The sequence below is a fragment of the Ciconia boyciana genome, chromosome 12 (genome assembly GCF_034638445.1).
Source record: "Ciconia boyciana chromosome 12, ASM3463844v1, whole genome shotgun sequence".
In the NCBI taxonomy this organism is placed as follows: Eukaryota; Metazoa; Chordata; class Aves; order Ciconiiformes; family Ciconiidae; genus Ciconia; species Ciconia boyciana.
The window spans coordinates 321,571-458,990 of NC_132945.1; the positions used below are offsets into that span (position 1 = coordinate 321,571).

The 137,420-nt window shown below is 49.6% G+C and overlaps 6 protein-coding genes and 3 long non-coding RNA genes across 38 annotated transcripts in view; 3 read left to right on the top strand and 6 right to left on the bottom strand.

Annotated features, from left to right (window-relative positions):
- Positions 1 to 11,399: 11,399 nt before the first annotated feature.
- Positions 11,400 to 17,009, bottom strand: LOC140658675 (uncharacterized). Its single transcript, XM_072877361.1, has 3 exons — positions 16,496 to 17,009; positions 15,228 to 15,249; positions 11,400 to 14,375 (listed from the first exon to the last, which is right to left on the bottom strand). Exons 1-3 carry the CDS (start codon positions 17,007 to 17,009, stop codon positions 14,168 to 14,170), a joined length of 744 nt encoding a protein of 247 aa, XP_072733462.1. The 3' UTR covers positions 11,400 to 14,167.
- A 1,371-nt stretch (positions 17,010 to 18,380) lies between these two features.
- On the bottom strand, positions 18,381 to 22,408 carry LOC140658679 (V-set and immunoglobulin domain-containing protein 4-like). Its single transcript, XM_072877365.1, has 3 exons — positions 22,354 to 22,408; positions 19,359 to 19,715; positions 18,381 to 18,679 (listed from the first exon to the last, which is right to left on the bottom strand). Exons 1-3 carry the CDS (start codon positions 22,406 to 22,408, stop codon positions 18,381 to 18,383), a joined length of 711 nt encoding a protein of 236 aa, XP_072733466.1.
- Positions 22,409 to 28,205: 5,797 nt separating this feature from the next.
- Positions 28,206 to 38,479, bottom strand: LOC140658363 (V-set and immunoglobulin domain-containing protein 4-like). 5 transcript variants are annotated; one of them, XM_072876657.1, is made up of 10 exons: positions 38,325 to 38,479; positions 36,951 to 37,307; positions 36,039 to 36,320; positions 35,069 to 35,137; positions 34,319 to 34,396; positions 33,943 to 34,011; positions 33,077 to 33,190; positions 31,639 to 31,660; positions 30,255 to 30,473; positions 28,206 to 29,951 (listed from the first exon to the last, which is right to left on the bottom strand). In XM_072876657.1, exons 1-9 carry the CDS (start codon positions 38,377 to 38,379, stop codon positions 30,275 to 30,277), a joined length of 1,245 nt encoding a protein of 414 aa, XP_072732758.1. In that variant the 5' UTR covers positions 38,380 to 38,479; the 3' UTR covers positions 28,206 to 29,951; positions 30,255 to 30,274. The 5 variants fall into 5 exon arrangements, with proteins under 5 accessions (XP_072732758.1, XP_072732757.1, XP_072732759.1 ...); XM_072876656.1 differs by having other exon boundaries at positions 28,208 to 30,473; XM_072876658.1 differs by lacking the exon at positions 35,069 to 35,137 and having other exon boundaries at positions 28,208 to 30,473.
- A 5,440-nt stretch (positions 38,480 to 43,919) lies between these two features.
- On the bottom strand, positions 43,920 to 61,234 carry LOC140658394 (heat shock factor protein 3). Of its 4 annotated transcripts, none has more exons than XM_072876751.1 (13): positions 61,040 to 61,234; positions 59,572 to 59,680; positions 57,764 to 57,891; positions 54,271 to 54,395; positions 53,305 to 53,380; positions 52,515 to 52,576; positions 51,969 to 52,050; positions 51,557 to 51,690; positions 50,488 to 50,733; positions 48,945 to 49,050; positions 48,313 to 48,378; positions 47,073 to 47,139; positions 43,920 to 46,492 (listed from the first exon to the last, which is right to left on the bottom strand). In XM_072876751.1, the coding sequence occupies exons 1-13, from the start codon at positions 61,157 to 61,159 to the stop codon at positions 46,161 to 46,163; spliced, it is 1,653 nt and encodes a 550-aa protein (XP_072732852.1). In that variant the 5' UTR covers positions 61,160 to 61,234; the 3' UTR covers positions 43,920 to 46,160. The 4 variants fall into 4 exon arrangements, with proteins under 4 accessions (XP_072732852.1, XP_072732855.1, XP_072732851.1 ...); XM_072876754.1 differs by lacking the exon at positions 61,040 to 61,234 and adding an exon at positions 60,498 to 60,858; XM_072876750.1 differs by lacking the exon at positions 61,040 to 61,234 and adding an exon at positions 59,826 to 60,488.
- Positions 61,235 to 61,514: 280 nt separating this feature from the next.
- HEPH (hephaestin) lies at positions 61,515 to 88,817 on the top strand. Of its 16 annotated transcripts, none has more exons than XM_072877122.1 (23): positions 61,515 to 61,608; positions 62,851 to 63,303; positions 65,147 to 65,343; positions 66,098 to 66,142; positions 67,651 to 67,895; positions 68,624 to 68,836; positions 69,417 to 69,596; positions 70,022 to 70,276; positions 70,934 to 71,102; positions 72,298 to 72,437; positions 74,856 to 74,987; positions 75,603 to 75,814; positions 77,498 to 77,648; positions 77,962 to 78,174; positions 78,992 to 79,202; positions 79,478 to 79,617; positions 80,514 to 80,645; positions 81,630 to 81,736; positions 82,507 to 82,732; positions 84,228 to 84,367; positions 84,752 to 84,914; positions 86,067 to 86,099; positions 87,706 to 88,817. In XM_072877122.1, the coding sequence occupies exons 3-23, from the start codon at positions 65,180 to 65,182 to the stop codon at positions 87,948 to 87,950; spliced, it is 3,516 nt and encodes a 1,171-aa protein (XP_072733223.1). In that variant the 5' UTR covers positions 61,515 to 61,608; positions 62,851 to 63,303; positions 65,147 to 65,179; the 3' UTR covers positions 87,951 to 88,817. The 16 variants fall into 16 exon arrangements, 15 of the variants coding, with proteins under 15 accessions (XP_072733223.1, XP_072733226.1, XP_072733221.1 ...); XM_072877120.1 differs by lacking the exon at positions 61,515 to 61,608 and adding an exon at positions 61,859 to 62,021; XM_072877118.1 differs by lacking the exon at positions 61,515 to 61,608 and adding an exon at positions 61,862 to 62,017 and having other exon boundaries at positions 62,403 to 63,303.
- Positions 88,818 to 98,402: 9,585 nt separating this feature from the next.
- Positions 98,403 to 102,232, bottom strand: LOC140658553 (uncharacterized). The gene is made up of 3 exons (XR_012044769.1): positions 102,138 to 102,232; positions 101,043 to 101,597; positions 98,403 to 99,919 (listed from the first exon to the last, which is right to left on the bottom strand). It is a non-coding gene; the product is annotated as an uncharacterized lncRNA (long non-coding RNA).
- A 13,280-nt stretch (positions 102,233 to 115,512) lies between these two features.
- Positions 115,513 to 126,056, top strand: LOC140658551 (G-protein coupled receptor 83-like). Of its 4 annotated transcripts, XM_072877135.1 has the most exons (7): positions 115,513 to 116,432; positions 118,177 to 118,302; positions 120,492 to 120,625; positions 121,154 to 121,455; positions 122,243 to 122,433; positions 123,480 to 123,635; positions 124,136 to 126,056. In XM_072877135.1, exons 1-6 carry the CDS (start codon positions 116,055 to 116,057, stop codon positions 123,630 to 123,632), a joined length of 1,284 nt encoding a protein of 427 aa, XP_072733236.1. In that variant the 5' UTR covers positions 115,513 to 116,054; the 3' UTR covers positions 123,633 to 123,635; positions 124,136 to 126,056. The 4 variants fall into 4 exon arrangements, with proteins under 4 accessions (XP_072733236.1, XP_072733235.1, XP_072733238.1 ...); XM_072877134.1 differs by having other exon boundaries at positions 123,480 to 126,056; XM_072877137.1 differs by lacking the exons at positions 123,480 to 123,635; positions 124,136 to 126,056 and having other exon boundaries at positions 121,154 to 121,703; positions 122,243 to 122,437.
- On the bottom strand, positions 118,688 to 126,056 carry LOC140658552 (uncharacterized). 3 transcript variants are annotated; one of them, XR_012044768.1, is made up of 4 exons: positions 125,842 to 126,056; positions 123,804 to 124,171; positions 123,477 to 123,654; positions 118,688 to 122,510 (listed from the first exon to the last, which is right to left on the bottom strand). It is a non-coding gene; the product is annotated as an uncharacterized lncRNA (long non-coding RNA). The 3 variants fall into 3 exon arrangements; XR_012044767.1 differs by having other exon boundaries at positions 118,691 to 121,728; positions 122,261 to 122,510; positions 123,477 to 124,171; XR_012044766.1 differs by having other exon boundaries at positions 123,477 to 124,171.
- Positions 126,057 to 128,033: 1,977 nt separating this feature from the next.
- LOC140658659 (uncharacterized) overlaps positions 128,034 to 137,420 on the top strand; it is an 11,728-nt gene continuing 2,341 nt past the window's right edge. The window contains exons 1-3 of one of the 3 annotated variants that reach the window (XR_012044806.1): positions 128,034 to 128,156; positions 128,508 to 128,973; positions 137,362 to 137,420. The exon at positions 137,362 to 137,420 is cut by the window's right edge and continues 2,341 nt beyond it. This is a non-coding gene — a long non-coding RNA (uncharacterized lncRNA). Of the gene's footprint in view, positions 128,157 to 128,507; positions 128,974 to 132,613; positions 134,247 to 134,329; positions 136,226 to 137,361 lie in introns of those variants that run through there. The other 2 variants (XR_012044805.1, XR_012044804.1) reach the window with 2 other exon arrangements.

A 137,420-nucleotide genomic window follows, 5' to 3' on the forward strand; every position in this document is an offset into this window, starting at 1 on the left:
AAAAGCTGGAAAGGAAGGGCAGAAGCTGAGTGCTGTGAGCGAGAAAACCGGTCCTACAAGAAGGATCCCAAAGTCTCCATCGCACTGGCATGGCTAGCTGATGGCAAACATGCTTGGGATGATGCAGACACAAAGTGACATATTTTTAATGAGTCCTGGCCTTACAAAATATGCTATACACCACACCGGCCTAGAGAGACTAAGAATGTCTCTCAAATTCCTGCTTTTGCTTGAATCTGTTCGGCTTCTGCATCGCTAGTTGTCCTGCTAGCTCGAGCACAGACAGCTCGTTGGCCTCTGTTTCCAGAGCTGCGTTGGCTGGTCTTGCTCCCAGCCAGGTTAGATGCAAGCAGCACCACGAGATGACGAGGTGTGTACCTTAGAGCACCTCGTATTGCAGGCGGTCCAGGAGAGGAAGGGAGGTGAGAAGCAGAGGAACTTGCTTTGGTTATAACTCTAAACAAAACACTGGTGTTTACTTTTCTGCGCGGGCACTGTGGATGTTGAGCTGCTCCAGAGACAGGGACCTCAGCTGACGCTGGCGGGTGTGCGGAGGGACTGGCAGCGGCAGGAGCGGAGGACCGGTGCCGGCCGTTCCGTCAGGCGCTGCGACTGGGAAAGCGAAGCCTGTCTGCCCCTGCGAGTGCTGAGGAAGAGAGGCGTTGCTGCCCGCATCCGTGCGTTCAAAAGGGAGATGAGCCCTGCGGGGAACCTTTCGGAGCAAAACCACCTGCACCGGCTGCAGAGTCGGCTCTCCCCTGCGAGCAGGGCCCTGTTCCCTGCTCCTTATGCAGCCAGAGGGGTAAGAGATCCCTCTGGGCAGAGCATGGGAATGAGCCTGTCTCCCCAGCCAAAGCCCTTCTGGTGGTCTCTGCCTCTGTGGCCCTCCCCAGCCCTCCCCATGGCTCCTCCGATCCTCTGCAGCCAGGGGCACAGGGCCCGAGTGCTGCGGGCCAGGTGGCCGTGAGGTGGCCTGAGGTGGGGCAGCCGGTGCGGCTACTCGTACAGCTTTCCTGGCGACCTGGCCTGCGCCGCCTTCAGCTTGGGCGCGAGGAGAGTGGCCGCCAGCTCCGAGCGGCCCAGGCCCGCTGAGGTGACGTGGTTGCAGGGGGTGAAGGCGCGAGGTGCTTGCCCTCCCCCAGCCATCTCTCGTCCCGCTCGGGAGCTTTGCGCCCCGGCGGCAGGATGGGGAGAGCTGCTTTCACAACCTGGACGTGTTGTCACTCACATCCAGACATTTCCTGTTATCTAACCTCAGCCTTATCTTCCCCATTCGCAGCTTCCTCTCGAAGGAGGAGCGGCCCCTTCAAAAACGAGCTGTGTGCCTGGGCTGCGCCCCCACCGCGCTCCTCCTGCATGGCCCCCGGTGCTGGTCCCACGCCGCGCCGGCCCCACGCCCTCGGCCCTGCCCGCCTCGGGCCAGGCTGGCTCAGCACGGTAGGTGCCAGCTCCCCGTCTGCCCGGCAGAAGGGGTGGCTGGGGACAGGGGAGGATCGGTCCCTCGGGGGTGACCTCCTGTTTCTCCTCCGGGAGGTCCCGGAGGACCACAGGGGTTGGACACCGAAACCCGCAGAGTGTCTGCGTTCCTGGCAGCGCAGAAAGCTGTCCTCCCACCCCACGTTACACCTCGAGCTTCGGGGGACCGAAGCCAGCTTGCGTTGGGACTGCCTCCCCTCAGCGCTGGGAGCACGTCTGCCTGAGCCAGAAGAGCTTTTTGGTATCTCCCTTCAGGGGAAAAGTGGTGGTGTTGGGCCGGGTGTACTTTGGCAAGGGTAGGTGAGGGGATGCGGACGCCGCCGGTCCCAGCCAAGGACCGTGATTCCTTGGTGAGGATGGATTACAGTTAATGGTGACAGCAATGTGTACGTAGCCCTGCTTGGTACCGGGATGCACGCGCGTGTGCTCCCCCCACCTCGCACACACGCACATGCTGCAGATGAGTTGCTGGCAGCAGGGAGATTTTGATCTAAATTAGTCATAGATGAGACAGCGCACAAAGAGCAGGGGAAGTTGCGGGATGGAGGAGGGTTTTACCAGGGAGAGAGAGTGTCCCAGCCAGGCGCGAGCGTGCTCTTCAGCTCGTTTTCTTGCTGTCCCGATGGCTTCAGGACAGCGGACGAAGGTTTACTGTGCACCCCCCTTCCCTCCCCTTGGGTGTCGGGGGTGCGAGCAGCCGTGGGGGCAGAGTCTGGCGCGCTGAGGCGGGGGCTGGAGTGCTCAGGTGAGTGTGGGGGCTGTGAGAAGGCACGCGGCCGGCAGCCTCCAGGTAACGGGGGGTTTATCGGGCCCCTCCTGGGTGCTTTTCCGCAAGCCATGAGGCGCTGGTCGCAGCATTTCTGGTTCTTGGCCTCACGAGCCATTCCTGCAGCCGTCGCCAAAACCCGCGACCTCCTCGCTGAAGTGTTTGCCGGCTGTCAGAACGGCACCTTGCACATGCCATGGGCTCTATGCCCCCAGCCGCGGGGCAGCCGGGACTGTGGCCAGCACCTTGCCTTTCTGTCCCGTACAGCCAGCCCAGGCCTGGAGTCTGGAGCTGGCTTTTGAACGTCCTCAGCCTCAGCAGTGCGTCTACCCCCAGAGCAGGTCTACCTGCTCCCCGAGGTTTGCCCAGCGGGGTTGGCCCGTCCTCCGGGCCCTCCCGTGGGACAGGTTTTTGCCACGAACGGCTGCCTGCCAGGAAAGGACGGTTTTCTCCTGGGCGCTCTGGGAAAATCTCCCCAGGATTTGGGGCATGCGCCCCTGTGTCAGGAGCGGGGGTGGCTCCGTGCGTGCCAGCTGCCTGCCTCTAGAGACGGTGCGAAACGAGGGCACCCGCACAGTGTCGGCATCTCCCCGCGGCACGGGGCGAGAGGAGGGCGGCGTTCGGCTGCTCCCGAGAGGGGAGCGCGGGGCCATGCAGGTGAGCGGTCAGCGGTGCCGGGGAGGCCACCGGCGACACTGAGGTGCCAGCAGTGGGAGGGTGTGGGGGGATGTTGAGGTACGAGGTATGAAACCGCGTGGTTTCTTGTTAGAAGCGGGGCATATTTCTCGGTGGGGGAAGAGTGCTGAATTACATTTTTCACTTTTTGGAGCAAATTTGAAGAGGAAGTTGGGACTTGTAGGACAAGATGGAGGAGAAATTTATTGTAAAGCAGGGTTGGGCAGAGGGGATGTCCAGCTTGGGCTGAGCAAGGAGGGGTTGCTATTAGTCTTATGACAAAAGGAAGGAAAAAAAAATCAGCGTATGCAGGGCTGCAGGGTTGTTGGTGTGCCAGGGCAGCACGGATGGCGGCAGTGGGAACACGTGGCTGGTTTTATGCTTCCCGCAGTTGCTTGGGGACAGTGCTTGCTGGAGAACTTTGGGCTCTCTCTCACCTAGGTCCTCTCCAAAGCTGGGATAACTGCTGTACTTGCCAGATCACAATTTTCAGGAGCTTTCCTCAGGACAGGGCATCTGCTCACCACACCGTCCTGTAAACTGCAGCCCGAAGGCAGCTGGAAGCCCGGGGTGAGGTGCAAGGGACCTCCCAGTCGCTCTAGAGCTGGAGGGAGAGGGCATCACCTCCTACCTGGCACCTCCTGCTTTTAATGAGGGCAGGGACAAGGGTGTCACAATAGCTGTTTCCCTGCACTGCTGTTGCCCTGCTCATGCTGGGGAACAAGTGATTTGTATGCCACTGAGAAGGCTCCCTCTTTGCCCACGCGAGCCCTCTTGGAAAGCAGAGCGTGGCCTCGTCCGCAGCAGTAGCATCCTGAGCCTGGAGTTGCTCCCTGCGGCAGGGCGGGCAGCCCCGGAGCTGCTTTGGCACCTGCTAGCTAAGGAGCAGGAGTTATTAATTAACTGGCTGCGCCATTTGGCCTCTTGCTCTGTTCTTGTATTGTTAACTGTCTCATCCAAGTCGGCAGATGTGCTACAGAGAACTATGCTTGGGTATACAAGCCCGGCTTGCCTGCGATGAAGCAAGCCCTTTGCGCTGCAGCTCCAGGCTTTGCTGGAGCCTGCCTGATAGATGAGATCGACCTTACTGAGCCAAATATTCCAACATTTGTCAGACAAAGCTCCCAGCAGTGTCAGCTGCAGGGCTGGGAGCACAGGAAGATCCTATATGGAGCAGGACGGCATCCAGTGGAAGTCTGCCATGAGCAAAGCCATAATGAAGGCTTCCAGCTCCTAGGAGAAGCACGCCCCAAGGTAACTGATGGGCAGGGGTTCAGCAGACCCTGTTGCCCACAGATCTGTGGGGATTCTTGTTTTCAATCCAGGCTGCGACTTGGGTTTCACTAAGTGGAAAACAGAGATGGCCTTGATTCCAGTTCAAATCCTGCATAATACTCTTGAAACGGCTGCAGCCTGCGTCTTGGGGCACTGCTACTCGGCACGTGAAAACCACACAGCCACACTTTTATACGTGCTGTTACTAGGTTTAGAGTCAAGTCTATCCAATAATTTTACTTTTCATTTATTTTCATTGCAAGTTGCAGAGCAGTCTGACAGCCCTGTAAAAATACCTGAGAGATGACATGCAGCTTGGAGGGGGAAAGCCGAAGCTTTTTGTGACTTCGATAAGGGACTGACTGAAGAATGCAGGAAGAAGAACTCTTTCTGTTTTCCCATCAGAGTATGCAGTTGATTGCTCAGTCTGTTTTATAACACTGAGCTTCTACTTGGAAATACCCACTTCAGCTTGAAACCAGAAGCTCTGACAATGACAAATCCATTCAGATCAGATGCTATCATTACGGGGTGGGGTAGCAAGCTCCATTCCCATCTGCTGATAGAATTATCTCCCCTGTATACCCTCCTCTTATCTGTCGCTCACAGCAACATTTCAAGTGGCTGTTTTTCCCTCAGAAAGCCACAGTGGGGGATTATTTAAAGCTGCAATTGCAGAAGCAGTGCTGTCTTCTTCCCCGCCCCGGCCAGACCTTCCACTGTTAGAAGTCAGCAATGAAGTCAGGGAAGTCTGATCACTGATACCTGCTGAAGAGCCCACTCCGTCCCTCTTCGTGTGGCCTCCCCTTCACACTTTGGTATGGCTGAGAGTCCTTTTGGGGACGACAGGTTCATTTTTATTTTATCCCTTTGCTCTCATTAGTGTGCGGTGTCTGACTGTCACTGAAAATCATTTTCAGGCAGAGAGAGTGCATCTCTGCTTTATTAACGTCAGCGACAACTACGCAAACCATTCAGAGCTTGTTAAAAAAACTTTTACTTCTCATGGTTCTGCAGAGTTTGATATGGAAGGAGAGTAATTTGACCAACCGCACTGACAGACAGACTTGAGACAAGGACCCGGGCATCTTTATGACTGGTCTGTTGCTAAAACCCACGGATCAGAGTATTTTGGATTATGAAATGTTAACCCAGAGCCTTGGCTCCGTTAAAATATTTGCACAAGGGTGACAAAATGCTGGGAAGGCGCAGGTCCCTGGGACAGCTTGGCACCCCTCTCCCACGGCGGGTGCCTGGCTGCTTTGTGCTGCAGAGAGTGTCACTACAGTGGTGCAGGAGCTTGAGAGGAATAACAGAAATCAGTTTTAATTGTGCTTAAACCAGTATGTCTTTTGCTAGGCTGATCTTAAATCAGCTTATTAACACTGTTTTCTAATGCTCATGAAGTACATATGCTTCTTTTATCCATTGCAACATACTTCTTTTATCTACCGTGGTTGAAATTCATTCTGAATTAGGAGCCAGAACAAAGAACTGTTCACTATCTACGCCTCACCAAAGGCCTAACGTGGAGGGCAGGGGGAATGTAAGAACTGCAAAGCCTTTGTAGTAACTCAGTCTAGAAACTGGTTTTATCTTTAAAGCCGTTCCCTTGCTGTTAAGTCTTATTTCACTCTCTGCTGGTTTCGGAGCATGCATAGAGAATACGTATTTGACATTACCATTTTTCATTTTGTGCTTTCACATGAAAAAACTTGCCCTTTCCAGGTGTATTTCTATGTGTGTAATATTAGATCAGATCCTGTGATCATCTGTATAAGACAGAGTCCCAGAAGTTAGAGATAGAAAAGGGTTAATAAATTGCCCGCTATACGATGCTGTTAATGTACTTCAGCTGAATTCTACTTTAATGGTCTACCTTCCACAATATAATTAACATATCCATTTTAGTTTTTCATTTTGATACTAAAAATAGCGCAGCTGCTTTCTCACAAACTGGTGCTGCTGGTCATGTGAAATTAAAATCAGGGGACTGGGAAGGAAGCTAAAAGCACCATGCTTAAAACTCAGCTCTGTCTGGGCCTGGCCGCAGAGAATACGAATGATGTTAAAATAGTGTTATGCAGAATGGGTGTGGTTTAGGAGCCATGATGAATTTTTCTGGCAGAGTTGCACAGTATCAGAATGTCAAATCTGTTTTTAGACTGAAATTCTGAACTGTCAACATCCGAGAAGGACACAGAGCACAGTAATACTTAGCAATATCTTTGCTTGTGTATGTTTTGTTATTTAATTTTCTTTAAGCGCATTTCTGCATTTAATGCACACTCTTGTTAAAAGAATTGGGGAACCAATGGCATCTTCTGGTCTTTGTGCAAAAGAACAGGATGTATGTGTGGGGGGATATGTTCACCCTTAAAGGCTGGATTATGTCAGTGTATGGGAGTGCGAAGCTCCATTTATTGCAGGAGAGGCTGCTTCTGTCTGCTGGAAATGAAGCAGAAGGGGGTTCCTTTGACAACGGAAGAGAAAGTTTCACTTCGTTCCTGAAGAAGTTCATTGTTTCCCTATGTGGAGTTTGGTTTTCATTTAGCATCACGATCCTGACAGCGATTCTGCCTAACAGCGGAGCTTCCTGCTGGCAGGCAGAGATGGGGACTGAAGTTTGTGGGGACAAGGGGCTGCTATGGCTGCTTTTTTTGGCAAAAGCGAACACACGTGGCAGTGGACTTTGAGTCAGTGCTGGTGGCTGACCTTGCCTCCAACAGAGTCAACGATGAACCCCTACGTCTATGCCCAGGGGCAGAGTTGTACCTCCTTTTCAGACAGGCTTGAAGAGGTGCCTCCTCAGATCTTAGGTCTAGGTAAAAAAAATCAATTTTAGCTGTCAGTGGTACAGTAAGAGGTAAAACTCCGAGCCTATTCCTGCCAATAGAAATTTTGTCTTTGGCATGCATGGAACCACCAACCTGTGTTAAATACAGAGGCCCCATCCCATGTTCTTTGGGATCTGTCAGGCTGGTTACAACTGAAATATTCACGTGTCTAGAATTAGGCATTTAGCTGAAGTACCTTACAATACAAGGACACTCGGGTGTACGTGACCGCTTAAATGCAGAATTACCACAGGGACCCAGATAGAAGGAATTACATGTGAGAAGCCTGAACAACTTGTTTAAATTTAGGAGGTTAAAAATGAAAGCTGTGAAAAGTCTGTTAAATTATCATGCCCTTATCTGTGTCCAATGCAAAATTGCTCCCCTGCAATATGTTCTCTGCGTCTTTGTCTAGACTTTGTGTGCCTAGAGAGACATTGGTCTTCATGCTGTTGTCCCCAAACGGCGTGGCTGAGTGTTTGCATAGACATTTTGTCAACATTTCAAGCTACCAGTGTAGCCATATAGCTAAGGCAGAAGGTCAGTCTGGAGCTCTCTGCATCATTTTCAGCTCCACAGAGCTTCAGCCTCTGAATTACTATAGTGGGCATTTTCCTCAGCAGAAGGCAGTGTCTACTTGTGTGGTTCTCTCTCACCCAAAGAAAAGCGTTGGAGGGGGAAATCCGGGGGGGATAATGATGTTTTTTGCTAACTGGAAAGAACCTCTGAAGTTAACAGCAGCTTCAGCCCTTCTTTTCCCTCTCCATTTGCCCAGGACGGTACTCCAGGAAGACCTCTGCGACACCCACCGAGAGCTGCAGTGCAGCACTGCGTGTATTTGACAAGCTGAGTTCGACACTCAGTGTGCAGAGTGTCAGTTTGTCAAATACCCCAAGTGAGGCATTTGCTGAGCAACGCGGCGGCACGCCGAGGGGACCGGCTGCTTCCTCCCACTCGGGTGGGAGCCCTCCTGTCTGTATTCTGCTCCGCTCCAAAAACCCAGCGAGGTATTGAACAACCCATCCCACCGTTACTGAACGCTTGACTCTGATCCTGTGCCCTCAGGCTTCTCTTCCACCCCAGTTTCGGAAGCGCCCATGGGGCTACTCCTGCTAACGGCAAATCTGTACCGAAGTGGTGCTGGTACAGTTCCTCTGCATTGTGAAGGCAGAGAATTGGGCCCTGGCTCCTTATTCTTTGCAGCCAAAGGCAATGCTGTTCTCTTCCACAGCATGAACTAGCCAGCTGTTAATCAATAATCCTGCTCAGTTAACAAGGATTCTGGCAACTATAATCACAGCATCATGGGTAAGGGCAGCATCATCCATAATGCAGAACCTTTTCTTTGGACATGTAGGAATCTTTTTTTATTTGAATGTGGAGTAAAAACTAATGAAGCTGCTGATTAACTTCCCTCCATCCCATTAGCCAGTGAAAAATACATGTTTGCTCAATCTGTTTTTAAATTAGGCCATGCAGTCCGTCGCTTCCCCTTGAAGCCTTGTTTGGAGAAGACTCCTTGTTTTCGGATGGTTATTCCTAGTCAGCACTTGCAGCAAGGTTGCCTATTGCTTTACTTGCATTTCTGCTATTTAGTTAAAGTAATTCCTTCTAAATCATCCCACTTGAAGATCTAGTGATTGGTAAGCATTTTTAATAACTGACTTGTAGCATATCAGGTCTGCAGCTTGAGATATCTCGGGGGGAGTGCCCAGCCCAGTTCAGTTTGACAAATCAAACTCTCTGAAAGCATTTAACACTGAAAACTCAGAAACTAAGGAAAAATCCCAAGACCCTACTGACTTGTTTTAGGACAGCACCACCAGCAAATTTTGCAATATTTGAGAATATTGATAAACTTTAATACTGAGCTTTTGGGTTTTTTGTTGCAGCTATTTCTTGCTAAATATTTTGAAGAAGTTGGAGCTCGTACAAAGCTGGGACCAGTGAATGTATATCATTGCCTAAGCAAATTGTGCTCTGCTTTTCGAATAGGTCCTATCAGTAGGGCTTATTGTGCACTTCTGGACAAACATGGTCCTACTCCTTATGACTCAGACTCCCGTGGTCTCTCTCAGCGACCTACTCATGACTCACAGACATCACCCTGATCTTTATCACGGAGGTCAGCTTCAAAAGAGAACAAAGTCTATTATTTCAGGGTTTGTTTTGTCCCCAGTGGATCCTTAATGTAGCAGGCAGCTGTGTCAACGCCAACCCTTTCTGCCATCACAGACCTCAAGGTTTCAAGAGACCTAAACTCTTCTGCACCACAGCTAGCCAAGTGTTCATTTATGCTTTTCACCATTTGTTTTCTCGTGCATTTCCAGCTTCTACTTTCAGTAGATTTTGCCCCTCTGCTTTTTAAATACCCTCCCCCCCACCCCCAGTTCCTTCTAGATGGCTAGGGGGAAAGGGAAGAAAGTTAAACCCTTCCTCTCTTACAAGAACAAGTACCAAATTACAGTGGGACAAATTTTTCTGAGACTTCCTCCCCTTTCTCCCTCCTGAGAACGGCAGGTTCTGAAGGGCTCTGAAAGCCAGGGCAAACTCGGCAAGCGTAAAAGCCAGCAGGTCCCCTCTGTTGTACGTGCACTTCAGTTGCTTGAAGCAAGGGGACCTGCAAGTCTCATGACGTTGTGCTGGCCACTAGAAATAGTGCGTTTCTTGGAGGCAGTGTAGTTTCGAAGCGGAAGCTGAGGTTTCCTTTCTGTGCTGGAGCAGAGCTGGTGCTCAGCAGATGAGTCATGTCACTGGGTGAGTGACCAGCACAAGGAAAGGAGAAGTTCTTTTGTTTGATGGTGATACAACACAGCAAAGTCCTCCATGACTGTCAGAAGAAAAATGTTCTATTATTTCCAACAGGTTTTACTACCAACATACCAAAAATATAAATGAAAAAATAATCGCACACTTGCTGCATAGGGAGAAACAACCACCTGGGCACTGGAGAGCAGCTTTTTGTGTTTCCACTGTTCTGCTGCTTATGACCAAAGCCGTTTTGCTGCCCAAGCTAGAGGCAGTGCCAACATGAGATAGACAGCATCTGCTCCAGCTGGAGCATCTGCTAACCCAACTTAACTCCTGTTGCCTTCTTCCTCTGCACCTTCTCCCAGGCTTCAGGTCTTCTGAGGAAGTTGCCCAGACCTCCTCAGAGCAGACCAGCGCTGGGAGGAATAAAAAGTTGGAAAAATCATGGTGTTGCATAGTCAGTGAGAGAACTTGGAGCTGGGAGCTTATAATGGCAGCAAGTCTTGCATAAAACACTAGGCTAATTGAAAACTAATGAGGATGGCACTTGGGAGGTAAAAGAGAGCACTGTGTCCTGTGTCTTGGGCCTGGATCTCCTGAGGCGAGGATGGGGAAGCTGAGAAGTTTTCAGTTCCCTTCCCACACAGCATCGACCTCGCACCACACGCTTCTGCCCTGCGTGAGCATGGCCGCAGCTCCCCATTCCCCTCATTTCTTTTGGTGGTGGTTCTGCACCACCTCTGAGACCGCTGACACCAGCAGCTGCTCCAGCCTGGTGTCTCCAAGGCCAGCTTCTGGGCGTGTGTGCGCTACCTACAGCAAACACGCCGCTGGGAGGGGTGCACCACCTCACCCCAGGCGCAAAGCACGAGAGACCCTCACACACATTTCCAGTGGTCCCCGCACATCCTGCCCCTGGCCAGGGCACAGCTCCCCTCCTCTCCAGCTGGGACGGGGGAGCTGGCCAGGTCTGGGAGCTGAGAGACCAGCGCTTGGAGCGGGGCCTGGCGCTGCCATAGCCCCTGCGAGGACGGGCAGGCCCTGCCGGCTGCTGCCTGCCTCCCCTGGGAAGAGCAGCAGCCTGACGCCGCAGCGCAGGGGTCCCTGCATGTCCATTGCCGTGTTTATGGAACCTTCATAATACAGGCAGGGGGCTTTGCTCTCTGATCTTGCCTGAGAATCACCCAATGTCCTGAAGAAGAAGCGTCACTGTAATTCAGAGCACTAGAAGTAAAAGTGAGGCTCTTCGTCCCAGCGCACAGGCCATGAAAGGCTAGGTGAACCTGCTCTTAGGCTGCTGACCTGGGAAGGGAAGACCCACGGCAGCAGAGACAAAGCTATGCGGGTCCAAGTCAGTGCCAAGAAGGAGGGCTTGCGTGACCCAGAGCTCATCTGCTTCCCCATGCCCCCCCAGCAGCACTGACTCCTCTAATAAAAGCCAATAACTCTCCCTACAAATCTGCTTTGCTAGAGCCAGGTGGCATCCCCCTCCCTGCCCCTGGTCTGCCTGCCAAGCCTGTAGGACAGAGGGATGCTGCCTGGAGGTCTCCGACAGACCAGGAGGTCCAGGAGGACTGACCTCCGCCAGACAGGGAGGGCAGAGCACCGCAGCAGCACCCCAGCACCACCAGTACATGTAAGATGCAAACGATTAGCAATGAGGAAGCAAACCAGGCTGTTGAGTAACAGAGCGTATTGCAGGAAATGTGCTTCAGCTGAAGGCAGGAACAGTTAAGCACGCAACCTTGCTGCTTTCGTAAAAGGGCACTCTTCTTCTGTTTCATTTATTTTTGCCAGAGATCCAGGAATGCCCTGGAGTGGGTTTAATCAGCAGTGACAGACTGCACACCCCACAGCAAAGCCTGCGCCCCATTAGCACAGGGCTTACAGTCTGGACTGCACAAAAATTAGGACTGCACAAAATCCAGGGTTAATGGAAGTGATGGGTTTTGCATTACAGACTGTACAGTTCGGCCCTCCTGCTTGAGAGGAAGACTTTGGAAATGCAAATTATAGCCTTGTAGCTCAGGAACCACCTGGCAAAAAGGAGAAGCCAAAATGCACATTCCGAGAAGAGTCTTAAACCTAATGTAGGGTTACAGAGGGCTCCCCCAGCTTCAGGCATCCTCCCTGGGAGTCGGTGTCGCTCTCTGAGCCCTGACGTGCTTCAGCTGAGCAAGGGCATTTCTTCCCACTAACGGAGCTGGACCCCGTCTCTTGCCCCCCACGTCCACAAAGTACCCCCATTGCTCCTGGAGGATTAGCCGCCTCCTCTCCCCTCTGTAAGGCTGCTCGGGTCCCAGCCGCTTCCTCCTGCGGCAGCTGGTGGCCCCTCTCCTGCCCTCCTGGGCTCAGGCAGGAGCTGTGGCCCTTCAGACGGGGCCCAGGGAGAAGCCAGCAGCAGCAGTGCAGTGAACGCACGCCCAGAGCAGCGTCTCAGCAGCTCTGCGTTTCCCCCAGAGCAGCCTGGCTCCCCACCCCTTTTGCCCTCCAGAAATGCTAGGGCTTGCGTGTGGACTCCGTGCAGCCTTCTGCTGGCCCGGAGCTGGGCCAGGTCGGCCGTGCCCCTTCCCCAAAGGCCTCCGGGGTGGTGGTGTGGGACCTGCTCTGCCCTCCTCCCCGCAGTGCTTGTGCATTCGCTGCCATGGTGTTTCCAAAGCCACAGTCACAGTGCTTTGCAGCAACTTCTCCCAGCCTGGCCCTGGCATGGAAGGTGTGCGTAGGAAACGGTCTCTCAGGAGCGAGTGAATTCCTGTGTCTCGCTGTTGATGTCTTCTGCCTTGCTCTGTGTCTTATCCTCCTAGTTTCTCTGTGCTCAAAAAGTGGATAGGAAATGGTTTTTCAGCATGCGGAGCTACCTTTCCTCACCATGGCTCCCTGGGAGCAGAGTCAATGGTTGGGGCATCAATTCACTGGGGTAGCAGCGCACCCGCAAGGCTTCGTGTGCTTCTGTCGGCCCTGCGGAGCCAGCACAGCCATCACCTTCCCGCGAGGCTGCGACTGTGGCACGCTCAGCCGTGGCCCAGGTTGGCCACCAAGCTATTTTCCACTTGGAAGAGAACATTTGATTTGAGGCACCAAGAGCCAAAATATAGGGAGGTGCAGAACATTTTTTTTAAATAATTGCTTTTTAGAGCGAACCAATGTGTTGAGCAATGACATGAAATTAAAGTCAAGGATTTTAACTCCTGAGCTAAATCATAGGTGAGTTTGTAATCCCGTTTAGATGACCTCTCTTCTCAGGCTCTTGAGCGTACTTTAGCCTTCCACATTAAGCATCCTCAGAGTCCTTCTAATCCCTGACAGCGATTTAGTAGCATAACACTTTACGCCCTGCTGTGAGTGATAAAGTCCTTAAAACCCCCCTAGAACTAACTGAAGCGTCTGGAAGAAAGGTGCTAATGGCAGACCTTCAGCCCTAATGTGCCCAGCTTAAGCACTGATGCTTCTAACCAGCTCACTGAAATGCGCCTTTCCATTGCCTCCGAGCCTCAGCCCGAGTCGTCGCTGTGTGGAGCACTGTCACTTACTGGGCTCTCACTGCAGTAGTAGGCGGCTGCAGGTTTGTGACTTTGCATGTGGAGGCAGCAGCAAGACCCTGACAAACAGCTCTGGGGGCTGTGGTGAGGTGTAGTCATGCAAGGAGCCTGGTGGGGACTGACCTGATGCCCCCCTCCTGTCCTCTCCTCTTTACAAGGGAAACCCAAGTCAAACTTCCAAGTCAAACCGTGGTCATGACTGTACCCCTGCCTGTTCTGCAGAATTAAGTCAGAAGACTTAGATTCTGTGATTCTGTGAAGACCAAGAAAAAGCATAAATTTGCAGGCAACAGAAAAATGACAGCACTGGATGGTGAAATACCAAGGAAGTCAGAATTCATATACAACAAAATCATTTGAAACCTCTGGGGGAGAGGAAGCGCCCGAGAGCGAGCGTGCGTGTGAGCGAGGAGTCGAAGGGGGCACCCGTCAGCTCAGGGGAGCTGCTGCTGCGGAGGGACTCTGTCCCCAGCAGCTGAAGTCTCGCGTGGTGAGTGTGCGACTCCCTGAACGGTGCGTGGGTGCTCGGGCAGCGGCGTCTCCTTTAACATGTGTTTCCACTCCTTCAGATCCTCTCTTCCTCGCCTTGGTCCTTCAGGCTGCTCAGAAATTATTCGCTCTATAAAAGTGGTAGATAACCACCTGGCTGAGGGTTTCTGCACCAACGGGCAGGACCTCCTTTGCCAAAGCCCAAGAAGGTTATGCAGTTCACCTGGGTTAAAGAAAGCAGTGAGACTGATGTGTTTATCAGAGCAGAAGGCAGACAGGAAGAAGTTTCCTTTGGTAAAGTTTACCACTCAGTATCTGCAGCCCTGCACAGCTGCTCACGTGGAAAAGCTGGTACTCTACTAAATTTGTTCTATTTCGTATTCAGATTCCATTGCATTCATAAGGTTCTCATACTCAGGATTTTTCCTGATGCATATGCTGTCATGGCCGTTGTCTTTCATGGTGAAAGTGTCATTGGATGTTTCAGTCTTAGACTTTGTCTCCTTGTCTAGGGACTTAAGGACTTCCACATCAGTATCCAATCTCGTGACATCTGTAGTGCTATGGCTGAAACAAGAGACATTATTGAGAAGGACGACTAAACCAGAAGTCATTTGATTTACATCTTAGTCAAAGACAAGGTCTACCACATAATCTGTGGAACAGCAAAATTTATATTAATCTAGCGAGGGCCTGGGAGGCTCTGAAAGACACTAGAAAGTACCATTAGAAGAATTACACACACAAAAAGAAGCAATAAACAGTTAGCTTTGGTACCATAAACTCTCATGGCATTATCATATTATACTCAAAAGAGTTACCAGCAGATAGTCCAGGCATTAACTAACAGATAGGCATTAACTAACAGTAATAACTGGGAGAAATGGCGATGTGTGAGGCTACAGCTGGCTAAGGTATGTCTCTGAATAGGGAAGTAGTATGAAGGGACTAAAGGCTGAGATTAGGACAGGGCAGGAGATATGTTTGTATAACTGTACGCAAATAGGAATTGCACAAAATAATACTTGGATAAGCACTGGGACGTGTTTCTGAAAGAGAAAGGCATGTATGGAAGGAACTCATCTCGAGGGAAGAGCTGAGAATTCCTGTCCTTTGCTTTGTGGAATAATGGTGGAAATTCCCCACAGAGAACAGTTTTCCCATGGCAGCTGCAGGGCAGAGGGAAGGACCCAGAATATCTTCCTCTCATTCTAACATATTAAAGAACAGACTCTCTCTTGCTGCCTCCTGCGCTGGAATGTTAATGTCCTCATGCTGCCACCTAAATGGGCTGTCAAGGTATTCGGACCCTCCCCCAGCAAGTCAAACAAATCTTTGGCTTTCCACTGAGCAAAGAGGCTTTTGGAAACAGACACCAGTATGATGCCCTCAAGGTCCCAGGTGAAAAATTGTACTCACAAAGCAACTGCATAGAGAGGTTCTGAAAAAAAGGAAGCATCGAAGATGTGCATCAACATATTTTGTGATTAACGTGCCACAGAAAAAAACCCAGCTGCTCCCAGGCATTCCCACCGCCAGGAATAACCCTCCCGCCCTGCCTCGCCCCAGAAGGGACCAGCCGGGCGGGGGCTGGAGCAGGGGCCGGGGCCGGTGGGGACGATGCGGGTGGGGGTGAGGGGATGCGGCTGTCGGGCGCGGATGGAGCCGTGGCGAGCGCCGCGCCGCCCCCTCGGACCAGGGCTGCGCTCCACCGCCCGGCCCGCCCGCCGGCCCCACATCGCCCCGCGGTCCCCGGCCCCGTCCCCGTGTCGCCCCGCCGCCCCCGTCCCGTCCCGTCCCGTCCCCACATCGCCCCGCCGCCCCGGTCCCGTCCCGTCCCGTCCCCACATCGCCCCGCTGCCCCGGCCCGTCCCGTCCCCACGTCGCCCCGCCGCCCCCGTCCCGTCCCGTCCCGTCCCGTCCCCGTGTCGCCCCGCCGCCCCCGGCCCGTCCCGTCCCCGTGTCGCCCCGCTGCCCCAGTCCCGTCCCGTCCCCGTGTCGCCCCGCCGCCCCGGCCCGTCCCATCCCCACATCGCCCCGCCGCCCCCGTCCCGTCCCGTCCCGTCCCCGTGTCGCCCCGCTGCCCCCGGCCCGTCCCGTCCCCACGTCGCCCCGCCGCCCCCGTCCCGTCCCCACGTCGCCCCGCTGCCCCGGCCCGTCCCATCCCCACATCGCCCCGCCGCCCCCGTCCCGTCCCGTCCCGTCCCCGTGTCGCCCCGCCGCCCCGGCCCGTCCCGTCCCCACGTCGCCCCGCTGTCCCGGCCCGTCCCGTCCCCACATCGCCCCGCCGCCCCGTCCCGTCCCGTCCCGTCCCCACATCGCCCCGCTGCCCCGTCCCGTCCCGTCCCCGTGTCGCCCCGCTGCCCCAGTCCCGTCCCGTCCCCACGTCGCCCCGCTGTCCCGTCCCGTCCCGTCCCCACATCGCCCCGCCGCCCCGTCCCGTCCCGTCCCGTCCCCACATCGCCCCGCTGCCCCCGTCCCGTCCCGTCCCCGTGTCGCCCCGCTGCCCCAGTCCCGGCCCGTCCCCACATCGCCCCGCTGCCCCGGCCCGTCCCGTCCCCACATCGCCCCGCCGCCCCCGTCCCGTCCCGTCCCCGTGTCGCCCCGCTGCCCCCGGCCCGTCCCGCCGCGTCCCCCGGCCGCCCGCCGCCCCGTCCCCTCCCCTCCCCTCCCGCCCCGCCGCTCACCCGCCTTCTTCCGCCGCCGGCGCAGCAGCGCCACCAGCAGCGCCCCGAGCGCGGCGCCGCCCAGCGCGGCCGCCACCGCGTAGAGGTAGGGGGGCGGCGGCGCGGCCCGCGGGGGACCTGCGGGCGGAGGCGACAGCGCTGAGGCGGCGGCGGGGGGGCTCGGCCCGGGCTGCGCCCCGCCCGGCCCCGCGCCCGCCCGCCCGCCGTCAGCGGAGCCACGGGGCTGGGGAGCGCCTCGACCCGCGCCTGTGAAGTGCCTCGAACCGAACGAAACCCGCAGCTGCAGCCAAGCCCCAGCCAGACCGTGAAGGCCGGGGCCGAGGGCCGCGTTAGCGTTTTCGGCCCCGTTCAGGCAGAAACCCAACGCAAACTGCAGGCGACAAACGCGCTCCGGCCTGCTGTGGACGGGCGGCAGGGAGGGCAGCTCCTGCTGGAGAAAACCCGGTGTTTGAGAGGCCAGGGGTTCGCTCCCTGCAGCAGCAGCCGGGTTTGGTGTTTGGCCCACAGACGGCATTCGTCAGCCTGCCCTTCCCAGTGCAAATCTTGCGTTTTCCAGCACGAAACTCCACGCGCCTGTGGCAATGGGAGGCCCCTCCGAAACGGCATCCCTCCCGCAGCTGCCCTGCCGTGTCGGCAGAGCTGGGTTTGCTCCGCAAAGCAGTGGCGGGGCGGGCAGCGATCTCCGCTCGCCGGTGAGCCCGCCCGGCTGCCCAGGGCTGGGGGCTCACCAGCACAGCTCTCCTGGGCTGGACGCAACTGCTGCCCTGAAGCTGCCTGCCCCGTTTTGATGAGCGCACCGCTTTGGTTCTCTCAGGCTAACACATCTGAGGTGGACGGAAAGAAAACGCCCGTTGGACCCGCTCTCGGAGTGACAAGCCAGATTTTTGTCCCTGATGTGTCGTCCTGTGTGTGTTCTGCCAGCAGGCTTGCAGGCAGCGTGTGGCACTTGTGTCCCCCCCTCCCTGGCCATCGCCCCAGGGGTCCCTGGCAGCCCTGGCCAACATGGTTGTCTCTAGGCACTAGCACCTGTGGCTGGCTACAGTGCGGCCAGGGAATGCTTCGGGGACTCATCCAGGTTTCCACAGGACTTTCGCACTTCACCTCTCCCGTGGTGGCTCCCTGGCCGGTCTGGGGAGGTTTACCATCGGCAGCTACACCGTGAGGTTCCCTGACGCGTGGAGCCCCGCGCCAGGTTTCTTGCCCCGGGTGATCTCCCGCTGAAGCTGTGCAATGCCCTGGTTTCCCGGGCCGTGGTCCCTCTAGCACTGGCTCTGCTGCTGTCCCGGGGGGCCCCGACCCTGCTACCACAGCTGAGCACCTGTGCCCGGGGGACGGGGCGGACCGTTTCTATCCCACCTGCAGAGAGGATCTGCCCCCCAAAAGGAATGTCAAGTAGAATTCTCTCGCCCACCTTCTCTGTCCCTCACAGAGCGCCAGGGTGAAAGCAGCCCTCCCCCTGCAGCCCAGGTCACTTACCGGTGGGCACCAGCTGGGCCACATCGCCTCGGGGGGTGAGCGGGGGTCTGCTGTGCCTGCTGGTCTCAGGGCTGGGCTGCTGTGTGACTGGGGACTCTGCGGGAGAGACTGGTCGTCAGGCCGTTTTCCCCACTCCCTGTCTGCAGTAGAAGCCAGGGAAGAGCAAGACGTGCCAAGGGCAGGAGCCAGGCTCCCATCCTGCGCAGTCTTGGTCCCAGAGGGACACGGGGGACGTTTTCCTGACCACCGCCGTGATCAGGCACACTCTGAGGCAGGGACGATGCCAGCCCCTGTGGTCTCCTCTCCGGGTGGCAATCAAGACACAATTCATATTCAGCGTTACCTGCCTGATCCCGCTGTGAAAGAGGAAACTCCCTGCCTCAGCCTTGTGCAGCGGAGATGGGGAGCTCTAGGCTGGGGACTCACCTCTCACCGTCAGCTCCACGGCATCGCTCTGCTGCACGGCCCCGGCCCCAACCCTGTTTTCTGCCTCACAGTAGTACTTCCCGGTGTCGGAGGGCCGCAGGCTGTCCCACGCCAGCTCGGCCTGGCTGCTCAGGAGCAGGGCTTTCCCTCCCGCGGTGCTCCTGAACCAGCGGTAGCTGATGGGGGGGGACCCGCTGGCCACACAGGTCAGGCTGGTCCTGGCTCCTGCCGGGAAAGTCAGCCCTGGCTCGCTGGCCCTGATGACGGGCTTGGTCGCTGCAACTGGAAGACAAAGCAGATGGGGCCCGGATCGCGCTGGCCCTGGTTGCGGTGGGAAGGTCCCCCCCTCCATGGCAGTTCACGCGCTGGCTTTCAGCAGGTTCCCGGGAGGAAGAGGGGCACCGCGCCCACGTCACCTCCCTGCACAGGTTAAGCTCAGTTCACCTGTGCCTAAAGCCAGGTTTACACCAGCTACGCCACCATTGCTACTGCCGTATCACACAAGTCCTGCTCTGTTGAGCGGGTGCCCCCCTGGCAGAAGGACAGTTCTTTCTAGCATGCACTGAGGATGCTCGGGAAGGGGAGAAGGCAGATTTGGCTAGTACAACACCCGCTTGCTGTCCTACTTGCTAGAACCTACTTGCAAGCACCACAGAGATGCTGGCTACCTTGCACAAAACCAAAACCAGATCTGGATGGTATCTCCACCACGGGCTCAAGTGGCCCATCGGTAGAACCAGATTGGGGCGTATACTAACTGATCCCCCTTCCCCAGTCCATCCCTACACCTCCCCAGGTGGAGAAGGGCTAACCCAGCAAGGGAGGAGGATGCCTCGACACCCAGCCTGGATGTGGGTAGACAGTATGGCGTGGAAGACTATTCCCACCAGCTTCTACTTCTCCTGCATGCTCTGTGGATTAGACTGGCTACACAAGAGCGGAGCTTTATTGCTGGATTTACCTTTGACAACTTTAACCGTAGTGGTCACCTCCTTCGTTATCAAGCTGTTATTTTTAGACCTCCAGATGACTTGACAGGTGTAGTGTCCGCTGTCAGGGATTTCAAGGTTCTCGATTAGGAGTGAGGCATCCCCTGGGCTGTGCTTTGGGACGCTGACCCGGTCTCGGAACTGAGACAACAAGACGTGGTCACCAGAATCATCCCTCCGAAAGAGGGTAGAGGTGCTATAGTCTCGCTCTATGCTCCAGATGAGCGTTTGCTGTGTGAAACCTTCTGAGGGTATGTAGGTACACGGTAAAGTGGTGGATCCCATCCATGTGCCCTGGACCTGGTGGACACCAGACAGATCCAGGAGGGCTGCAGGGAACAACAGTTGAAGGGAAGAAATAAGAATGCAGCAAAAGAGGAGAACGTCCTTAGGATAGACGGGAATCACTACGCGGCGGAAGCCAGCGTGCGGCCACATCTTAGATGTGCTGTAGACCACAGCCAGCCAAACCAGGGCCTGTCCCCACCTCGCTGAGCATAGGGAAGTGAACAGTTGCTTCAACCTCATGGCTATTTTTATTGTTTCTCTCTGGACACTTGCCAGTTCTCAGTTCCTTCTTGGTACAGAGAGGCACAAGTCCTGCTCCTGGTGGCAGCATCACAGCTACGGTCTTCGCAAGACCTTAAGGAGCATCTCTTATTCCTGCTCTCTAGTGCCAGCCTTTACGCCCTGCTTCTGCTGCTTGGCTTTCTGCTTACACTTGCACATGGTGAGTCAAACAGCGACGGCCTCTCCCTGCTGACACAGGGTGCTCTGACACACCACTTGCAGGGTTGACTTCTACCTTCTATATGGGAGGAAGGATGAAGTTTACTGCTTCACTGCAATTAGCAATGAACGCCACATGTTTGCATTCATTAACGTCACTATTTTTTTATGCAACTTCCCTGGTGCTCACAGGACCCAGCAGCATTAGCTGTGCGGGGAGAGGCACTTCTCTGCGCCACAGCCTGTCCCAGAGCTAACAGGAGGTGCCGGTTGGGGGAAGGCAAGCATCTGTGGATCTGTGTCCACGGGGACAGCCGAGGGGACTGCTGGGGCTGAGCACAGTGGAAGCTTGTTTCTGACATGGCGCTTTGGTTTTCCTTTACCAGGTGACTTTGAAAGGGCAGGCACAGCTCCATTCTTCAAACCTCGCATCCCAGTCAAACGCAACTCTTGATGTATCAGTTTTTAAAGATTTTCCATTTCTCTTCTTCCTCTTTTCACAGACTCCCACCAAGAAAAACTAAGAAGGATGGAAGCTATTTAGAAAACTGCTCAGAAATACCCTCAAGGCATTTGGTGCGCTCAAGTTCAAGTATGTTTGCTATCCAGTGTATTCATCTGGACACAATTTTGTTTAAACATCTCTGCTGTATTGTTTTGCATTGCTGTGTGCCATGAAATAGCTGCCAGCATCCACCGATTCCCTGCGGAGCAGCTGCACTCTGTATATGACCAATTTCAACATTAGCAGGGATGACTCCAAAGGAGAGCTGATTGGAAGGAATGGGAGAAACTCAGCAAAATAAAAATCCCTGAGGCAGCATTTTTAAAAGGAGTATTTCCTCCCAGTGACACGGCTTAAACTGGGATGTCGTCTTCCAGACAAACAATGTGAGTTCTCCCACCGGAGGGAAATAGGGCTGGACCAGGCAAAAACCTGAAGGGCTATGTTAGAGATTAGAAGACTGCTCAGAGGGATTTGTATTATCTGTAATGCATGATAACGGGAAAAAAAAATTGAACTCTTATATTCTGGCCCATTTTCTAAAATGGTTGAGCATCTTCCTTCCCAGCCTGCCAGCACCTCTGTCCTGGTGGCATGGAAGCACCATGCAGGCAGGAGCCTTTAGGGATCTGATCTGAAGTACTGGACCTGGACCAGGAACGGTGGACCAAACCCAATCTTTTTCCTTTAGCCTTAGAGAACTTCAGATCTGACCTAGATTTCTTGGATCATACCTCTTTCAACCAGATAAGCACCCTGCCAAGCGCTCCAGTGGGCACAGGAGAAGAGGGGGCGGATTTTGTGGTGCCCCACTCATTCTCCCAGTCCCTCCAGCTGTCTGCCCACGGAGACCACAGCTCCTCTGGGAAGTGCCTCTTGTAAGTAGCAAATTACCTGAATTTAGCTGGACTTGGCTCACCTCTACCCATACCCCCTTATCCCGCTCCCCCTTTCCCTTCCTCCCCAGAAAGGCACTGGTTATGTTCAGCTGCATTAACTCACAGTAAGTCGCTTGAGAGGTAGATCCCAGAAATCTGCAAAGCTGTTTTTTTATGATGAAATGGGGAACATACTTCAACCCATTTTTCTAAATGTCAGGAGCAATTCTGTGCTTCTGTATACAACTTGTTAAAGCACCTTTCTCCCGTTTCCCAAAGCCTTCCTCTGCCGGTGTCAGTGTCCTGTGTGCCCTGGGAGTGGCACATATGCCTCATGGGCATATGATTTGAAGTAAAGATTCCGGTATCACCTCTCCTAATGCACCTAGGGAGTCAGCAGATCAGGAGAGACCAAGGGGAATCATGTGTGTGCCCGCACCTAGTCTCATAATTACAGCTCTTCTTCCCAGGACTACGCTAGCAGAACAACAGTGATGCATTATTAAATTTGAGAAGAATGCATATTCCAGCTTCACAAAGGCTGTTTTGGAAGCTAACACACCAGAGCAGGTCCTCTCTGAGGGTCCTGAACAATCCTGTGGTGTTCTTGCTTTGGGGCATGGGAGCTGACCTTTTGCTCAATACTGTCCCGTTTGCTCCCCTCTGAAAAGCACCTTGTTGCATCTGATTCCAAAGGAGACTCTTGTGAATTCTCAGGCTCTATTACTCATACAAGAAACTAAAGACTTTCCACACTTGACAATTTTTAAAAATTAAGACACTATCATTCAAAAGATTTTCCCTACCCTCTTAGTACTCTGATTTTTGTTCTCATACGTGGAAGCATCTACTCACCGTTGCAGCTGACGAAAGCTGTCGCAAACACCACTAACCGCACAGCTTCTCCCATTCTCCCAGAACTGCAGGTCCGTCCTCCTTTCCCTGCACTTTGTGAGAGACCCCCGCACTCCTGGGACCAGAATGCAAGTGAAGAACACTTCCCTTTCTTCTGTCCTTTGTCATCTAGGATCCTCTTTCTGAACTATCACGAGTCCATTTCACTGCTGACTTAGGTGACGGGTAAAGGATGGACAAAGACTATAAGGATCTTTCCAGTTCCATTTATACTCCCCTGTCCCCACCCACTTCTCTTACCACTCTCTTGACTTTTCTGAGTTGTGCTCTTTTTCATTATTCTTCACAATGCTAAGAATTGTGTGTTTCTTTTTTTCTTTCTTTTTTCCTTTTTTTCTTTCTTCCACATTTGCATTCACTTCACAGTGAAAGCGCTTTATGACTGCACAGTCACGCACTGGGTAGCAAGGGAAAGCAAACGTGAGGATGCTTGCGAAGCATGAATTCAGTTCCCTCCGACTTGTGTGTGATGATATTGCTCAGCAGAGCACTCAGCATCTCTCTCCGGCGTACCATAAGGGCTCAAAACTGGGCATCCAGAAATGGAAAAGCACAGGTCTGAGTGCACTGACGCACCCAACACCATGCAGGAGCATGAGGCAGAGACCGACCTGTGGATGCGCAATTCCATTTCCTTGGTGTCTTCTCCTGCTGACAGTACTCAGCTCTTCCACCACGTGCATGTACCAACTTCTGCAGCAACAGACTCCCTGAGGGCAACCCTGTTCTCCTTCTGAGTCGGTCAGTCTGTGACCTGAGTAAGAAGACAACCAGCTCTAGTTTCTTTGCCAAACAGTCCGAGCCTTTTAGACCAGAAGGCTTAGGATGCCACTTTTACTGCTTTTTTCTGTTTTAACAGAAAATGTGCAGAGGCGAGGTATTAAAAAACCAACATCCTGCTCTTCACTATGATAGGAATTTCCCTGCAAAAGCTCCATTTTCCACCACCTGCCCAGAGACTGTGCCCTATTGCAGTGCAGCTACAGATGCAGTTATACCCACCAGGGCCGTGGAGAAGGCGCACGGGGAAACGAAAGGTTAACAAGCTAGTCATCTGCATTTAACGTTACACAAGCTTTTACCATCTACTAGTGATCACACGGTCACTGCCCGGTGCTCTCATTTTCACAGCATCACAGGCTGTCTTGGCACACATTTCTGCTGCAATGGTCCAGTTCATGGGCGACAGTCACCATGTTTCACGCTCTGCAAGCACATGCAGTGTTTTCTAAGGAGGTGACTTGTGACCGGCAGCAGAGGGACTTTAGTCCAGGAGACATTCTGGGTGTGCTTTCTAGGGGTACCTTTAAGAGTACATCCAAAAGTTAATCACGTACATCCAAAGTGTTCTGCACAGGATTAATATGTGCCTGCTAATTATTACCAAAAGGAGAAGGAATTACAGAAGATCAGAAACATGTATAAAAGCAAATCTACTGACCTAGTGAAGTCTGTTACAGGCTTTTAATCATTCACTAAAGCAACTTTTTGGCATTTATTCAATAGACATGCCTTAGCATATAGTTTTAACAACTGCAACAGAATAGTGTCTTTGAGCAGGAGGCAGACGTGTCTGAAATACAGGGAGCCATTTTCTGTTGGAGCCGGGAGGGAAAGGCAATTGGTGGAGTTTTGCCACAGCTACGTCCCATCACGACAGATATCTGTTTGCTTTAGCTGAAGTGTTTGCATTGCAGCTGAGCTCAGACCGTTCTCTGGAAGCGCTGCCATTTGTCAATGATGGCTTGTTCCTTCTGCACAGGGCAATGAAACTGGAGACTATCTTCATTTTCCCAAAGTCAGTAAACTGGAGTGAACTGTGGCAGGTCTCATTCCAGTCTTCGGGTGGAGGCACGTCCACACGTGGATGGCTTGCTGAATGCGATGTCAGCTGAGCTCTGCTTATTGCTGCAGTAAAACTTGCCTGTGGCAAGGATGGGCAGCCTGGAGCAAAAAGCTGAATGTGGTGTGGCAAGACCTGGTGCAACAAATTCATACGAGGTTCCAGGCTAAGAGCTACCACCAGCTGTCATCCCGCCGAGGAAGACAATGGAGGCAGCAGCACCACCCGTTCTTGCAGAGCATATCCTTGCTGGTGTGGGGGAAACTTGATTTGTGCTGCCTTTTCTTCTTGACTTCTTTGCTGAAGCTGCCAGCGTGGTACCAGTGTGTGCTGCCTGTACCCCATCTGCCCACTCTGCCACCAAGAAGCCATTAGCTATGTTTGAGTCCTGCCTAAAAGCAAGCAAGCAAACAAACAAAAAAGCACTTGTTAAAGTTCAAGCGATGTCACTGGAAGAGTGAATATGAGTCCATTTTCAGAGAAATGATTTAAAACCAACCTTTTGCACACCCTAGCCCATGTCTGGTGATAGAAGCTTGTCCCAGCAAACTATCTCCTACGCAAAAGACTTTAAAATAAGCTGGATTTTGGGGAACGTGCCTTGGAACAAGCTGAAAACCCAAGCTAAAACTGCTGACACGACTACTGTCTGAACCGGACGTGCAAGACTTCCTGAAGTTGTAATTGTACAGGATTAAAAAATGACTATTTAGCTAAAATGAACACAAAGAACTGTAGTTCCTCAAATGTGATGTGCATGACATCTTTCTTTCCGTGGCACAGAGATGTAGCTGCCAGTTTTCTCCTCCTGAGTCACACAGTCAGCCCATTTCTTTCTTACCAGAGGGACCCCTCATAGTGTTGCATCTGAACACATGAAGAAAAAGCCTTTAATGTCTCAGACATTATGGCTAGTTACCTGGCTTATTATAATGAAGTACATTTATTTCAGTGTCTCTGCTTCAGATTGAAGCCATTGCTTTCTCCCTTGCAGTGCCGGGCGGGTAAGGCACCCTGCAGCCTTTCCCCCCGCAGGCACCCACCTTCCTCCCACATACTGGGCATGATGCACTTTCAAGCATCATTTCTTCAAGTATCACAGCTCAGGCAAAGTGACCAGTATGACTCTTTGTTCTGCACTTTCTGCTACTACATCTCAGGCTAATTAGAGGTGGCACAGTAAAGTTCCCGTTCCCCAAAAATGAGTGCAGATGGGACCTCAGACCCTACTCATAGGGACCAGCTCTGCAGAGCCTGCATCTTACACTCATGTTTTGACATAGTCTGCCAGAGGCTAGAGACGTTTGCTACAAATTTCCTGGTGATGACATGAGATTTTTAGCCTGCAAGGGGGTGAAATTCAGTACCAAGCTTTGAGCAAACCACCAAAAGGTAGGTAACTGAAGAAGAAAGGTCTCAAAGTGCTCTTTTTGAACCATCTGCACTCAGAAGAAAAGGCAATTCTTACTGCAAGACTTGAGACACCCTTATTTGGTCCAGCCATAGCCAACTCACAGATCTGACTAAACACTGTGGTTTACCAAGTACTTTTTGGATGTCCCACAGAAGCTGATTGTATGAGCCTCTACAGTTGTGTACACCACAATCCTCTCGCATGTACCAGCCAGTCGTACAGTCATGAAACACAACCTTTGTTCCCCCTAAAGAAACAGAAACTTAGTGTAAACGAACACCTCCTTCAAGGCCTGTGTGACAGAAATGTGATACACAAATGCTTTTTCTGAAAATTAACTTCCCTTCCCAGGAATTCCCAGGTCAATGACATCAGTTCTGGGTTACCCATTATCTCAGCAAATCCTTGTAAATACTTCCTAGCGCTAAGAAAGGGACCCATATATATGTGATGTCATCTGAGTATTTGTTTCCTACTTGGTGCCACAGATGGGCTTCACAAATCCAGCTATTAGAGCAATACAGATTTTACCTTTGCCTGCAGAGGCACTAGCTACTGACGCTTTTGGTAGCCTCACTGCTGTTACCACAATGCTTGCTCTTTGCAAGCTTTCCAGTTCCTCCTTTAGTGGCTCCGTGAAGGCTGGTTGAGCTCTGGTTTTGGTAAACACAAGTGCTGGTCTAGGAAGATCTGCCTTAACCTCAGCTTGTCTTCCTGGCATGCTGCTGTGTGCCATCGATGTGCTGCACAAGATGCACAGCCACTGCCCTTTTTCCCAGAGATACCCCACACTGAATTCGGATCCAGTCCCTGTCTTGCATTGTCCAGCTGTCCAACAGCGCATGCAGACACAAAACACACAGAGAACCTAGTTCATGGGTTTCTTTTCAGTTTCATGAGCTTGCCTTTTACTGCTTGCCTTAAAACAGTTTTATTTAACATCACCAGCTCCTGGTCATGGTTGTCCAGTCAGTATAAAGCTGCTATTTATCCACATCTGTACGGCTATATTGCCTGTAGCTTTGCAGTGCAACTGGAATTGCATTGGTTTTTGATTTTGTGGCACAGCTGTGGGATACCTGAGAGCCACCATCCATAGAGCGTCAACAGCGAGAGTGCCTGCTATGCTCAGACCGCGTTGTGACCAGCCCGCCCTTCCCTGGAAAGCCCTTTGTCTCCGTGCCTCTATCTTGCCCTAGTGCTCTCTTCTTCTTGGGCTGGAGCTCTGGCCACATCACACCGCCTCAGATGAACAGCACTGCAAGTCACCTCGGGCAGCCAGAGCCAAGTCCCCGTTCGGGTAGCCGTGGCAGTCATGTTGAGGCTCTCTGAGTGTATTGAGCATTACCACGCTCCCACTTGAGAAACCACACCTTGCAAAGCCGGTGCGCTTACTGACATGCCGGGTGTCTGTCTGACTGACGACACTTCGACTTCCCCAGAACCTTTCGGGGCATTTCATCATCTAGTGCAAAATCCACCATTTCTCTCTGAAAACAAGGATGAAAGGAGAAGGGAAAGCAAGCTAACTCCCAAGAGAGCTGATAGCAGGGGTGACATTGCTTAAAATAACTGCCTTAGCCTAGCACAGCACAGAGGGCCTTTCCCAGCCAGGTAAAGACCAGCAGTGGTGGAAACACGGGCAGGGAGGGAAGAGCTCATGGTGGCGGCTGCGTTGCCGTTCTTTTGTTCATACAGAGCTCAGCTCTCTCCTGGAGAGCCAAGCCTACTGGCCTGGGTAGCTGTACCCATCACACCACCTACAGAAAGGACAGGCTCTTTTCTCCTCATTCTCCAAGCAGCACGTCACGTCCACCTCTTTGCTCAGATGTTCACCCTGTCGCTTGACTTCGGAGTGCCTCTGCTTTCCCGTTGCTCCATGGAGCACTGAAGCCCCATATTCCCATTGCAATAAGTTTGCTTCTGGGATGGAGCTCAGACGGCTGGGCTGCTTTCCAGTAGCAGTGACGCTCCCTTCCCACCCTCACCCTACCAAACACATGCACACACACACTTTTTTTAAAACCCCTTTTTAAAGAATGAGAACATTACTGCAGGGCTCCAAAAACTGCAGCCTCATCTAGAATAGAAAGATTAAGAAAACATGACAGTTTCCCAGCAAATTTCAACACTCTTGATTTGTCATTGCATCGACACACTATCCAGTCATGATTTTTCTGTTGTCTGGAAAACCCTTTTAGTGATAATTGTGTGCCTTGCAATACTATTGCAACAGTTTTCCTGCCCTACTCACCTTCCTGCTGTCAGACTTCACTGGCTTTTTGCACTCTTCATGATAGAACTAATTTTCTTTCACATCCTAAATATCTCATTTCATTAGCTCTGAACCTCAAATTGGACTAGCAGCAACTCTTGCATCTTCTGTTCCCTAAACTGTGGCTGACAACAGCCAAAACATGTACCAGGCTCCAGCAGATTCACAATAATTTCTCTGTTTTCAAGTAGAGGGACGCAGTATGCTCCTAGGACCGTAATTCCTGGGCACACACAGACATTCACGCACACCCACTTTTATAGGCAAAATAAAGTATAACAAAATCTACTAACTTTGCAGTCCTGAAGTTTAATGGTTTTCATTTGCTTCTCCACATTTGCAATAAGCTGCATGTACATGTTGACAATTTTTTTCCAAGACAGCATCACCAACAAAAGCTGCTGTTTGTTCCCTTTCCATTTTGAAATCAACGTTTCCCAGCCCTTGATTTTTAAGTACATTCTTAACAAAGAGAAATAAAACTTCTGGTACAGGAAATTCAGGGAGAAAGTATAAGGTCACTGATAAGTACCTGTAAAGTGTGCCTGGTAGTCTGTGAATTTTGATGAACTTTTATATCATTAATTCCTGTAATTTCTCATTGGCCCTCTGCGTACTTTGGGTTTTCATAGCACTGGATGAGTAGCATTGCATTCCACACTTATTCCTGTATTGCATATAAAAGAAGTACTTTTCCTCTCCCTTTAAAAGTGCCACCAGACAATTTTAGCTAATGTCTGCTTCCTTTTCTCTTTGAAGAAACTGTAAACAAATAATCCCTATTCAGCTTCTCCACACTGGTCGTGATGAGTACACTTTGCTCATTTTGCCTCATTCTTCTCTTTTTTCCAAGCTGAGAAAGTATAATGCATTTGCACCGAAGTGGCTTCATGCCACTAATCATCCTTTATTATCATTCTCAGTAACTTTTCTGGCTCTGTTAAACCCTTTCAAGTTGAGAGACCTACACGCATACCTAAGGTGGAAGCACTCCATGGGTTTTTACAGTATCACAATCCTGTTTCCTCTTGCATTGCGGCGCCTTTCCTAATAGCGCCTGATACTCTTTCTGAAAGCTGGTGAATTTTGAGCTGATGCTTGCAGAGATCTGCAGATGCAGATCTTTCCTGAGTGTGAACAGCAAATCTGGGGGCCCACTAATCCTGTACCTGTGTCACCGATATCCTCCTCGCCCCTCAGATTGCTTGTTTTGTTTTAGATCTGTCCGCATGGCTTTTAATCAGACATGGTATTGCCCTATCGTTCGCTATAAAAAGGTTCTTCCATAACTCTGCAGTATCCATGTTATAGATGTACTCAGGGTAGTAGAAATTATGAACAACAAAGCTTTTCAGCTCCCTACTTTACCCTTCAGGCCTTCGAGGCCAGGAGGAAAGTACTTAATGAGTATCTACTGAGAAGCTGTAATTGCGAGTGCTTGCTGGCATTTTAAAGATGAGCCGGTTGTGCAAAAATATTCATATCAAAATAATTTAGGCATGTGTAAACAATCCTATCCACAAGCTTATGGAAAAGTATCTAATTTCTTTCAAATATTAAACATGCTTCAAAAGAGAGAATAGAGAAGTTGAACTCAGAAAGAATGTGCCTTGTCGCAGTATCAGACCCGCTCAAGCTGTCCAGCGCCAAAACCATAGAAAGTGTGTCTGCATCTTCCTGCGAGCGCTGCAGAAAGGGACATGGAGTACCACACGATGGGTGCACAGGACATTTCCTCTTCTTGTCCTGCTGCTGCTAGTGTGGTACGGTTCTTGGTTTTATCCTGGCTTCAGTCTGCCATTCAGTGTTTCTTTCAGGGCTCTCTCACATTTAAAAGGACGTTCTACCGCCTGTGCAGCTCTCCAGGCGGACGCGAGGAGAAATGCCGATTCCCAGGCCAGCCTCATTCTGCGCTTCTTACCCAAAGATGACGAGGATGTTGAGCAGCCCTTGGTGCTGGCTCTGATCCCACCACACGAAGGCTGTGAATGCAGATCCTTTTGGTCCTAAAAAGCAGTAAGTTTAGTACAGTGCTCTTGGCCTGGGATCTGCATACCCCAGCTTTCAAAGGGCTTTCTTCTACAGAGGTGGTGAAAGGGAACCAAGAAAAGCAAAATCAGAAGATCTATACAGCAGTCTGTAACTGCTTCCTAAAGTTCCTAAAGACTTTTGCATTTTCACTGCAGAGATTGTTAAGGCTCCACAAATCATGGAGGAGCAAAAACTGCTTGCCCAACCTATTTTTCAGAGGCAAAGGTGAATAGGAAGATACATTTTGCCTGGATGAAGGTACTCTTCAGGACTGCTACCTGTAGAGCACTGTTGGGTCTCATGCAGTGTCCCCTACTTCGTATTCAGATTCCTGGGTGTTCCCAAGACAGTCATATTCATTCTTTTCCACATTTATTTCTGCAGATGTTTTGTTTTTCAAGGGCTCCATCACATAGTTGTTTTCAGTGAAGGAGATGGGTTCCTCATAATGACCCGTACTTTCGCACCTTGAAGAAGCTGCTGCTCTCGAGTTATGGCTGAAATCAAAATACAATACGAAAGAAGAGTTGCAACCAGAGTAGACAAAGCATCTCCCAACCATCAAGATTTTGAGCAAGATTGTGGTCTGATTCAAACCCATGTAATCCTGGGCCATGGGATTATGACAGTATTCTGAAGGAGAGAACCTTGTCCTTTGCTTCCGGGTGGCAGGAGAACCTTGGACATTATAGCAGCATGGCCTCCAGGCCAGGGAGAGCCTCAGAGGCAGCAAAAGGTATGTAAGCAACGCAAGGATTACCACCATTTCTTGGAATGGCACAATCAGGCAACTGCTCTTTGCAAGATAAGTGTGTGTGTGTGTATACACACACACACACACATATATACATATATTTATATGTATATAAAAACATGGTGGAGGAATGGTAAATGGTGAACTGAATGCAGCCCACATCCACCATATGGCTTATGATATCTAATATCCTTAAAATGAAGGTAAATCCTCTGAGGAGAAATGCCATCACACCATTTGTTCAGTTGCTCAGGGTTCAACTGCTACTTAAAAGGCTGCTTTATAAACTGCTTGGGAAGCACAGAACCCGGGCAGACGCCGCTGGCGTGTTCTACCATGGCACTCAAGTCATCAGCACTTTCATTTATATCTAGATGAGTGGTTCTCCTTGTATGTTTTGACTGGATTATTAGGCTCTTCAGTATAGCTTCCATAGGTTGCAAGTAGATCAGGATGCTGAAACCTGAGTTTATAAATAGCTTTAACTTCCTGACACAGCTATGATTAAAGAGGCAAGTTCAGCCAAGGATATTTCAGGGATAAATCAGAGTCTAATCTGTGCATCAGGAGCCTCAGCTCTCTAGAAGGGGAATTCCTCTTCTTTGCATTTGAAAAACCACTGGGAATTTATCCTTGGCAATGATCTTCAACAGGCCTCATTGGGCTGAGGAGTTAATAAACAGCTCTTGCTCATTTTTATGATTCTAATAGTGCGAAGGAAAAGATCTTTCTTCCTACATTATGTGTTGATGTGGAAAGCCCACGGGTCATCAGTACAATGTACTACTGAGCTATCTTTGAACCTCGCTTAAGAGGCTTTTCATCTTGACAGCGAAGTAGCACTGGGGTTTTTTTCTGTTCCAATACAGTCCCCAAAGACTCATCAACAGATAAAGGGTTATACTCACAATTTTACTTCATAGGCTTGAGCTGGAAAAGAATAATCAGAAATGTGTGTCAATAATTTGCATTTATATTCTCAAAAAAGAGTTTTTACTATGTCTGTTCTTGATACAAGAAAGCAACCTCTAGAGACAGAATAAAAATAGGAACCTCAGAGATCACGTCAGGTGGGTGATGACTCCTCTTCCCAGGATTCAGTCCAAGAAAATGAGAACAACCCGTATCCCCGCTGCAGCACAACTGGGTCAAGTAACTGGCCCAAGGTGAAGTTGAGTTTAGAAACTAGAAGTTCCCCGTTCCCCCAGTTTCCCTATTCATTAGAAGTTCAATAAGGAACAATTTAGAAAGAGGTTATTCTGGATTCCTTTAAAAAAAAAAAAGAAAAAAGGCAAGAGGAGTGTTTGATAATAACTGTTAGTAATTGGTAGCACGGAGTTGTAGCGAGGTACTTAAAGAAACAGAGGGAGGAGGAGAAAACTATGGCCATCGGGATTAAAAACCCCAGCCGGCGGCCAGCGTGTCCTCCGTGCGCTGGCGAGTGCTGCGGCGGGAGGGGGCCTGGGGCCAGGCTCTGCCCGGAGCCTTCCGGGGCCGCGGGAAGAGGCGGCAGCGTTCGGTGAAGGCACCCGAGCTCTGAAGAGCGGAAAGGAGCGGAACGCGTCTCGAACAGGGGCAATTAACGACGACCTCTCCCCCTCCGGGTGCTAACTAAGGAGATGCCGGACCGCAGCGGGTGCAAACGGGCATTCTAACGCCGCGGGACAAGGCCTCCCCGCTGCCCGACGCCTGAAGAGACCCGATCGCCCCCCGGTCGAGATGTACGCTTGAGAGCCGCGGGCTGCCCGTGAGGGCCAGAGGGAAGCGGCCGGCCCCGGTAACCCTGCCGGCGCGGAGGGCGGCGCGGCGCGGGGCCCAGCACCGCGGCACGGCCGGGGCAGAGCCGCCATCCCCCGGAACCGGCACGGGGATGCGGCCGCGGACCCTGCTCCGGCGCCGCGCCAGCCCCGTCCCGCGGAACCGGCACGGGGAGCGGGGTGCGCCGCTCCCCGCGGCGCAGGGGCGGGGCCGGCAGGGGCGGGGCCGGCCCCCTGGCGTGCGCTGCCGGCAGCCGCTGCCGCTGCTCCGCGGGGCCGGCCCGGCCCCGGCCCGGCCCGGCCCCGGCCCCGCGCTCCCCGCTGGGCTCCGCTGCGGCCGGCGGCGCGCAGGCCCGGCCCGGCTGCCCGTAGCGGTTTTCGCCGAGGCAGAGGGGCTGCTCCGCCCCTTGAGGCTTCCGCCGCCTCCTTCATCCGCGCCCGTTCTGATCGCCCGCCTGTGTGAGGCGGGCGCCAGGGCTGCTGCCGGTAGCTGCGAGCACGGTACCGGCCCCATCCCCGACACCCCTCAAAGGTAAAACCAAGCTGGGCACGCACAACACATTCAAGTTTTCCAGAACAGTCTACTCACCCTCTTTGGGCTTCCTAATGCAGACGATAAGAAAGATGACGAGGAAAACCACAGCGCTGCAAACCACAGCAATCAGGACGACCAGGTACAGGGACAGCTGAGTCCTCTGGACATCTAGAGCAACACGGCAGAAGACTTTCAGAGAAGCCCTCCTGGGTCACAGTAGCGGCAGCAGCAGCTACACGATGCGGACCACCTCCCTGAGGACAAGAGCAGCCGGCCCTGTCGCGGGCACGCGGGGTTGTACTGCACCTGCGTGTCCCTGCTCGTCCCCACCCTAACAGCACCTTGCTCCTGGCTCTGAATAGGTGCGTTTGTGTGGGCCAGCCGGGCTCACCGCGCGTGCATCTCGCCGAGAGCCTGCAGCCGCAAAGACAACCGGCAGAGGCTCTTAATGCTGAGGCTAACTGAGGTGCGGGCTGGACAGAATAGTGCACTACACGTCGGGGAAAAAAGGGTCTCAGCTTTCCACGCAAGGATACTGTTCAGTTGCATTTGGAACCTGTTTAAACCTACCACAGCACGGCAAAGCTAGAGGCGGTATAGAAGATCTGCTTGAGTTGCACACTGAGGCTTTCCTGCTGTTCCAGCTTTGACACTCAAAGAAAAGATCAAAATGGACTATTGTTCGGGAACACAGCAACAACTCTGTATGCTCCAAGTATGAAAGCTTTTTTTTTCCCCATAAAAACATCCGGAGTCTTTTGAAGAGTCATCATGAATCATCTAGGTCCCTTGAGAACAACCATTAATACAATTTGCAGCCAAAAGGCAGAACACTAATTTTGAGGCTGAAGGTACTGACTACTGAGCGGCCGCTTGGGGTCCCTCATCTCGTTCTTAGCTTTGTTTTGCTCTCCACTTACTCTGAGTTGTAGAATTCTTTTCTGGATACCCCACACCATTCTCAGAAGTCACTACTGTTGTGGGCAGATCTGCAAAACAAACAGGAGTGAAAGGCTCACAGGGCATTTCCAATCCTCTTTTGAGCACCAGGAGATGGGGGATTATAGCTGTAGGACCAGAAGAGAATGTCCCCATCACCTTTACAAGGCAGTGAAAATAGGCAAACTCTAGAAATTAGTACTATATGTATACTATAATATAGAGAGAGTACATATAGTACTATATATCCACACTAGATGATAGATACTATATATGGTATATATACACGCCATATATACTATGTATACACAAACTCTCTCTCTTTCTATATATATATGTACGTCTATACACACACACCTGTAATAGTGGTGGAGCCCCATGGAGTCCAAGAGATTACTGAGGTACTTCTGAACATCAGCTCTGTTTGGATTTTTTCTGTAATAATAGTCAACAATTGTCAACATCTTCCCTTAGCTTCTGGTCACTCATGCCGATTCCCACAACCTGCTGCGTGATTGCCGGGGCACTATAAATTCAAATGAACCATAACCCGAAAATACAAAGTTTCCACAAGCAGACCTATTCTAGCCCCGGTCTGAATTCGTACATCCAACAAAAACAAACTGGCAATCACAAGCCCTCCCTCAAAACAACAGTCCTTGGTAAGGTAGACTGTTTCCAGTCAGGTCTGACGCAGCTTTTGTACCTGCCACTAGAGATACTAGCTCTGCCTCCCACTTCAGCGGCTTCCTTCAAGACCAGAAAACAAGCAAGGGAGCCCTTTAAAGAAGCACAGAACCCAGAATATCCTACAGGGTCTCCAAGTTAGGAAATGGTACTCTAGCAGCCCTACGAGACATACAGAGTCCCTCATACAGAGACACAACCTCCCTAAGAGCAAGCTAGAAGCCCTCTGGGGGCTGGAGATTGAGGAAAGGAGGATGTTCCGTGTTCAGAAACGTCTGGATTAAAATTTGAGGCATATGGACTAAAGTATAATATTGTCGAGACTGTATTCTCCAGCAACAAAATCACTGCCAAGCACCGCATCAAACCCTCCCCCGACTCCTTGTCCTTGCTGTCAGCCGTAGCTGCCGTTACCCCGACCTGTGGTTGGGCGCTCGCTCCCCGAGGTTCCCGCATCCCTCTGAGAGGCCACAGTTGTTGTGGGCAGATCTGCAAGGTGAATGAGATTGGGGCTCACACAGCAGTTTGACCATGTTTGTGATGCTGCTGCAATACAGAACTTCTCCACTGGTGGGATAACATAACGAAGAACTAGCCACCATCCAGAGGACAGGACTGCGTGCTAGCAGCGTTAACAAGCACGGCCATCATTAATTCCTGTTCCCTTGCTGTACACTCTCACGTGCAACTGCTGTGAAAAACAACACGTCATTTCAGCTGGAGTCTTTGTTCCGCTGGGAGCTCAGCAGGCTTTGCCTCTTTCAAAGGTCACCGTGTGGTACCTGCGCTTGGCTCTGCGGTCACAGGCATCGCGGCCCTGATGACCACGTTACCAGCCAAGGGAAGCAGCACGTCTTCCGCAAGGCATCCATCACGCACCTTCTTGCGGAGCCTGGATACATCAGAGCGCAGAGTGTGTGAAGTGCAGTGTGTTTCCCTGAAACACGTAGCAAATCATAAGGAACAGAGGCCATTTTGATCTTTTCACCTACTGAATTACCACTCATATGCTCCTGATACTCCAAATGAAGTCCTGGTTCCTCATCCAAGCTTGCTCTGCTTTTGCCTTAGTAACACGCTGCGGTAGGCAGCATTACGCAGCCAGCAAGAATTTCAAAAAAGCCAAAGAGGAATAAATATAAGCATTTTAAATACAAAACCTCTTCTGCATCAGAAGAGAGCAGTTCCTCTAGAGGGGAGGAGGGAAATTGAATACAGGAAATAAAAAAGGATAGAAAGCCAGAGCTAGCGACGAGAAGTGCTTCAGAGTGCAGAAGGCCAAGGCTTCTTGCGTTCTCTTCCTTTGAGGAAGGGAAGTAGGAATGTTGTTTCATTCCAGTACGGAAGGACTCCAGATGTTTTCCACCCAGCTGTGGCTCTGGGGACTCACCTCTCACCGTCAGCTCCACGGCATCGCTCTGCTGCACGGCCCCGGCCCCAACCCTGTTTTCTGCCTCACAGTAGTACTTCCCGGTGTCGGAGGGCCGCAGGCTGTCCCACGCCAGCTCGGCCTGGCTGCTCAGGAGCAGGGCTTTCCCTCCCGCGGTGCTCCTGAACCAGCGGTAGCTGATGGGGGGGGACCCGCTGGCCACACAGGTCAGGCTGGTCCTGGCTCCTGCCGGGAAAGTCAGCCCCGGCTCGCTGGCCCTGATGACGGGCTTGGTCGCTGCAACTGGAAGACAAAGCAGATGGGGCCCGGATCGCGCTGGCCCTGGTTGCGGTGGGAAGGTCCCCCCCTCCATGGCAGTTCACGCGCTGGCTTTCAGCAGGTTCCCGGGAGGAAGAGGGGCACCGCGCCCACGTCACCTCCCTGCACAGGTTAAGCTTGGCTTAGCTGTGCCTGTACCAGCTATGCCACCCATCGCACCTCCTACACAAAGGCCTGCTCTGCTGGGTTGATGCCATCTCCGTTCCTCTATAAGCCACCACTGCCCAGGCAAAGGGACGCGGGGCACGTGCTGATGAAGTTTGGTCAAAGAAAAGCAATGCAATATCCCAGGGACTTCCCCTGCGGTGTGCGTCCCTCGAAAACACCGAGCCATCGGATACAGGTAGAGCCAGGGACAAACTGGTCAGCGAGAGGCCACAAATCCTCCCCCAGCCCCTGAACCGCAGGGTGCAGTATCGCGGGCAGAATTCCTCTCTCGGACCTATTTGCTGCTTCTCACCGGAGCCTGACGCTGCTCAGCAAAACGCCCCTGCATCGGAAGCAGGTCATCACTGCCTACACGGTCTATCCCATTCCTAAAAGCCTTCCCTCGCCAAGCCTTCCACTGCTGCGCAGCTGCCTTCTTGGGTTTACCTTTAACAACCTCCACTTTAGTGGTGATGTCTTTTGCTATCAGGCTGTTGTTGCTGGCTCTCCAGGTGACCTGGCAAGTGTAGGCTCCCCTGTCAGAGATCTCCAGGTTCAGGATGTGGAGGGACACATTCCCTGGGACATCCTTCAGGACGCTGACCCTGCCCCTGTACTCGGACAGGAGAATGTGGTCGCCAGAGCCGTCCCTCCGAAAGATGGTGCCAGAGCTCTGGTCATGTACCACAGTCCACATGAGCATTTGCTGCACAAAGTCCTTCACAGGCACGTAGGCACATGGCAAGGTGGTAGATCCCTTCCATACACCTTTGATCTCATTGAGGCCAGTCAGGTCCAGAAGAGCTGCAGGAAGAATGGAGAGAGAAAATTTTTTTTTTTTTTAAAAAAAGCAATCACGGTGAAGGCAGCTCCTGGGTGAAGAAGTGGTGGTGAGAGCATCAGCAAGTGGAATCCACCAAATCAAAAGTACGGGCAGTCAGTGTAGATGATGAGGGATTCAGGGACGGGCCAACAAAAAAAGCAACGTGGCACGAGGAAGACAGATGGGAGACGGTCGATTGCCAGGGGCACTGCCGCGTGCCGCGTGCGCAGTTTGGCTCTCGTGCTCTGCCTGGTGCTTACCTGCAGGTGAACACCAGGCAGAGCATAGGATCAGAATTAGCAGACGACTTGACCCGAGGGAAGGAGTTTGTCTCAGGCCCGAGTTGCAGAGCTCCCCGGTCCCAGCTGGCGTCTGCCCCCGCCACCCACCGTCACTCGCGGGGCTTTCCTGGAAAGCACTGCACATTAACAGCAAACCACAGGTTTTAGGGTTTTCCTCTCCTCCGCTGCCCATTTGTTCTTCTGAAAGACACCGCTTTGTCAGAGTAAGCTGAATTTAAGCAACTTAAGCAATGGATCAAAGAAGTCTAACTCTTTGAATTTGCCTGTAAAAATGAAGTCTGTTGCCTTTGTGCCAGTACATTTTTGTCAATCTTAGGGTTAAACCTATGCTTCCGTAGACACTTCTTTACCCTTTTCTCCTGGTTTCCAAACCTCCCCTTTCCTGGGAACACAACAACTAACCAGACCCTTCTTGCTGGGCTGCTCGCTGTGCTCTGTGAAATAACCATCACAACGTATGTGGGATCTTTGTACTCTTAAGTACGTGGGCAGCGTTTCCATAGCCTTCGTGCACCGTTGCACTCTGCAGCCACTGGATCTGAAGCAACTGAACACCGAGCCAGCAGCACGCAAAGACGTTGGCCTTTTTGCCGCGTCTCTGTTCCCAAAACAGAGCCACTCCTGTACAAACACACGCAGACACACCAGTGCCAGGGAAGGAACCGCCCCGAGCGGGAGACCTTTCCATAGACTCACCGTTGCAGAAGAGAAGAGGACTCATAAGCACGGCTGCTCTCGCCAGCATTCCCATCCTTCCCAGGGCTGCAGCTTCTCCCTCTCGAGCAGAGCAGAGCTGCTCTCTCCAAGGCAGGAAGTGAATCAGGAACGCTTCCCTTTCGTCGCTCTCTTTCTCATCGGGAGCCCAGGACAGCTGCTGATGGTTTTTCCTTCCTCTTTTTCAGAAAAAAAATTGTCTCAGTGATGACTGTCAGAGGTGTAGGCAGAACAGAAGTCCTAACGGAGAGTGAAAAGAGGAAAGTTTAAGAATTACTTCTACTCTATTTCATATTTCCTGCCGAGTATGCTTTTTTCCCCTTCTGTTTTTTAATTGAACTTTTAAAAAATGGGTTTTTTTGTTTCTTTGTATTCCTAACCACCTATTTCTTCCTCTTTTTGTCTTGCATTGCTTTCTAAATAATAAATTTTAACATGCATGTTACGTACAAGAAGATCTGAGAGAGTACTCTTAAGGAGATAAACAACCAAGGTCCTTACTATTCATTTTCCTACCAGCTTTTCTATGGAGCTTACCACTGTGTTTTAAACTAAGATTCATGAAACACCCTAAATCTTTACATTACCAGTGTGAGATAGATGATCATTTGTAGGTCCCTTCCAACTAAAATATTCTATTCTAATCTATATCATTACATCCCATTTAAGAGGTGGAGAGGTTAGGTATACAAATCTGAAAAGAAATAATTTCCAAGAGCTGCAGGCACCTGGTTTGACCGTCCCACTCTATATCACAGGTTGATCCTCCTTTCTCACATAGCAATTTAGCTGCTTGGTTGAATTGATTAATTGCATTCAGCTAAAAACATGGATTAGGGCCCCATGCACCTGCATTTCCCCGCAGACTGCTTTGGAAACAGGTGAACAATTGTATGCCTGGAGAGAAAAAAAAAAGGAACTTATCAAAGTAGAAAATCTTTGAGACTATGAAATCGTGACTTCTCAACTGTAATTAGATGTGTTATTATTAATTAAAGGTAATATTAGTTATAGTTAATCTGTATTATTCAGTACTTGAGCACTACATCCATCTAGGAGAAGTATCTGTTCTCTACTGAAACATTATCTTCAAGAGATTTGACATGTCTTTTCTGTCTTCTGCAGCTCTTGATTTTTCTTACGCCCTAATGACAGAAATCTCTTCTGCTTCATTGCATTCAGCTAAATCGATACGAGCACTTTGCTGCTGTTACATCCAAATTCAACATCCGGTCCTCAGACGCAAGTAACCACAATAATTAAACGCAGTCAACACAATCCTAGACCATATTCTGAAGTACAACCCTCCTTTAACGATAGTGAGACAATGTTTGCGTCTGTAGAAGCGCAGTACAGCGTGCCAGAGCAATCAATGCTGCGTACCTGATCCTGAAGTACTGGCAATGTGGGGAAAAAATACTTCTTATAGTCTTCTATATGGCTTAAAGACGGCTCCACCTACATTGTCATTTGTAGCAGCTTCGTTGGGTTGTTATGTAATTTCACATTAAAACCAGGAGATTTGCATATACAGCCCTGGGAGCTCTGGCATTATCTTGTTCCTTTTCTTTTGAGGTCTTTGCTTTCATTGCGGTTCCTTGCTTTTACATATATTCTTATTTTAGAGTCATTGACAGTTCATTCTGCAAAACAATGGTGCTTAAAAGCATATATGCATATAGAAGTGTGATTTTTTTTTTTTTTACTACTTGTTATTATTTGATACATTGATCTAATTATGACAATGTTATTGGTATGAATTTGAATTTGGTTCTTTTCGGGTTATAACACTCTGATCTCTGTTTCCCTGAAGCTGGTGATTTTACTACACACAATTTTCATGCCTTTATTTGGTTGGAAAATCTCTATATCCTTGTGGTTGTTTATCAGTCTCAGCCTAGACAATCATCTGCTCGATTAATTTCTTACCATCTACTATATTTGCAGTTATACCTGTAATTAAAGAGGACATCTCGCCAGCTTAAGGTCTAAATGCTTCTGAAAATACCCAACTTGATAAAACTGAGAAAAAGGTTCAACAGAGAGATCCAAGAGATTTTGGGACCTGATTTCACGTGCTCCTCCCTTGTAGCCCTGTATTCTTCCAGCAGAAATTTTCCATGAGATGCAACTCCAATCTGCAGTCACCGGGATGGGGAGAAGCAGGAAAGCTCGCGTGGGTTGCAGTGTTCACATACTGCTTGGCTCAAAAAAGGAAGAGAAAAGAACACGTTAAGTTCAAATTAATGCAACTCCTTCCTAGGGCACCTGGCTGGCTGGAGAGGAGGGCAAAAGCCTAAATTGACTCGGACTAAGTCATCAGGGAACCTACCGCTGGCAGGGTACGTACCAACCGGGAAGCTAAAACTCAAACTGCTTGACAAAAAAAAAGCTGTGTATATATTTATATCTTTATATTTACGTTTACCGTTTTGTTTGGGGGACGGTGGCAGGAGAAATCTTTTGTCCGTAATATGATGCAAGGACAGACACCTGTACGCTGAGATGACCCTTGGTAGCAATCTCTTGCTTCTACTTCGGGGAGCTATGATAACGCAGACACTGCTTTTCGAAATGGCAGTCTTGTTTTAGGAGACAGCAAAACATTTTGAGCATGGACTGGATGGGGTGGCATCATACAGCCCAGGAGAGACAGATCAAAATAAGTTTCTCTTGTATGCTGGAAAGCTCTGTGTTAGCAAGCACACAGCAGGATGAGATAAAAAATTGATGGCTAGGCTGACGTAGTCTGTGTGGGGAGGGCCAGTCTGGAACAGGATGAAAAATAGTTATGAAAGGAGCGTGAGAGGGGCACTTTTCACTTTCTCACACTGTGCTTGCCGTGCCTGCGTGTGTTTGTTAAATTCTCAGCACATGGAAGGCAAGGAATAGCAACCTTTCCTTCCCTGGATACAGGACACTAAAACCAAGAAGTCAAAGCAGCAGCCGTGCGTGTTGATGCTGGAGGGAGGAGGAAGGAAACTTGCATTATAGTGAAGCAACTGTGGTCACAGGTAACACAAACTTGTTACGCAGCGGGTTGCAGCGGCACAGTAGCAGACGTTGTGCATCGCCGCTGGGCCCGCGGGCCTGGGCCGTGCTGCAGGTACCACGCGCCTGCAGACAGACTCGGCCGGCTCATCGTAACGGAGGAGCCTGTCCGTGGCTCCCGCGCTGCCGCCGCTGCCCTGTCCTGGTCCTTATCTTGAAGCGGAGCAGCACGTTTTCATATAAGCATCCTTTTTCTTGACAGTGGAAATGATGAATGAACAGAGTCCTTTACTTCTGGGAAAATCCTACAAAAACTCTAAAGCCCACCGTGCGGTTAACCTCGGCACGGGCTCTGCACAGCGTGCCACGCCCAGATCGGAGGTCTGCCTGATGCCAAGTTTATTTATGCTGTTCCCTGGTTCCTTCTCATGTCACCTCCAGCAAACCTCCGTTGTTTTAATCAGTACCTTACGGAGCTGAGGGCCTGTCTTACTGGAGTCTATAAAGAACGCCGCACTGGTGCACTACATCCGGCGTAGCTGGCAGAGCCCGGGTGAGAAATGGCTTTTTGGGAAAGGGCAGTGAGGCAAGGACAGGGCGGGTGCCCGGGCGGCCCCGCACGCGGGCGTGGGGCCACTTGCGCAGCGTTTGGGCTGAGCGACCGCCCCGTGAGTTGGCAAACCGGGAAAGAGCAATCTGGGTGCCCCACCCCAGCTGAAATATCGACTTGTCTCCAAAAGGAAAAGGGAAGGATGGTAAAAAAACCCAGCAGAATTTACATAGTAATTGGTTGTTACTAACGCGCTTTCCAAAGAGTGCTGGAAAGTTTTGACCAGGCAGAGTTACAAAAGACTGAGACGGGGGAAGAGCTGACACGGTGCCCAGCCACAAGAAGAGCCGATGGCAGAGCCGAGAGCTGCCGTGCCGGCTGGGGGGCAGCCGCGGCCGCAGCGGCAGGTACAAGGCTGCGGCTGGGATTCTACAATGAGTTACGAGTTAGGAACAAGCAGCAGGGACCCCGGACCTTTCACACTGTCTCTGTGCGAGACTACGCCCAGGGAGGATCGCAGACCGTGGTTGAACCTTAGTGGCAAAAAACCAGGGGAGAAACTAGGGCAATGGCTCTAGAATAGAATTGTTTGCTTCAGAAATGTTTTTTCTTTTTTAAACAAACACCGAAGCAACAGAACGTATCTAAAAATCAGAACAGAAGTAACATTAAAGGAAGAAGGCATAGTATTAGACGATACTCAGACCTGTCTGATAACCAACCTTAACAGCTGTAGTCTAGAGAATCTAAGTTAACCCTGTACAATACGTGATCTTAAGGTGCTAACACCTTCCTTGTAAAGCAAAGGAAAGAGAAGATGGTAAGTGTCTGTGCATAAATATACCTACTCCTGATTTAAGCTAAAACATAAAGTTTGTCTGTTTATTATAGAGAAGATGAGAGGGGGAGATGGAGAAATGGAGGTGGGGGGGTAAAAGGTGTGCGAGTATATTGGGTGCTCCTATGAAGGAAAATACTGGGAACAGTATACAATGTTGTATACAACAGTATACAACAAATACAGCTCTGGGAACAAAGATGACTGCTAATGAAAAGCTTTTGTTAATCTTTCTTTCAACAGGTAACAGAGGAACTGAGTACCCCAAAAACTGGACTCTGGCCTCTTACCACCTTACTGCCACTTCACCCTCCAGGACTTTCACAGAGCCCCACTGACGGCTCCAGATTATCAGCGGGGACAGACGGCTCTGAGGCCTTGGCAGCGCAGCTGAGGGCAGCCCGAGCTTGCCATTAACTTTGTCCTAATCGCTTTCGTCCCCTCTTTCACCTTACTCTCCCTTTCACTTCCCGTGGATTCACTTCAGTTGATTTGTGTTTACAGACCTCTTACATTACTCGGAGGATACCTCTGCTCCTCTGAGTAACGTAAGAGGATGCAAGGATACTTGCTCCTTCAAAACTGCAGTAGCATTTGTTTTGCAGAGCTCGGGGCACGGCGCTGATCTTTACAACAGCACCCGTTTGTACAACAGGTTCCCGGAGCGGTTCCTGAAGGTGCCGCGTTACAGCACACGAGCCATCGTGACTGTCGGTCGCCAGATGAGGAGCCTTCCGCCACACGCCCGTTTCTTGCCAGCACCCAACACGGTACCTTGAGCTTTCGCATCGCCCCCTGTGAAAAAGCAGTACCAGGTCCCCGCACTGCTTAGGTGCCAAGGCTGGCTCCCAGCAAGCCGCTCGCATATAGGCAATGAATAAATGCCCAAAGCCAGCCTGGCCCTACACGACTGTCAGTGGCCGTCAGCCCCAGTCCCACAAGCTTTGATTCCATGGTATGTTGAATATAGGTTAATAATAAACCTAAACGTCCTTTCTCAGGCTGACAGCTCTGAAGACAGGTGCCAGGCTAGCCTTGGCATTTCAGTTCTTGTTGAAGCAGCAGCAGCTGCAGAATGAGATCCCCTGGAGAGCATTAAAGCTCTCCTTTCTAGAAAATTCAGTAAACAGGTTTGGGAAGTATTGGCACACACAGGAACACACACAAAAAGAATTAAGAAAAAACACAGTAACAGTTTTGCAATTCTTGAGTTTAATTACTTCAGCATGTGGGTTTTTCTTGCTATTCAGCCTTCCCCTTTCCATTGCAATCTTCCTTAGGAAACTTGCATAAATAAACCCTTTTCCTAGACCAGTACATAAACCAGACACAGATGCACAAGTTGTTGTTTGCAGTTTTCTTAAGCCTTGGTTTCTTAACTTCTTAAGAGAGAAAGTGTATTAAAAAACTATTATGCAATCAGATCAAATATCTGATGGTGAGATGCACTGAGATCAGAGGACTCCACGATGGAAGAACATGACCGTAAGCCATAGCAGGAACTACTCGTCTGTCTAACCTCTTCAGGAAGCCAGAGTTACAGAAGACCAGCCTCTCCGAGAACTGCGCCGTCTGCACTGTGCTGTCAAAACAGCCCAGAAGAAAAGTCTGGTTTTTACTGTTTCACTCTTGGCAAAATTGAGGCCTTTGGGAAGAAATGAAAAAAAACCAGAACCCAAGACAGATAGGCAATCACTCATTTCCCCCTCTCCCTTTAGCTCATGAAAACTTGAGACTACGCAGCCCTTTGTCTCAAGGAGTAAGCAAAAGAAAGAATAGAAAAGGCTAGAATAAGGCGTACTTGACAAAAGGCAATTCAAAAGACACAAACACGAAGGGTCACGAGGTAAAGAACAGGTACAGAAGCATGGGGATAAAATGACACTGTGACGGCATTACACATACGCACACTCACTAGCAAGATCCTCCTCCGCGCCTGAAGATTTGACAATGAAGCACAAATCCAATTAAGCATAGATAATGTGCATTATCTAGTAGGCTTTAGAATATCAGATTAACTCGGATTCTTGAATATAAAAGATCTCAAAACTTATTAGTTAGAAACTTCAGAGAGAACAAAGCCTGTAGGTAGCCCGAATTCCTAAAACTGAAAAAATTTTCAAGTAATTGTGCTGGTAGGAAATGTCACGTGATGCTACACAGCGGGTTTTCTACCTGTCTCCAGGCCTCTTCCAGCCCCAACAGTTTCGTATCACTACAGCAAATTTCAGGTTTGTGTGGGCTAGTGGTAGACTGCTACAAACGTGGTATCAGCAAAGGAGAACCTGCTATTCCACTGACGCCAGGGGCTGATGTCTACATTACAGCTGCTCAAAGAAGTTAGGAAAAAGTGTAGAAAGGAACTTTGGGGAAAGATTTTTTGATTAAGCAGACACAAGTTTTTGTAATTTGCTGTCAAAGGACTCCAATGCATCTAGTTAATTTAGCTTTAAGGTTCCACAAGCAGGAAGATCCCAAAATGCAGGAAGAAGTCCAGTGTTCATATAGGGTCAGGTAACCAAGTAGCTGCTGCAAGCAGAGGAGAAATCTTAATGTGATGTCTGATGTCAACACAAGTTACCCCATGACTCCTCTTCCTCCCCCCCCATTTTCAGGGCAGCTGCTGGACTTTCCTAGATGTGAATCAGTTCTACTCAAAATTTCTGAGGACACATAACCTGTGAGCTAGGTGCAAGTTACCCTAGAAGAACTGCCATGCAATGTGCATGAGAAATCAGCATTATGCAGGGTGGCAAGCACTTCCTACCACAACACCTACAATCCGTGGCAATGGATGTGTGTTAGCATGTTAAAAAGTAATATTCCACAGTTAAAATGTAATTTTCCATAGGAAAAATGTTCCCTGTACCTAGGAGCAAATCTAGGAGTACGAAAGTGATCTAAGCAGATGCAAACAATTGTAGCCGCAAACTATCAAAAAAAGAAATCTCAAATTAAAAACAAAATTTAAAAAAAATCTTAATTCCAAACAGTAGACAAGCCACCTATTGAAACAGGCTCTCAGAAAGAGTAAAACCCATGTTTAAAATATTACACACCACGTTACTATCCAGCTAATAATTAAAAAACCCAAAAAATCAAAAAACAAAAAACCCAGCCAAACTTTACAAACAGGATACAAACAGATTTCCTTTTGCAATAAGGATATCAGATAAAAAGTTGCGGAATACGTTGCGCTGTGTTTACAGGGAGGTTGTTCTTCCCCTCCGCCCAGTGCCTTCACTCCCACCAGCTCTTCTTTTGAGCTTGTTTACGGTTTTTCCAGATGTGCTCTTTGCTCGTAGAAAGAGAACTTTCTTTTGTCTATACAGAATATGACACCCAGGAAGCAGGTGAGGAGAGGGCTCAAACTTCTCGCGGATTCATTTCTTTGTTGTCTGTTTTGCATCACTGAGCCAGCTGCAGATGTCACGTGCGTTCAAGAAGTTTCTATCTCAGAGGCCTCTTCTATGAAGTTAGCAACAGGACTGAGGAGCAGGAGCGGAAACAGTTTATACTCTCCATTCCCATCCTCCGAGAGGAGAGGTGGATCACCCATTCCCAGAGCATCCAGAGGCTCAGCCTGGCTTGCTGGAGCTGCGGGCGGCAAGACAGTTTCACTGCCTGACGGAGGATGAGGAGCAGGCTTCTCCTCCAGGGCTGGCAGCAGCAGGTCTTTCGGATCCTCTGTCTTCCCTGCAGCTTCACTTGAAGGTAGTTCTTCAAATAATGAAAGCAGAGGATTGGCCCTGTACTGTATCAGCTGCATATCTGAGGGAAAACAAACAGTTTAAACTCCAGGCTCCTGGGTCACATAAGTGAAGGCTTTATTCAAGACAAGGAAAACTGGAGAGGCCGCTTCAAAACTTGGTTCACTAAAGAAAACCACACAGCTGAGCTCTGATAGCCTACATCCACAGCTGCAAGAGGGGAGCTAAGGCTCCTGTGCCTGTAAGATCAGTATCGGAAGCCCACTTCAAGCCCCTAATACATATGGCATGCAATGGCAGCACTGAAGCAGTAAAGGGAGCAGCACTGCCTTTGTGGGGGTCATAGCCCATACAGGAGATACTTCCACAATGACATTTGCAGTTCTGCTCCCCGTTGTGACACTCTGTCACGTATAAGAAAAAGGAAACGGTTAACACCAACATGGGGCATAGGATGGGGCCTCTTAAGGTTGAGGCACAGCTTCATCAAGATCAGTGAAACATTCCAGTCTTCACAAAAATTTTAAGCCCAGACCAAAGAAGGAGATAAACCATATTACAGGCTACAAAAATTCCATTTCAACACACAGTTTTGGAAGAGGTTGGAACTGTCAGAGCTCTCAGTGTTCCTTCCTGCCCACCTTTGCTTCCTGCTGTTTCTCTCTCACTCGCTCCCAGGTCTTCAGTGCTCTCTGCCAAGTTTGCAATCTGAAGCAAAATGGACAAGAGAGTCAGACAGAACGCTTAACGCCACCACCACCAAAATCCAAGTCTTCACTGACTGGTTAACAAAACTAAAGGTGAAAGGAGGAGGGAAGAGAAATGAAACAGCTGACCAACGAGCCCATCGCTGCACATCAGGGCCAGCAAGCAGGAGCTCTCAGAAGGCTGCACGGTGAAATACAGACATACTTGACTTACTAAAGCCAAACAAGCTTCTGATTAGCAAATACTTATTTTACCTTCCAAACCAGAAGCTTTATTATAGTCTGTCTTGTTGGAATAACACTGTTAAACATGATTTTTCATCTATACAATTAAATTTTGCAAGCAGTGCTTGAACACAGCTGCATTTTACCTCAGTTGTGGTCTAAGCTCTTATGACTGGGAAGTCCTAGCTTAAATATTATTTCAGGACTACAAAATAAATGACACTTGCAGGTTTTTTTTTAACATGAGTCAGTTTTAGGAACTGGACCGAGAGAAGTAAATTTGTACTGAACTTTTGTATGTCCTCTGAGGAAATTCCATACAGCCATGTTCAGAATAAACACAGTATATTACATCATATTTTTAATTTCGTACTTTTCCTTCAGTCTTCAGACAGACTGAAGACACAATCTCATCTGAACTATCACCCCAGACCTAGTTATTACTTGGCTAAAAGACATCATGGGAATCCCTGAGGCTAGGAGAAACAAGCCAAGAAACTGTTCTCACACGCTTAGACCACAAAAAGACAAGATTTTCTACCCTCCTCATTCTAAACAGAAGGTACAGAAGTAATAGATAGGAAAAAAAATTCCTCAATACAGACAGCTGATTCGACAGACACCAGTTTGTTTCCCTCTTCCTTATGTTCTCAGGTGTATTCAGAAAGCAAAGAACATGTTATTCAAAGCAAAGTGACAGCTTTAAATCAGCCCACTGAGCGTATTACTGCCGCTAGGAACGTAAGATGAAATCATCTTCAGAACCCTCTTAAATTCATATATGCCAACAGTGATAATAACCGAAAACATTAAGTCAGCAGGACTAGATAAAATGGCAGTTTCACCCTGTGCTATCAATCCAGTCCCCACCCGCAAACTGCACCAGTCAGACTCTAGCTCTCGACATCGTATCAACCCTCCCCATCATAGCAGCAACTCTTACTCTTACATTTTCCATACCAGGGGAAGTTTCCATCAAGCTCATATCCAGGGCTGGCAGCTCAGGATTAAATGTCTGAAAATAAAACCAGACCATATGTCATATAATAAGGTTCTTAAAACCAAATTTCAGAGAGCTCCTGAAAGGACAGCAGGGTCCAGCACACCACTCCATCCGCTGAAGCGCAGGGAAGGCGGCTGCTCCACAGGCCGACAGCAACACACGTTCAGCCGGTGGCAGTCGGCGGAGGTCACCGGAGAAGCAAGGGACACCCTATTTCCCAGTGGTGCCAGGTATGTGGCTGAGTTTGATTATGCATTACCATATGGAATGAAACACATAACCAGGATGTGATGATATGTGACAAAGGCTTGAGAAGGAGAAGAGTCCCATTTTTTCCTTTTTTTTTCCCCCTTGAGTTATGTATAACAGAAATACTGTATGACCTGAAAAAGGCTCTCAACGTTACCTTGTGCATTGTTAGACTCCTAGAATGACTACGTATCATTCTATCCATAACTATTTGCTTTTCAGGGTTTTCCCCCCTCTTGCCCATTACAGCATGGAATAAAACAGTAACATTTCATAATGCAACCTAATCAGTATTTTTCAGAAATCAGGAAAAGTGAAAAGACACTCACATCGCTGAAAGCTTCAGAACCAAAGTTATACTGCTTCCCAGATAACATTGCTTGAAGCTCTTCAAGGCTGGCATCAATGCAGTTAAGAAAATCCTGAATTTCTTCTCTAGAAAGACAAAGTGATACAATACTGTAAGAAACAGTCGGCAGTTAGGGCTGCCTTTTGCACCACAAGGCAGGAAAACCTCTTAGAAACGATCTGCTAACCTCTCAGTTATGACAGCTGTGGGGCAAGATGAGAGCCAGACTAGGCTGCTCACAATCCAGAATAGCTTATCGCCAAATGAATGAAACTGCATTCCTGTACCACTTTTCACGGTCCAACTCTTTCACGGACAGGTACAAGGAAGACTATCTGAACAGCAAGTATAGTAATAGCTATCATGTCAAAGGCAGTTCCTCCTTCCATACCTACTTCCTCCTTCAGTTTAGTGTCTCTTGAATGTTCTCAGATCCCAGCCTGTATACCCGTCTCTGTTTAAACTAAGGTCTGGTGGCTTTGCTTTCATCTGGGGACAATAAATGATAAGCAAAGGGCTGGAAATAATCTGAAGAAACACTACCTATTCTGAAACATCAGATTGTTGCCGAATTGTACGCGTTTCCAAGGACAGCGGGCAGGATACAAGGGACAGCGAATGAAGCGGAAAGGAAGCTGCGTGCACGGCGCCAGTACTGAGCTTCTCACTGTGCTGCAAGCTACCTCCTATGCCTCCTATGCTGGAATACTCTGCTACAAGCAACAGACAGTTCCAAGGCGTTGCCCCACACTTTGCAGTGCCAACGGGGTAAGATATTACAGGGCCTTCGGCTTACACTGCGTGCCATGACACTTCATCTCAGTACTTCCTACCTGAAGTTAACCACAGCAGAAGAGCTGTCGGGAGAAAGAACTAAAGTTTGTTCCTTGATCCAGCTCACCCTGCAGCCACACAAACGACTGCGCTGATAAAGCTCAGGGGCTGGTGCAGAGCTGGGAGCTGCTTAAGCGGCAGCGCTGCCGAGTGTGAGACCACAGCCCGCACAATTCTGATCCCCGGGGTGAGTCTGATCTGACAATGCACAAGGGAAACGAACCTTTGCAAAAATGAGGGGGAAAGAAAGGAAGCAACAGCGCAACAACATCAGACTACCACCGATACAAATCCATAGCCAGTTCTCAGAAAGCAAGCAGCAACGGTGCCCTCCTGAGACCCCTACCCTTGCTCTGCTGTTTGGCAGCGCCAGCAGTTGGCGACAGGAGGGCTGACGTGACAGACCGACCTCGCCGGACTGACACGTCAGAAGTCAGGCACGCTCGTTATCAGAGATGTGACGGGTGAACTTGCCCTGCTTTTAGTGTATGATGCTAACACTTGTCTTTTTCAAGACCTACTAACAAAGGGGCAGAAAATTCAGTTCATCGACGACGTTTAAAAAGCTAACTGACTACGTTCTGCTAAACACATCCTCTAAACACATCCTCATCTGCTAAACACATCCCCTTTTGACAAGACCCCGCAAGATGACGACAGCGTAACAGCTTCCAGAAACAAGTTAATACCTGTCCAGTAAAGGATCATTTTGGTTTCCAGGGTTGTTCTCATTCAAGATGGAGTCAATCACTGACACGGGGTCTTCTGGAGCATTAGGTTGTGCAGAATGGAGTTCCACAGCAACATTCCCTATTTCGCTGGATTTGTTGACATCATTTATACGAGCTGGTGGGATAGGTTCTGCACAATTTAACTCATTTGGCTGCGATACTTGACAAATAGGTAAGCCAGGATCCAGAGCTGCCTGTGTCTCTCTAAAATATGACCCAAAGAGAAACAACACACAGGAGAATTCATCAACTGTATTACTACTTACTTCAAGTCTAGTATCTCAAACCTTAATACCTAATAAGGTCAAGCCAGTCAAGAGTTCAAACAACCAACTGGTCTTTAGAAAAAGAAGAAGAAAAGTGCCTTCCTAAAGGCAGATGAAGAATCTCTTATTACAGCTTATACTGACAGCATGTATCAGAGCAAAACACCCCATTCTGCCAGGCCAGAAGCGGCAAAAGAGTCTATGGAAATTAGGCAGGAGGGAAACTCCTAACGTTGTGTCTCTGGAAATAAAAGATTCCAAAATGGTCCGTATTTCACTCTGGATGTTAACAACTAAATGGGTTTTCACAAGAATCTGATGCCACACAAAAGAATGTCTTCCCTTCGCTTATGCTTAGCATAGTATGAGCGAGAGTAGTACTGAAACTGGAGATAAAACTATACATCTTGGTTTGTTTATTAGTAACCTATATATGCACCCAGGTCCCTCTTCAGTCGAAAAGTTAAGTACGTGCTTATTTGTTGAACGGACAGAAAGGCCTCAGCAAATTAAGCTTCAAGCGCCCATCAGCTCAATAGGCCTTCAGGCACTCCTGAAGAGACATGAGCTCTTAAAAAGCTTTGTGGACCGTGACGAATGCTACATGCTGTAAAAATGACAGCCTACAAACAGGCCTGACGTGCACAACAGAGTAAAAATTCAGAGAGGCTGTTCCCCAGAATTCATACGGATCACTTACACTCACATAACTACCTAGTTAACAACCTAAGCACAAACACTTCCACATCCTTTAAACTTACCTGGCTCTGCCACTTGTGTGTGCCACAGCAAGGAGACCATCGGTGGCATTTTCCAGGGTATCGGTGATATCTCGAATGATGAGACCTGTACCATTTCCATCCTCGTCATCTGCATTATGTTCAGAAAAAGCCATCTGCAGGATACAGCAAACAGACTGAGTAAACCAAAAGGTCTGACCTTTTTTGATGTTGAAGCTCCATTCTTCTTGCAGCTTCTCTTTCCCATTCAGATTTCATCTTTGACTAGTTGTACTGATTTGCATGATTTTACAGACAGAGCTTTAAAGCTGCCCATTTCAAAATGGAGTGCATTTGATTATAAGATTAGGGTATTAATAGTTATAAGGAAGACTTTGAGATCACCGTATATCATCCTGTCCAACCCATTGTCTCTTTCGCTGGGAAGACTTACTGCTTGGCCACTCTCCACAGGTATGCGAACATACTGACGACTGTATTTGGAAGCTGAAGCACCCGCAGCATCCGTTAGAGACCTGAGACAAAATACGGCTTTAGTATATAGTTCCGCAGTGAAAAGCTGTAGCTAGGCCAAATACGTGCAGGAATGGTAAGAACAACCATTCTTCCACCTCTAAGAAAACTGGCTTTTGGCACTGTTTTTTAGTAAGTGTACTGCAGACAGGTTGCATTCTAAACATGCTTTTTGTTTTGAGTAAGTCAGTCACATTTGCACATTTTGAAAGAGTTACCATTTCTGATACCTGTGCCCTTCGAAATTTAAAATGCATAGTATATTCTCTTCCCACCCATTTTTTTTTAGTGATATAGAGAAAATCTTGATTTCATGCTTTGTTCAACTTCCATCAGCTTTCTCAAGTTTGAATATACAAGTGATAAAAATATTCTTCATACACTTAGAAAAGTATCTTGCTTCTAGAAGCTGATTTATCCCTGTAATTCACATCTGACACTGATTTGTGACCTATCCAGTAATTACCTTTTTCTTTTGACCCCAACAATATAATTTCCTCGCATCAAACTTAGTATAAATTGAAGAATCTAAAAAGGAAAAACAAAAAACCAAAAACAAGTGGTCAGCATAGCAATGCTAATATTAAATGATTAATTCAGATTTTACTACAAAATTATGTAGTTATGTGATTGAAATTAATAGGTAAATTAAAAATCTGTTTGTGTTCATGTCTTAAAAAACAAAACGACAGTTACAAAGGGCATTGAAAAATTATCTCACTGGACAGGTTTGTTTTTTTAAAATGTCATATAACACCACAAGTCACCAGAGGATTCCAGACCAGAAACAGCTGAGGGATAAACCAGAGAAAATTTGTTCCAGTGCAGAAGCTCCTATAGCTTCTGGGCTCCAGGTTGACTTCTTGAGTGGTCTAAGTCTGTCTCGGTCCAAGATCTTTCAGACTCCATTCCACGTGCCTGCAATCTCTTGTTTTAGGCTCCTGTTACCATGCACTGCCTCCAGCCCCACGTTTACCCCAGGTCAGCTTGATTTACTGATTTCTCTCCAAATAAGACTCACTGGGATTTCAAACACATTGAAATCCTTTTTACTAGACTCTTCCTTAGTATTTTGCTCGTGGTTCTTTGCTGTGCTACTTCTGGGACTCTCAGGAACTGTGAACATTTTCTTTATGCTGTATTAATATAGCCTGTTCAGCTCTGTGTCATTTGTCATTCTACATAAGCAAAGAATGCCATCAGGTATCACAGAGGCAGGAATAAGGATGGTAGCACTGAAGATGCTGCAATGGTACCTTAGATAGCAGCTTCTGTTGTTGACTGTGCTTCTGCCTTAGAACTGCCACTTCTTTCCACAGGGCCTTATTTTCTCTGCAATGCAGAATAAATCAGAAGACAGAGGATGAACAGAGTTTACTTTATATGCTTTAGTTTTACAGCTTTCAAACTTTCACAGTACCTTGCAGGACCAATGGCAACATTCCTTCCGTGGATAACTAGCCTTCAGTTAATCTGATCCACTAGTATAAACTCTGGGTTAAATTAACTCCATTTTCCATCAGGCAGGACCAAACACTCACTAATAAGGATATTCTCATCCTCTGCTGCTCCACCAATAATCTTGATCTGAGGTATTCCTTCAAAGCCTCAAAGCCTTAGAATAAAGACTTGGTGTCTGGAAACAGGCTGAGTGTAACACAGACCACCTCAGAACAGTCTCAGATTGGGTTTGAGGGGTTTTTTTGGTTGCTTGGTTGGTTGGTTGGGTTTTTTTAAAGGAACAGAGGCAGCGGAGTGAAGGTATCTCCTGAACTTTGGTTGATACCTGCTTGCATACCAATGATCTGAATGAATTACCAGTGCCTATACAAAAAGGATCTGAGGGAACAGAGATGAGGACGTGCAAAGTCCACTTCCAATGAGAAAGAAAACTAAAGACTAATTCTCCCTTGCTGCATCTAACCCTGTTTTGTGGTTAGAAAAGGAAATGCTTTGATCGCCCTAAAAAACTACTACAGGTGATGGCAAGCAAAATGAAATCTCAAGATAGTCAACAAACTCCCAGTCTTAATCTCTGGTCTGTAACTGAATTATAAAAACAAACAAGATTCAGAATGTTGAGTGGGGTGGAATGGGGATTCTTAGAGAAAAATACAGCTTCACCTGTTTCCAGTTCAAATGAAACCCATATTTAGGGTCAAGCTCCATTAGCTATAAGCAACATTCAATGCGTAAGTGCCTCTGAAACAGATGGAGTCTACCTCTTCATGTTAGCCAGTCTGACATCCATGTTGTTCTGCTGCTCTCTCATTTCCTGGACTTCAGAGAGTACTTTGTGCAAATCCTCCGTACAGACCTTGAGATCCTCGGTTCTTACTGCAGATACCTAAAATAGGACCAGGTTACACATGCTTTACTACAAGCAGTGCCTTGCATACTCCTGTCTACAGGAACGGTGTAGTTAGTCTGCAGAAGAACAGGTACAAACTCCATTAAAAGATTAGGTAACGCTATGATTCTTACGTATCACAAAACATCGCAATTGCTATAGATGACAGTCCTTAGGACAGCCTACACCGTATGAAAAAAACAAGATGCCAATGAAAACAAGAGATTAGCACTTTGTACGTGTAGACAGTAGATTCACCATTGTAATTCATTACTGTCCTGGTTTCAGCTGAGATTGAGTTAATTTTCTTTAGAGTGGCTGGTATGGGGCTATGTTTTGGATTTGTGCTGAAAACAGTGTTGATAATACAGAGATGTTTTAGTTGTTGCTGCACTAGCCAAGGACTTTTCAGCTTCTCATGCTCTGCCAGGTGCAGAAGAAGCTGGGAGGGGACACAGCCAGGATAGTTGATCCAAACTGACCAAAGAGGTATTCCATACCACATGACATCATGCTCAGTATATAAAGCTGGGGAAGAAGAAGGAAGGGGGGACATTTGGAGCGATGGCGTTTGTCTTCCCAAGTAACCATTACGCGTGATGGAGCCCTGCTTTCCTGGAGATGGCTGAACACCTGCCTGCCCATGGGAAGTAGTGAAGGAATTCCTTGCTTTGCTTTGCTTGCGTGCGCGGCTTTTGCTTTCCCTATTAAACTGTCTTTATCTCAACCCTCGAGTTTTCTTACTTTTGCTCTTCCGATTCTCTCCCCCATCCCACCAGGGGGGAGTGAGCGAGCGGCTGTGTGGTGCTTAGCTGCCGGCTGGGGCTAAACCACGACAATTACAAAAACCTACCGCTGATTGAAAACAGCCTTCCCTAGGGCGTTCTCTCCGCCAGGTCTGGTGACAGCTTGCCCTCTAGCGTCAAAGAGTAAGACACCAGCCAAAAACAAAACATGGAACTGATAGTGGAGTAAGAACAAGATGATCACACTCCTTTTAGGTGTGGATAAATCGGCCAGCACAAGAGTAACAAACTTCCATTAAGTTACTGGGGAGGGGCGGGGCAGGGGGCATGTCTAGAGCGTGTCTAATTAGATCCATCCTACTCCATTTGAAAATTTGTCCCCGAATTGCAGATTCCCATATTGGCGTTTCCTCTACTACCTCCCTACCCAGTGACATTCCAAAATTATGGAGACGTGTCTCCAGAAAGTCAGGGTCCAAACCGCTCTTCTGCCCACAGCAGAATCCATGAATGCCACCTCTTCAAACGATGGTGGAAGAGTCATCAGAAAGCAAAAAGCTTGCTGTCTCCTCCCCACGCTTCCATATTTCAAAATTTCCCAGTTCCTTCAGCAGCTCTCTGTGGTGGTGGCACTGATGGCTAACATACCATTCAGGATTTTGGAAAAGATAGGTCTGGTGCACCACACGTCTGAATGACACATCCAGGTTTTGTGGGCATAATTTGAAAAATCATTTAGCCAAACGCTGACTGACCGTAATTGAGCCAAGTGGAGTTGCACCAGATAACCACCAGATGTCCCTCCCAACCTACGGCATGCTATGGTTTTTCTTATTATTCTACCAAATTCCAAGGGGGAGGTGAAAGCATCTGGGACTGGCCCACTGACATGCTAGATAACTTCCATGCAGGTTGGCTCACAGATCCCTTTTTTTCAAAGGAGAATGGGATGGTCAGAAATGGACCTACGGTGTTATAAAATAACATCCCATCACTTCACAATGAAACAGAACATAACTGTTGTGTAATCACTCCATGGAAACTACTACCTACTTTCTTAACATAATCCAGTGTTACAAAGGATGGACTGAATGGCCTGACAGTTCTCCTCTCTTGTCTACAGTTTTAGATGCTTCCCTATTCATTGCGGATAATACCTTACGCTAAGGTACACGAGCTGTATCCCAAATGAAATTCTGATTCATCTCATTTCTCTGCAGCATACCGTCTCTCCATGGGGAAGACACCCAAAAGACGCAGACAGCAGGTGGAAATTTCAAGTGCAGTCAGCCTGCCTCTAAAAAAAGGGCCAAACGAAAACATTCTGCCCAAGTGCAAGGAATTGCTCTCTTCAGAGTCTCTAACTAGATAACAAGGATGTCATGGCTGAAGCGCTCCAGCAGAGCTAACACTAAAAGGGAGTAAATAAAGGAAGTCCTGCATTCAAACTTGCGTTCCTGTTAGAGGCTTGAAATCCAGTTCCTAGCAAGTACTGAAATGTGACTCCATTCCAGACAGTAAAAGAGCAAGAAAAACTAATGGATGTTTTGCAAAAAATCACTAACATTTCCTGTGCAACAAAGAATATGTTTCACCAACCTGTTCAACAGTTTCATCTGAATGTCCTTGGCACTAACTAGAGCTTTTGTCTTTCCATCTAGAGCACTCCACCCAGTGCAACGCTCCTGGGATACACGGTGCCATACATAACGTCATCAGCTGACTGCCCCAAAGTACCAGAAAGCAAGGTGTGCAAGCCAAGACAAGTTAGCGATTACAGCATTTGGGAAGAGCACAGGCCTGAGTCAGAGAAGCAACTGTACAACTGTATTTCATCAATTGTGATTCTGAGCAGAGACAGCTCAGTGAAGAATCAATCAAAACACAATTGCGACTCTCAAGCCTACCCTGTGCTTTTATTAACTGGGGCAATGTAGCTACCACATTATGACGTTCTAAAGAAAAGATTCTGCAGTTCAAATGTCAACATGATGTATCATGATACCCTCTTTCTCGGGCAGCCAGGATATTAGGGGCTGTAATGTGCCCGTAGAGGATAAATATCTGTGCAGAAACAGTTCAGACAAGGCCTGAATGTACAAAAGAAAACTGGGAAGTGCTAATAAAGATGTAGCTTAGTGGCAACATAGTTTTGGAGGAACAATGTAATTTATGCAAACTCGCCCAAATGAAATGATTACTGATGCCCTCGCTAATTTTCAATGAGCACCACATGGGAATGTATTTTCTTTTACTTCTTTCACTTTGTGAGTCTTTCCAACTCTGCTACGCTGGCAGAATTGAAGACCATGGTAAGCTGTAATCGTGTATACGAACTCTGTGGAAAAAGGGCTCTGGTTCCACAGCTATGAAGAACGCGGTCCTACTCCGGTGCACTGCTAAGCAACAGCAGGGCGTGTTTTGTCTAAGAGCTGGCACGAGGAGGCCAAGCCAAGCATTAGCCTGGCATTCAGGAGGGAGTTACAAAGGCTCGCATCATGATGCGCAACCTTGGTTCCCATGGAATTTGTTGGCTGTAAAGTGTTTGAAACCCCCAGACGTGCTCTTGATAAGCTACTTTTCATAACAAAGTGAAGTAAATACATGCTTAGACAGTACCTTGCGCTTGATGTTTTCCAGTAAATGTGCCTTCCCTTGCTTGAAGAAAGGGTGCTGGAACTCAATGACTGAGCTTTTCTCTGCTGTAATCATACCATTCTCCAGAGCAATCACCTTCCTGAAACCATCTGTGAAGAGGTATTAACACAGTCATTCAGTGCAAAGCTGGCTGTTAAAACACATAGCTAAAGAAAACCCCAAGGCTACTGAAAAACCTACAGTACTACAGTTACTGGGAGCAGAAACTATGAAAAACAGCCCAAGTAGCTTTTCTTTGGTGCTCAAGGATTTGACCGCTCCCATCTTCACAGCTAGAGAACAGGTCCACAACACCATCAAATGACCTTGCAGGCTGTATGAACAGGATGCACGGTGGAGGCCAGCTAGGGTCCACAAGCAAGACAGTGATGTCCAAATAATCCCAGAAGTTAGTTAGAAATGGGATTTATTAGGACATCTTGAATAAAATCTTGCCCCAGTGGAAGCAGCAGAACGGTGCCCCTTCCCTTTCATGCCTATAATCCCAGACAACTACATATCAAAACAAATGCTGTCATGTACCACCAGGGTCTACAGAATAAAGTAAGGAAGAGAAATTAGTCCTGAGCCTATGCAAACACATGCACGCAGAGTACTTTCTCCATACCAGACCGCCTGAATGAAACAAGACATTGCCAGCTCTATTTCCATCACCGCTTCAAGTACCACAGGGTAGATGCAAAATACCATTGACAGACCAATCCACATCTCTCCTCGTTCAAGTTAACATAGTTAATGTATTCCAGCTTCACTGTGCCCCAGCAGCGCTATCATCAGAAAACTTTACTCGAAGCTAGGATGGGTCCAGCAGGAAAAGGCGGCTGCCATGGCACTGCATGTCTTCATAGGAATATTTGCATTTTAGCATTCACCCGTGCTACAAGGCAACTGACAACTGTTTGTTTGCATTATCCTTTGACCCTCCAGTGGTGGAGTTCAACACTTGACACAAACAGCAGCACCCACCCTGTGCCAAGGGGCTAAATGTATGCTTTCTCTCTCCTGTCTGACAAAACCTAAACAGGCCTCAGCTAGAGAGACCAGGCAAACCTACTGGGCAAGGACAGAGAGTTCCTCCCCCTTAGTCCGAATGGAAATTCTAAGCCAGGCAGCCATCTTCTACGCAGTTTGTACCTTCACTCAGCCCGTAAGCTACCTGCTGCAAACCAGCTGTTTCTGCTGTGTGTTGCAGCCCCGCACATGGTACTGTATCCTTGAGTTACCACCTCACTCCAGCTTCGTTGCCTGTACAAGTTGTACATGTGTTATATAATGGATGCTACATGACGCTCGAGCACAGAGAACGTAAGGAGACACTTAGTCCAGCTCGACCCATCAGCATGACTAATCTTGTTTCAACACAGCAATGCAGGCCAACAGCATGATCTAGGCAAGTTTTTCCATATACTAGATGCATGGGTGTAGATACAGCCTTTGTTCCTCTAGGTATGCATAAGTCCGCTGTTACCATTACCATTAACACTACCACTGCAGCCCAGTGAACTCTACCCAAGCGTTAGGTACCAGCACATGAAACCATATTTTTACGGTCGTTGCTCAAAAGGACTCAGAGCTGAAACACAGAGAACAAGGACCAAGCCAAGCTCCGCTGTTATTCTTTTCTTTTGCAAAGCACACTCAAGACCAGAATTCAGGTTTTCAGGGATGAAAGACCTGCCAAGTCAATTGGTTTGTTTAAAGAAATTCAAACCGGTGCCAAGTAGCAGTGAACTTGGCAGAAAGAATACATAAGAACGGCTGACGCTTACACATGTTAAGCTGTCGTATGAAGCTGGAGATATTGTTGTGTTTGAAGTACTTGGGGAGCAGCTCCTTTGCAAACCTCTGCTCATCCAGAATGCAGAAGTTCTCACCATTCTAGGAGACAAGCAGAAGGAACAGTTAGAGTACAAGCACAGTTTTTCTAAGGTGCTGCTCATAAGTCAAGACCAGAAATCGACAGAGACAGCTCCTACGACACGGAAGGGCAAAGGGAACTGCCCGTGCGAGCACTTCTGCGTACTTGGGACTGTACTAAAAAGTCTGAATCCAAGAAGATAGCTACAGGGAACACTTCTATTGAATGGGGGATTTCTTTAAAGCCCTGAAGTGTTGATCTTAATCCAAAGAAAAATCGTTCCGAAAACCCACGTATCTGCTGCTCTCTTTGTGCACAGGAAACATAAACATCGCTCAAGCACGACGGCATTCGTGCCGCTAGAGGCTTTTGTCCCCCTCGATCAGAGCTTGCTCGGCTCCTGACGAGGTTCTTCCATCGTACACACTGTGTCACCACTAAAAATAACCAAGGCACGCTGCGGAGTGACGGGAAGCTCAGACCACAGGGCCCAGCGCGGAGACAGGGCAACCGGGGGACGAGCGCTTTCGGATTTACCATCTCCTCAAGCGCAAACTTCCTGAAACCGGGCAGGGCCTTGTATCACCGTTCTGCCGCTCACAAAGAGAACACAAATATTAGGTTTCTCTTCCTCGTTGCCTCTGTAAAGGCCAAGCCTCTGACAAAAGCGGAGAAAATCCTACGGATTTAAAACTGACGGGGCAAAGACGAACACCGCCCTGGTGCCCGGCCTCTCGCTAGCCTGGGTTCCTTTGCAGCCTCCCGTGCCCGAAGGCACACGGGCCCAAGACGGCCCATCCTCCTGAGCGCAGGAAGAAAACATTAGAACTTAATTACTTCTTCAGGCGGTTTTTCTACCGAGCGTCACCCCTCCGAGCGCATCACGTGTCATTTGAGGTTTGAACACTCGGATGCGCCCCGCTGCGCGACGCCAGCTCCCGCCGAGCGGCCCCGCGTGTTCCCGGCCCCCGCACCGCCGGCCCGCAGCGGGGGGGACCGGGGCGCAGCCCGGCACCGGCGCGGCCCGCGCCCTCCACCGCGAGCAGCCGCGCTGCCAGGCCGGCCCGCCTCGCCGCCGCTTCCACCGCTCTGCCCGCCGCGGGGCCAGGCCGCGCCGCTACGCCCCGCACCTCCCGCGCCAGCCTCGGGGGCGGCCGCCGCCCAGGGCCGGGGCAGACGCGGGGCCCTCCCCGGCCGCCGGCCCCCGCCCCCAGCCGCCCCCCAGGCCCCGCCGGCCCCCGGTCCCGCTCCCCCGCAGCGGGGCCCCGCCGTCCCCCCGGGGCCGCCCGGCGCCCTCCGCGCCGGCCTCCCCGGGCCCGGCTCCCCGCCCCGCGGGCGGCGGTGCCCGGCCGGGCCAGGGCCCCGGGGGCCGCCCTCACCCTGCTCCAGCCGATGACGTCGTCGCTCTGCGGGTCCTCCACCAGCGCCCAGAGCTTGGCCAGGAAGCCGGGCACCGGGGCGGCGCCGGGGGCGCCGGGCAGCGCCGACCCCTCCCGCATCCTCGGGCCGGGCCGGGCCGGGCCGGGCCGCGCTCCCGTGCAACGGGCCCGAGAGGGCGGGGCTGCAGCGGCGGCCGTGACGCCGCGCGGGGCGTGGCCTGCGGCCCGGGGAGCCCGCTCATTGGCGCGTGCCGCCTGGCCGCGCCCCCTCGCTCGCTCGCCCCGCCCCGCCCCGCCCCGCCCCGCCCGGCGGCTGCGATCGTGACTCTTGTTGTGCTCCCGAGGGAGCGCGGCCCCGTGACATCACGGGGCGCCTTTAAAGGGGCCGCGCCCCACGCGTCCCGGGGGAGGGCTGGTGGGGCCGTGCCGTGCCGTGCCGTGCCGTGCCGTGCCGTGCCGTGCCGTGCCGTGCCGTGCCGTGCCGTGCCGTGAGGCCGGCGCCCACGTGCCGCAGCTCCGGCCCTGCCCCGCGCTCCCGGGGCTCGCCGCGGGGCACCGGGCGCCGGCAGGTGCGCGCCGCGGGCGGCCGTGGTGGCGCGGTGGTCTGGTGGGGTCCCGCGGCCCGGGCTCCGTGTGCGCGGCCGGGCCGCCCGCAGCCGGGGCCCGGGACGGGGCTGGGGCGCGGCCCGCAGGTGCGTGGCGGGGCGGCGAGGAGCGCAGCGGCCCGGCCCCCGCGGGGAAGCCGCCGGCGGGGCTGCGGGGCCCCGGGGCGGGGCGGCGGCCGGCGGCGCGGCCGCGGTCGGCCGGCGCCCCGCGGGGCGTGCCTGCGGAGCGGGCCGGGCCGGGCCGGCTCGGGGGGGCGAGGCTCGGCCCTTGAACAGCCCAGACTTTGGCCCCGCCGGCGCTGGTGCGGCTCGGCCCCGCCGCGGGAGATGGCTCCCCGCTGACGCCCTCGCCCTCCCAGCGGAGCCGCGTCCGGCAAGTACGGGGCGAAACGGTTTCCTTCCCTCGCTCGGTGCTTTTGTCCCCTCTTTCTTGGGCGGCGGTTTCCCGGCAGGCGAGGGCCGGGACGGAGCCCTGCGCTCAGCCCGTCCGCCTGGATGAAGTGGCGGTTGGTTAGCTACCAAAGAGACCGAAATCTGATTTTTCCCTTCATTCGCAATTCCTGTAGTATTAGTGAATGAGCGAAGGGGAGTCCTGGGAGCAAGGGTTCTGCTGTAAAGTTCTGCTATAAAGGTTCAGGGATGAACGTAATACAAAGTTTGGGTTGTTTTTTTTCTTAATCAGGGCATATATTTCAAAGAAAAACTAACTTTTTGAGAATAACTTCAGGTTTTTGGTTTCCTTCACCTTGCACTAGCAGAGTAACTAAATGGTGATTAGTCGCTGTGGAGGGAATGTGAGAACAGAATCGGTCCAGCCTGCTGGATCTTCCTTGAGTGATGTTTTGCCGTTTCCTAAAATGGCCACAGAGGTACGTGCGATGTCGTGGTCAAACTCCAGCCTGAGCCCCGGACTGGACTCTCGTAAAGCCTCAGTAAGGCTGTCCCGAAGACTTCGTCCTTGACTTTTTGAAAGCCAGAGCACGTTCGCAAGGCGTTTAGATTGCCATGACTTCTGGTCGAGTCTGATTTATCTGATAAGTTTACTGATGCTGCAGTGTGGAGCTTTAATGTGGTAAGCAGGGCCTCTGGCACGTAGCAGTAGTGGGCTGACGCAGCGGGGATTTGTCTCAGTAGGCAGTTTTCACAACCAACGTGAAGAGTCGCTGTTCATCCTTGGTATAAAGTCTAAGCTTTGCCCTTTCCTAGGATTTGAAGTTGCTTGCAAAAACCATCGATGTGAGAGGACGTAAAGATTAGCGCACGCTGACTCCCCAGGCTTGGCTGCTCCCAGGATGGTCACCCCGCACTCTACGCACGCTTTCCCTGGAAAGCTGCTCCGACGTACTTTGACCCGCGTTGACAAGAAGGCCACTTCTTTGGCTGAGTCGAAAGCATCCCCTCGCCCTTCCCAGCAGGGCGTGTGCCGACAGGATGGGAGGCTTCCGACTGAGGGCTGGTGCCGCCGGCTTTGCCTTTCCTGGTTGCTGTCGCCACTGCCTTTTGCTGTTACGGCAGGTGTGCGTGGAACAGCACGGGTTCAGCTTTGCGAACGCCTTGCTTTGAAACGTCTTTGTTGGCACTGAATGAGTGGGTCAGCGCAGGTATTTCACCTCCCCGTGAACAGCACCGGTCACTGGAGCAGCAGTCGCAGGGAATAAGGTCGGTGAGGGCAGTGGCCAGCGTGTAGTGGCAGGATTGAGCAAGCGCTCTGCCGTCATCCCTGCTCTGCTAGGGCCACGGGGAAGGGGCTGTTCTGTGCCCGATTCCTTCAGGTGTGTGACCAGGACCTCCTGAAGGGCTTGCTGGTGGAGCCGTGGGAGCAGAGCTATACTGGGTTGATGGGTATAAAACATCTCGGATTTAGAGAGATCCCTACAGCCCCCTTTTGAGAAAGGAGGGAAAGAAGGTTCTTCCAAGCTGAGAGTTGCTTTGTCTCAACTTCTCAATTTAATGACTGTTTGGAGTCAGTAATACTTGATTATCGTTGGCTTCTGAAGATAGTACAGCATGTTTGGAAATCGGAAATACAGGTTTGGAAGGTATCTATGTACTGGGGTTGAGTCCCCTATATTGGGTATCGCATGTGGTAAGAGATTTCACAGGTTTGCTGGGTGTGCTAGCTGGAAGCTTACAGAATATCCAGCTTTGCTGCAAAGAAACCTGCTATATTCATGTTGCTGTTACCAAAGACAGGGGAGAATAAATAATGACAACCTCTTTATAAAAAACCCTTTCTGTGTTTGATGTGGTGGTATGTCACCATCCCCTTCTTTTTGAAGTTAAAGAAGACCGATTCCTTTAAGCTTTCTTGCTAGGTCACATTTTTCTAATTCTCTTGCTTTCTGTTTCTCTCTGCTGAACGTTTTCTAAGTTGCTGTTATGTGTCTCAAGAGCTGGACATCTGTTTTAGACAGTTTGATTATTGGTTACGTCCGGCTTTAATTAAATCCCTGGATGGGATCTTTCTGAAGCATTTTCATGTGGCTTTTTTAGTTTGTCATCCATTTTAACCCTAAGCTATTTTCATATCCTTTGGTGTAATTCTGCTGCCCCATATTGCATCAGTTTCTCCTTCATACAGGTAGGTCTTTGAACTTGTATTCACAGAATTGTATTGTGATGATTTCGGACAATTTCTGCACCTTGCCCTGGATCTCTCTTCAGAGTATTTCTGGTGCTTATCACACCAAGCTTGGTGTTGACTGGAAGTTTTATGAGTGAGCTCCTTACTTTGTGATCTAAATCATGGGGAAAATATTTAATGGAACGAGACTAAGCAAAAAGCCTTGTGCAGCCTGTTTGAGATGCAATCCCTGGATTACAGAGAACCACGCTTTAAGAGCAATCTTTAAAGAAGTTAAAACTTAAAATTACTTCATAGTGCCTAAATCATACTTCCTCAGGTGGCTTAGTAGAATAGAGAGATCTTGGCAACACTTTAAAATATAAAGGTGCTTGCTCAGGATTATTTCCCTGAGCTTTGTATGTGGTCCTGTAAGATGATTTGGGACATGAGAGGGGGTGAAAAACCAGTCACTTGAAACTCCAGTGTGCGTGGCACTTTCTGCTCAGGACCCCGCTGCCCTAAGACGACAGTTGCACAGCATATAGGATTTACAGGTGCCTGTTCTGCTAACATAGCCTCGCTGTGAATCTGTTCACCTCCGTCTCCTACTGTGTGAAAGCTTACTGAATTAGCAGTATGTTCTCAACACTATGGAACAAAGCATTCGGAAGAGAACTACAGACAAAAACGGTTAATCAAACTCTTATGAGAGAAGCACGTTTGGTTTTGGGGACTGCTCGGCACGGCATAATCTCCATCCACCTTGTGCATTAATTTTGTTATGGGAGTGATTTCCTTCTTGGATGTTTGAATAATGATCCCAGTAGGACTTCTGCCTGATTTCTTTATACCCTCTCAAAATGTCCAGTACCTCAAACCATGTGGTCATATCCTACTTCTGTTTCATTACCTTTGTTTTTCTTTTCTCCCAAACAGGTGTAACCTCCAAAAGCACCTTCACTTCAGGCTATGATGGGGTTGTTTTGGGTGTTGCTGCTTTACATCCACACGCTATCGCCCACGTTTGCTGGAGGTGTCACCCGAGTCTATTATCTGGGGATCCGCGAGGTGGACTGGAACTATGCTCCAACAGGAAAGAACGTACTCGCTAACCAAAGCATTGCGCATAACCTGTATGTTTAGTTCTATGAGAATTTAGTCTGCTACTTACACTTATTTAAAATACTAATTTTAGGTGCAATTTCGTGCAAGTGTACTGGGACATCTAAGCAAGCAAGAGACATGATCCGATAGATGTCTGATCTTTATGAGCTTAATGTTTAACTCGTTTTATTGTAGGAACATAGAAACTGTATCAGTGGGAAAAGGAATGGTCAGTTTAATGGAGCATCCAGTGGCCAGTGCCTGTGCGCTGGAGGGAAGTGCAAGCGCCCTGTAATAGAAGGGATTGTGCAATACTCTGCCCTGGGGTTTCATTTTTCTTAGTTTCAGCTGGTGATCAGCTTGTGTATCCTGAGGCGTGATGACTTTTCACCCTGATGTAAATGACTTCACAGAGCCGCCTTGTTTTTGTTTAAATGGAATTTCAAGCCTTAGACTTAATGGAACTTCCTGCAAGAAATTTTAGGGGTGGCTTGAAAAATATGTTTTTGTTCTAAAGGTAAATCTGGAAACTGCAATAAGTACTTTGAGTCACTACAAAAACAGGTTTTGGTTTTAGTTTTCAAAACACCAAACCTTCTTCTCTGGTGGTTTTGTGTTTTGGTGGTTTTTTTGCATAGCTTTCCACAGCTTTTTAAAGGCATTTGTGCCTCCCTCCCTCCCCCCTGTTTTCTGTGGCAAATAACCTGCATTTCTTGACCTGCTCTCAGTCATTTACCCCTCTATAATAAATAAATAACACTTGGGTTTATACATATCTTTCAGAAACAGCACAGAAGGAATAGGAGGGATTCACAGAAAAACATCAAGGTCTGTCAGTTTAGTGTGGAAAAGTCTCTGTTCTCTGGAGATGCTGAATAGACTTAAACCAGTTCACAGAAAAGGAAATCCCCCAAAATTCAGGATTAATAAAGATATTATCACTGACTCCTGCAGTGATAACGAATGCGGTGGTTTTAATTTGCTTTCTCATAATACATGAAGAGAAGGAAATGAAATTCAAGGCCATTAAACTTAAAAGCAATTTAAAAACTGTTCTGTCACTGCAAACAATTAGCTAATGGGACTTATTTGTACAATGATCACAGAAACCAAGTTGCTAGCAATAAGAAAAGGATGTGATATTGGTATGATCGGTAGAGGTAGTAAAATGCTTGAAGAGGTGTTTTTGTTGGGAAGAAATGGACTATGTGTGGGGGGGAAAAAGAGGCAGATCTGCAAAATGACGTATGAATTATCTGTAAGCTCTTTGCTAATAGTGGCTGCGGGGATGGCTTCGCAAAGGGATGAGCTCTCGACTGTATGGCTAGAGCCCAGCCCTTACAATTTTGAATGACAAGGGCAATGCTTAATGTTTTGGTCTCAACTGTTCATCTTTGGGAGATACCCGTTGGAGTTTGCCTGTGTTTCAGGGCTACTTATATTACTGCAGGGTGACTGGTACTAATGGGGAAGCGGGGGGAGCGACCTCAGCTCTCATTTAGGCCAGTCCCACTAATACCTGGGCTGTGATTCATCTCTTATCTACTAAGAATTAGTCATAAAGAGCAAATGTGCTTATGAGTTGAACTTTAGTACCTGTATGAGGTTTTAACTCTGGAAGCTGGTTATGTGCTGGGTACATACCTGCCTGACTTGTCTGCCGTTCTACAAGTAATTCAGAATCTGTTAAGTAGAAAATCATCTTTTAGACTGAATTCTGGCCAGAGAGCTCAGGAGATTCCCCCCCCCCCCCCCCCCCCCCCCTTGTGATTTAGCTCCAAATGCCACAAAGGCACTGAAGTGAGTTTCTAAAAGCCCAATGAAGGCTGAAGCAGGCATCAGGAGGGCTTCGGTCTTCCCTGAGTCACCCACGTGTGATTCTGAGAAGCACCGTCCGTCCCGTTCCTGTTTGCACTGCACAGTTCAGGGGTGCACTTTGTGCCCGTTCGTGAAGAACTGGGGACGAGGCCGTGGCCACGCATGGCGGCAGGCGTCTGGCCGTGCTTGTGGCTGTGGTGCCAGGCTCACCGAGCTGTTCGTGTGCCCATGTCCCCTGTTGCGTTTCACGTGCTTGGAAAGCAGACAAGGCTAACGGCCAGTGCTGCCTGTTTTTCAAGCAGGCTGCGCTGCCCATGTCGCAGCAGTCAGGTGTGGGAGGAGGAAGTTCACGGATGGCTTAGAGCTGCTAGGGTAGAGCACAGGCACTCCTCTGTAATGCCAAGGCTTTCGGGCTTACCTGGGAAAGCTGTGTGTCGTCATAGTTCTACTGTGTTATCGACCAGCTGTTTTGTATAATCCATGACTCATGGTGCCTTTCTCTTTTCTGAATTTAACAGCAAGGCCTCAACGTTCCTCCAGCCTGGCAAAGACAGGGTGGGAAGCACGTACAAGAAATCTGTCTATAAGCAATACACAGACTCCACGTACACCACTGAGATTCCCAAACCTGGCTGGCTGGGGTTCCTTGGGCCCGTCATCCGAGCAGAAGTGGGGGATACCATTGAAGTACACCTAAAAAATTTTGCTAGTCGACCGTATACAATCCATCCTCATGGTGTTTTCTACGAAAAGGACTCTGAAGGTAAATGAGCCACTGCCATAAAGGAGATACATTCTTCTCACTGGGATCATAGGAGTATGGACTGAGGAGAGATGTCTGTAAAGCCACAGACTTGGTCAGCCCAAAGCTATGCTGCTGGAAAGCAGCTGCACTTAGGTGTTTGGCGAAGCCACCTGATGTTGGGTTAGCAGGTTCGTGGGTCTGGGAGCAGTTTCCTGACCTAGGCATTACAGTACACAGCCCAGATTTCCTTTAGATTTTAGAAGAACCTCCAAAGCTTGCCAGTGGGAGAGTGGTGCAGAAGGAAAAGAGCTGTATTCATTATTTGAAGTGCTGTAGTATGAGCCACGAGTGTGCTGAGCTTCAGGGAGTTCACAAGAATGGTGAAGTATGAGACCAAAGAACTGCAGCTTGAAGTAATGCTAGAGATTGTGGAGAGGCTGGCTGTGGCACACGGCAGAGTTGAAGGCAAAGCAGCAATAAACAGAATGGGAATGATCTTTATGACTCTATGCTGACCTGTTTACTGGGCAAGTTCCCTTACAATCGCTCTGTGCCTCAGTTTCTCTTTGAGAAAATGACGATTAAACACTATTTCAGCCTGGGGATGGTGAGTCTTGCTTTGCAATCTGCTAGCCAAGTAGATACACGCAGTGCTCAAACTGAGTGAGAGGGGCTCAGTATAAGGTTACGCGTGTGGACATCTCTGCTCTTCTTGAATGGACGTTGTGATTGCTCAATTGTTCTAGGGTCCCTGTATCCTGATATGTCCCCCCAGGATCAGAAGAAGGATGATGCTGTTTTCCCAGGAGGGAATTACACCTATACTTGGACTGTCCCTGAAGATCACAGCCCAACTGCTGATGACCCAAACTGCTTGACCTGGATCTACCACTCTCATATTGATGCACCAAAGGACATTGCATCTGGTTTAATTGGGCCATTACTTACATGCAGAAAAGGTAAAAACTCCAAGAGAAAGCAGCTGGGGGCTGCGGTTTCACACTGTGAAGATTTTGTGGTGACTTGAACAAGGATAGGATGAGAAGATATGCTGGTGGGCAGCTCCCCGCTTCACGGGAAAATGCAGCATGACTGGAGAAGACAGTACCCATGTTCTAGCTGGGTTCTGGTCGCTACGTTTTTATCCCTTAGTGGCTGGGCAGGTGAGCTTGTAGGCCTCGTGATCTGAGAGAGCTGTTTGAATCCATGTTAAAAGCAGGAGTCTTGTCCAAGACTGAGTTTGTGTATTAAAAAAAAATGGGGACCATTTGATTTCAGCAGGAGTAAGAACACTGAAGGTGTGGCAGTTCAGCCGTGCAGTGGCAGAGCTGCTTGGGAGTGAGAAACGTGTTAGCGGGGATATATTAGAAAAGAGTGAGCTTGCTAGAACTCTGCAATGAGCTGTGCTAGGATGGTGGGGAAAGCATCTGTCTCTAATTTGTGGGATAAGAGTTACTCTTCTGTTGGGGTGTTAATCCCTCGACTGATGTCTGCGTTTCTGCATGGGTGGGTATTCATTCATCTTTCCTTTCACCCTAGGAATACTGACTGGCAGTTCTCAAAGACGCCAGGATGTGGACCTTGATTTCTTTCTGATGTTCAGTGTGGTGGATGAGAACCTAAGCTGGTACCTGGATGAGAACATAGCGTCGTTCTGCACAGATCCGGGCTCCGTAGACAAAGAAGAGGAGGAATTCCAAGAGAGCAACAAAATGCATGGTCAGTGTCACCTTTGTGAAGCCACTGACTCTGCCCAGACGCTCCGGGGGTGTCAGTGCTCTGGTGTCTTGAAAAGCCCTTTCTGCTGTTGTATGCCAGGGCGTGGGTAGAGGGGAGAAGGGAGTCAGCAAGCTCGGAGATCATGTGCTCTGAGACAATGTCACAGGGACAGTGCAGCAACTCCAGAAAAAAGAAGTGTTATTTTGATTTAATCTTTGGCTTGAGTGAGCCTTTGCTAGTTGTTTGGAGATGTTGAATACACTTCATTTTAGGAATGAGTTGTGGAGCTGGGCTCTCCAGAGCAAGAGGAGGAGGATGAGTTCTGGTTAGGTCCATCCTCCAAACAGATCTGTACTGGGACCTGCTGGCAGAAGCTCTGAAGGCCCCTTTTCTAATCTCTGATTTTGGCTTGCTTGGTTTTGCAGCTATTAATGGTTACGTGTTTGGGAACCTCCCTGAGGTGATGATGTGTGCTGGGGATTACGTTTCATGGCACCTCTTTGGGATGGGCAATGAAATTGATGTTCATACAGCCTACTTTCATGGAGAAACGCTCAATATTCGAGGCCACAGGACGGATGTGGCCAGCCTCTTCCCAGCCACTTTTGTTACAGCAGACATGATCCCCAGTAATCCTGGGAGATGGCTACTGAGCTGTCAGACCAGTGATCACATACAAGGTAAGGCAGAGGTTGGAACATGTCCTGCACTCTGCAGCCTCCCTTTTTTCTCCCAGTGTGGTCCTGAGATGTACAGTGCGGTAGGGGACAGTGCCTCGGGCAGCATTCCCACTGAAAACGTCCCTAGATGAATGGGGTCATTCCTTGTCTTGTATAAATTGGGGTGGATTGATTATTAATGTGCAGGCCAGACTTACTGGGGATGCCTCGTACCATTGTACGATGTTCCACGTTGATCAGTGGTGAAGACAGTAAATTAGGTACAGCTGAAAGCTAAGATGAGGCAGTGCCTTAAGAGCTCTAGTCCCTGTACATCTAGTCCCTGTACATCTAGTCCCTGTACATCTAGTCCCTGTACATCTGCTATCCTCAGATGTACCATGCACTTCCCTGGTACATCTGAGGATAGCAGAAGGCTCTATTTGCTCTCTGTCCATACTTCCATAGCGTCCAAAAGCTAAGGTAAGAAGCTCTGCTCACTAACACAAAAAAACTCCTTGCTGTGGGAACCGCCTAATCACCTTCTCCCAGCCACATGCCTTTTGGGGCAACAGGAGGAGTGGCCGGTTCATGGCAGGAACGTGGGGCTGTGTTCATTGCCTGGTCAGACTGGCTGAGCGGGGTCAGCATGTGTGTTCTCCGCCATGTCTTGGACAGCTGGGATGGGGGCACTCTATGAAGTCCGGCCCTGTTCTCGGCAAGCTCCGGCATCCGCCCTGGAAGGGAGAGTTCGGAAATACTACATAGCTGCAAAGGAAGTGCAGTGGGACTACGGACCTTCAGGGCTCGACCAAAGCAGTGGGAAACGGCTGAGTGAGGCAGGCAGGTAAGCAAGAGGCTGATGGGCTAGGGCAGTGTTTGGGAGTCTCGCGTCTGTGTCGGGGAGGCTGCTAAGGAAAATGTGGAATTTCTTTCTTATCAAAATATATGCCTGCAATTCACGTGGAGTACATTTCCTGGGAAGGCAGATCACCCCATCTGGAAATGTAGGCTGCTGTAGCTAGACTGTGCTGAGAGCAGTACTAGGTTCATAGCCCTTACCCACAGACTCCAGGAGTCCCAGCTTACGGAGAACATGGGCTGCCGCATTTGTCTCTGCGCTTCGTTTCTGCTTGCTGTGCCTGACCTAGGAACAGGTCTGTGTATTTGATGAACTATTAAGAAAGCACATCGTGCAGCAGACACAGGGTGGCAGAGCCCGCCTGCGGATATGCTTCAGTGTCGCCTTGCTGCAGCAAGCAGCTTCTAGGAAATCAAATGCCGTGGCCCCTGACGGCCTTCCATCCCGCATGGCGGGGGTTGTGATAGCAGTTGGTGAGTGGTTTCCCGTTCAGACTTTGGCTGACTGAAACAAAGACCTTCCTCCCCCTCCATTCCCTTTCCTGGGAAGCTGTTGGAGAGGATACACCTCTGTCAGATGGAGAAGTGGAAATGCGGAGCAGTTAATGATTTACCCAAAGCCACGCAGCAACTCTCTTACAGACCTTAGAACTGAAAGCTCCTTAGACCCGTGAGCTGGCCTTGTAACTAAGCTGCCTCTACTGCAAGGCGTGTTATGTCTGTGTGTTTGGAGAGGGTGGTGGCGGAGGAAATAAGTCTCTCCACAGCTGTTGTGTGAGGGGATTTTTCAGGTATGACTGCAGTTGTCCCCTGGCCTCTGAGGAGCTGAGCGTTGTAGCCCTGCCTCTGCATTTACTGCACTGCAGTCTTGTTCACTGCCCTCTTTTGCGCACCTTGTGTAGAGGTGCTGCTCGGACCCGTGCCATGGAGCCCGGCTGCTCCAGCTGGGAGAGGGCTGCGTGCCAGAGGTGCTCCCTGAACACGGCGGGTAGATGAGTCTGCAGGACAAAAAGGTTTCACAGAGACACGCTGCGCTTGTTCCAAACCAGAGATGCTGTCCTTGTCTGAAAAGCTGCTTGATTTGGAGATGCTGCTGGCATTGCCAGAGCGGTGTGGGGAGGGAGCAGAAGAACAGGACTGATTTTCAAAAAAGTGACCTGACATTTGCTTTTTGCATTTAGCCCTGCTGAGCAGTTTTTCAAGCGTAGCCCCTACCGAATTGGGGGAGTCTATTGGAAGGCAAAGTATGTGGAATATACTGATGAGAGCTTCCGTGAGGAAAAGCAGCAGTCGGAAGAAGAGAAACACCTTGGGATACTCGGTAGGAATCATCCAGCACCGCAAGTCGTCTTTCAGTGCCAGTGAGAACGATGCTGATGTTGGGAGCACCCGTCGGCTGTAACTGCCCTCGTTTCGTGGCGCAGAGAGCGGCCCAGAGGTGTCTGACAGCAGTGACATCTAAGAGCGAGGGGGACAGACCTAGGGTGTGGAATGGCAGAATAGGCAGAATCGCTGTTCTGTCGGGGCAGTCTTCAGAGGTTAATAGTAAGGGTGGAGGGACACAGCATAGGATTTGTAACTAGAGCTTAGCAGGTCACAGTAATAGCCCCTGGTTACGTGGTTTTGACTGAGCATCTTCAAGGCATGCTACAAACCCCACTTTCTCACAGAAAGCTTCCTCTTCCGAGTGGGCGCTCTCTCTGTTATAGCTGGGTAACAGTGAGGGTGGTGGAGAAAGATGAGAGAAGAAAATAGGCAGTCTACAGAGGCAAATGAATCGCGCGTGAAGGCTGTGACATACGTGGTAGAAGCGTATAGGCGTGGTCCAATTTCCTGCATCAGCAGTGACTAATAATCTAATGACACTAGAAATGAGCAACAGCAATCATAGCAGAGGCCACAGAATGAAAGAGCACATGGAGTAAAATACAGATTGGGAGTGGGGGAGAATAGTGGAGAGAGGCAAAAAAGAAGTATAAGCATCTGAATAAAAGTTAAATGGTGGCATTATGCATCAGAGAGATGCAGGGTAACTGTCAGAAGCTGACAGTGTCTTGCTGGACCTTGAGAACCAGGGGAAAAAAGGGGTTAGCGTTACCAGCAACAGCCACGTTCCTATAGAAAGGCAAGTGACTGAGGGAAAACTCAGATATGACTTTGTAGAAAGGAATTACAAGTATTTTCTACTGGTAAACTAAAAACACTGAAGGATTAATAGGTGAAAATCCCTGGTCAGGTAAACAAGTGACATCCACAGGGGAGTGACACGAACTCATTTGAACTGGCTAATTAAAGCCGACTCCATAAAGTGGTTGGGATGTCTAGAAGAGATTCGGGGCCCTGAGGGACCGAGCTCTGGAACAGGGAGCTGCTGAACGTGGTGTGGTGCAGTGAGGACAACCCACGCCGCACGGGCACGCGCCGGTGGCTCATGCTGCCTGTTCTTGCCCTGAAGTGCACGGAGCCGTGCTGTGGGGAAGGCTGGGTGGGTGGTTGTTAGTGCTGCCCGTCCCTTTCCTTCACGGGGCTGCTAGGCACACCAGCTGCGGGCACCTGGCAGTTCCTCACCCCGCAGCTCGCTCCTGCTGCCCTCCACGTGCTTCCCTCGCAGCGGCTGCTGTGGTGCTGCCCGGGGTCCCGTGTGCTTACCAGACACTGCGGGTAGCCTACCCAGGTCACTAACCGCGCAGCAGGCTGCTTGCTTTTTGTTCCGAGTCTGCCGGTTTTATGGCCTACATCAGTTGCCCGAGACGTTTAATGAACAATGGGGATGGAGTCTGGGCCGTCCAGGAGGGGTGGGGAAGAGGAAGAGGGAGCCTCATCGGTGGAAGAGTCGCGGTGGGGTTGCCCTGTTGTGGACCAGCATGCTAACATGGTCCCTCTGAACTGCAAGGAGCAGTCCAACCCCAAGTCTTAATTGATGGAGGGGAGAGGGACACAGCTCCAGGCCCGAGACGAGCCCTCTCGCACATCAGGAAGGCGAGTGGTGCGTTTACGAAGGGCTCGGTTGGGGTTCCTCTGAGGAATCGGGGTGCCACCCAAAGCAGACGTTGAGCCCCAAAGCAGCAGTTGCTGGGCCTGGGGAGGCCATGGTCACCTGTGGCTTTCAGACATTCTCCAGGCAGGACCCGAGCACAGGGAGGCACATCGAGATGTGCACATCGAGGCACGGCCTCTGCCGGTTTTGCCGGGCAGCAGCCCGGCTTTCCTCATGCCCTCCTGCAGCTGTCGGGAGAGGTCTGTGGACCCGGGGGTCTGCAGGCCGGTGGGAACAGACAGGCTTATTAAAGACTCATGGCTTCTTTCTAGCTGGCTGGGGGCCGTGGCTCACAGAGCTTGGGGCATCTCGTACCTCTCTTTACACACCAGACCTCAGGCCCAAGGCACCCATCTTGGAAGGCTGAGGGGCCCTTATGCAGGTGGGCGAGAGACATGGGCCTTTCCTGAGGGCGTTTCAGCACATCTAGCCATTTTGTTACTCCATCTGCAAAGGCCTGAAGCATCTTCTTGGAGCCCTCCTGCAGACCCGAAATGCTTTCAGATAATTCTTGTCAGCCCCCTGCTCCTGCTGTCAGGGCTGAAAGGTCTTAGGCGACGTTGATGTGCAGGGAAGTCCACCTTTCTTCAGTATCTTCTGCTTCCCTCAGCCTGGGTGGAAGGTGGCCCTGGCTTCTTCGGTTTGCCTGGTCACCCAGGGAGTTGCTCCGTTGCTGACATGCTCTCTCTGCTATTTGTGTAGGCCCAGTGATCAAAGCTGAAGTGGGAGACACCATCCTGGTGACGTTTGTTAACAAAGCCTCCTGGCCTTTCAGCATCCAGCCTCACGGAGTGTCCTACGGGAAGGCGTGGGAAGGGATGCAGTACCATGATGGTTTGTGGCTCCCTTTTCTCAAGTAATTCAGTGGTAATGCCAGTGCCGGTGGTGGAGCTCCGCAGCCCGTACCTCCTCTCTGCTGGGGAGTTTCTGCAGCCGGGAAGGACTGGATGTGCCCCGGAACTCGGTGGAAGCCAGCCTGGTCCTCAGCCTGCCTGAGGCCTCGCCGAAGGAGACTTTCCGCTGAACTGGTGCCCAGGGAGGGTGCCAGGGGGAGTACGGTTCCAGAGGTGCTATTTTTCAGATTAAAATAGTAAACCAAAGCTCAGACCAGTTCTAGCTGTTTGAGACCCTGTGAGCAGAGGAGTGTGCCCAGTGCATTCCAGCTCAGATCACCACGTGCTTCCAACTTTCATCTCCCCAGATGCAGCGGGATCGGCTTCGTTATTTCCCGTCACCGTGCCCGTCTCTGCCATGGCACCAGTGGGAATTTACATGGTACTGAGAGCGGCTCTCTGTGTGCCTTAAACACGCCCACATCAGACCTCAGAGGTGCCGGGTATTTTAATGACATGAACGAAGTAAAGCCCAGTATGAACGTAGCCGGTGAGAAGATGTAACCGAGTTTGTACAGAGACCTTGGGAATAACCATGCCAATCTCTGTTTTAAAGGTCTGTCCCAGAATGGGGTTTCTGTTGCGCCGCTGCACAACTTTACGTACCGCTGGACCGTGCCGAAGCACGTTGGGCCCATGTCCAGCGACCCTCCCTGCCTGACCTGGATGTACAGCTCTGCTGTGAATCCCATCAAAGACCCCAGTTCAGGTTTAGTAGGGCCTCTGCTCGTCTGCAAGCCGGGCACTTTGGATGACAACAACAAACAGGTAAAAGGGGTTTTCCTGCCATGCTCTTACCAGGTTCTTTGTTTTCTTGTAGAGAAGGAAGCATCAGCAAAACATTGGGGAAAATAAAAACAAACGTGCGGTAGTGTGAGTCCAGGGGAGTCGAATCAAAGCCACGAGGCAGGTTAGCGTCGGGACAGCTGGTGCCCAGGACTCGGGTGGGAATGGCTAGCGTTCTGGGCTCCCAAGGGCTGCCCTTGAAATGGTTTCTGAGCTCTGCTTTAAAACTCAGACTTGGCTGAACAAGTGTACCTTGGATGTGACTTTACAGGTAGCTTTTGTCCTGAGGCTTGCGTAGCAGGCCGCTTTCAGAGGCGTGTGGAATATTCATTGCAGTCTCAGAAACATTGAAAAGACATTTCACTTACTTACAGGCGGTTTGCTTGAATGATATAACGCTTTGAGGTGTGGGTGAACTGCATTTCTTCTGCAAGATCAGTTCATTTTCAAGCAGAGCTGACTACAAAAAAGCATGTGAAAATCCATGTCAGCCTTTATGCTTTTGGTGAAAGGTGAAATCTGAAGGGCGATCAGAGCTTACTCTTGGTTTGTCACTCAGGGATAGTCTACTCATGGCAGTAAGTCTAGGGAAGGCGGTAAATTAATATACTGGGGAAGTGCAAGACAGATTAGCAGAGCCTTATTGTGAAAAGCAGTAGGCGGCAGAAAAACAGCCTAGTGCCGTCCCGCCTGCCTTGCGGTGCGGATGAGGGAGCGGCTGGCGAGTCCGAGAACGGCTGCCCCGAGAGCCTCCCTGGGGGAGTTTGCTTTCTGCCTGCTTTCAGTGGTGGCACGATGTGGCTAAAGTAGGAGTGCAGAAGAGATCAGCACGCTACACGGGGTGGGAACGTGACTCTTCTGAGCAGAGAGGATCATGAATGTGTACAGCCCACTATGTGAAGGAGCTGTGATAACAATAAAACAGCTGCAGGTATCGAAAGGGTGTGAACGAAACAGACTTGTTTGGAAAGGTAGGACAGGGAAAAATCACCTGGGGCAGCAATTCCGGCTCCACAATCTTGGGCAACGCGTTAATGAATGCTTAACTGGGAAAGGTGCACGGCCACCCCTCGTGCCCCCCTGTGCCGCAGACTGGGAATCGCTTGGCCCTCTCTGCAGCCTGTCTTCCTGGGTACAGCTGAGGAAGCTGGTGTCAGAATGAGACTCTGGACAACAATGGGGATGTTCTTCTAGTGGGGAAACACACCATGCTTTGCAACGCATTTCTTAGGAGAACTAACATTTTCAAGGATTTAGTGTAATAAAATCCCCAGTCCAGGCCTGTGGTAGGAGAAAGGAGAGGTGGAACAGAGTCATCAGCCTGCCCTGTGGGCTGGGCTCTGATCTCAGGTCTGATTTGGGCAGGCGGTGAAACCTACGCCTGAACGTGGGGATGGTGGGGGAGGCAGGCAATGACTTCATATCCTTGGCTGAATTTTGATCACCTTACTCACATGAAATATCATGGAAAAATCCACAAGTGGTGCCTGTCATCAAACAAAAGAGGAACATTCAACATGAGTAAAAGGACAGAGCCCTGGCCCTCAATGAGTCAAGTTTTAAGATAAAGGGGAGCATGAGAGCCAGGCAAAACAGCTTTAACTGTAAGGATAGTTCATTGGTGCATCTTAAAAATTAACAGCCATCATTATGATTGTATCTTAGAAAGGGATCGACAAAGAATTTTACCTTCTCTTCAGCGTGTTTGATGAGAACCTCAGCTGGTATTTAAATGCAAACATAAAATACTATTTGAGGATGGAAGAGACATCTGTGAAAAAGGATGATGGCTTTGAGGAATCAAATAGGATGCACGGTATGGCCTGATGCTGTTCTGCATGCAGCGGGAATGAACCTGCAAAACACGGGGCGGTGCTCGCCTAAAGGCTGAGCTGGGAAGCTGGAGGGGCTGTGTTGCGTTGGCCTGAAATCAAGCGAGGCTGGAGGCAGCGGGTGGGACACGGGACAAGGAGCACGGCTGTCGCAGGACGTGCGTCCTGAGCATAGTCGGGTGAATTACAAGCAAGCTGCCTTTCCACTGGCAGGCCTGCCCTGTCAAAGTGCGTGCACAAAATGAACCTCTTGGCTGATACCTACCTGCAGCGAGTTAATTGTTTTCTCCTTTGCAGCCATCAATGGACTTATGTTTGGTAACTTGCCTGGGCTGAATGTGTGTGAAGGAGACAATGTGTCCTGGCACCTTCTGGGCTTGGGCAGTGAAGCAGATGTACATGGAGCTGTGTTCCGGGGAAACACCCTGCAGGTGCATGGGATGCGGAGAGATTCAACGAATCTGTTCCCCCACACATTTGCTACTGCCTTCATGCAACCTGATAACAAGGGTAAGTGCCTGCACATCTAACTTAGCAGCAGGAAAAGTCTCCCGTTGTAGTATTTGCTCCTGTGGCTGATTCTTTAGCACAGTGTAAACTCTTACAGGGTGAGCTGTGCTTTAGATCCTGTTTAGTCCCATTTACGAGGCCACGGCTCCTGTCTTTGCATCTGATTCTGGAGAAGAACAGGAGATACAGGATCTTTCCCATATTGCCCCAGACTGATTCTCTAGGCTGCCACTTCCTAATAAATATTTGTAGTAACAGCCCCGATGGCCGTTGCTGCCTGTGACCCACAGAAACATGCAAACATGTCTTTCAGAATAATGTAGCAGACAGTTGCCAGAGCTTAACTCCCCTGTCCATGGCTCGCGGAGATTCACGTTTATGACAGACCCCAGTCTTCCCAGTTTGTGGGACAGGCACACAACACCGTGTCTCATTCACACGATGCGATGGCCTCAGTTGCCAGTTGTCTCCTCCCCTTTGGCGTTCGCAGGCTAGATCTCTTACTTAACCAGCGTCTCAGCAGTGGTAGCACAGTTATGTCACTTTATTGGTTTCTTCACATCTAATAAGCTGGTTATTGTGTAAGAAAGACTCCTGAGATTATTTTTGTGTAGGACTTTGTCGTGCCATTCCTGCTTGGTTTCTCTGACAACCCCTTTTAATCTCGGCCTGTGGCAACCAAGCTCCCTAAACAACCACCCAGATACACACCACGCACATACCAATGTCAGCCACGACACAAGCTCTGCGCGGGAAGCAGCTGTTTCCTGGGATCTCTAAAAGCCGCTGATTTCCTTGTTCATGCTGCCTCCCTCAGGGACTTTTGAGATCTACTGCCAGACGAGCAATCACTACCAGGCTGGGATGAGGGAACGCTACACCGTTTCCAAGTGTGGAAAGAGGGATCCTGCGCCTGCCCTTCAGTACACGGGGGTGCGGACGTATTACATCATGGCAGAGGAGGTGGTGTGGGACTACGTGCCTGACCGAAGCTGGGAGAGGGAACGGCACAACCATTCTGCAGAGAGGTAGAGCCATTCTTCTGGGGAAGCCTTTGGCACAGTTTCTCAGTAGACCTTGGTGAGGCCTGTTAGGTATCTTGGCTATCTTGCGACGTGGTGCCTATGCCACTGCTGGTGGTGCTGCTGATGGGAGCCGCAGCCCCCCCGCGTCACTGCGCCCACCTTTGCAGCCAAAGCAGGTCTCTGGGAAACCCATTCAACTAGCGAACCCCCTGCCACGAGTTAGCTGTTTATCCCCTGTGAGCTTTTGGGTATCTCAGCACTCATTCTGCATTTCTCAGCTACGCCGATATATTTTTGAGCAACGAGAATGGACTGCTCGGCTCCAAGTACAAGAAAGCAGTTTACAGGGAGTACACCGATGGGACTTTCCAGACCCCCAAGGCCAGGATAAATGGTGATGAACACCTAGGGATACTAGGTAAGGATACGTGCAGAGGGTACATCTTCCACTCCACTTGGCTTCAGTGGCTAAGGGCTGTAATCTGAAGGCCTCCTAGATATTTAGGCATCTGCTGTGTATGCAAGGGAGAAGAAATTCAGACTGTCTCCTATCCAGGTGTGCCAGCTTTGGAGAAAGAGGGTCCTGAACACAGCTTGTAGTAGAGAAGACTGGGTTCGCGTGCCTGCCTTTGCACCAGCTTGCTTTCATGTCTCGGGCAAAAGTATTTTTCACACCTGCATTTCTCTGACTGTAGAGCAGAAATAACTGCTGACTTCTAGAGAGCAGTCTGAGAGATGTAGGTGAAAATCTGTAGCTGTGAGAGAAATGCTTTTGGGGCAAAAGCAGGCAGGCCTTGGGAAGTGGAGGAGCACATTACAATGTCCGATGGAAGTCCGTGGAGACAGAGCTCTGTGTTACGAACCCAGGACTATAAGCGGTGCCAGAGCTGCAAGGCTGAGGCAGTATATGCTGGTCAAAATAGACTGCAGCTCTGATTTGTGACACTGTCAGGCCAAATCGAATATTACCATGTTTTTTGAAACCAGCACCAAGGCATGATCAAGACCCTGTGAAATTTAGCATAGCAGTATTCAGAAATCAAGCCGTAGTTGCACTGGGCGCAGTTAAAATGCCTAACAACCTTCACTTCCCTCATTGTGAAACTCCCGGTTTTCTAAGACTTCCTTGAGTTGGGACCGACCTCCAATTCTCTTTTTGGGAGGTAGAGATAAGGTAGAGAAGAGGGAGGGGAACATCATAAATATTGTAAGGGAATATATCTGGGCAGACGATGATGAGAGAGAGGTGGGAATATCCTCAGGAGATACGTCGACAGTTTTGCTAGTCTCGGAGTATGTTCCTCCTGTCTCAAGGTCCTTTTCTGTGGGCGGAAGTGGGAGATATTCTCAACATTGTGTTTAAGAACAACGCCACACGACCCTACTCCATTCATGCACACGGGGTGCTGGAAAGGGATACAGGACAGCCGCAAGTAGCAAACCCTGGTAAGTCACTGTGGTCCCCAGCCGTATGCCTGTATGGGCTTACGAAGCTAACTTTAGCCTATAGCTAGACTGGTTTCCGTAAGGAGGCTTAGACGTACTTGTTTTCTGACGGTGGAGAACTGGAACTGAACAATCACTGGCCTTTCAGGTTCACCGTGGTTTTAGTGCTATCGATTCTGTGGGAAGGGCAGCCCTGGGAGTTCATATTCTGCTCTGACTTCTGGGTTAAGCATAGCCCAAACCTTTCTGTGTGCAGCCTTATCCCCCCTGCTGAGCGTGGTCTGTCTGTAGGAAAGAGAAAGGTGATGGCAGTTCACAGCTCCGTCAGTCCTTGGTAGCCCTCGGCTGACAGCCCACGGTGGGGGAAGCCTGCCCCTCTTCTTTGGGACCTATACTTTTCGTGATGTGCACAATAGTATGAAAACAGCATGAAATGGGAGAAACACACAATTGCTTGCCAGGGTGCTGGCTGAAGTCACCCATTTGTTTCATGGTCCAGATGCCAATTTGTGTAATTTTTGGTCCCCTTCAACTTCCGCAGGCTGTCTAAGCCACAAACAGGTTCTCAGTCAGGCCCCATCTTTCTGAAATGTATTGCTAATACACAAAATAGTAATTTTAAAAATTAGAGTGACCATCATAAATATACTTCAGAGAGATGAAAGATCATCTCAAGCTCCATCTGTACTGAAGAGGTAGAATTTCCTCGGTCAGGTCCAGTCTCAAAGGCAGCAGATAGAACAGAGCTGCGCTGATACCAGACAGCGTGTGCATCCTGCGACCCCTCTGCTTTGCTTGTGAGAGGGGAGCCTCCATCCTGCTTTTTAGTCTTTGGGGAAGGAAGATGCAATGTCCACCAAAATCAGAACTGAATTTGCACTTTGAACGCAGGATCTTCCTTTTTTGTTTTGCTTTGCACGCTGCTCGGCAAACTGGCGAGTGAGCGTATCACACTGGTGTTAATGGTGCTTCTCTGTCACTCAGGCAACATTGCGACATACCGATGGGAAGTTCCCGAGAGATCTGGTCCAGGGCCAAATGATTCAGCCTGTGTTCCTTGGGTCTACTACTCTACGGTGGACCCAGTAAAGGTAAAATAGAGGTTAGAACCAGCAAAGCCCAATTAGACAGATTTTTCACCCCCTCTACAAAACAATGTGAGCTGAACATAATGGAGAGATTGGTCCAGCCGAGATGTAGAAGAGCCACCTGGTGCCATGTCCAGCGTTCTCCTCGGAGAAGAAATCCTCCAAATTTGTCCTGATGTTTGTCCTTATTTTTTCCTAACACAAACCTTCATAAAACAATTCCCCTGTCTCCTTGACACTAACCTTCCTTCACTTATTTCCAGGATATGAGAACATCTCCCAGTAAGTCATGGTTTCTGTTAGTGAGAGCCATAGGGCTAATCAAGAAAGACAAATTGTCCAAAATTAGGCCCCATGGATAAAGCAGGAAGATTTGAGCATTGCTAGGATCAGTTGTCATAGCACCGATCTCACAGGGAAACAACCTGGAGGATCCTGCAGTAAACCATCATATTCAACCTAGAGATCATTGCCTTTTTATCTCAAGTTGCAGATGTTTTTGCAGCCACAGAGTGGAGAATATTTTGATACCATTCATATTTATGACTCTTGGATTTGCATTCATAAGAGCCCATATAGTCTCTGTTCTTGTGCTTTGGTAGCTGACTTGCACCAATGAGAGCACTTGCACAGTAGCACCATTTGTTTTAAGTGGGGTGATGCAGGGAACAGAAAATATGGTTGCTGGAGGGACAGAACTGCATACAAAAGAGAGGGTGAGAAGGTCCTTGAGAAAGAGCACCTCTGAGGTTTTTCTCCTTCGTGCTGATTAGGATATGTACAGCGGTCTGATTGGGCCCCTGAAGATCTGCCGGAGAGGGGCACTGCAGCCTGATGGGATCAGGAAGGATGTGAAGAGGGAGTTTGCTCTGCTGTTCCTGGTTTTTGATGAAAATCAGTCCTGGTACTTGGAGGAGAATGTGGAACGTTACAGTAAGGGAAATCACAAGGAGATCAACCTGCTGGACGACAAATTCGTGGAAAGCAACAAAATGCACGGTAATGCCTGTTAGGGACCTGAGCACCTGTCACTATCTAAGCAAAGTTGATGCTGATTCTGCGACCTCTATAAGTAGCCAGCCACCCAAAAACCAAGAGCCTGACTCCTAGTGAATGCCCTCATCCTTTTCTGTTGTCAGTGGCATGAACAGAATTAAACTGTCTGTTGTTCTCAATATTGCAGCACATGCACAGTGCAAATCTTTGATCTACAATGAAGGCTAATCATTATGGCTGTCCCTGTCAGGAGGAATAGCAAGATACGGGCCAGAGAGGTTAATCTCTGTGTCCGAGTGACTTGGGACAGGAAATAAAATCGAATGTGAAATTAACATGTCAGACTAACTTCATTCTGTTCGTCTCAGGACCATTAGAATATGTTACATTTCACGTTAATTGACTGAGCTATGTGGCTGCAATACATGGCTCAGTTGTTTTAGCTGATTACCAAAAAGCTATTTCTACCGTAGTAGGATGAACACATTTTTCTAAATTAACATGTTATTTACGATAGTTTTTCTCCATATTATGTCTGGATCTGTCTAAAGTATTCTCAGCAAAACAAGTCCCTTGCAGTTGTGGAGATAAGAATAGTGAAGAGTTGCGTTGTGTGTACTGTCATGACTACTGGTTTTGTACAGGTGATATAAAGAATCTCCAAATGTACATGTCTGTTATAATTGCTAACCCAATATCATAGCTAGCAAAACCCAACACATTGAAGTTGGATGCTTGTTTTGGGCTACAGAAAGTGCCTGTGGCAGATCTGGGAGTAAAACACCGGTGTTCCTGCCCTCAGATCATGCCTCTTTCTGTCTTATTCCCTCTGTTGTCATCTGAGCATGAAAGTTTCCATGGGTGTGCCGTGGCATTCAGCTCAGTCAGTGTTTCGGTCCCTTTCCTGCGTTTGCAGTCTGAGCAGTATTCCTTCTTGCTGTGTTAATTATGAAATGAAGTCCTGCCATGTAGCGGTTTTACAAGTGATCAGCATGTAATGTGTACAGCTAGCATGAGACTAGTAGAATGACAGGGTTGTCTGTTGGCAGGATGTACCTGTTTTTATTTTTCAGCAAGTAAATTGTTGAGAGATTTATGTGTATATAGATATATACATATTTCCCTACCACTGGGCTAAGGAGGCCATTTTTACACATCTTGACTTCTAGAAACAACCATCTCTGCTGGCTGACTGCAGGTTTTCAGCAAGAGGTAGTTTTTGAGATTTATTTGAGCTGAGCTACAGCATGGCCTTGAATGCAAGTCACTTTACTTTTCCTATCTGTTAACAGAGTGGATAAGTAGTTGAGCTGGAGAGAGACTGCCAAACTTTTGGGGGACTGTCATATGGAAGACACTAACTGCTGATGCACTGGTTGCTATATGAGCTTTGTAGCATCTAACTTGCCCTGCATGTTCTTCCCCTGAGATGGTTCAGCATCTTTACCATTTCAATAACAGCCTTTCCTACTCCCTCTGTATGTTATTTACTGCACAGCCATCAATGGGAGGCTCTATGCGAACTTGCCTGGGCTGACCATGTTCCAGGGAGAGTGGGTGAACTGGTACCTGCTGGGAATGGGTCAGGAGATTGATGTCCACACAGTCCATTTTCATGCTGAGACCTTCATATACAAGGTAAGAATATCCTGCTGATGATAAAGCAGAGACTGCCCACCGATACCATCACTTTTGCTTGGCTCTGAACTTGAACTTCCTGAATGACTTCACAGCAACTTTACCCAGCTAGGAAAGGGGTGTGATTTTACACATCCAAATCTGACTCACGGAGCTTCTCTGTATTGTGCTGATATGTCTGGCTTAACCCTTCTTAGGAGTAGACATTACCAGATTGTGTTTGCTTTCCCAGCTACAGCCCTGGAGCTGCTCTTTGAAATCTTTTTTTTGGGCTTTGAAAAACAGCTGTAGCACTGAAGTGGTCTCCGGTGACACTGACAGACGTTTCTTTCTGAAAAGATGCTCAGAGCACTGCACACTAACAGCCTCCCTTCCCCTTGACAGAACGGCAAAAGCTACAGAGCAGATGTTGTGGATCTGTTCCCTGGGACCTTTGAAATGGTGGAGATGTTGGTGGGGAACCCTGGGACGTGGCTGCTTCACTGTCATGTGTCTGATCATATTCATGCTGGTATGGAGATACTCTTCACAGTCTTGCCCAGATCAGGTAGGGAGCATCACTGATTGTTACCGTAAAGCATCTAACAGCACTTTCTACTACTGCCGCTAAATTCCGAGTGTTTGCCTCACACTTACAACTCTTTTACATACCATAAACAGCCAGTTAACTGAGCACATAACTACTTACGTACTATTAATGTAAGATGTTCCATTTGAATATGGTAATACCTGCAGCTGGAATTAATAACAAATTGGTTTCGGGGGTTTACATTGCCTACGTTATTATTGAGTTTTATTTTAGCTTGTGTCTGAGAAGCAATGTTCAGCCATCAGCTAGTAATTGTTCTTACTAAGAATATTACCTGTAATCTAAGTGCACATCTGAGGCTTCTCGTTTCACCAGGGAACAGGGGAAGGTGCTCAAAGGTGAGTGACACTCTGCGCAGAGTTTGGCCGCCACGGAGTTAATTTTCTTCATAGCAGCCCATAGGGTGCTGTGTTTCAGATTTGTTGCCAAAACAGAGCTGACAACACACCGGTATTTTAGCTATTGCCGAACAGCGATTGCACGGCATCAAGGTCTGCTGTTTCTCACTCGGTGGGGTGGGCAAGAGGCCGGGAAGGGACACAGCCGGGACAGCTGACCCAAATTGACCGAGGGATATTCCGTGCCATATAACATCATGCTCAGCAATAAAAATGGGGGGAGTTTTTCTGAAGTAGCCATTGCTCAGGGCCTGGCTGGGCATCGGTCTGCTGGTAGTGAGTGATTGCTTTTGCATCGCTTGGGGTTTTTTGGGTTTGTTTCTTTTCCCTTCACTTCTTGAATTGTCTTTATCTCAACCCACAAGTTCTTTTCTCGCCTTTGCCCCTCCGGTTTCCTCCCCCGTCCCGCTGGGGGTGGGCGAGCGACCCTGCCAGCCGGGGCCAGCCCACCGCAGGCTCGGAGGCTTTGGCTGTGCTTTTCTTTCAAAGGCCGTAAAGGGTTGTGCGGCGGGGATGGGTCCGCTCTTGGAGCGGGTGATAGAAGAACACTTGGTGTGATGTGGAGAGGGAGAACACTGACGGGAGAAAAGAAAACCTGCAAGCCCTGGAAACCATGCTGCCTCTGGATCTGCTCCTTGCCAGACGTGCCGTGTTCTGGACTCTCTGCCTGTTCCGCCCAACACTGTCTCACCCTCTCTTTGTTTCCTTTCAGAGCCAGAGCTTGAAGTCGTAAACTACAGTGCAGGTACGGTGTATGTTGCCCTGCTAAATACTGTCTGTGCGTGAGGCGGAGGAGGAAGGGGGGTCTCTGGTCAGTACAGAGATTTACATCTGTGCGAGGAGAAGGGAGGAGCACGAACACCACTTACAGCCTCTCCTCTGTCGGGCTGGCCAGCGTGTTAGGCTGAGGCCTGGCTGCCGATGGGTAGCAGGGAGGGTTCCAGGTTAGGTTGTTTATCTGTCCTCCAAAGGTCTGGGCTCTGATGATAAAAATAAGGAAGCTGGGCTTGTTAGGCTCGTTTGACCACGTTAGGTGAAAAAGTTTAGTGGCCCCGCATCCTGTTGTACTTGCTATGTATGGATTTGTCTTCAGAGGAGAGTGCAAGCTTAGAAACTGGCAGAGATTTTAAAGGAGGGTGTTGCAAAGGAGATGATTTTTCTTATCCCTTTCAACCAAAACCCAAGGGGTGCCTTAGATTAGTTGTCCTCCCTTCTTGGACTGTCAGTTACTGTGTGGTTTAGGGAATTTTCACATTCACTATCACATTCACATTAGCTGAAGGGACTGAGTCAGCACGCAAACAAGCACATCTGCCTTCTGGTCTGTTCTTCTCCCAAGAAAAGAGCCTAAGCATGTGCCCTGGATCTTTCCGGTATTTTAAAGAACAGATGTGAGAAGACATTTTGTTGAGCAGCAGCAGGGAGAAGGGGAGTAGTAGATAAGATCCCTTTAAAATTTTCTGGGGTAAAAGTCAGAATAGTCTATGGTGGTGACTTATTTCCCTGATTTTTCATCTTTTTCCACAACTCCATTTTTCAGCTGCTGTGAATAAATCCAGATGAGATTATTTCAGAGCCAGCTCAGACCAGCTGAAAATACAGCCATCTACCCACAACTCTTCACTCTTTCTCCACTGATATTTCAGTCATTTCCAAACAATGTTTTCCTCACTCAAAATGGGTGTAAAGAAGATGAGTAGGAAATGTATCAGAGCAGTAGTGACAATATTAAATAATTTGCTTTTATACCATACTCGGGCATCAGCCTGTGTATGCTCACCAGACAAAAACCTTGATCAACAGTTGTTACCTGTGCAAATAGCCACTTCTCTCGAAAGGTTGCCGCTGCCTCTGCGTGGAAGCGTAAGAGAGCTCAGATCTTAAGAAACTCGCCACCAGCATGACTGAGCAAGTGCACTCTGAAAAGTGGTGGTTAGGACAACAGCCACGTGCATGGGGAGCTTGGAGCAGGGTGGGGAACTTGCAGCAGCCCCACTCCGGACGCACGTTCTCATCCCCATTCTTCTGTTCCTAGTCCAGCCACTGACTCCCCACACAACCTCAGATCACCTCCCTCGTGAGCGGGGAGAGCAGTGGTGAGCTGATGGGGCTGAATAGCTGTGAGACGTGGTGATGTCCTGGGGTGGAGCGGATTAGGGAAAGAACCATTCGTTCTCAAATTTCTGTGTCACCTCAGGGATGAGGGTTTGTTAGCTGGATGGCAACTGGGTCTCCTTTGACTTGCTTTGATTACATTGGGTCTTTCTTTTGCTCCTTTTTTATGTTTCTTGGAACCTTTCAGCTGTGGTATTTCTGGCTCTCATTGGAACTATCTTTTTGTTTGTCCTCAGAGTTGCCACCTGAGGATGAGGACGAGTCCCAGAAGATCACGCTTTTTGGAGCTAAGTTGTCTCAAGGGCAGATAGAGGCCACAGTCATCACTCTAGCCATTGCAGGAATGGTGCTCTTCCTGGTCGCCTGCTTCCTCCTGGGAGTGGTCATCTATCTCGAGAGACAAAAGAGGTTAAGACGCAATCGGAGGTCCATCCTGGATGATGGATTCAAACTCATGTCTCAAAAGAATTCGGGGCTATAAAAGCCATATACAAACTTTGGGCTGTGTGCTTGGAGCAGAGGCTGGATTGTTGTCCACAGCAAAGGTTTTGGGGCATCACTTCAATCGTACGCTGTAATTCTAGAAGCTAAGGAGGAAAAGCTGGAGCCCTGACCTCTTAATCTGCCTTCCTCAGCACTCTGTAAATAAAAAGTCTGTCCAGGAGAGATCCGAGGACCCTTTGAACTGACTGAAGACAAGTAACAAGAGTAAAAAGGTCCTTCTAAAACACTCCTCTTCCTCAAGAAAGAGAGGAGACATTTCCCCTATTTTCTTCTCTCCAGAACAACTCCTCTTGGTCTTTCTCAGCAGACTTAGGCCAGATTCCAGTCTTGCTCCATTGCCAGAGCTGAGTTGAGAATTGTCTCCCAAGAAACTGTGAGCCTTTAAAGTAATTAATCTGAAGGGGGAAGAGAATCTTTTCATTTTTGTGAATCAATTAAGAATACAGAAGAGAAAATGTTAATTTAGATTTGGATTGCTGCTTTTTGAGTAATTGGGCAGATGCAAATTCAGGGCAGTACACGTCACGGCGTGAGAGCTCCGTCAAGGACCATGACCACAGCTGTGCCTCACCATTCGCCTTGCTGCGACACATCTTCTGCTCTCGGCACCCCAGGCAATGTGCTTTGGTATCGGGCATCCTGTGTCTTGTGCTGGGAGAAGAAGCTTTTCCAAGTGCTGCAGAGCGTCCTGGTGACTTCCCTGCGTCGCAGCTCTGTCTGTCTGAGCATGTGAAGAGCTGTACCTCAGCCCCCGTGCAGCTCCTTGTGCAGCAGGGTCAAGGATGCTGTGGTGTTCTGTGATGTGGTTTGCTCTCTTTCTTTCAAATACATTTTACTGAAGTGATCTCCAGAGTCGGGCTGTTGCCATGTTACTGCTGTGAGCCAAGACAAAGACTCAGTCCTGTGTGAGCTGGAGCTTATGCTTGGGACAGAAAAAGTCAGGGAGTGCTTCCCCCGTCGTGGTGCAGTGGCAGTTTTGTGCAGGCAAAGGTGGCAACAGTGAAGAAGGAGAAAGCTAAAGTGCCGGTGGAATTTAGCAGTGTGGAGTGAATAAGCTGCAGTCCCTGGAGCGTGAGGTAGTGCGGCCCGAGACGAGGGAATGCTTGCCGTAACCAGGGGTTGTACTCAGGGGACCCTTGCCTTTTAGACAGCCCGGAATCGCAGGTGTTAGGGATGGAGAGGCCTGTCCTGACAAATAAATGCTCATGGAGCATTGCTGTCTACTGAACCCTCTGTGGCTAATGACAGCCCCCATGGGGAGAGGAGCTGGGTGCTGGGGGGAGCCTGCCTGGGGCCAGGAGGGGACGGGGACACGGACACACGGACACGGTGCCTCCCCTCTGGCCCCGGGGTGCCTTTGGGTTGGGGTCAGGCACCCTCTGGTGCCTGCTCTCTCCGCTACAGCTGCCGGCCAGGAGCCAGGCTGTGGGGGTGGCCGGTGTAGCCTGTGACTAACCCCAGAGCTCTGTAGCCCACCCCGGGCTGTGGCAGCCGTGCCCACACACATCACAGTTGCATCGCCCTGCGTGTCAAGCGCCAAGCAGTTCCCTATAAAATACCAATCTTCCTGGCTCACCCACCGAATCCCCATTATCTAAATGGATGTGGGTTAGTGCTTACATATTTCTGTCCCTGGTTTTACATTGGAAAGGGTGTAAAAGAAATCCTTTCTGGGTGGCTTTCAGAGGCAATTAAAGCAGAGCCAGCTAAATGGCTGTAATGACAAGGGACTGCTGTAGGCTATTTAGGTATAACAGCACCATTTTATTTGGAACAATAGTTATAACGTACTTAATCATGTTCAATTCATATTGGGTCCCTGCATATTTCCAGCTGCCCTTTCCTTTGGCAATGGGGACAGAGCTCATTAATTTCCTTTCATTACACTTCATTAAGCCTGGTGAGGAGCTGGAGGGCTGTTGAATGCTCTGAACATGGGTACTCTTTGCTCATTGTCAACCCTGGTTCAGCTGCTGTTGCAAACCAGAGGTTTACAAGCCCACCAGTCCTGGGTGAATTTTAGAAGCTATGCCATCAGAAGTAAGAACCAAGCAGGAAAATTGCCCCCTACCCCTTGGCTTGTGAAAAAATAGATCAAAAAATGTTCTCAGCCCACACTGAGACAAAGGAGTTATTGTATTTAGTTTCTTCAAGAAAGCAGAAAGAGGGAAGTCACCCTTCCTTCAGTTCTTCAGCCAGTAGCCAGGGCACTAAGCTGGATGACAGCGGACTTGGGTTTCAGCGCTGGCTCCGAAGCAGGACAGCACAGGGACTGGAGCTGCGTCTCCACGTTTGCACGCATTTCTTAAACAGCAGGCTGCCAAAATTCCTCCAATGTAATGTTTTTTGGGCCAAGTGGAGCATCAGTGGCAGAGGTCTCTTCTCCAGCGCTGGTAGTTAGGACGTTCCTGAGCCCACGCCCTAGAGGAGGCCTCAGCTGCGTGGCTGTTTGGGAGGGGACCGTGTCCTCTGATAAGCAATTCCACCCCAGACGAGAGAGAACTCAAGGGAAAGCTTTGGACAAAACAGATCATTTTGCTGAAACTTTCTGTTGCAGCAAACTGTGACGAAGGACAGTTTATCAGCCACTTCACAACTGCCTCTAATCAGAAGTTGGCTCTCCCAGCCGGTGGGCGTACGAGGAGGAGGAGAGATGTTTCACAGTTCTGGTGACTGAGCTGGATCCTGCGAACAAATGTGTGTTCGCTTTGGCAGCAAGCCTTCTATCTGAGCATCCTACAGTGTCTTGTTTGTGCTTATCCCTGATGCACGTGTGGCTACCGAGGAGTCACCTTCTCAAGAAGACAGCAGGGTGGGCAGGATCAGGGTCTCGGTGCTGCTGCTCCACAGGGAGATGCTGGGGTGGCAATAGCTCCCACGCTGAGCTGAGGCAGTAGATCGTGCGAGTGCTCCTGCTTCTTTTGCCAGTGCAAAATAAACTAGTTAAGGTAAAACTTCTGTAGTGGTTCAAGATAAATGGCTTGCAATAATACACACTGAGAAGGATTAGAAGTGCTCAGGTAATCCATTAGCATGGCTCTGCTTATAGGGACAGAAGGATAGAAATACATGTATACATGCTTGTAGATAGTTTGCTATAGGAAACTTAAAAAAAAACCTCCACGAAAAACCCCACCCCACTTTAATACATGCTGCCAGTATGAGTCCAGAACAGGTTTATCTTCGCAGAAGAACTGGTCTCTCAGGTTTTGTATGGGATAAACATAAGCAGCAGCTACTATTTCCTATTGTATTACTTTAGGTAGTGCTTTTTGTCTGCAGTTCCAATGTTACCCTTCCTAGGCCCCAATTAGATGTGATAAACTCTTCAGAAATTTACCTAGATGGTCACTCACCTGTTTAGAGGTACCCGCACTCTTCTAGGCTGCCTTAGGTGACTGCAAAGCTGAGTTACTCATTTGCATGGCAGCAGCTGGATGTTTGCAGCAGGGCTGAGATGAAAATCCCTTTACTAGTGCTGTCGTTTTGCTCAGTAACGGGCACAATCCCCGCTACATTTAGCAGGCGGACAGTCGCGTCCTTGCTCCACGTCAGTGCCAGGCCGGTGTTCAGCTGACATTCCTTTATACTCCCACTCATGCTATGGATGAGAGAGATGCGCGAGTCAAAAGCAGGGTGCCTTTTGCATGTGCACATGGAAGTATACAATGCTGCCTTGATTTTTTTCTCAAAACACAAAAGTTACTGTCAAATTAACCTGCGGCACGCCATACAAGAGACTAACACTGGTAACTGTCAGCGAAAGGATTTTTATGTCTTTCAGGTGTAATGCAGTCTCTGGTTCTGACTTAAATGTGTGGCTTAACATGCAGCTTGTTTTGTAGTACATAATTGCCATGTGGACTGTTCAGAGCGCTTATAATTTTGTTGGCACAGCACGTTGCAGGAGTGATTGTAAGTCCGGAGCTACGTGCATATATATTGCCTGGGGAAAGGAATTCAAGCACAACAGCTGCCAAAACAAGGTGATCTGCAAGATCACAATCAGAGGATGGGTCTGAGTAGAAGTAAAAGCTGGCCTCCAGCTTATTCCTATATGGAATATAGGAACAAGGCAATATGCCTTATTGGTACCATACTTGCCAAAGCATTCGTCTTAGAAACAATTGATGAATTTAGTCACAGACTGTGCTGACAATGTGAGAACAGCAGGACTGGGCATGTGATTGATGAAACAGCTGTTACTGGAAATTAGCATTTATGGTGTTAAAATTCAAAGACAGCCTGTCTTGGGAATCAATTTTTTTGTTAATTTGCTCCTATTTTGGGGAAAGTAAATCTATTACTCAGCAGGCATTCTTTATAAACCTCATATCCTTTGGTGTTCTTGAAAGACAGGTTTCATTCTGCATTCTTAGACTGTGGGAAGGACTGGAGAGATAAAACAGTCACCTATCCCCGATGAGCCCTAGAGGAAGAGAAAGGAGGTAATTCGCTCTATTGGGAGAAGGTACGGGCAAAGATGCTGCTGCGTAAGGGACAGTTAAATAGGTGCGATGCTGCCGCTGCTGGCAGCGTGTCTGACGGGTGCGGGAGAGAAAAGTTCTCTGTGTTATTCTGTGTCATCAAGAATAACAAAGAAATTATGTCTTATCTTTGTGTACAGAAGGATGTTGATGTAGTGGGAAGTTTTGGCATCAGTCACTGTGAGGAGCTTACAGAAAACCCTGCTGTAGGACCTTCCTCTCAGATCCTTACTTTTCATATTTAGGGGTTATTTTCTTCAAATGAAAGCTTTTGCTTTAGAGGCAAGCAAAGAACAGCCGTCTGCTTTCGGTCAGGCTGTCTTGCTTTGTGAGAAACAAAGAAGGAGAAAGCAAAGCTCAGGATGCCAAGAGAGCACGGTGCGTCCCTGCCTGCCCTGGCTCCTTTTGCTGGAGGCTGTGTCCAAAAGGGCAGGTGCCGTGCCGCGGGAAGGAGCTCCGAGTCGGCAGCGAGGAGGTTCCTTCTCCGCTCGTCAGTGCAAAATACGGAAAGGTCCTACGGCAAACACAACATGCGGCAGAGGCCACTGGTGTGGGCCTCCTCTTGCAAGTTCAGTCGCTCCCGGTTTGGTATTACCCATCGGTCATTTTACAGATCTCTGCTATCGCCGTGGCTGGGAGATAGTGGGCCGAGTGATTTACAGTTAGATTTGGGTGGGCTTTTCAAAACCTAACCTGTTGAACAAGACTGAGCGTAAGGATTGCGACTAGTCTGATTTACAGACTCTCAATTTGTTAAACACCAAAAAACCCCGAAGTGTAACAGCACCGTGGGTTTTAAACCAGCTGACTCGTTAGCTGGACTACATCTAACTGAAAGCAGTGCAGTGCTCCGGCTCGTCTAGAGGAACTCGTTGGAGGTGCATTGAGCTGAGTTATTCTTCAACCTTCTTTCAATACTTTGTGAGTATACAATTCAGTAGGTTACAACTGGCAGGTGACCCCAGCCACCTTCCGTTCTGCTTCCTTTTTTCAGTGCAAAAGAAATCAGTCTTCTTGGGGAGGGAGCTGTTGTTTCATTTCATCTGCACTTTGGCCGAGATGTTCAACATCACGTCTATAAATCTGTGTACAGATGCTCATGGACATGCGTACATTTTTGCGCTGGCCCGGCACACAACATCTTATTAAAACGGTTGTATAGACACAGGAGCGTCCTCAGCGTCCTCCGCCAGCCCCGTGGCTGGTGGGGAATCTCCTCTCCTGCAGGAAGGTCTTGCCGCGCTCTTGCCCATGCAGCTCTGTGTAAAGCTGAGCAGGCGTGACCGTTTTCCATTTCTCAAGGTGTGTCGTGCTTGTAAGTTGTGATCTCTTTTTGTTTCACAAAAAAAGCCGACGCACGTTTCCTGACTGAAAGGTTTTGCTTCAATAAAACTGAAACAGGCATTCCAGCTCTGACTTCTAAAAACCAGAGGGAGATTTATGTCAAAACTATGAACGCTCTTTCAAAAGGTGTTCACAACAGAAAATGGAAATTATCCCTTCAGTTTACAAAGATGTTTTGATGCTACTGGAATGTTTCATTTGATTTTTACAAGGTATGACTGAAACTGAAAAAAAAAAAGATACCAATAACTCTTGACACAAGTTCTTCCCACGATCTCTTGCCTTTTTGCATTTCAGGAGGTTTACCCAATCCCTCCTGTCATCTGAAACTTAGAGAGGAAGCATATCTATTAGTAAAAGTGCTAGCCATCTAAATAAACCCTCAGGCAGGAGAAATACAGTTGCCTGTTTTCATACCCGAAAATTACTTGAGGAACAAATACCTGACTTGCGTGAGGTCGAAGAGGTAGCGAACTGGTCAGGCTAGGACTAGAGCCTACAGCGAGCTGATTTTGAGTTTGTCCCTTTCTGCAGCCTTTGGCACAAAAGCAAGGCAGCTTCTGGGGAGTGCCAGGGGACATCCCGCAGCAAAGCTGTCCTCTGAGCGCAACGGCTGCCCTTCCTCGTGCGCCCACGCTCCTCCCACCACCTCCCTCTCCATCCACGCTCTGGCTGGAGATTTGGCTGCAAGTCAGGTGTCAGAATAGCTCGTGGCTCTTGGTTTTTTTCTCTGCAGCCTTTAGACATCCTCAGCTTGGAGGTGTTTCGTGAATTAGGCTGAAAACCAGCCAGGATCCCTTGGCGTTGCTAATCGCCAGCCTGAGAAGCCCAGCGTGTGGTGAACCACCTCTGGGTATTGTAGTCATGACTCTTACGCCTTCGTTAACATTCCAGGTGTGCAGCTCAGAAACGGCTTCCTCATGGGTGCTGTTCTCTTCCTAGAATGAATGGGACCCGCAGGCTGGAGGGTTCGCTGTGAAATTGCAAATTGTAGATGTAATAAATAGCAGGTTTTACTGTTGTTTTATAAGGAACCTTCTGGGAAATTTGCTGCTGGTGTCTTGGCGGAGTTATGTGATTTCCCTTGGGTGAAGCTGTACAAAAGTTTGATAAACTGATTGCAGCGTTTCATTAGCCAGCAAATTCCCGAAAGGCTGATCATCCATCACAGCATCCAGTCACTGCCAGCAGCGATCCAGGATGTGGGACAAGGCCACATCTTTTGCCTCTGAGAAACTCAGATAAATCACTGCCAAGGTAAGTCATCGTGTTCCGTCGTGTTGAAGGCCTGAAGACTGGTCACAAGGCTCACAACAGCAGTGGAGGGGTTGTGGGGAAAGGAGTCTGGGACGATTCAGCTCAGCCACAGTAATGCCACAGGTGGAAATGCCCGGGGGCACCAGTTTAGTTAAAATAATGGTTAATGCCTACATGCTATAACCTAAGGGACTGTAAGGAAGCAGCTGGCATCTTGAGAGCTTACACAAGGCTTCAGGAACAAATTGCTGCTAGCTTCTTTATTTTCTAAGAATTTAAATAGAAATAGGTGATGTTGGCATTTCATGCTGTGTTACAGACAGCAATTTCATTCTTACCCAGGGGAAGATCAGCATTGCTGATACAAAAATCATGTCATAATTGGTGGATTTTGAATAGTGAAATGGAACCAAGATTTAAAATTCTTCTCATTCCTTTTTGCCCAAATAAAACCCGATCAAACCAAACACCTTCTCAGATTTTGCCTGTATTCAGTCAGTCTTGCAAACAATAATTCAGTGATCATCCAGTGCCTGTGTCCTGAGCCATACAGCCACTGCAGTTGGTCTGTGATCGCTGTCAGCTCTTTAGTTCTGCAAGCACGGTCCGTTAGGACTTTCCTATTAGTGCTTTTCTCTTAGGCTGCTTTCTGCTGCCTTGTTTAACCGACTCTATAACCTCACTGCCTTGGTACTGCTTCGTGACAGCGGCTGCTTCATGGGTTCCACCCCTGCGTACCCGCCAGGATCTGTCTTGCTGACTACCTCTCCCAGGGTCTCCTGATGCTCTGCACGCTCCCGTTGGACTGGTTCTTTGTAACGTTGAGCTTTGCTGCCTCTTCTCTCTAAATCGTGAATCTCAGAAAAACAGTATATTTGTTTTAAAAGTGTGTTGCCATGACAATGCCACATCTGGATCTTGTAAATATTTGGGAAGCATATATCGTCATTTGGGGGAAAATGAGACTCGCCTCAGTTACGCGTTAGGTGCCTGTTTGTGACTGGACACCTTCACGTAACGGAGAGAGTCCGGGGTCGGGAGTGGATGATGATTTTGATGGAACAGGGCGTGCACGTGTGCGCTCATGGTGTCCACTAAGTTATTAAAGCACATGTTCAGAGAAACCAGGGTTGGTGATTTAGGCCGTGAATATTGCCCAGCTCTTGAGGAACCAAGTACATTCTGTAAAAAAGAACCACTTTCTGCCTACAAGCCTAACTCCTCTAACAGCTCTGAAACAATTGCTGATACAGGTTCTCTCTCCCATGTCTGAAAAGGAGACAATGTGTTGCCTCTCGATGGCTGAGCTCTCAGACCTTATCCACCTGTCACTTAAATTGAAGGTTTTAAATCTGGATTGGATTGATGAAGCCCCAGGTTCATTCTCTCACCCATTTTTTATCTCTATCCCACAGTACGGTGTGGGTAATCAGGCATTTTTCTCACATGTTCCTCATTGCTTTGCAAACACAGTGAGAGTTCGTCGGCTCACCTGGAAGCCATACATATTTATTCTGGCGCTTGCTTTTAGATTACTTTAACTTCATGCAGAAACCAGTGTGCCATTCATAAACGTTCAGAGAAGCCTGGGAACCTGCAGTTTGTTCTCAGCCATTTCAGCCCACGGGTGACTCTGCAAATGAGCATGTCAAAAATAATTTCTTTTGCTAAGAGCTATGCCACAAGCTATGAGCTTTCTTTGCTGTTAAGAAGTCTTTTAGAAGTTCAGAAAGCAACGGCTTCCGAGGCGCTCTCCTGTCTGCTCGGCCCATGCCATTTCCAGGCGCTGCTGCGTGCTGCTGTGTAATCGGGCCGTGATTGCAAAGCGCGTGTTCCAACAAGCCCTGCACAGACTTCCAGGGGCTGGCAGCGGCTGAGATGTCGTGCTGCTTGACATAAGACTGTAAGTGTACAAAATACTTGCTACCAAAAAGGTAACCATGGAGTTGGAATTTTCTGTTCCATTACATGAAAAACAATCCTAATGCTCCAGCCTACCCAGGCACATCTTGCACAAACCAGCCTGTAGCACCTCCTGGGGAAACGGCTATGGACCTGAATGCTCTACCCAAAAAAATAATCGATTGACAGCTCACTCAGGAGGTTGTGCTTTGAGATACGGCTGGATGAGCGGTTCAGGGGAGGTGGAAATAAGGCATTTTAAAGTCTGATGAACCCCACCTGAGGGTTTACATATGTTCATCTGCACCTTTCTGGGGTCTATCCTTAGACTGCAAGACGAAGGTGATTGCCCAGCTTTCTGTAGGCTAAAGGTACATAAAATTACTAAACTGAATGGAGGAGAGTCAGCAGATTCCTGTATGCTTGGTCTTAAGGTAATGGAAAAATAGATGTCTCTGTGGAATGGAAGGCAACAAACGTTAACTGGGTTCGTTGCGCTGGGCCGCCCAGCGCAACGAACTCCCTACCGCAGGGCACGATCCCGCGAGTGTCAGAGCTCGGCTGGGCTCCTGTGAGATTCTCGCTTGCTTTGTGCGATAAAAAAGAACCTTTTCAGTAGGTCATCTACCTGTTGCATTTGGCGTTTTGATGCTAAAACACTGTGAAGGCACAGAAATAATTTGTTTCATGACTGCTGAGTAAGCTCCTCCCTGGCATTCCCTAGTTCTGTCTTACAGCAATAGTCAGTCGGCTGTGGCAAAACGTGATTAGCTGAGTCTGCAGAGCCCAGTTCAGAGAGGCAGAATGCAGAGAATTCATTGAGGGAAAGTCTGCAGGGGCTTTGGAAGGGAAGGAGGCTCCCGGAGGAGCCTTCGTCAGAAATATGAATTGCAGTTTGTCCGCATGGCTTCCAAGTAGACTTCTCTTAAGGAGTGATTTTATTTTATCTCATGACTCCATGAGACGTACATGAGGACCTGCTCCATTGTCTGCTGGCAAGATGTTGTGAGCTACCAGATGCAAGTGCCCAAAACTTCTGACAAGCCATGTGCAGAGCGAGCCAAGGATTCCCCTTCAAAACATAAGTAAGGACTCCGAGAAAGCGACCAGACACCAGTGAATGGCTTGGGAAAGCCAGGTTCCTCACCTGCCATCACGGCTCGGTGTTTGACCGACTCCTGAGGAGTCTTCTCGGTCTGGCCAGGGGGGGACAACCAATTCCTTACACTTAGGAGTAGATTGCTTCTACTTAAGGAAGATCATGTTTTAAGAGAGAAGAACTTACAGAATTTTGCAGCTAGTCAAAACACGCCATCAGTTTACAAATACATGTTTTGTTTCTAGTTGTCGAGGAACAGAATAAGATTTAGCATCATATTAACTAAAATATTGAGGAATGTGCTCTAGAAAAACTGTTTTGTCCCTTTTCTGGGCTCCAGGCAGCTGTGTCAGAGCAGAGATAGGGGAGATTGCTGAACTCCCCGACTTGCGTTTCTTGCGACACCGAGTGAAACCCAAGCCCTTTGTCGAGTATCTTGACAAAGATCACTCAAGCAGCAAACACATAGCTTAGATAAGGCGTAAACCTCATGACATATCCCACAGTCTTACGGACTGCTGCTTTACCTCCTTCCTACATATATTTTCTGTCCTCTCTAATATTTAAGTAAAAATCAAGGCAGGCAGAGATAAGATGTCTCATACAGGCAAGTGCAAGATATTTGCTGGCAAGCGCGTGTTGTTAGGCACGACTGTGTATTGGTGAGGAGGTAGCTCAGCTGCGGGAAGGCAGGTTTGGGAGGGAAAGATCCCCGTGCCAAATGACCCTGGAGAGTATTAATTTGTTGTTTACAATGAAGCGTTTCTCATTTCTAGCGCGCTTTAAAAACCAGAAGAACTGGCAACGTCCATGTCAGCTCTTGGTCGCTGCAGCATTCCCTCCGCTCGTGTTCCCAGCATAGACGCGGCTCCCCCCGAGCCCTGACCGGTGCTGGAGGTGGCAGCTCTCTGCTGGGTACCGGTGCTGGGACTGGCCTGATGCCGGGGGAGGCAGGGACGGGGCTGAACCCGCAGCCGCCTGCCGGAGCAGGTCCCCACTGCTGCCCGGGGAGCTGGACTCAGCCCCGCTCCTGCCGGGGCTCTCTGTCTCCCCACGGGCTGCCATCAGCCCTGTCTTCTCCGCAAGTGTCTGGGCTGGGGCTGTTCCCCAGGCGTGCTCAGCGCTTACAGCTGCAGCCCAAGACGATGAGCGCTGCGCTTCGTACGCAGTGACAAGCATCCCAGAAAAGCCCACAAGGCTGATAACTTCAGAGCTGGAATCGCATGCGCACCGTTCTCTGAGCACCGTCAAATGAAAGCCCCGACTTTCTAGACCAGGCAGTTTTCTTCTAACGCAGGTTTTGTTTCATAAGCATATAAACATCATATCCATTATTTTACTCAAGCACCCAACGGGAAAAGCAGATTGCAGTTCCCCCCAGCCATTCAGCTGGATAGCATGATGTTTACAGGCATTACCAACCCTCCAAATGACACTTAGGGAAAGTCATCCAAAGGCATCTGTAACAGATGACCCTGCTCCCTGTCCCAGCTCTGCTGGGTAGAGCCCACCCCGGCCGGGAGGAGCCACCGCTCTCTGGCACAGCCCCGTCACAAAAGCTCTTCCAGGGCTCCTCGCTCCTGACTGTCTGCACCCAGAGCCGGGATCTGCCAGCCTGGAAGCATGAACCTCCTCTCTGTTTGTCCGACGTTTGTGCCCGATCACCTCCGTCTGGTGCTAGGGGTTCCAGTCCGGGGTAACCCCTCTCCAGACCTTTCCAATACGCTATCAAAACACCTTGGCTTGCGCTGATATTCCTCACAAACACTCCAAGACATGTTTTTCATTGCTGTCAAAGCATTTAGCGCAGACATCAGCACACCTTGCGAGTCCTGCGTTTCAGCTCTGAGAAGTTGGCTGCACAGAAAACAGAGAAAATAAATTGTTATTATAGCATCTGAGATGCTAATGAGTAACAGACTGACCCAGGTGGAGACTAGAAATTCAGGGCTGGTTTTGTCTTCACTTGGCCTGCTTTTTCTACAGCAGAAAGGCAGTAAAACAAATAAAAATCCTAAGCCAAATGTTTATGCAGAAGTTCTTTCTTTGACTTTTTTTTCGCATGCATAGGGATCTTTTCAATGTTCTTGAAAATTTGGCTGCCTGCTTATGGTTGTTACTGCTTTACCTTCCAGCAATCCTAGCTGCTCAGCGTTTGCTCCAGAAGCGTACTGCCCAACACATGTCAAGGCACAACCACGGATCAGGGGATAAAGGCATCCTTTGTTTGCAGGGCTGCTTGTTTTGCTTCAGGTTGACTCACAGCAAATGTTCCAATATGACTCAGAAAGAGCCAATATTTAATTACGGAGACGTTCTGTACTAGCGTCTGAGGTTCAGCAACTTAAGATGCTGTTGCTGATAATAATAACTTTGCACTAATAGCCACTTCCATTCAAGACTCTCAAGGTTGTTTGAGCGTTATCCTGTTAAGTTGGCTGAAGGGGTTTAAAAAACTGCCAGGCACAGAGCCCTCTGCCCAGCTTGGGAGAAGTTTGGATGTAACCCAGGGCTACTTTGCTTCAGATTGTTTATAATTAAAAATTCATAATACCTTCTGGAGGTAAGATTTATGTGCAAATCAGAAACACCCCGGTGGGCAGCCACATAAAACCCTTTTTGGCCAGCGTTAGAGGTGCTGTTGTTTCGAGCGTATGAAACGAGACACCCTGTTCCCAACCAGATTATTATTTTTGAGCTTTCATGGGGCTAGATTCTGGGAAATTTTAGGAAAACACAGACAATAAGGATGGCATTCATTTCAAAGGGATCAGGATTAGAGCTAAAGACGGGAGTAACACTTTTCACCTCTAAGCTACTTTTGTGAAATTAGGTGCATCTCTGCGTATTTTGGCTTAGTCTTTGGTCAGCATCCTTCAAGCTGCTAGGATATCATTTAAACAAGGCTTGTGCTTCCAAACAGTCTTCAACTCAGCTGAGCTAAAGGAAAGCAATACAGGACAGCAAGTACATAAGTCACCTTCGCCAGGGGATCCTCCTTCTTCTGTCCCCCTCTCCTCGGTGCCAGCAGCAGCGCAGCATCACAGCAGCGCACCCCGACAGCCCAGCTCCGCCGTAGCGTCCCGGCAGAGCCCGGCGAGGCAGCCCCAGCCAGCTGGGTGAGCAGCTCCGAGGCCGAGGGCAGGGTACCCTGCTTTTCAAAGCCCACCTCTTTGTTGCTGGACTGCCACTTACACTGTCATTAATGTAGCCACAGCTGTTCTTGGTCTACAACATTAAAGAGAGTCCCAGGTGCTCCTTTTATGGAGATGAATAATTAACTGGCCATTTTATAAAAGAAGCCTTGCTTGACAGCAAGCAGTTCCTCAAGTGCCCAGGCTGTGGGAGAGCTCTTTCAGGGTAAGATCACATGGGTCCTGTTTGTTTGAAAGCAAATTCTCCTCCCTTCTATGAGCTTGAAGAGACCCGGAGCCTGGGAACTTCTCTGGAAGGTGAGTGGCTTGTGACTTTGGGCAGCTCTGCTCTTGTTCCTCCCTTATGCCCCCTGTGTACTGACTCCAAAGTCACCACAGACCTGCAAAGTAAAGCTGTAATGAGTCAAGCCACATAACTAAACAGTGAATGGGGAGAGATGTTTCTAACTTAGACTGACCCACCCCGAGTCGCCCCCCTGCTGCTGACTTCAGGACAGCTGCCATTGCTGTACAACCTATTGATGAACAAAGGAAACCCAAGCCCTCAAAGAAACTGTGTTTGATTAATGCCTGAGCCTGTCCAACCTGAAGTTCCTTAATTTAAGTAACCAGCAGAGGAAAAGAGAAAATGTAGGAAGCTGTAGTCTGTGTTGGAAACCTCCCACAGAGGAATGCTACCATAGACTTTTGTATTTCTTTTCAAATTCTGACTGTTAGGAAAGAGGTAATACAATCTCAAACTTTGTTTCTTTCTCTTCTGCAGTTCCCTCCTTTTAAGCATTTCTTCCAAGCTGAGAGCCTCCTAAATTCCTAGACACAGCTGTAGCCCTTGTAGGAAATCAGTTATGATGACGAGCGCAGCCCCAGTGGCACCGTTCCTGTTTGAAATTCACCAGTGCGGAAGAAATGAATGACCCTACCTTAAAAAATCTTTTCTGGAGGCGTATGAGGTCTCGTCAGACTGCATCCTAAAGCAAAACCTTTAGGATAGTTTGACTCGGTCACTTTTTTCTTTCCCTACCACATGCTTCCCTGCACCAAGGGACTCCTGCTTTCAGTGACTCAATCCTCAGTCTTTTAGAACAGCCCAACAAAGAAAAAGAATGGCTTTATCTGTCTTTCAGAACACTTTTGCCTTTATTGTTACACTAGTTACTTCAAGGACAGCAAATAGTTCAGAGCTTGCTAATGGGTCTTGCTGAGCTGTCTTCCTTCTGATTCATAGGGAACACAACATGAAAATGTTCTTCTTGTCCCTCACTTATTTTAGCTGGACAAGGTACAAGGGAGCCTCTGAATTTGGTTGTGGTTTTTTTTTTTGCACTCACTCTTGTAGATCACGTTGCAGAGGAACAGATGAGCACAGATGCTTACCTGTTATTCTTTCACTCACTTCCAAGTAACTCTTCTCAAGTACTTGTGTGCTGGGTAGAAAAAGACCAAATAATTTCTACTCTGCTGATCACTAGTAATTTACAGTATCGCCAAGAACTTTAAAATACAAGTTGCTTGGAATTAAAAAAGAGTTTTGAGAAAGGTTTTAAAGGGGAAAGTGATTTACTGGGGAAAACTTTGGGACAGATGGAGGCGATGGTGGAGGGACTGCAGAACTGACGGGTGGATCAGACCTGCCGGGTGCCATCGCTGAGCCAAGGCAGAGCAGTGCTGCAGGCGGGGGTGACGCTTGGCAGCAACAGAATGGAGACAGGGCCCTGCTTTTGTGGTCAGGCTTCCTCTGTGCTATAGGATGGGTCAGGTAAGCCCCGCTCCTTGAAAGCATTTTGGTGCCTACAGCCCACTGAATGCGGGTGGAGAGTTCAGCCTGGGGTGTCCCGAGCTCCCCGGACGCTCGGAGCCGGCCCGGGGCGGGTGGCGGGCACAAGGCTCGGTGCGTTGCAGCAGGCATGGCGAGCTCCCCTGGCGCCGGCTCGCTCTGGGGTGCCCGCTCCCCCTCCCACACACGCTTCGGGCTCCTCCTTGTGTCCCTGCGGGCTTCTGGCCCCAGATCGAGACCCCCGGCGTGGCTCGGTTGTGCCGTGAAGGTAGCGCTGCTTCTGCTTTCCGTGGGCAGCGTGCCTGGAGAGCAGACGGGGCCGTGCCGTGGGGGAGAGGGCTCATCTGTGCGCTGACATCTCCCATGCTTAACGGGCTCCCGGCTGCTCAGCAGCCCTGCCGGGATCCCCTCCTGTGGTGCAGGCGTCCTGTGGGGTCCAGCAAATCGCAACAGCGAGTCCGACTGCTCAGGGATCCGTGCTGCTAAACCCAGCACCGCTGTGCCGGGAAAAATGGACTCACTTGTGGGCAAAGAGATGAGCACAAGAAGTGGAATCTGTTTTCACGAAGACGTTATCTAGTTTAAAGCTGTTGGCACGTACCAGCCCGTTATCTAGAAGAAAACATCCACGCAGCTCTTTGGAAAGGGGATCGCTTCCCAAGCGCGCAGGGGGCTGGCAGAAATACCCTGCGAGGTGAAACTGAGGGAAGGCTTTCACTAACGTGGAACCGGTGCGACAGAGCCGGATCAGCCCCAACTGCTCACACTCTTCTCTTGAAAATACTTTTATGCAGTAATTTTGATAGACGCATGCCGTGTTCGCCCTGTAATCGTGCCTGTGCCTAGTCACCACACCAGATTGCTGGTGGCGCTTTGAAAGCAGAGCGGTTCCTCCGTTTCTGCTGGCAGGGACGCGCACGTCTGCGGTGTCCGTGCCCCAGCCTTGCTTCTCCTGCAGCAACCCTGCCCGCAGCCGCTCTTCGGTTTGGCCGTCGGGCCCCACGGCCGCGGGACAGGCGGGCTGCCGGAGCAGAGCCACCGGCCGCACGGCTGCTGCTCGGGGGTGAAGGTGGAGGAGCTGCCACAGGCAGCACTTCCAGGCCTGTGCGTTGCTCCCCCTGCTCCGTGTCCTGCCGGTGGCATTTCTGCTCTCGCCCAGGGGCAGGAAAACAGATCCACGGCTGGCCGCGAATGCTGGCCTGCCTCTCGAGTTCCTCCTACAGCAGGAGCCGCTGCTTAACCAGCCCTTCTGCGTGAGCTCCCCTGTTCAGGGCAGCACCGAAGCATCTCCGGCCTTCGGTGGGAAGGATGGGACCGCTGTGCTCGGAACTTCACGCTCCACCTAATTCATCCCAATGTACTTCAGTAGTCTTGATCAAATGCTCAGTGATAACTTAAAACAGTCATGAAGTCATCACAGCCGAGTTAATCGGAATTGGCGCTGCTAATGAGCTGTGAGCGACCTCCCTCCCGCTGCTCCCCAGGTGACAGAGCTGCCGGGGGGGCTCTGGGACCCCGGCCCCCCTTGGCAGGGGCTCTGGGGGGAAGGTGCTGGCAGGATGGGGTTTGGTCTGTCCTGCCTGCGTGAGCTGGCTCCGAGGATGAGGGAGTGAGGAGGGCTGCTGGAATAACTTGCCCATGGAAGAGCAGGGACTGCAGCTGAGAAAATGTCCGTCTGAAGAGAAGCTCCCGGAGGCCGCGTACGTGAGGGCAATTCGGTCCGGGGAACCAAAGCGCGGGACTCCCAGGCGAAAGACCTCGCTGCTTTCTGCGTGCTTTGAAAATATTCCTGGTTTTAAGAACAGCCTTAGCCCAGTCACTACCCTTGAAAATCCACTTTATCAGTTTTGAGCTAACTCTGGCTTTGGCCTTCCCTTTCCCCTGCAGGCAGGGCTGGGGGGTGCCCCCGGGGCTGTCCCAGGTCAGGGGACAGTGCCACAGCCCCGTGTCCTGGTGCCACGCACCAGACCTCTACGGCAGGAGACAGACCCAGAAAAGAAACCTGAGACCAAAAAGGAAAAATTATACTTTGAAAGGGTTTTGAGGGTTTTCGAACATCTTTTGATCTTTAGGAATAGCTACCTCAAATGTCTTTTCCTGGACACACGCTCTGCTTCTTTTTTTCCCCAATTTTCTTCCAAACCCAGGTTTCAGCTGGAGTCCCTTACGGCAAACGCTTGCTGCCACCTGCGCTTTGCTGCGCCGCGCAAGGAGCCCACGGCGGCTCCCGGGCAGGGGCTTTGCTCCGGGGGATCCCGGGTGATTCGGGATGGGAACTGCCTGGTGGGAGCTGTGGGAAGAGCCCTGTGCCGTGGGCGGGGGGCTGCCGGCTCCTGTTCCCCAGGACATGTGGGAAGTGCCTCCTCCCTGCTCTCGCCCAGGGAGAACTGCTCGGAAAACACATCCTGCCACACTACCGAAAGCCAAAACCAAGTAAATGCATTTTAGGCTCTGCATTTTAGCTCTTCCTAACTCTCTCGGCTTCTCTGAGCTAACTGCTAATGCACTCCACCTGGCTTTCTCCCCAGAATGAGAAAAAGAGGCAGCAGGATCCCAGAGGCAAAGAAGAGGAAGCTAGGATATTGCAGACAGAAGGTAGCAGCTGTGTAATTTTACATAAAGCAATTTGGGGAGGTTTCAGCTCATTCTTGTACCACAGTAACATCTTTTTTTTGTGCGGCTGGTGCAGCTACGGTTGGGCTGCCCTCTGAAATGGATCGGCATGAGAAATGGGTTGTTAAAAACCATAAACCTTTGATCAGGTGCAGAAGTGAAGCTGCGGGTCCTATTTTGATTCCTGCAATTGGTTTATGTCTCCATAGAGATGCCTAGGCACAGGGTGGCAGCTGATAAAATTTAGCTGGGAGATGCTCAACAACCCTCTAAAACCAGCTGCCCCCCGGCAGCCCCCGTGCTCCCCACTGCAGGGGCAGGCAGAAGGGCGCATGTTCTGCCAAATTTTTCTCCAGCTAACAGGCCCTTTTGGTGCTCAGTTTTTAGCACCAAAGTAAAAACCACTGACGTAAAGCTTGCAGCTTGCCATCGAGCCGTCTGGAGCATGGAGAGCTGGAGACGGCTCTCGGGAAAGGGCTCTTCCTGCCGGCGCTGCCCTCACCTCCGCATGTCAGTTTGCAAAGGAGCGAGGTTTGCCTTCCGGAGCGCGAGGTGTCTCTACCCCTGGATTTTTGGATGTTGAAAAGAGATGTTGGGGTTCCTAGATCATTCAGGAATGTGAATGCAGAATCTAGCCTTTAAAGGAAATAGTAAATGTAGATTTCTTTTTTTTTTCTTGAAAGCCAGGAATTTTCGTGAGTGCAGCTGGGGATGTGGCAATAATATTAAGGAGAGAAAATAAAGCATTGGCTAATTCTGCTGTTCTTGGAGCAGAGTTGAATGAAGTGCAGTTGAAAAGAGAGAAGGGACTGAATGCAAGAAACGTTTTTCATAAAACGAGTGCAAACTAATCCAAGCTGGAATAGTCATCAGTGTTTCAAAAACTTAGCCCCTGAAACACTGAGATATTTAAGGGGAAAAAAAAAATTCCAGAGTGAGTGAAAGCCCTTGAAAGAGACAGTGACTATTAGAAGGACAAAATAATCCCGGGGGAGGCGCCGGGGCCAGAAGAGATGTCAAAGGGTGCTGCGGAGTCGCTGAGCGCGGGTCGGTCGGGCGGAGGTGAGGAATGCTGCCTCGGGGGAGCTCTTCCAGAGCAAGCCTCCACGCACCTGAGACGAGGCAGCTCCCCGCCGCTTCTCACCGCGGCAGCTCTCCGCTTCTCCTCACCGTTCTTCTGCAGCGACTTTCCTCCCTGGAGGACGTGCTCCCTGCACAGGCCGTGGCCTCCGAAGTCGTTGGCCTCCTCCAGCTCCGTAGCAGGGCCCTCGTGGGCTGGCAGCAGCCACGCTCAGTAACCACAGTCTGGCTTGAGAGGCTGAAGTTGAAAATTTTGGTTTTGTAGAGAAATACTGGCTTCCTAAGGAAAAAAAATATTTTTAAAATTGTTTTTTCTAATTGAATGGGGTAAAATTTACTGTCCATAGCTAAAATTTCAGCTTGGCATTGATTACATTTATGTCCTGGCTTTCATTCAGATTTTCAGTGAAAAAAACAGCATTTTCAGAACACAAATATAACCGGCAGAACACCACCTATTCTCCAGTCACTTTCTGAAAAAGAAAGCTGCTGCTCAAGGAGGGGTTTTGCAACTGTGTATTTCAAGGCTCACGTCATCCCTGCCTCCAGGGAGTCTTCAGGAGCGTTTCAAGGCTCCTTATTTCACTTTTCCTTTCAAATAAGACTTTATCTTCTGCATCACTTACTAAAGGAACAGGGCGCTCGGTTCCCGTTTGCACATTTGTAGCTGCTAGTAAAATCAGACTAGGGGTTTTTTGGTTATTTGTCAGAAACTTCAGAGCAGTTTTTAGTCTCCTGCATCTTCCCATCCTCCCAGAGGGGCTGTCTTCAAACTAAGGGAAAAAAGGCAGGACAGAAGCTTCCCCAGCAACTCGCCTACCTCTGCCAAGGGGACTTGGCTCCAGAACAGCCTGTCTGGCTTTTCTCCTGGTATTCAATCCTCTGCAAAGGGAAAAAACCACAATGTTACCTGAACCTGGCAGTGCTCGTTTCCACCTCCTGATGGACTGCGATCAGCAGTTGCCGCATCGCCCGTGATTGCCGCCTCTGTCTCCGCTCTATCAATCAAGCCTTCCTTCTCAAGAGCAAATCTTCAGGATCAGCGTGTGTCAGACTTCGTGTCCTCAGCTGATAGCGTGTCCCTTGCTTACTTCACCTTGTTTTTACTTTACAGCTATTTGATAGTCACAGGAAATAGGAAATAACATGAAATTTTAGAATATAATTTTGTACTTTCTCACTGCTTAGAATTATGTGCCTATAATCCACTTGAGCATTTTGCTGTGGATGACCTATATGTACTATGGCTGATCTCTGCTGTGTGTCTGGCACACTGAATTAGAAATAATTGCAGATACATTAGAGAAGTCACGGAAAACCTGTCAGGTACATTTGTATCAGGCTTCATAAAGGCGGTCGGCCAGAGCTGACTCCCACTCCTGATTTGGGAAGCTCTCCCTCTCCCGGCAAGGGACACACATCTAACCAAGGCTGCTCTCTAGGAAAGGAGCAAAAGGGGGTCCCTCGGAGCTGAGTCCCCCTCAGAAATGGTGCCGCATATCTAGCGCAAAAGCGTTTGTTTGGTAATAAAATGTGATAACTTCTCTGAAGACCTCTGAATAAGCGAGCTGGTACGAACAAATGTAAAATCCTCTAAGAAGAAATTCAATGGAGAGACTTTGGCTTTCACAAATGGTCCTGCTGTGATGAGGAAGGCTGCAAGCGACTGAGATGGATGGTGGCCGATGGGCTCAGCCTCCCTCGGCCCCTCTGAGGATGGAGAGCGGCCGCGGTCCAGCTCCGACAGCCCGCAGGGAATCCACTTGCAGAGAGGCTTTGGGTGGCAAAGGGTGACGCTCCTCTTAACCCTAACCCTAAACGACAAAGGGTTGTGCTGAATTAAATTGCTGGTGCAAAAGAAGGTAGCAAACGTACTCAAATGTCTCTTAGCACAAAATAGTAGAAAGATCTGCGCTGGTTCCAGGCTGTGGAACTGGGTATTTTAGGTGTTTCAGGATAAACGTATGGGGTGCTGTGCTTGGCTCCCCTTAGTTACTTTGGCAAAATCTGGTCCATGGTAGTACAGCATTTGGATCACAAGGTCATGGAGTTCCCCAGCATGGTTTACTGTAGGTATCTTTACAGGATGCTTATATGTAAGTCTTCACTACGGAAAGGCTGGTCCAGCATATCCAAAGAAGTAACTTCCAGGTCCTAACTCAAGCATCAGCGTCCTGGGTAATCCCACCCAGGTCGCCGATCATCTGTCCCTTGTCATCTGGCTGCAAAACGGGAATCGTATTTCACTGCCTCCCAGGAAAGCTGTGAGAACAAAAGCTCAAGTACTACTTCAGGGAGATTTAATTAAGTACCTTGGCAGATCGACAGTCCGTACCCAGCACCTTTCTTTCACATTTTTCCCTACAAAGAGGAATTTTTTTTCTCTGTGGAAAAAAGACACTAAACCTCTACAGTGTCTGTTTACCTCAAGGCAATCCATTCCACCGAAAAGAAATCACAGTACTTCAAGGAGGACCCGAAAGGAGTGATGTTTACTTTGGCATGGCTAAATAAACTGTGCTCCACCCACTCCCTTTTTGGCTGAGCATCTTCTCGTTTCTCTCTTTGTTCGCTGATGCCACTTCTCCACAGAAGCAAGCGGGTGTAAGCTGCTGATCCGGAGGCCCTGCCTGGCAGCCTGGCTCTAGCAGGAGGGCTGTGGGCGCGGGCAGCATCGCTGCGGTGCCGGCTGAGCGAGGGCGCCCAGCCCAGCCCAAAGGCCAAGCAAACCGCCCGTGCTGAAGCCCCGGTCCGTGCTCCCAGCAGAGCTGGCAGCCTGCATCGCATCTCCGGTTCGGACCAAAGGGAAAGCGATGATCCCTCCAAGTGACACGCAGGATTTGTAGGCTGAGATTGGCCCTTGGGCACCATTACGAGCGTTCGGAGCGTTACGCGTTGTAATTCTCAGCAACGCGGAGGCAAAACCTGGTGGGAGAGCAGATACAAATGAATACGAAAGGAGTGCTTCATTGTTTCTGGGAGCTCAGCCTGAGCACACTCAGCCCGGGAGTGAGGACGTAACACCCGGCCCCGCTCGGCTCGCTGTTTGCAGGAGCAGAATCCTGATTCAATTCAAGATAATTGGCTGGAATAGGGTTTGCCTTTCCTTCGGAGCACGTTCCGTATGATGTGTTCTCTTAATAATGGACTCTTCCCCATCTAAAACCATCGACAAGCCTGGCAATAGAAGGAACTGGCAATTTCACATGCGTGTAAAGGTAGTGCAAAGAAATTCATCTGTCTCCCCGTCAGCCCTGTCAGCTGGGAGAAGGTTTTGCAGCAGATTTGCAGTGACTTGGCGCGAGCTCCTGGATAAGGGTGTTCTGCAATAAGTCCCCACCTTGGAGGGTCTTTTTCCCAAGTGGTCTGCTGGGTCTCCCAGAGGGAGTAAACGGGCATGAGGATTTCAGGAAAGGAGTTTGTGCACTCACGTGCTGAGCTAGGATTTGGCTTTTCCTGTCCAAGAATCCCATAGTAGGAAGAGTAGGGATACAGGGATAGGGACATACGGTAGGGATACAGGGGTACTGGGAGAGATACAGGGCTGCACCTCCTGCTAGCTCCCTCAGAAGTGGAGGCCCAAAGGGCTCAACTGTCTTAAATAATTTTCCTTGATTTTTGCAGCCATCCAAACTTTGAGTCGCAGGCCAGCACCGATGGACTGTCCCTGCATACGGACTTCTCGTGTCGTGCCCGGGTCACCCCAGAGGCAGCAGAGTGACCCTGAGTGCAGGAGCATGAAAAGGGAAGTGGGAGGACAGAACTGTAGCCATTTATTTAGGCGTATTTAAGGGAGAATTAGTAAAAAAAAAAAAAAAAGACTAAAACAACTAAAACATACCTTTCACTCTGAGAGTGGGGGCTGAAAGAACCTGAAACCAAGAAGAAATACTGGAAGGGGTAGCCTACCAAAAGCCACTGCTCTTTGCTGCAGGTTGCTGGTGTCGGAGAACGAAGTCGTTCACCTGCGACACTTACTGGATTCTTAGCAGGTGGGTGAGGGTGCCGGGTGTAACCCGGCGGTGGGTAGCGGTGTGTTACCCCAGGCAACAGCAGCCCCGAAGCTCAGTGCTCTCCGTTCTCCTCCGTGGCTAGGACCCTTGCCCTTCTCGAGAGCACTCTCCGCCAGATTTTCTGACACTGCTTATTAGGCTGCCCTTCTCCAGAGCAGCCTGGAGCGGATGCGGGTCAGAGCCCGTCTTCTCCCCAGCCCCCAGCTCCAGGCTGCCTGTCTGCAGCCCTGAAAGCCAGAGACGTTGTCAGCAGCTCCCTCGGCCGGTGCTAAATGATTGACGAGCTTTAGTTCAGGGTTCACATCATTAAATGTAGCATTAATTGGATGCTGAGACAGATCGGCCGATGTCAGGTAGGAGGTGTAGTCGTTTGCAGGTCACGCCTGCAGGGATCCTCTCTGGGTCTGAATTTAATCACTTCGACAAGAGCTGTGGGGTGCTGCACTTAGCAGAAAGGGCTCCCATTTTTGGGCTGCACTGAATCATTTAAGTGTTCACAATGTGAAGATCAAACTGCGGACTTACTAGACTCCCTAAAGAAACCTTATCTGCATCAAACACACCCATCAATTTGATTGCCATCAAGCAGATATAGAAGGAATTAGTTGTCAGGGAATGTTTCCAATTTAAATGTTAGCAGCCGTTGTTATTTCAGAGTGGCAAATTTTATGATTTTGCCTAAAAGTCTGCTCTCAGTAAATTAAAACATTTTGTAAAAGCTGGATGAGATCTGCAATGGCTCTCACGCGTTGAAAGGGGAATGCAAGAGAAAGCCCATGGTGAACAACGTCAGTGGGGATGGAGGAACACCCAGATAAAACTCATGTTGCCAAGTGCTGTGGCCTGAGCAGATCTTTTCCTCCTCAGAAGCCAAACCTTGGTGTACCCGCACAGAAAAGCGTTCCCCAAAGCACTCGCTGTCCTTACGCCCCAGAACACCCTCATGGTGTAAAAGGGCTCCGAACGCCTTTTAAAGTAAATGCGGTTTGGAGTGTTCCTTCCGCCGGTGGCTGCAGGTGCAGCAATGCCAGCGGGGCCGCTCCGGGCGGGCGAGGCGCTGGCTCTCGCTCTCGGCAGGCTGCCGTCCCTCCTGGCCCTCCTCGCAGCGGGCGCTGCAGCGGACGCCGCTGCTCCGCAGGGCTGGAGATGCCGGAGCTCACCTGCCTTCCCCTGTCTTCAGACGCAGGCTACTGTAGGCTTTACCATTGCCATGACATCAAGCTGTTCTGCACAGTAAACAGCCCCTACGTTAAATATGTTTGTGCTTCTGAATTGTTAGCATCTGCCTGAATTACAGAGCTGCTTTATTTAATTCATTACGGGGGCATTCACACCGTTACCGCTAAACATGGTTTATGTTTTCAAGTCCATGAAACGTCCTGCAAGATTTCTGTGCCTGTTTATCACACATTTTCTGAGTCACAAAAGCAGTACTAGTCATTGCAAATGAAGAGGAATACAGCGTCCTCAGTGCGTTAAAGCAAACATAAAAAAAGTTCCCAGACCATGGTTTTCAAGGCCTGTCCAAAGTCTTATTTATAACACACCTTTTGAGTGAAAGGAAAAAATCTAGGGGTTGATATATAGCTCTCATTCTTTCTGTTATTTATCAAACCTGTATTTAAAACAGAAAAGTGTAAGCTATTAGCTTCTCTAGGGAACAGGAATCTTTCAAAAAGCTGCCTGATGCAACAGGCACATTGAATGAATTTTCCGTCATTTAGACTTGGGAGGTTTAGCTGTTGAATTTTCTCCCTCTGGACAAGGCTCAAGCACTGAAACTTCCTATCTACTCCAGCTGCTTTCAACTCTGAATGGCAAAGCAGAGACATTTTCTTTTTCAAGCCAGAAGTCTCATTATTGCACCAGAAGACCTTGTTTTAGGTTTTGCCATCGTTTGTGCGCTCCCTCCTCCCTGCGGCACGGTCCCCTTGCCTGGGAGGACAGAGGATGCTCTTGGAGGCACGGCCGGTTCCTCTGCGGGTCGCTCTGCGGATCTCTGTTGTGTGTTCTGAAGCAGAAATGGCTCAAAAGCGGGAGCAGCTTTGAGCAGCAGCTTTTTCTCGAGCTGCTCTCTCAGCCTTTCCCCGCCGGCGTGGGAGCCCGTGCTCGGCACCAGCGACGGAGCTCGGGGAATGACGGGCAGAGACGCAGACAAGAAGCCGAAAAATGGACCTTTGGAGTGTGATGGGAACTTTTGCATCAGGAAAATGTTTAATGTAATGGCCTTGTATTCTCAGTATTTCTCAGTGGTTTTGCTTCACTCAGCGAGAAAGGTGAAGAGCAAGTGAAACACTGTCTAAAAATGAACAGTGGCAATGACCTGTGAAAGTGTTCATAATCTGGGGTGTTAATGTTCCCAAGTGGGACGAAATCCCTAGGAGCTTACAGATCCAGACCCAGCTACTCTCCTAACAGACCGGTGAGCTGCACTGCTGAGATGCGAGTTTATATTTTAAAAATGCAGACGTCAACTCCCAGGTAGGTCGCAAAATCGGGGACAGGAATCGAGTCAGATGACGTGTGCTGACACCACGAGCCGTGTGACTAGCATCTGGTGATAGTGTTGGAAAATTTTAACTGAGAAGTTCAGACCTTTCCTTATTTTACCTGTCAAACTCCAATCAAATGTATGTATTTAATTTTTTTGATGTCAGGGCTTTGATTCTTTGGTATTTAGACTTGCTAGACTACTGACCAAACAAGGATCTGAATTTTTATAGCACAGCTCTGATTTCTTTGGCCCTCATCAACACTTAGTCTCCATTAGATCTATTCAGAAAATGAATCTTCACCTCAATTGAAATTTCAGCACTTTGACATTTCTTTTTGACACAAAAAGGCACCAAAAATGAAAATGCTAAATAATCTCATGAAAAGTTCAAAAAATTTTTGACTCAGTGTCAAAGTGAGAAAGCCAAAAATCTTCTATAGAAACAAAGGTTGGCTCTGCGCAATTCAAATGGATGTGTTTGAAAAAATATATTTCTCCCTTGCTTTCTCTGCTTGACTTAGAGGAGCCAGTACAAACGTTGAGTTACGATGCATGATGAACACTGAAGTCTGCTAGAAGCAGCTCAGAATGTTTGTAAGTGGATAATAACTGCAGCAAAACAGCATGTGATTGCTTAAGTGTTTGAACCTGTGACAGAATAAATCAGTCCTGCAAAGAACACTGTAGCATGAGAATCGCGTGCCTTTGGCACACGAGGCATTTCACAACGACCGGGTTTATGCGTGTGCACCTGAATGCTGTTCTGCCAAGCCGCCCTTCTGATGCCTGACAAAGAAATGAAAGGCAACGCTGGCAAATGAGCAGGTCTCGCAACCACACGGCAAAGGAGCTCGAGGGTGAAGCCCTGCGCGTTTCCGCAGCCTCTGTAACGCCGCTGCGGAGAGGCACCCCGGAGCCGGTCAGCGCGGGCTCCCAGCCACGCCGAGGCTGCAGCGAGTGTGACCGGCTGCCCCGGCTGCGGCCCCGGCCCCCGCCCGCCGCGCCTGTCAGACAGGACATGTGTGCGTGTATATATATACACATACGTACACGGTGGCATTCACCACCAAGCCATCAGCAGCAATTTCTGACAGCCTGCGTCTCCCAAAGAGGCGTGCAGGGAAATGGTTGCCATTTCTCTTTTGGTAGCGAGAGCCCTGCTTCTGATCTCATGCGTGCCACAGCCCTCCACCTTTACGGCTGTAAGTGATGTAGCCGTGATTTACCATCCTCCAGATAAAATCCTGGTGAAGTTGGTTAGTATCCTTACACAACAGAAACTCTGAAGACAAAGATGAAGCCGCCCGTTTGCCGGTTCGTGCCCCGACCAGCCGCGTGCCTGGCTCAGGGCACGGGCAGGGCGCAGGTATAGGCCGGCCGTGGGCCAGGAGAAAAAAGGGGTCTGGGGATGCTGAGGAAGGGCGGAGAAGCCTGGTGACATCTCTGAAGACACACGCGACAAACACGCTTATGGCAAAAGATGTTCTGTGCTGCCAAATGAATGCTGGGGTGCCGAGCCTGTCAAAAGTGAGGAGGAGTTGACTTTAGTCTCCAGTCCCGCGTGGAAGCCTACCTGCTCCCCGCTCAGCCACTTCTGCCCGCTCACAGCCCGGTGCCGCCAGCCTCCCCCCCGGGCGCGGGGCTCGCTACAGGAAGGCAGCACAGAACGGCTCTTCGGGTCTGAGTTTCTGAGCTTGGAGCCTGAGGCTGCTCTGCAAATGGCTGTGTCTGCAAAGGAAGGGAAGAAGAGAAGGGATTTCCACCCATGTTCCTGCTGTTTGTTCCTGTTCTCCCCCTGCTCCTGGCTCAGTGCACAGAGGGCTGAGCTGTGGCAGGAGTCTCCCTGGACACCCAGCAGCACCCTGAAACTTCCGTTCTCATTTTCAGGTTGCATTTCGCTTTTTACGGTCCTCTGCGCCGTGGGAGAGCGAGACGGGGACAGTGCCAGGCACAAAGCTGGGAGCTCTCTGGAGGCAGAAATCCTCGGATGTTCTCTGTCTGCTAAAATTCTGGAACGGAGAGAAAGAAAGATGCTGCAAATTAGTAAAGATGCTTCACCCCATGTAGCTGTTGTGCTGGGTACCCAGAAAGGAGGAGGAGGAGAGAGGAGACAGGGAAGATGAGGGCACATCCCCCCTCTCTGTATTTTGCTGCTCTGCTAGATCTGCACGTCAGGCTCTCCCACCGTCGATGTGTGGGGCTGCAATGCACCTCAGGATAGACTAGGAAGAGATACACTATTGGCTATTGCATATGCGGTGTGTCATCTGGCAGGCTGTATATATCGCAGGGAAAGCGGGGACCACTCAGTCTCTGAGCAAAGCTGCTTCAGTGTATTGCTCAGAGACACTTTGAGGATGGAAAGAAGAGGGAAAGGCTGCCCTTGCTCTTTTGATTCTGAGGAGCCCTGAAAACTCTTGGGAAACAAAGATCTGAGGGAGGAAGGACTATGTGGAAAACCAGTAAAGCAGATTTCCAAGGGGAAGTTGTGGGCGAGAAGCAGAACAGTGCCCAAAAGGAACTATTCACGAGGATTTCTTCCTAGGTGCAGAAAGTGTTTGGGGATCTCTGGTATTTCAGCATCTGAATCAGCTCCTGTATATAGGACATCTGGGACTGAAAAAGAACAGCAGCTGGAGAGTCCCTGGAGCAAAGCTCACGTGTAATCAGCACAGGAAGAAGGGCCCATTTATCAACTCTTTTGTGTAGTTTGCAACCACGGGGCAGATTTTTAAAATGCAAGCGCCTGCGTTTCCTCCTGCAGCCACTGACTGTAGCACCTGAGCTGCCGGGAAGGAGGGCAGAGAGGGACGCGCAGCCTGCCTGGGGACACGGGCAGCACTGGAGCTTTGCTTCCCAAGCCATGAGCAGGCACACGTGGTTCCCTTTGCAGTACATCTCCAAGCCCTTCTGGAGAGCGGAGAATCACAACACGACCAACTTCTTCTCTGCACTGTACGGCTTCCCTAACCAATCCTTCTTCCACAGCGATTTGGACCTGGAGGACCTGGGGGACTTTGACAGCGGGACCAAGTATGAGGGCGAGTCCCAGAGCCGGACGGTGAAGGCGCTGCTGATAGTAGCCTACTCCGTGATCATCTGCATCTCGCTCTTCGGCAACATCCTGGTGTGCCACGTGGTGATCAAGAACAAAAGGATGCACTCTGCCACCAGCCTCTTCATCGTCAACCTGGCCGTTGCCGATGTGATGATCACCATTTTGAACACCCCCTTCACGCTGGTGAGCATCTGTGCTTTGCTGGTGTCCGTGTGCCTGTCAGAGCTGTGTGTACGTGTATCGAGTGGGCCGGTAACAGGCTAATACGCAGAGTTTCTTTCTGGCTCTCCCCCCTCTCCCTTTGCCTCCTGGACCAGCTGCAGTCGTGCACTGTCCATAGTGTTCTTCTGCCTTCCAAAAGCAGTTCCCGAATTACCACTTTGAATTCAGCTTTTCTTAAATCGATGCTGTTTCTTTGGTGGGATTTCTCTGCCTTGCTCTGATGGGATTTGCATCCATTAATCTGTTCAGGGAAAGGATAGTGCCCTCTTACGTGTTTGCACAACAGCCGCACATTAGGCACACGTAATTAAATAACTGTAATCTCTCTTAGGAAACAGCTTTGCATCAACTTCAAAGGAACAGCAAATCGCTACAGTTTCAGTGACAGAGTCATTACTACTAGAGTTGTCTCTGTGGGGAAATTATTACATTAATTGCAAACAGATTAGCTAGTCTTGACTAATTTTCTGTGTGGATAGAAGTTTTGTAATAAATGTGCTTTATTTCAAATTAGCTTAATCTGCTTCCAGAGTGAGTTACATTAATTTGGAATAAATATTGTGCAGTCAGGAATAACAAGGGAGTGTGACAACAACCATTATTTGGAATAATTTCCCCTGCAGAAAAGCCACAACAACTAACATCTCTCTGGGAACTCGTAAGAAATGCCGTGCTGCCCTTGCCGCTGCCGTCTCGGGAGGCTTTAAACCCCCCGCCTCCCTCCCCTGCCCAAGAGCGGCTGGGGCTCGTGCCCAGGCGGAGACGGCTCCCGCACCGCAGAGGTCAGTTCAGTGGGGCAGGCAACCCAGCTTGCCAAGTGTGAGTTGCTCTTTCAACTGGGGGGTCAAATTTTCCTCTCTGTTTGTGTAACTGAATTGGCACCCCTGACATTGCTGCTGATGCGTCTCACGCAACGTGACAAGAGGAGAGCTGGGCTTGGGGATCAGCGTGCGGGCTCGACCCTGCCTCCCAGCTCCGTGTTCTGTTTTGGAGCGTGGCTGGAAGCTGCAGACCCCACGGGGCAGGTAGGCAGGGCTGCTCCACAGACAGGCGCTCCCTAACGCAGAGGTGTTACCTTGCCATTTCAATGCCCGCAATGATTTTTTCTTCCATGAATTTATCTCACTAAGCTTTGAACCCATGCAACTTTCAGCATCCACAAGTTCAAATGTTTTAACAATGACAGACACGCAACTGTTGTTAAGGAGGCAAGCGACTGTTTTTCCCTACAGAGCCTCATCAAGGAGCTGAGCTAAGATTTCTTTGCATCTTCCAGAAGGACCACGTTACATGTACACATGGACACGTGCACACCCAAACACACAGAGCACTACTCGGGCGGATTTGTTTGTGCAGTAGAATAAATCTCACCTCTGTTTCAAAGGCTCTTGCATAGTCACTGTTTCCTCAGAAAAACTGAGTATAATGCATCTAGAAAGCGTAAGGAAACTTGTATTAGTTTATATTATTATAGCAATAGGAAAAAGCATATTATATAATATAATATATTATATATGAGATATAATTTTATATTATATCATATAATTATATAATAGTAATAGAAAATTATATTAGTTTATTAGTTTGTATTATTATAGTAATAGGAAAAATATTACAGCGTTTCTTCCTCACCATACTCCGGAGAAGCCTATTTGCTACTCTTCAGATAATGCACAGTTTGAATCCCATTTTTTCTGGTCTTCAGGTGCGGTTTGTAAGCAGTACCTGGGTTTTTGGAAAGCTGATGTGCCACATCAGCCGGTTTGTTCAGTACTGCTCCGTTCATGTGTCTGTGCTGACCCTTGCTGCCATCGCTCTGGATCGGCATCAGGTATGCAATATACATCACCCCTATGTTTGCTAGAAAATAAGGTGGTAAATACATAGATTTTGCCTCTTCAAATCCCAGCACCGGGAAACCTGCATTGTCTTGGGAATCAAGGAATGGAAGGGAGAACTCTAGCTTTCATGGCAGTGGACAAAAACACCACATTTTTTTACAGCGAGGGTGATCCAGCTCTGGAACAGGCTGCCCAGAGAGGTTGTGGAGTCTCTGTCCTTGGAGATACTCAGATCCCAGCCGGCAGCGCTCCTGGGCAGCCTGCTCTGGCTGGCCCTGCTTTGCACGGGGAGCTGGACTAGATGGTCTCCAGGGCTCCCTCCCACCTCAGCCACTCAGTGCAGTACAGCCCTGAAGCATGGCGGGAATATATTCCGAAGTTCAAACACCAGCAAGCCAGTGCACTTTCTCAGCATTTATTTATGAAGAGTCTTACAATTTTTAGGCTTGCCCCATTATTTTGGGATGCCTAAGACTGGAAGTAGTGAGAACTGTGTTAGCACTTTCAGTTCAAGGTGAGAAATTCTCCTCTCCTCCCCCTGCCCCGATACTTTTTTGGCGAATACCAACCAGGAAAACCTTACAATGAGTGCAAACCAAAGGGTTTCCTTGGACTATAATACAGTTTGTGATTTTGCTTAAGCTGATAAATGCTATGCACTGGCAGAGCAGATCCTACAAGGGCCGCTCTCAGGCAGGCTGTGTACGTTTCTTGCAGTGCTGGAGACACAGAAACAGTTGTTACTGAAAAGCAATTTCACGTGATAAATGACATGGCTAGATGAAGTTCAAAACAATAACGATTCCACTCTGATCGTCCGGGATGTGCTCCATCTGGTGTCAGAAAATTACAGTGACTGCCAGAGTATACATCACCCATTTCTGTGTTTTTTTACCACAAAAAGCAAACTTTTTTGTGGTAAAAAAAGCAAAATGTGGTAGTCCGCCCATTCTATGTGCAACATTGCAGCTCCTGAAAGCCAAGCATTTTGATAATGATTCGTTTTAATCGGTAGATTCTGGGTTGATTGCAAAGCATGGCTAGGTATCCAGAAGTGTTCGTTTAATTAAGGGCAATCACAATACCTGCCCTGAAGTTCAGTGGAGTAGGTTCCTCAGAACTGGAATTAGCTAGTATGGCCCAAGGAGATAAAAATAGCAATAAGGAGATGTCACTGAGCACAGAGAAATCAACACTTGCCTCTAAAAATATTGCTAGTCCTGAGAGGTACCAGAGCAGACATATGCTCCAGGGGAGTTGTAGAAGCTCAATTAAGTAGATATTTATAATGAGACTAGAAAAGACGTGCATAAAATACCAAAGTCTTCATCAGCCAAGAGATCATTTGGATGACATGACAGGTCTATTTTTAATTATTGTTTCACTGCCTAATATAATCATCCATAGTGCACGTAGCTCAACAGATATCTAACCATCATGATCTCTGAAGCCAAGCTGATGGGTGACACTGAGCGTGTTTCTCTGCTCAGGGCGCTGGGCCAGCAGTAACCCTCAATACTTGCCCAACTCTTTGCATTTTCTAGCCCTTACGCTCTCCCAAGTCCTGTAAAAGGAGTCTCTCCTTTCTGCCTTTTAACACTGGAGGGATGCAGAGCTGCTGCAGCGCTTCAGACTGCAACGTGAGGCTGAAAGAGTGACCAAGTCGTTGTCAGATAAAGTAGCCCTCCTTAGCAGCAAACACACCTGGACTACACCATGCTGTAGCCAGTACTGCACGGGGTAAACTGTGACTGTAGAAGAGACCAGCCTTCACGTCTGTTAGTGCCATGTTGGCCAAAGATTACATTCAACCGTGGTTCTCAAGCATCTTGTCACTCTGTCTTGCAAGTCCACCAGATGCCAAATGTTGTGAGCACCATGGCTGCCATCCATATTGGAGACCTTGTCTGTAGTAATTAGGAGACTTTTTGCACTCCCTACAGCACAAGCCAGAACAGCCTCTTGGCTTTCAACTTGTGCCACACTTAATGTCTATGCTGAGTATTCCTCGCTGTCCTGGAACGCACACACGCTGTTTGCTTCTTACTCAGTGATCAGCGTGAAATGCTTGCTCCTGGACGTGGATAAAGCAAAGATGCATTCTTTTCTTCTAAAGCTTGCAGCTGGTTTTTATTAATTGAGGACGTTGTAAATTCTCGGGATTGGTTGTGCTCTGCAGGTTATCATGCACCCTCTCAAGCCGCGCATGTCCATGGTGAAAGGAGGGATTTGCATCATTATCATCTGGGTTATGGCCAGCTGCTTCTCACTGCCTCATGCCATTTATCAGACTTTGACAAGATTTTATATCGGGTAAGACATTTACACAGTGCTTTTTTAATATGACATATGCAGTTTAATCAAAGTCCCACAGATTCTAAGACACACGTCTCTCCATCTGTGTTATTAAAAAAGAAAGTACGGTGAAGCAGAGACGTCTTCCTTCTCTTTGACTGGGCGGTGTGTTTCTCACAAAAGGACAATGAAAATCAATGGAATTGCTTCCCGGCGTGTTTGTTAGTGGATTTTGGCTCAGAGATTCAGCCCTGTAATTGGAGGCCGGCACAGAAGAGAGGTGCTCTTCATCATTAGAGGGCACAGATGTCAATATGGATTATTTTTTTCTTTTCCTGGGGATGTGTTTAAAATATCTTCACTGGGGCCAAAGATCAAACTTAAAGCAAAATTTTCCATTGAAAGTGGCACTTGTCCATGTTACTGAATGACTTCTGCTATTTGTACCTTTACTGAAACTTGTAAGAACGTCTGAGATGTTTGTCCTCCAGGTGTTGTGTGCCTCTGGTAGTGGAATTGACAGTTCTTTCTCTCTTTGATCTTCAGGAACAGAACAATACGAATGGTCTGCCTCCCCAGCTTCCCTCCTCCTGCTGACCTTTTCTGGAAGTATTTGGACTTGACTACTTTTGTTCTGTTGTATGTCCTGCCCTTGCTTGTGATCTCCGTCACATATACCATGGTGGCCAAGAAGCTCTGGCTGAGAAATGCCATCGGGGATCTCACCATGGAGCAATACTATGCCCATCAACGGAAAAAGAAGATGACGCTGAAGATGCTGATGGTGGTGGTGATCGTGTTTGCCGTATGCTGGTTCCCCCTGAACTGCTACGTGGTGTTGATCTCCTGTAGGGCCATCCACAGTAGCAATGCTCTGTACTTTGCTTTTCACTGGTTTGCCATGAGCAGCACTTGCTACAACCCCTTCATTTACTGTTGGCTGAATGAGAGCTTCAGATCTGAGTTGAAGTCCTTGCTGTGTGTGTGCCGGCGAAAGAGTGCAGCCCAGAGCCATGCTCTGCAGTCCATCTCCCCCCCTTTCAGGCACGCCTGGGTTGAGAACTGCCATTATAAAAGAGGCAGCGCCTGCCAGAAGGTGAAGGCATCCTCCCAGAGGAACTCTGCGAAGACAGACATAGCCAGTGTTCACCCAGTTGTGGCAGAAAGCTAACCCCTTAATCTGATGGCCAGGCAGCATCATGTTGTAATTGCAGAATCACAGGAAAAATTGAGTTGGAAAGGACTGCTGGAGACCATCTAGTCCAACCTTCTGCCCACAGCAAGCTAACTTCAATGTTTGATTGGGCTGTTCAGGACCTTGTCCAGTCAGGTTTTCAAAAACCTCGGGGGATGGACTGCCCACATGTGGGCTCCAGAATGAGGGGTGTCGAGTGAATTTTTCATCGGAACAGTCGGCAAAAATTAAGAGAATTCTTTAACAGCACACAAAATCTTTCATAGCCTAAGCAAATAAGGGAACCTACGCTGATTATACACATGCCAACAGATGCACTCTGTTTTAAAGTAGATCGCTGTTTATGCATATAGAAACACTGTATTAATTCCTTCTTTTAATTTATTTGTAAGTTGTTCAAGACTAATAACATTTATAGCCATTCTCATATTCATACCCAGCACATCTCAGCCGCTTACTCTGCTGTTATGGAAATGCCGCAGCTTTGCCCGTCCGCCTCACTGTGACCCAGGTGTGCTCCTTGCAGCACCGCAGATGGCTGCGCCTGCCGGTGGAGGGGGAGATGTCGCAAAAATCACAACAGGAGCACAGCTTAGAAGCAGGACAGCAAAAACTCACTCCATTTTTGCAGGTGTTCTTCTTTCAGTGGCTTGTTTTGTTCTGTAAGGATTACTAGTGGTCACCTTAAAACACTGCTTATGCTGCAATCTGTGGTCAAGAAAGAAATTATGCAAGTGAGCTTATTCTCAAGCACTAGCTAGCTGAGGAACCAACCCTCTTTTAAAACATATACCACCCGTCATTTTGCTAAGGGCTAAACTAATGCCCACTCACCAAATAGCACCAGCCACCCAATAAATAGAAATGGTTCCAGAGGAATTTTTCATTTTTGCACTTTCTACCACGTTTCTTTTTTGATGTATTTCTATTATCTACATAGGAGATACTAAATTGGAAGTCCAACGTTGACAGTCAAAATAATTTTATGGAGCTTGTACCAGTGGAGACACCAGTTTGGGTCTAATAGCATGACAGTCATGTCCACTGGTCCCAGCCAAGTTAAGCTGGTTGAGCTCAGGGCAGCTCCCCAGGCTGGATGACAACGGCCCGTTGGGTACATCCGGAGGAGGCCCTCGGGGACTGTGGACTTCAGAGACCAACCTCCCTCCCTCACCTTCCAAATCAGGGGTGGTCAGTTGGCAGGCCAGGGAGGGGAACTGGGCTGTGACCAGTTTCTGGAGCACTGGGAGCGCAGGCTCACTGTAGGCAAGCAAACTGGGGGTATCGCTCCGTGTGCGAGGGAGGGTGGACGGCAGACTCACGTAAGGGCTGTAAGGTCCACACAAATATGCTGCAGAAGTACAGCTCTTTACCTATTCCATGAAAAACTTCATGGTTAAGAACAGAAACAGTACGCGAGCACTCAGAGGTGGTGAAGTCTGAATTGCCTTGCCAGGCTGTATATGGAGACAAGAGGGGTGTTGGCCGGTAGGTACCTGTTCTGCTGACACGTGTAGGGCTGTGCTATAGTCTCTAGGCTTTCCCTCAAGGATGTCTCACATCATTATAGTTCCTAAGAAAACTGTATATTGCCCTGTTTTAATATTGTTAATTGACATTTCTTTAGAGTAAAGTCTAAATTATTTTCAGTTTCAATAATACTTTATTTTTTACCAGCCCTCAAGAACTGTGTCCTCCGTGGCTTCGCTGTCAGACTGGCAGCCCTTCCCTGGCGCGTCAGCCTGTCGCTGTCCTGGAGCTCACCCGCCGGGCAGCAGCCGTGACTGCTTGGCCGCCGCTGAACAGGGCACCCTGCTTTGCATGAGGTGAACTGTAAGTGCTGGGAACAGATCTGCAGTTTTTAAAACCAAAAGGCAGGAGACAGGAAAAGTTGGCACTAGATAAAAGGGTTCATTTGTAAACCTTTATACACTCCCCCGCTCAATAAAACTGAGCATCTGATAATGTGCCACAGCAATTGCCTCAAACACTGATACTTGCATTCCTGCTGCTCTTGGTGGTGACCGAGTGCTTTCAGCAGCGTTTATCCTGTTTTGAGCAGGGGCTCTCCGTACGTCACGAAATAGCTGAGATTCCTCGGCTCGTGGGCAAGTGGCCTGCGGTGCCTGGACAGCCGGCGCTGGCAGCTGCTGGTCTGACGGGTCGCGGTGGGAGCCAGCCCCGGCATTTCAGAGCTGGATTTGGATCAGCAGTGAGAATATCAAGTGGGAGCGTGTGGCCAGCTTCAAACTAATGGCTGTGAAAATTCACCAAAGTTGCATTTTTCTCTTCCTCAGAAAGAATAACCAGTTTCCTTATTTGTGTCCATTCAGTGCTGGCTCGGCTTTCATGATTGTGAAGGATTTAGCCTCAAAAGACAGTGAAAGAAAAATTAGTTTCATCCCTCCTATGCAAAATAATACTAATTACACTTCTACCGGTTGGCGTTTCCACTGAAGACTGGCAGTTTGCTACAGTTGCAAATCTGAGTTAAAGACTATTTGAATTTGGAAATCAAGATGCTTTGATAGGTACAAAAATGTTGATGTGTGACCTGAGAATGTATTTGCATCTCAGAAAGAAACTGTGAAGCTGAGGAAAGAGAAGCGTAACACAAATCTTGCTTCTTCCTAAGACAATTGTGGGAAGGGGAGAGGACAGAAGCACACCAGACGAGGAGCAGAGACCTCACACGGCTTGAGATACTGCAGAACACAGCGGCATGTCCAATGCTAGCGCAGCAAGTAAATGCTCCCCTCTTACAAGCGGTGGTCGCTCCTCCCTCCCGCACATCTGCAGGAATTACTCTGCAGAAGGATGCGCTTAGGGGAGGAAACGGAATTAGAAAAGTCTCTTCAGAGAACAAGCACCCAAGACTGAGACATCTTCTCTGATTCACCTACAAGAAATGTGTTTAACAGACTTCCTCCTGTGGGCTTTCTGATGTGAGCCTTTATTTTGTTTACACCAATAAAGAAGCGTAAGTGGAGATCTGAATGGAGCTGGCACAGGGGAGGCAGACATCTGTGTCTTTCATTTTATGTTACAAGTAAATAACAGCATAAACCTGATATTACTGCTAAGCTGGGTTTTTTACTGTCTGGAAAGCTTGGAATGCATACCACTGCAAATGGCATTTCCATAATGTAACTGTCTGGAGGTTTCTATAAACAAAATGTCTCCTGTTAAAAAACCAAACAAACCACAAACCCAAATACAACATTGTTAGGGTGAGTAATTTAATGAAGCATCTTCTCATTCAAATGTCCTTCTTTTTACGTTGGAAAAAATTCAGTGACATTAAATAACGCAGTTTGCATGTATATCCCAACGCGCTCCCAGAGAACTGCTAGAACTCTTTACTCTGGAACAAATAAAACAGAGGCTGTTCTTGCTACCCGTCTTTTTAGCAGGACAGCAAGCTGGGTCTGGCTTCCTTCAGCCTTTGCTCGGAGGGATGCACGGTGTACACCAAGGCCTAACCCACAGGCTGCCCGTGTGACGGCGGCGGGCGTGCAGAGGCGTCCCTCACCTGGCAAGGCTTCTCTGAGGGACAGTTTGCTCCCAGATGGAAAGCTGACACTGGTTTCCTAACGGCACATCCTATGCTAATCCTTACACGAGCAGCGCTTTCTGCAGTAAGAATCTGCAGTCTGGCAATGCTGAGCTGCCTCAAAGAAATAGTACTTCCTTGAGGTCATTGTCAAAAGCTTATGGTTTTTTAAAAGTCTGGCAAACTTCGCCACCATTATATGCAACCTCCTGCTGGATGCTCTTGCTTTAATATGAGCTCTGTTAAAATTTCCGTATGGTTGTAATACAACAAGATTCGATTCACCAACGTTTTTTGGGGGCTGATAACAGCCAAATAAAATATCTGGTTTAGGACCCTCTCTCTCCTCTGGGTTTTATTGGAAAAAACAGAATTAACTTTAAAGTTTTGGAAGGGACCTATCCCCTCTTGATTACATGCACGAGGATTAACAGGAAAGCATAGACTGCTGCTCCTGACAGTCTCAAAACCACGACCAAAACTTACGTCTGCACGTGTTTTGACATCTTTCAGCGTGAAAAGCCCTTTGTAGAAAGCAGAGCTGTGATCACCCAGCTGAGGAGTCAGCCGTGGACGTGTGCCTAGTATAAATGCCCTTTTGTTCCCATGCGTTTCATTGCAGCTCCATGCAGTAATCAGTTGGTCTCAATAGCACTTCTCCTCGCCTGGGTGCCTCAATCTGGACAGGAGCATGGGCACATCTAACTTGAATTCAACTCTTATTCTCCAATAAACACTTCCATGAGTGGAAGCACAGCCCGATTTCTTGCACTTCTCCCAGGTGCTCCTGCCGGGATCCTCAGCCATCTCATGGGTCCCCTTCCCCTCGCTGGGGACCTCGCTCTCTCCCTCACCTGCCACCAAGCAAATAGGGTAGGAAACGGGCACCGCTGAGGCTGCTACATCTGTGTCACACTCCTTTGAAACTGGTTAATGGAGCCGTATTTATTTGGGAGTAACTGCTTGGTAACAACGCATGCGGTGTGATTGTGCAAGACCTGGTCTCTTTGAGCAAAGCTGGAAGTACGATACCAAAGTCTCAGACAGGCAGCCTGGTTACTGAAGTTGCTACACCAATTCCCAGCTCCACACCTACTGAAAAAAAGCAATATGCCAAGTATAAAGTGCCCTATATCTACATTAAAGTAACCCTTTAGTGTTCAAAGTGTTAAAATTAGGTGACCATACCAAAAGAAAAGAACATTTTATTGTCATCTCTGAAGAGCTGTTTCTTATAGCTCTCCTTTTGAAGAAACTTTACAATCAGAATAATGAACTTGCAGCTGCGAATCATTTAACCACCTCTGATCAGCTCCGTGAAGCTCCAGAAGGGTCAGAAGACTCCCTTTCTTGCGAGGAGTCTGATACGCGTAAATATTTTAAGTCACTGAACACAGTGATGTGAATATAGACACGCAACGATGAGGCTAAGTACCACACAGTATCACAGCCGAGGCGTTTTGTCCAGTTGTTTGTACTAGAAGTGGTTCAGGCAGAATAAAGATCCTTTCTGTATGACCTTGGCACAAAACCCTTTTAGAAAGAGTTCATGCAACTCACACATAGGAAGGTGCCCAGGAGACACAGAGCAGCACGGCTCGCCTCCCCCTCCGCCCCATGCCACCCAGCGCAGAGGATGCCGGACGTACAAGGAGCTGAGCATGAGCGCGGGCAGAGCACCCGCTCCCAGGGTCCTGCAGCCCAGGCTGCCCACGCCTTCGCCAGCACTGGGCAGAGAACGAGGGGAGCAGCTTTCCGACGCCTCCCGCTGCTCCACTCAGACTAAGCTGGCGCAGCAGGGAAAGAAGCAAATGACTTTGTTTCATGCTGAAAGCAATGGCTGCCATCCTGGATACTGACCTGCGCGCCTGGGTTGTGGCTCAGTATTTTATAGCATCTGACAGAGGTTTAATAGCATATGATGGTGTGAAACGTGCTGTGAAACCAGAGCAAGACCTCTGTAAAAGAGGTTCCATGAAAACGGTTTTTTTTCTCACTTGGAAATAAAAGATATTCTCTTACGAAAGCTCAGTGAAGAGTGATACTGTCATGCGGCACCACAGAAACACCCGTCATTCTGAGTAACATAGGTAAACCAAGTTTGGCACTAAATAACTTCTTTTCATATGGAACTGTCTTTTTCATGTGCAAACAGTCTGTGCCATACCACATAATGCTGCAGAAACAACCTTATCTCTTTTCTATATAATACTTGGGAAAAAAAAAAGCAGGGGTCTAAAAACGACATTGCTTCAGATGGATGTTTTCTCCTCCTCTAGCAAAAGCTAAAAGTAACAAAAGCTGTTTCTTTTCCTTCCTCCGTAACTTGACTCAAAGGTCCGTAAATTCAAAGGAAAAGCCCTTGCTGATTTCAGGCAGGTCTGCGTCAAGCGTCTGGCACGAAAGACAGCGTGGTCGCTCTGTGACTTGCCCCAGCGTGGGAGGGAAAGGCAGAGTAGGTGTCCTCGCATTCTCCTGGTGCAGGAGGCAATGCCACAGGCGGGGGGGAATTAGTCACATCCTGCGCTATCAGAACTGCACCAGTTAATTGGGTTCACTTCACAGTACCATTAAAGCGCAAAGCATTGTGGCTCTCTCCTAATCAAGACCAAATGCCTTTATTTTGAAAAACAGGAAGACGTAGAAAGAGAGAGGTGTATGTCAGCGAGAGGAATGGGGAAATATATCCATCCACAGAGGGTCACTCTCATCTGGTCTTTAACTGTGAGAAGATGAAGTCTGAGGGTTCACTCGCAAGGCGCGCTCCCTCCCAAACACGTGACTATAAACATGCCAGAATGGTAACCTAAATTTAGACTCAGTTTAGGATTATTGCTATTACTAAATAATCCAGTGCTCATTGTATGGGAGATAAGCTTGCAGTGGAGTAATTATTAGCTAACTGTGTAATTATTAAGCTGGTGAAACTAATAGCAACTTCACTTCTACTGGTGACTTTGTCCATTTTTTGAATTTTTGATCACTGACTCAGATTCAAGAATTGCTCCTTGTTGATGATTTTTTTCTTTGCAAGAAAGGTGTTAACTCTCACGATGCCATTATTTGCACAGAGATTGGTGTCTGGGAAGGTGGGGAAGAGTGGACCTGATATTTTACATGACAAAATGAGAAGTCATTCTTTTTTTTCCTAGGAGAACAAAATTCTCAGCTTTATCAAGTGGAAAATCCTCACCTGTGGCATCTGCACTGACCCTTAAGATGCCCCTAATTCATTTTTGTTTTTAATATTCTCCTGACAAGAAGTAGACAAGAGTAAATGGGATTTGTACTGACATTCATCTCAGAAATCCGGTGTAAAGCTGTCCCATTGATCACTTAAAATCCCACAGGCTGTTTATTGGCAAGGTGCTGTTCTGGGTATGCCACCACAAAGAAAGAAGTGAAAGCATGTCTTCAAAACCAGACGCTGCATGATGGAGAGCCAGGAGGGGAGTGAGCTGCTGGCAACTCATGAAGGGTCTGAGGACTGGGAGGGTGGCACACAACACGTGCTGTGCTATGTCTCATCACTCCTCCACTGTAAATCCCACGGCCTGGAAGATCGGAGTCTCTTTTTCAGCTGGAATGTGTCACACTGAGGTCCTGACATTACTGAAGGTCTTGTAATTCTTTATAAGATTAGCATTACCAGCACTGCTCATTTATTTTACTTCTACAACTGCACTTCGCTGTGTCAGCTGTTTCGCTTCCGTTCGTTCGCTAAAATGCAGTGGTTTATTTCTCTTGTGGTTTGCTTTGCTTTGTTCCAGAATATTTTGACGAGGTATGGAACAGACTTTTCAAGTGAGAAAAAACGATTGCCCCGATCACTGCCAATGCAAACGTTCTGACCGACCTGCTGTAACTTGGAGTTACCTTCTGTAGGTTTTGCCTTGCTGATTCAAAGCTCACTTAGCACCTTATTTCCCAAAGGAAGTTTTACATTAAATAAGCATGAAAATACAGCAGGTGTCATCTACATAAGGGCTTCCCTGAAACCCAGAGCTGAGATACTAATGATTAGTGACTGGTTCTGAATCAGAGCCACTGAGAAGCACAAGAGCCAGTATCTGTAAACAGAATAACGAGGTTCAGGATGTTCCCAGTAATACTCCATTTACTGGAGTACTCCTACTAAAGAACCATATTAATAAAGTTTTCTTGTAGCATGTTGAGAGAGAAAGAAGCTGCTTTCTTCTTTTTCCATTATCCCTACTTCAGACAAATGTTTGCCCTACATTTTAACTTTTCAACTTGGTCCAAATGTTTGGTCTGTTTTTAGGGTAGGGAAAAATCCCCGGTGTCCCGGGGCTGTGAATGACTCGGCAGGGAAGAGCGTGGGTCCCTCTTGGTGTCTGGCTTCACATGTGACACCCACCCGCTGTTGTGTTGAGTGTGTCAGAGCAGCGTGGCAATGAGAGAAAGCAAAAAGTGTCAGAGGCAAGGAGGCAACAAAAATGTTGTTCCATGAAATCATATTTTTGTTTAAAATGCATAGAGTTCAAAGGGGAGGAAAACTGTTCCGAGGATCAGATCAAAGTGGCTTTGAGAACTCACTGTTAATGAACAAGCATCCCAGACTCCTGTTAATCCTGTAGCTTTGTGCTCGGGTTCAAGCCTTTTGTGGTAAATGCCATTTCCTGCTCTTCCAGAAGCAAAGGGAATCGGTGTCCAGCCTTGGCAGTCTTCACGGTGGGAGTGCGAGTGGCTGCCTGAAGGGCAGGGCGTTGGGGTCCCCACCTGCGCTCCTGCGTCGGGGGGGTCTTGGCTGGTCTTCTCCTGGCTGCGGGGGGGATTTCACAACCCGCCCCTATCCCACCTTCCAGCACCTGCGGACGCTGAGCCGCAACTACGGGCTGGGGTGAAAGATGATTTTTAGACCGAAGAGCAAGGCCTGGAATAACATTTACACCTCCAGCTTTGCTGCAGCCGCTGAAGTGCCCTCGGTGACAGGGAGGTGAGGCCCAGCCGTCAGCACTTGCATTCCCCTGCTCCCTCCCCACAGATGTCGGAAGGGCGGGTGCCTGGCTCCAGCATTGCCCAGGTCCGGTGGGGTTCGGTAAGCACGGCAACAACGCGACGGCTCCGACTCCAGCCTCGCCTGCCACCGGCACCAGGAACTTCTGAGTCGTGCAAGTGCAGGCCATGGCTGGCAGAGCCAGGGCGCTGGGGTGGCCGGCAAAAAGAAACAAGGAGGGTGGATGAGAAGCATTTCCTTGGGTAAGAATAAACACATCAGGGAAATAGCCTGCCTGGATTTCCGCAGCACGAGGGGCAGATTTCTGGTAACTTCATCAACAAGTTTAGAATCAGCTCTGATCCCAGCACAGGACAAAATTAAGCTACGGGCCGTCAGGTCCCTGTTCCAGTGTGTTGCTTTGAAAGGTACGTTGGTGCAAGAGTTGCTGTTAAGCTCACCATGTTCTCTGTTGTCAGCACGCATCAGCGGCCGCCATTGTGCTGCCTTTGCGAGGGAGGACAGAGCAAGAGGAGAGGGAAGAACACACACAACACTGAGGAGAACGGACAGGGCTGAGACCCCACGCTGAGGAGAGACACCAGGACTGAACCCCACACTGAGGGGAGCCGCCAGGGCTGAGCCCCACGCTGAGGGAAGACACCAGGGCTGAACCCCACGCTGAGGGGAGACACCAGGGCTGAGCCCCACCCTGAGGGGAGACACCAGGGCTGAGCCCCACGCTGAGGGGAGACACCAGGGCTGAGCTCCCACGCTGAGGGGAGACACCAGGGCTGAGCCCCACGCTGAGGGGAGACACCAGGGCTGAGCCCTACCCTGAGGGGAGACACCAGGACTGAACCCCACGCTGAGGGGAGCCGCCAGGGCTGAGCCCCACGCTGAGGGGAGCCGCCAGGGCTGAGCCCCACGCTGAGGGGAGACACCAGGGCTGAGCTCCCACGCTGAGGGGAGACACCAGGGCTGAGCCCCACGCTGAGGGGAGACACCAGGGCTGAGCCCCACGCTGAGGAGAGACACCAGGGCTGAGCTCCCACGCTGAGGGGAGACACCAGGGCTGAGCCCCACGCTGAGGGGAGACACCAGGGCTGAGCTCCCATGCTGAGGAGAGACACCAGGGCTGAGCCCCACGCTGAGGGGAGACACCAGGACTGAACCCCACGCTGAGGGGAGACACCAGGGCTGAGCCCCACGCTGAGGAGAGACACCAGGGCTGAGCTCCCACGCTGAGGGGAGACACCAGGGCTGAGCCCCACGCTGAGGGGAGACACCAGGGCTGAGCTCCCATGCTGAGGAGAGACACCAGGGCTGAGCCCCACGCTGAGGGGAGACACCAGGACTGAACCCCACGCTGAGGGGAGACACCAGGGCTGAGCCCCACGCTGAGGAGACACCAGGGCTGAGCTCCCATGCTGAGGAGAGACACCAGGGCTGAGCCCCACGCTGAGGGGAGACACCAGGACTGAACCCCACGCTGAGGGGAGACACCAGGGCTGAGCCCCACGCTGAGGGGAGACACCAGGGCTGAGCCCCACGCTGAGGAGAGACACCAGGGCTGAGCTCCCACGCTGAGGGGAGACACCAGGGCTGAGCCCCACGCTGAGGGGAGACACCAGGGCTGAGCTCCCATGCTGAGGAGAGACACCAGGGCTGAGCCCCACGCTGAGGGGAGACACCAGGACTGAACCCCACGCTGAGGGGAGACACCAGGGCTGAGCCCCACGCTGAGGAGAGACACCAGGGCTGAGCTCCCACGCTGAGGGGAGACACCAGGGCTGAGCCCCACGCTGAGGGGAGACACCAGGGCTGAGCTCCCATGCTGAGGAGAGACACCAGGGCTGAGCCCCACGCTGAGGGGAGACACCAGGACTGAACCCCACGCTGAGGGGAGACACCAGGGCTGAGCCCCACGCTGAGGAGAGACACCAGGGCTGAGCTCCCATGCTGAGGAGAGACACCAGGGCTGAGCCCCACGCTGAGGGGAGACACCAGGACTGAACCCCACGCTGAGGGGAGACACCAGGGCTGAGCCCCACGCTGAGGGGAGACACCAGGGCTGAGCCCCCACGCAGGCACCGGCTTCCCAAAGGCGCTGACAACCGTCCCGCGGGAGGCGCCAGGGGGCGCTGCGGCACCGGCCCCGCCGCGGGTGTGCGGGGCCTCGGGGGGGCTGCGGGGGCTGGGGGGGGCTGGGAAGGACGGGGGCTGCGGGGGGCTGCGGGGAGCCCCCCCCACCTCACTGCCCGCAGCCGCAGCTCTGCGAGGGGCACCGGCCGCGGCAGAGACCAAGGCAGTTACCCGGTAGACTTGTTGCTTCCCAGGGAAGCTGGGCAGCAGGCCCAGTGCCTCTGCCCCCGCACAACGGCAACCCCGAAGGGGCCAGTGAAGAGTGCTCAACGAGCCGGACAAAAAGCAGCACGGACACCTGCCTACTTCATCTGAAGGCCACACAGACGCAGTACACTTTAAAATAACCTGTCGTTACAGCTCTGCCGCATGTGCCTCATCAGGTGGCACTCCTGATAGTAAGTATTACCTAGAGCCTGGTGGAGATGGCATCTGACGAGGCATTGCTGGCCGCCGTCAGGCATGGGCAAGACCAAAACGGCATTCCAAAGTCAGGAGAAGTCAAAATAGATGTCAAGCATTACATCTGCCCATAGCAGACTCTGGGACCAAGAAGATGTTCAAGTAGCTGACCTGGTGCTACCCCCACCCAGGAGAAGTCGTCCCCTTGCTGCCTTCCTCCGAGGGGTCTGGTACCGAGAGCAGAAACAGCCAGCAAGGGATGGAAAGAAGCCTAGAAAGAAAGAAGCCTGTCCTCTAAATCATGACCCGAGACGGGCAACTTTATTAATTTTCAAGCTGCTTTGGCAATGGAAAGTGGGATGAAGGCTATCGTACACACAGCCCTCGTTAAACTGCTGGTTTTCGGTAGTGCTATAGCAGTATGAGTGAAGAGGGATTTCTGAGAGAATTTGAAAAATCATATCAAAATATAATTAGGGACTTGAGAAATGTAATACGAACTTGGGCACCTATTTGGAGCACTTCAGTCACCTATAACAGGACATGAGATTATCGATATACGATAAGAGATTATTTGTGCGTGTGCATGCATGTCCCTGGAAGTCCACCTGCGATTCAAGAAACCCAAGGTCCTGATAAACCAGACAATCATCCTTTTTCAGGGGCATGCCTCAGTTTAAATCACTCGTTGCTAACGCCAGCGCTGTAATTCTGGAGCTTTGCCTACTGCCTTGGCAGAGATCTCTTGGGCCTCAGACATAATATACATCTGAGGAGTTCTGTATCTAAGTTAAAAGAACGCATTAAAATAAATAAGATAAGGTAGCCTGGCCTCGAGTTCCTAATGCAGCCCAGCTGGATAACTACACTGAGTCCCGAGTTCCCAGAACTGATAGCACAGATCGGCAAAGGAAGTGGAGCAATTATGTTTGAAACACTTCACTGACAGATCTTAACCAGCCAGCCTGGCAGAGAGGACTTTGGCAGGGGCTTTTGTGCTCACAACCATAGAAAACAATCAATAGAAAAGCTTAACTTCCTGGACCTATGCTGAATACTAAGTTACCAAAAGAGTACCTCATTATTATACTACTTTTTACAAGGAAGCCGTGGGCAGAGGAAATGTGACTCACTACAAACACTGGGATAAAAAGGCACTGTGCAAATGAACAAATCAAGCACTTGCAAGTAAGCTCCGCTGAGTGCCACTGTCACATTCCTGTTGAGTCTCAGGACATTTCAGGATCCACTCCAAAAGTTCTTCGTTATTCATATGACTAAAAATAGGCCTTGATGACTAAATTGCAATGGTCAGCCAAAGCAGGGAGTAGCCAAATACCGCTGATACACCGAACTTAAAACTTTGGACTCTTCCAAAAGAGACAAGGTAGGTGACAGGTTTCCGGTGAAGTTGAACCAAATGTTGACGGTATCAGTTTGCATCCTCTGACATAACATCTCTCTTTCCAGCTTATGATTTGTTAGTAATAATACTGCACCTAAATATACACAAAAGCCCACGACTGGAAAACACTTGCCCTGGGGAAGCTAAAACAAACAGATGAATCCCACAGATATTTTTCCCTGTCATTAGCATGTCTTCCAGAGTTTCATCGCCGCTCCGAAGGCTGTTTTGAACAACGTGCCATCTCTTTTCTCCGTTTCTTCTCATAAGTGGGCATCCTGTCTTTTGTCCACTCTTCTCCTGAGTCCTCTGCATTAGTCTCAAAATCACAAGGCTTGGTATTTTTTTATATGGAAGGCGCAATGTATGCAAGGTTTGTTTCCAGCAGCTGACAGAAGAAAGGATGCTAAGATCATAGTGCTATGCAGAAAGTACTGGAAAAGGAGGTGTTGGCTTAGTCTTGTGAGAATAATTTAAAAAGTGACAACTTTAAAAAGACTATGGAGGAATAAAAAAGTAGAGTAATGTCCCTCTTTGTCATATGAGTGAATGACCGATGCTGAGATACAGAGGTTGGACTAATTCGGGAGGACCAGAAGGAAGAGAAAGGGCATGTGGCTGTACGGGACCACAGGAGAAACAGGCCTGTGTGCCTCGTTCCAGCTTTTCTCCCAGCACTCGGGGCGGCTGAGTCACGCCGTTAGCGCCCGTGAAGAGATGGAAAAATGAAGGCAGCGAAACTTGCCCACTGCGGCACAGAGGCAGCTGGCAGCGAGACCACTGCCGCCGTGGGGTCAGCCTGCTCCGGAGCAGCGCCCCGCGCCCCAGCTGCAGCGAGGGACCCCACAGAGGCTGCATCACTTCAAAAACATCTTGAGAAAACAAAGGAAACTTCTCCTGTCAGTGCAACAAGTCTGACAGAAAAACAGCCGGGGGTCCACGGTGGCTTTTTCAGCGCCTCCGACAGACTCGCTGTGCTGTGACTTTCACAGGCGCTCGCTCGCTTGCACGTCTCTGCTGTTCTGCACTCCCCTGGCATGGGGGTCATTTACCTTAACGCTGCCTGGAGAGCGGAGGGATGTGGTTCAGTGACGCTAAACCTGAACGTGTAGGGGGGACAGCCTCACGTGTCTAGGCTGAAATTGCTCTTCCCAAAGCTCGTTGCCCTGCATGTTTCTGGAAAACTGTTCCCCCCAGGGTGAGCAGTGAGGTACAACTAGTGCAGCCATCTAATCTTGCAGCTGAAAAAAAAACTTGACAAGGTCCTGAACCCTCCTGAGCTTTGAGATCCTTTTTAGGATCGCCTTCTTAGGGAGCACCTCAAAAGCAGTATCAGGGCCCTGCACAGCCCCTGGCAAAGCTCTGTTTGAAGAAGAACCAGACCAAGGAGCTTTTTAAAAGAGTGTCAACTCCAAAAGAGATGTAACAGAAATGAAAGTGGTCAGGGATCCCTTCTGCCCATTGTATCGTGGCTGGTCCTGGGCTGCAGTCCAGCAGTCGTCTGTCCGGCTGCAGCTAACGTCACACCATCTCTTAGGAAGACGCTGTCTTTCCTACACTTCTATGGCCCGGACCATGCCAGCTCCCTGGATTTACTGTCCGTCTCCCTGTCCTTGCAGGAGCTGTAAGTGCCTTTGCTGCAGGTCTGCCGCCGTGCTGGGCTGTGCCGGGGAGGCTGCCACCGGTTGCCCAGCCGGACCCACACGGCAGCGAGCCCCACAGCCGCAGCCTGGGCAAGGGCACAACACCCTCCTGTGCAGCAGGCGTCAGGGCTGTGAAGCTGCTCTGCCACCCCCAGCCAGCATGCTGGCAGGCGCGGGAGGGGGACACAGACACCTTACAACCATGACCCCGCTGCAAAATGTGCTGGCACTTTCTGTCCCAGGGGAGCTCTTTCCCCATGCGTGAAATGGCGGCGGTGGTGCTTGTTTCCACAGTGCTTTGTGGAGAGAAGATACCAGGTAAGCAGCTTCTGTTGGTAGCGGAGGAAAATTAAACAATGGTGCTGCGAGGCCAAGGCTGGCTTGAGCAAAAGCTGGCGATGCTCCCAAGGGGAATCAGGCCATGCTGTGGTCCATGGGACCTGGGGCAGAAGCCCTGCCTCTCTCCCTCGCCTCAGCCACACGGCAGCAGATGCCTTTCAGGAGAGTGCCACTCGTGCGGGGCTCCCGGGCTGGTGCTGGCTGGTGCTGGCAGGCTGCGAAGGACCCCCAGGTCATCTCCCCTCCTTCCCGGGGTCGGCAGAGCTGTCACCATCCACGGCCACGCACCTTCTGAAAGCCTGCTCCGGCAGGGACCGGGCATCGAGGGCTGCTTGGAGAGCCAGGGCTGCTCTGCCGCTGCCTGCTCAGCCCATCTCCTGCCTCGCTGCAGGACAGCTGCCTGGGCGCAACCAGCCTGCCGCTCACTCGGATTTATTTTGGATAAAGGCATGAGCACGGGATGGGGGAAAGAGCTGAAGGCAAGATCTGCCATGAGTCTCTGCACGGGTCACAGTACAGAGAGGGAAACTGAGGCGCCGCGGAAGGAGGGGGCCCAGCCGCTGCCGGCAGCGGGGCTCAGCTGTCCCCGCGCGCCAGCCCCATGGCACACCGCAAGGGAAGCGGTGCCGGCTCCCATGCTAAAACTTCGCTCGCTTCCTCACCTCGCTCATTTCCCGTATCACATCCATCAAAATCCCATTTTCTCGCCCCTGTTTTAGCATCTGAAAGCTGAAGACATAAACTTCAGTCAGCTCTTTCGAATTAATGTCTTGGTAAAGCTTTTCTGAAGGAGTAGGGTAGAGCTCAAACCCGCACCTCACTAACGCCTACTCACCTTCAATATTGTGAGTAATTACTTAATATTTGCAAAAGTTCTGTGAATGCTTTAAGTGACGAATACTGCTATTAGTTGCCATTAACTTTTCTTTCTCCTCTTTCTTCTGCCTAAAGCTCCGTGTTTAGTGACAAGGGTCACATTCAACCGCTCACTCCCAGGGTGCTGGTACCTCAACACAAAAGCCCTGCAGGGGAACAAGGCATGGCTCAGTGTGTACGGAAAGGTGTCAGAATCAGACCACAAATAACTTACTACAAATCATTACTTGTTTCCACAGCTTTCAGGAAAGGAACAAAACATTTCCTTGGCTGTGTAGCTGAATTAATAGAGCCTTTG

Excerpts from the sequence above, each read along its gene's own strand:
- LOC140658394 (XM_072876750.1), bottom strand. The coding sequence starts at position 60,200 with ATGGTAAATCCGAAAGCGCTCGTCCCCCGGTTGCCCTGTCTCCGCGCT. Across the intron at positions 59,681-59,825 it reads ACTTTTTAGTACAGTCCCAA|AATGGTGAGAACTTCTGCAT; the intron begins GTACGCAGAAGT and ends CTTGTCTCCTAG. Across the intron at positions 51,691-51,968 it reads CTGTGGAGAGTGGCCAAGCA|ATGGCTTTTTCTGAACATAA; the intron begins GTAAGTCTTCCC and ends TGTATCCTGCAG.
- LOC140658675 (XM_072877361.1), bottom strand. The coding sequence starts at position 17,009 with ATGCCGTCTGTGGGCCAAACACCAAACCCGGCTGCTGCTGCAGGGAGC. Across the intron at positions 15,250-16,495 it reads CCGGCGGCGGAAGAAGGCGG|AACCTCTCTATGCAGTTGCT; the intron begins GTGAGCGGCGGG and ends CCTTTTTTTCAG. Across the intron at positions 14,376-15,227 it reads CCTCTCTATGCAGTTGCTTT|CCATAGCACTACAGATGTCA; the intron begins GTGAGTACAATT and ends CTCTTGTTTCAG.
- LOC140658679 (XM_072877365.1), bottom strand. The coding sequence starts at position 22,408 with ATGGGAGAAGCTGTGCGGTTAGTGGTGTTTGCGACAGCTTTCGTCAGC. Across the intron at positions 19,716-22,353 it reads AGCTTTCGTCAGCTGCAACG|CCCTCCTGGATCTGTCTGGT; the intron begins GTGAGTAGATGC and ends TGTTCCCTGCAG. Across the intron at positions 18,680-19,358 it reads TACGGTTAAAGTTGTCAAAG|TTGCAGCGACCAAGCCCGTC; the intron begins GTAAATCCAGCA and ends TTTGTCTTCCAG.
- HEPH (XM_072877122.1), top strand. The coding sequence starts at position 65,180 with ATGATGGGGTTGTTTTGGGTGTTGCTGCTTTACATCCACACGCTATCG. Across the intron at positions 80,646-81,629 it reads GCCGCAAGTAGCAAACCCTG|GCAACATTGCGACATACCGA; the intron begins GTAAGTCACTGT and ends TCTGTCACTCAG. Across the intron at positions 84,915-86,066 it reads CACAGTCTTGCCCAGATCAG|AGCCAGAGCTTGAAGTCGTA; the intron begins GTAGGGAGCATC and ends GTTTCCTTTCAG.
- LOC140658551 (XM_072877134.1), top strand. The coding sequence starts at position 116,055 with ATGAGCAGGCACACGTGGTTCCCTTTGCAGTACATCTCCAAGCCCTTC. Across the intron at positions 116,433-118,176 it reads TGAACACCCCCTTCACGCTG|GTGCGGTTTGTAAGCAGTAC; the intron begins GTGAGCATCTGT and ends TCTGGTCTTCAG. Across the intron at positions 121,456-122,242 it reads CTACGTGGTGTTGATCTCCT|CACATCTCAGCCGCTTACTC; the intron begins GTAGGGCCATCC and ends ATTCATACCCAG.
- LOC140658363 (XM_072876657.1), bottom strand. The coding sequence starts at position 38,379 with ATGGGAATGCTGGCGAGAGCAGCCGTGCTTATGAGTCCTCTTCTCTTC. Across the intron at positions 35,138-36,038 it reads CGTGGAGCTGACGGTGAGAG|ATCTGCCCACAACAACTGTG; the intron begins GTGAGTCCCCAG and ends TTCACCTTGCAG. Across the intron at positions 30,474-31,638 it reads CAAGCCTATGAAGTAAAATT|CCATAACTCGAGAGCAGCAG; the intron begins GTGAGTATAACC and ends TTTTGATTTCAG.